Raw genomic sequence first — 140,464 nt, forward strand, 5'->3', positions numbered from 1 at the left:
GGGAAATGTGGCTACAGTACAGGTGAAAACTGCATGCACTATGCAGAAATTACAAAGGGAGCGTCCCACTGCACCCCCTCCCTGCCAATACGCACCAGGTCTTCTCAGCTCCACCCCGTCTCCATTGCTGCTCCATTCTTCCAGTCCCTTAGGACGGTCACTTGACTCAAGCTTCTCCCCTTACACCTTCTTCTACTCTCCCTTCCCCCCGCCCCTGTCCCCTCCTGTGCGCCTTTTTACCTTCTGCTGCTGCTGCTGCTATAACCACTCTCTCCACTTAGGGATGAAATGTGTATGAAACATGCAGAGGCCTCTGCCAATTTGCCTCACAGCTTAATCAATTCCGATTCCAAAGCCAGCTGCCAGAAGGTGTGTGTACAATGTCCAGCCTGTGTGGGGTAGGGGCTGCCACAAGGTGTGTGTACAGTGCCTGGCACAGCACAGTGCAGGGACACAGTATGTACAGCTCCTGGCATGGCATGGGGTGGGGACACGGTGTGTGTACAGTGCTGGGCACGAGTAGGATGGGGACACAGTGTGTACAGCTCCTGACATGGCAGGGGGTGGGGACACGATGTGTGTACAGTGCTGGGCACGAGCAGGGTGGGGACACGGTGTGTACAGCTCCTGGCATGGCATGGCATGGGGTGGGGACACGATGTGTGTACAGTGCTGGGCACGAGCAGGGCGGGGACATGGTGTGTACAGCTCCTGGCATGGCATGAGGTGGGAACATGCTGTGTGTACAGTGCTGGGCAGGGTAGGGGCAGAGACACGGTGTGTATACAGTGCCGGATATGGTGTGGGGCGGGGACATGGTGTGTACAGTGCTGGACATGGGCAGGGACACGGTGTGCGCACAGCGCCAGGGCACGGGCGGGGACAGGTGTGTGTACAGTGCTGGGGCGGGGACACGGTGTGTGCACAGCGATGGGCACAAGCGGGGCGGGGATATGGTGTGTGCACAACGCCGTGCACGGGCGGGTTGAGGACACGGTGTGTGCACAGCGCTGGGCACGGGCGGGTTGAGGACACCGTGTGTGCACAGCGCCGGGCATGGGCGGGGCGGGGACACGGTGTGTGCACAGCACCGGGCACGGGCGGGGCGGGGATACGGTGTGTGCACAGCACCGGGCACGGGCGGGGCGGGGATACGGTGTGTGCACAGCACCGGGCACGGGCGGGTTGAGGACACGGTGTGTGCACAGCGCTGGGCACGGGCGGGTTGAGGACACGGTGTGTGCACAGCGCCGGGCACGGGCGGGTTGAGGACACGGTGTGTGCACAGCGCCGGGCACGGGCGGGGCGGGGATACGGTGTGTGCACAGCGCCGGGCACGGGCGGGGCACGAGGGTCCAGCGGGCCGCGCGAGCCCTGGAGACCCGCCCCCACGCAGCTCTGCGACCCCGCCGTGTGCCGCCCCCCCGCGCCTCGCTAAGGGGGCGGGGCCCCGCTAGGCCTCGCCCCGCGGCGGCGGCGGAACCCGGAAGCGGGCGGCGCTGCTGCCAGAACCGTTTCCTGCCCGGACGCAGCGGCCGGGGCGGGAGCCGGAGCCATGGCTCACCAGACCGGCATCCACGGTAAGGCCCCGGCCCCGCCACCGCCCCCCGCAGCCGGGGCCGAGATGCGCGCCGGGCTCCACCCCCCCGGGCCGACTCCCCTCTCGGGTCGGACCCCCCCGGGCCGGGCTCCCCCCCCCCCCGGGCCGGGCTGGGCTCCCCTCCCCCCCCCGGGCCGGACCCCAAGCCGCGGCCCTGCCCCCGGGCGCTCAGAGCCGCGCTGGGCGGCGCAGAGTCACCGGCCCCCCCCCCCCGCCACCAAGCCCATAGATTTGCTGGGGCATCTGCCCCCCTGAACCTCCCCCTCCCGCCCGCCGCTTGCCTCCGCCTCCAGCCTCCCCGCCCTAGGGCATGGCCGACCCCCCCCCCCCCCCCCGTATCTATCAATGCTCCCTGCCGGTATCTGGTTCTATAGAAAGCGGGTGCAAATGCATCCTGTCGATAGCCTGGCGTCCTCTTGTTTGTGCGCGGGAAGCCGTTTATCAGTAACTTTGCCCATCTGAAATGTTCTTGCGTTTCCTTTGCTGCCCCATTAGCTCATAATAACACGTTGAGCTCTGCAGTGTGAATCATAATCTCAGGAACCATTTCCCTTTCTGCAAAGCAGGCGTCTGCTTGGCTTGTGTGTGTCGGGTTTTAATGTGGTCTCTCAAACGCCCACTGAAGCTTAAGGGGCTTCTGCATCTTTAGATTTACCTGGGTCTCGTGTCAACACCGGATGCTGTGGCAGTTTGAAGATGGCATGGTTTGGTTCAGTACTCGGTATAAATGCAGCAGTGTCATGCTAGTGTAGGGAGTGAGGTGGGGGGGTTGAAATGTTAGAAGCAATGATAACCAAGACAGAAATCTCCTGTGCCTTTTGTTCTCTTATTTGTAATGTTGTACAAAGCACTTCTAAGGAGTAGACAAAGTTAGATGTGATGATAGATTCAGTGCATCTTTCAAACCAGCATGAGACATTGTCCCAGCAAAGTCACTTAAAAACCTAATCAGGCCCAGAATAAAGTATTAGGGGTAGAGCCCTACATGGATACAAAACTTGCATCTGCATCCATATCCGTAAAAATGAGTTGTGGATATCTGCAAATTTGCAAGGTTCTAGACCCAAGATTTGTTTCCGCATCTGTATCCGCAAACATGAGCTGTGGATATCTGCATCCATATCTGCGGATTTGCAGGGCTCTAATTACGGGGCCCTCTGTACTGGGGAAATTGAGAGGGGCATCTTCCTTAGTGACACCACTGCACACAGACCCCGACTGTCCCTCGCTGCCCAACACCCTCTGCCCCATCTCTCGCACATCCCAGCTGCTCTGCCCTGTGTCTGAGTCACTTCTGCCCTCAGCACTAACCACACCCTCCTACTGTTCCTGGGTCCTTAGCTGCTCACCAGTGTCCTTCACGCTCAGTGCTCTGCTGCTGTCCCAAGCTAGGGGAGCTCCTCCCAACCCCTGCTTCCCATTTCTGCTTGTTCCCATTGCCTGCCCTGTGCGTGCATAGCCCCACACAGCTCAGGATTGGCCCTGTTGTCCCATCGTCAATGGTGTTGTGTCCCCCACTGGTTAATCCAGGCCTGCATTTTATTCTATCAGCTTTTCTTGGATGAAATGCTAGAATGATACCAACACTTTTCAATGTCTCAGAGTGCGGGGAAGAGTTGGGGGGAAGGGCGTAAAGAGGTATAGCTAGAATAAGAGGATGAAGTTGAGCAAAAGAACATCTAGGTTAAATACAAGGAAGTTTTCCTGTCAGCGTTATGAGAGCATGAAATATTTTCCCAAAGTGAAAATGTGAGTTCTGATTAGCCAGGGTTTTTATTGTTGGACACAGTCACTGCACTGGTTGTCTGTGCTACTAATAAAAATATTATTGCATGGGCAGGTCTCTGATGGCAGAGAGCTATGCACTAGTATGGTGGCTTTGTAATCTGCAGGGTGCCCTTAAATCAAATATTTGGCAGTACAAGTCTGGGCTAATCACATCCCTCCAAAGCAAATCCAGTCCTGAATGGGCATTAACAAGTGAGAATATGACCAAAAGAGAGAGTTGTGGCTGTGTCACTATGTGCCTAGTTGCCAAGGCTATGTGTCTTTTATGGCCAACCAAACATTCCCACTCCATGGGACCAGCTGGAGTTAACCTCCTAGATTTTAGGTGTGCTGCTGGTCCTTAGATGATAATCCCAAGAACAAAACTGGGGTTGATAGAATATCTGTTTGGAGCCTTTGTTCTGGAAGCTTGGCTCCAAAGTTTTTTACACTCCTGCTTACGTGCCTGTTCTGCATTCACTGTCTATGGATTTGCAGGTGCTGCTGGGATAGAACAGGACCGCCATCTTGCAGCAAAAAACCTGCACACATTTTATTTGTTTTAAGCAGTTAGAAGAATTTCAATGATCGGAATTTAATTCCCTAAATTAGAATTTGGTCATTGTGTTGGAGCGCTAGCCCTTCTCTAGCACAGAGTTCCCTGGGATCTTTAATGAGCATGAGTGGTCCGGATATTGGCTGTGTCTCTTCCCCTGCACTACCACAGTGCTTCCTGTCCCTGTCCTGCAGAGCCCTGGGCTGCATCTATTTGAAGTGAAGCATTGGGAGTATCACCCCTATGTCTGTCCCCTTTGTTGAACGCATCTCCAAGTCCTGACAATAGCTTGAGGGCAGGGGCAGCTGTTGATTGACAGTAAGAATTCCCTTTGCAATGCCTCCAGAGCTTCTTGGGAGGCAGCGGACTCTCGCTGAAGGCAGAAGGTCATAACAGGAAAAGAATAGCCAGACAGTTCAGGGAGAGGGGTGGCTAAATGAGAGTTTGGGAGCTGATAGTAATTGTGCTCCCATTTGAAGAGTTCTAAGGGCGTGGGGCCTGATGTTGTTTTCCTGCCTGGTAACAGGTCTTAATCAAGACTTAAAGTGTTTCATAAATTATGCAGCACAGTCAGCATGAGAGCACAGAAGCCAGTGATGCGCTTCTGAGCTCATCTCGTCCATCCCCTTCAGTGCTTTGTCTCATCTGGCTGTAATGAGTCAAGCCATGCTGCTCCCTCCCCTGCCCTGGAGAGGCTTTTGGGCCGTGAAATAGCGCAGTCATACAGAATGGTTCCTGGTTTTAAACTCCTTGGCATGGCCTTTTGGCAAAGGTGTTGAATTTATGGTCCCTCTGACTTAGTGGCTCCACCCCTCTCTTCCTGTACAAACTTTTATCACTCGAGGACAAAGCCAAGAATAGCTTCTCTCTCCCTTGGCACGCTCCCAAAAGAGCTGGACTGCGGAACGGGTACGGATGGTGTTGTACGTTGGTGACTCTTGGCTCTCCTGGTGTGAGGTGCAGCTCGTTACGTTGGCTCTCAGCATTCCGACATAACTATCAATAGGATCCCCCTCTTTGCCCTGGGCTGTCTCAGTGCTCTGCCAGTGACACCTTCCTCTGGAAGGGCTGCCTGTAGGGATAGGAGGGGAGGTTGGACACCGTGGCCAATCCACTCCTATACTTCACCTCTGTTGAGGCCGTCAACCCTGGGGTGACTGTAGATGCTGAATCTCCTTTAGTAGAAACTGAAGTGAAACCCATCAGCTCACTTCACAGAAGCCAGGAACCAGCCATCAGACATCACTGACTCTCAGCTATTATGGGCTAAAGTAAGTTGATGACCTGGGGGGAGGGAAGGGAAGGGGAAGCTCCCTATCCCATCAGCATAGCTTGTCCCCATCTCATGCTGGTGGTTTCACATGCACAGTGGTGTAACACAGCCCAGTAGGTCACAGAAACAAAGAAAAATGCAAGAGCAGATTAAGTTTAGCACCTCCTCCCCTTCTCTTCTCCCAACTCTCTGACCCACTGCATTCTCCAGGAGAGGGTTCATACCAAAGTCAGTCATTTTATTTCCCTCACCCCTCGAATCTTTCAGTTTGTGTTGGGGTAATCAGCCAGGGGCCTTCTTGAGAAGTGACTCTCAGCGCTCTCACTTGGCCATGAATCTGATGCTGTTTTCTGCTCTCTCCAGGGCAATGCACATCATCACTTCCTGTCTTCCTTCCACCCAAGTTGCACCCTTCCCCCCCCCTCACCTGCAAGTTAACAGGAAGAAGGTTTGAATCTCTTCTCCTCTTTTCCTGTGTGGTGCTGATCTGCAATTGTTTGAGAACAGTGGGTTGGGCCCCTTTGTACTCATCATGTCTGATTATACAAAATCAGCACCACCGAGTGGTTCAGCAACCCCCAGATTACCCTACCAGGAACCTCATTAGTACATGTGAGATGGTTTCTGGCCATGCGATGAACCATGTTAAGTCAGAGTCATGCTTGAAACTAAACTCCCTTAACAAGTCTCAGATGTTGCTGTGGGGCAGGCTTTGTAGTGTGGCTTCAAACTGAATTATGCGGGTGCAAATTGTGCTGCTGTTCTTCGCCGCCTCCTCCGCTGGGGTAGAGTGAGAGAGGCTTAGTGCTCTTTGTCCAATGTAGGCTAAAGCACCTGGCGCCATTTGATTGAGCCTTCATCTGTCCCGTGGGCAGCATTAAGTGATGGTTGGATCCACGCACCTTCTCTGAGTGACTCATGTTGTGCTTCACGTTAAAGCGTCCGGGGGGAGAAATTTCCTTTTTAAATATACATCTGCTTATCAAAAGCCTGAGACACACTGCTCAGGCTGTGGCGGTGCTTTAAGGAAATCTGCTGATTGGGTTTTATAGCTTTTTGCCTTAATTGCTGCCCAGAGACTTCCCACCATGGTGCTATTATTGTCTGACTTTCTCTCCTATACAAAATGGATGAGGCCAGATGAGAAATAGCAGTGGCTTGAACCTGATTCCCAGTGTGGCCTTCTCTGGTGAATGTTTAGGGCTGGTAATTGCCAGGGTCCTCCCTGCCTTGGAACAATTCTGCTTTGGCCTTTGTGGTAGGAGCAGCTCTTTGGAGAACTGCTGTAGGGCAGGTGTCAGCCGGCTTGGGACAGGCTCCAAACAGCCAGCTGGCACCAGATGAGACCGATTCAAGATACACTTTTCTGGGCTGCATGGGTGACTGGTGGGGCCATAGAAACCTGACCTGACTTAGGTCCATTCATGGGTTTTCTCCACTACGTGCTGCAGTATGGAAAGATGAACTAAGGGGGATCTTTGCTAAGAGCCAGGTTGGCTTAATGGAAGATTATTTTCCCAGGGCTTAGCTCAGTGCTTGTGTTGGGCTCTCCTTTGTGTAGACTCCAGCATGCAAGGATTCATGTACCACCTTTACCGGCCCAGTTGCCCAGTCCAAGATGTATGGGCGTGACTTGTCAATCTGGCAGAACACAGCAGTTGGGGCAAGGCCCGGAGAGAGAGCCAAATACCAGCAGAGCAGGAAGTGATGTGGGAGTAATTTCTTCTAGGTAGGTGAAAATTTTCAAGGCCTCCGTTCCCTGATTCAGCTTTTCCAGGATCTACAAATCGGCACTTGTACAAGGTGCCAGCTCAGCAGGCTCGTGTGAGGCAGTTCTAAATTTGTGTCTGCAAGGAAGGAGAGCAGAGTGAGGTGTCTGCATGAAAGGAAGGCTGCAGAAATAATGGGATGAGCTGTGCCCAAATATGTTCCCTTAAATCCCTTGTTGAGGGGAGTCGCCTGTAGGCATAGAGCTAACTGCTTCCCCATATCCCCCAGTGCATGAGATAAGCACAGCGGGAGAGAGGGATTGGTTGGTGTATTTATCTCTAGCTGGCATGCAGTCACTAGGGGCCGGTACATAGCTGGCATGAGTTAGAACAGCCCCAGGCTGCCCTGACTTATGTGAGCTGACGCAGAAAATCACAGTGCTGTTGCCCTAACGGCCTCCCTCCCCCTTCTGCTGTGGAAGCTGAACACAGCAAAGCAAATTGGTCCATCAAGGTGTTCCTGGGAACTGCAAGTTGCTCTATATTGATGTTTTGCTTTGTAGCTGAGGGTCGCTTCCCCCTCTGGCCCACTGGCGTTTCACAGCGACTTTTCTCTAATGTAGTGGTTCCCAACTGCTGCTTTGTGGACCGGTCTTGGTCCACGAACTGCTGGCTGCGGGAGCTGAAGCTGGCTGCTGTGCAGCGGCTCTGAGGGTCGGGGCTGGGATACATATTTTGGCGGACTGGCAACATTATTGCTTATTTGCATATTCAGTATGGAAATATGAATATGTAAATATGCAAATACAATGCTGCCAGTCCACCAAAAGTTTGTGAATGGGTTTGCTGGTCCGCAATATCAAAAAGTTGGGAACCACTGCTCCAGTGATTGCTCTTGCAGTACCTGCCTTGCTGAAACAATAGATGCCACTTTGTTTTATTTACTCCACACTCAAGGCTGACTATGATGGAGGACAGGAGCTGTAACAAAGGGTTGGGCTGTCCAGATGGTGCACAGGAAATAAGAAAAGATCTCTTATTACAGCATTCAGATAATCTATTGGACTTCATTTGTGACACTGTATTAAGGAAATTCTACATAGTGGCTTGAGGCAAAAGTAAATTAAATACCAGCTGACAAGATGATCAGTATAAAGTAAAAGCAGCCCAGCTGGGCATCCTGGAAGAAGGAGAATCTCTGTTGCTGATTTTTCACGAAGTTTGACCTCATCTCAAATCTACCTTATAAGAGCAGCTATATAAGGCTTATCCCAGTTTGTTCCTTGTTAAAGTGAGCCTGCTGGTCATTAAAGTGACCTGGTTGGAGCATGCAACTTCTTGTCAGGCTAGAAAACATGTGCAAGCTTTTCAGAGTGAGAGACTTAACCCCTGGAATATCTATCTTATCAAGGGCCGTGGTGGATTCTCCACTGGCAGTTTTGAAATCCGGATGGAATGTTTTTAACAGACGTTATGAGCTTGATGCAGAAATTAGTAGGAGAAATTCAATGGCCGGTGTTATGCAGGCTGGTCAAAATAGATTCTCTGATGCTTTAAAATCCGTGCATAATAGTCAGCGTACTAAAGGAGAGGTCGGCTTCCTATAGGGCCTGAGTCGTAAAGTCCTGGGAGGCTCTCCATTGACTTGACTGGGTTTTGAAAGAGGCTGTAGCATGTGCTGACCCGAACACAGGCTACTTTCCCTCTCCCAGTGTTTACTCTTTAAGGAGGACTGAAAGTGCAGGTTTCATCCTCAAGTGGACCCTCTTCCCTGGAAACCACGTGCCCCAGGGGCAGCAATCCGTTTTCTGGCGGAAGACCAATGACTGTGGAAAGAAAGGAAGCAAAGAGAACGAGATGGATCCGTCTTGGCTGCTGGTCCAGTTCTTCTCCATTCCCCTCTCTGTCACCTCACTGCTGTCCCTCCAAACAGCAGCTTTCATAGATGCCGTCAGAACCTGCGGGACTGAACCCTGGGATTGTTGGGGTTCTGGGCTGCCAGCACTTTTGCATTGCCCCCAGAAACTCAAGATGGCTTTCTGCTGGGGGGTGGTGGTGAGACTCTGCATCTAGGGAGCACCACCCAGTGGTGCCTCTGTGGTGGGCTGACTGGCCCGTGCGGGCAAAGAAACCAGGGTGTCATCCCAGGGAGCTGTCTGACCCCTGTTTGCTTCCGTGTCACACTTTTCCTTGCCGTAAACTCTGGACTCTGGCTCCTCACCCAGGCTCTGCTGCGCCTCTCCTGGCTAGGGATGTAACATCCCATTTAGTCTGGCTAACCCATTAAAGGTATTGTTTAACCGGTTAACTGATTAAAGAAGGGTAGTGGGGGGGCTGCTCCAAGTGGCCCTCCCACCCACTACTGGGCTGGAACACCCCCCCGCCCCCCCATCACAGGCTGGTCCGGAGCAGCCCCTGTCTCTTGTGGGCCCCCATGGCAGGTGAGGAGCTGCTCCAGCCTCACTGTTGAACCGGTTAAACCTTAACATACCTACTCCTGACTGCACCTTAGAGACTGACCCATGCACCCCCTACCCCCCCCCCCCCCCGACACCAGCCTTGAAAGGTGCGTGGACTTGCCAGTTCAGGTGGCTTTTCAGGTCTTCACCATCAGGCCGGGCCATTACAAATGACTAGAGCTCTTTAAACATAAACATTTCCAAAGGCCATATTCTCCACACCACCCATAGAGTCAAGTGACTTCCTCTGATTTCAGTGGGATGTGCTCCGATCCTAGTGGGGGAGAATAGGGCCTCAGGAGCAAGCATATTTATATGGCTGCAGGAGACTATTGTAAAGTTTTGAGTTATAGCCCTGATTTCTTTTGGAGGGAGGAAAAAGGGAAAATAAAATAAAAAAACCCAGCAACTAATGGGTTAATGAAACAAAGGAAGAGAAAAGGAAGGAAGAAACAGAGGGAATAAAGGGCCATGGACCGTATTGTATTTTAGATCAGCCTTCATATGCTTGCTCTCTATAAATACATCAGAGGGATACCTCCAGGGAGGAGGAGGAATTTAAGCCAGTGCTTGTACAAGGACAAATGGATATTACTGGCCCATCACTACGTTTAGGATTGAAATTAGATGAAGGTTGGTAACCATCAGAGGAGTCAAGTTCTGGAACAGCCTTCCAAAGGGAGCAGTGGGGGCAAAAACAAAAAAAAAAAACCTACCTTGTTCCAAGACTCGGGTTCATAAGTTTATGGAGGGAATGGTATGACAAGATGGCCAAGTGTGACCATCTGTAACTGCTCCTAGTAAACCTCTCCAGTGGCTGGTGAACAGGCGCTAGGTGGAGAGACTAAGTTACTACGGTCTCTGAGTCTATACCAAGTGCGTATACACTACTGAGAACATCACTGACTTGCTTTCTCATCTCCTTTCGCTAAACCACTCAGTGCTCATGGACAGACCAGAGGCTTCAACCCATGGACCTTGAAAATTCAGCAAAATAGCCTGTGTTATCAAAGGGCTCTGCCCAGGAATCTCTCCTTCCCTTGCTTACTATAAGTTTAACATGGCAGGCATGTCCTTTCCCTTCCTAGGGCATGGCATGGCCACGGACGCTCAGTGCTGGGCTTACCGATCATGATCTCTTGAGAGAGCATGATGGAGACTGTCAAGAAAGATCAGTCCGTGTGGTTGAAACTGTACTCTGAAGGGAACAGCAAATCCTCGTCCAGATGAAATGGAGAAGAGTGTTTTTCCTCTTGTTTGCTCATGATGGAAAGGGGAAGTGGATTGACTAGCCTGGAAAGCTGAAGTCAAAGCGTTCTTGTTTTGACCATGTATAGTAGTATCTTGGTATACTTCCTCTGCGCTCAGCCATAGGAGCGTGCTGGATTGGGGGAAGGAGGTATTCTCATCAAGTGATCCATTACAGAGGCTGTTGTGGGGCAGACAGTGCAGTGAGAGATCTGTGTGTGGACCCAGTCATTTGCCAGTTATTTTTCCACATGCCTCATCTGACTTCTCCTGCCTTTCAGGAAACATGAATTTAGCTAATTGTGTGAAGACTTCCGAAGATGCAACCTGGCCTTGGTCACAAGGAAACTGAGATAGGAGGGTAATTTTTAAATTTTAGCTGAAGGATGCGCATATTGTTCATTGAAGGCACAAAACATAAATCGGGTCAAAAGCTTCTCATGGAACCCGGGGTCAGCTGGGGACTCGTTTGCTGACCCCGGGCTCCATGCAGCATTGCTGCTTTGAAATGCCACGGGGCCAGCAGGGGACTGCTTGAATCCCCCGCTGGCCCTGTGCTCTCCACAGCGCTTCTACCCTTCACAGGCGGAGGCGCCCTTATCGACTAATCAAATAGCTGATGCAAATTGCATCCACTATTCGATTAGCCAGTTAATCAAAATTTTACGTCCCTGATCTTGGCTGCAGTTTGGGATTGAGGTACACTGACAGATCTGTGTGTGGAAGGAGTTCATACGAGATGCTGCTGAGGGCGAGTTGCAGAGGGGCAGTGATATATCTGTGGGGGAAACTTGCACAGTTTCTTCAGTGCAATAAAGCATGTGCTTTATCAGTCATTCTTAATCCGTGCAGGAATGAGATCATCTCTTCAGAAAAGTCTGGAGGACGTTGTCTCCAGGTAGCATGCAAGTCCAGAGTATTGCGGAGACGAGAACGGTTTAGCTTGTGGCTCTCCTAGTGGCGGCGCTTGTTAACGTACAAGAATGGCTGGAAGGTCTGGCTGTGTGGGCGATCTCATGTAGCTCACGTGGCGTGAGGTCTGATAGGTGTCCTGGGGGTCAGGACATGCAAATGAGGCAGCTGCATTCTTTAAATGTGAAGCTGACTAGTTGCCAGTAGAAGGTCCCATGTTGACAGCTCTGAAGCCTGAGGTCCCTCCCTGCCCAGAGAGGAGGGACAACAAGAGCAGCAGCTGTCTTCTGCCACCCGTGCCCTGCCAGTGTGGCTTGCTCTGACCTTGCATAGTCGGGTCGGTCAGTTTCAGTGCTACCTTCAGTGCTTGGCCTTTCTGCTGAGACGACCAGCAAGGCACCAGCTGTGATGCAGAGATCTGTCCACAAGGAATTAGCCGGAGACCATGTCTCACGTAGCCCACGGGGTCTGGTAGCCTCAGCGTTGGGTGCCTTGGGTTAGATTTACAATGGGATGAACCAAAGACGTGAAAGGCGCCGTATCCCATTTTTACCTGTGTGGGGAGCCCTCTCATCTACAGGAAGCCCTCCTGAGTAAGTGGCACCCCATCTCCTCCACATGGCTCCTTTGTGTGAAACGCTTACAACTGTGGAGCTCATCAATGAGAGAAGTTCACAGCTGGTAACTTCGCAATAGATCCAACCAGGAAGCTGTATGTGCTTCCCTCTCTGGTGTGTCTCTGCCTGAGGGCAGGAATGCCGTCTGCAATTGATCTGGTTGGCAGGTGGTTGTTTTTCTTATCTCACCAAGACTTTTCCAGGAGGTGCAGCTCCTATTTTGTCCATTGTGCACCCAGAGAAGGCTGTGCGCACCGTTCAGCGGGACGAGAATACACAGATGGTTCCGCAATTGAGAAGGATTTTTAACCCCAGAAGAGTTTCACTTGAGAGCAGGCTGCAGTATTGTAACTGTGTAAATAATTAAAACCCCATGAAGTGCGTAAAGGCACCAGAGGAGAGGAAACCCCTCAGAGTGTCTGCTGAGAAGCTTTCTGTGAAATGCGATCACAGCTTGAATCTGTCCGTCAGGGCCTGGGCACCTGACACCCGATCCAAAGCTCCTAGTCACTGCTTGACCCTCCGGAGACTTGGAAGGGAGAATGGTTAGCAACCAGGGAGATTGTTTTCCCGGGTTGGAGTTCAGGCAGTAATGTATATACGGGGGTGGCTGCTTTGCTCTTCTCTGGAGCTGTGTCATTAGGCCTGTGGCCAAGTATGTCTTGTCATCTCTCTCTGTTCCCCAGCAAACACGATGTGGATGCCATAGGGCAGGTGATGGAGCCTTGCGGGTCTTGTGACAGGCAACGAATTCTGATTGGGAAAGAGGATGAGTTGAGATGACAGAGGCATTCAGAGTGTGAAAGGGAAAGCTAGTCATTATATGATTGATAGTTCCTAAACCGAGGCCTGTTGTCAATGGGGGGCATGATTTGTAAGCGAGGAAAGGAGCTGTCTGTATTAGAGCTTATAGGGGGGGGGGGGGGGAAACGTACCAAACTTTATGGGAAATTCAGAAGAGTTTTCCTTCTTTTCTTCATCAGGCCTTTTTCCCAATCTTCTGCTGAGGCTTTTTTTTTTGTTTTTGTTTTGTCTGTTTGATTTTCAAATCAATAGTTTTCTAAAAGAAAATGTTTGACTTTGGTCGGCTTAGACATCAGATGGGATTTCTCACTCTGAACTGTCGGTGTGAGAGCACTTCGATGAACTAGCATTTTGCAGAGGGAGCAGGCAACATTGCAGTTGGTTACACTGCCAGACTTTGAAAAGGGGAAAACGTGCAAATCCCTGGTTTTGAAAAACAGCCCTTTTTGAGGAAAGAACTTTTCTTTCAAAACCTACCAACTAGTGCTAGCAAAGGCTGCACTTGGGCCGAGCCGTTCACGCAAAGGGGCCTCTTCACTGCAGAGTTAGCCTGAGCTCTCACCAGGGTGTGCACGCTCGCCCTGGAGGGAAGTGGTGCCTTACCCCCAGGCTAGCTGGGCCAGCTGGGGGTGTGGGCGACAGCCCTGGTTCTGCTTTCACCAGGCTCCCTTTGCCATGAGGATGCAGGCTAAATGACGCCAGTGTTGCTCGTCCTCTGGTGCCCACCCCCGATTCCCCTCTGCCTAGAAGGAGAGTCAGTTCTAGAGTGAACATGTCTCCCCAAGAGAGCACAGGACACGCCCAGCCACTCGCCTGAGGGCCGCTCCCCTCCTGCGGCAGGGTGTGGCCTCTTGCTGGAACCTGGCAGGGGCCCTGAATGCTGGAACAGTGCACCCCCACCGTGGGAGTGGTGTCTCCACCCGCCCCTTCCACCCCCCACTTCTCTGACAAGAGCAGGTGTTTGTCCTGTTGGCTCTTGCCAACTATCAAGTCAGTGAGAGCAAACAGGGCAGTACCTCCTTTGGGGGAAAATAGGATGTGCCAGCCCCCCGGGCCCTAGCAAGGCGCCATTATGCTGTTTGGTGTCTCAGACTGGGAGCGCTCTAGTATGCGGGGTCAAGAATGGAAGCAGCTGTTGGGTAGTAAGTGTGTGATCAGCGGGTACGTACGTCTACATGGCCATTCAGTAAGCCCCCCGCGGCACAGGCTGAGCCCAGATCGGCTGACTCAGGGCTCAAAGCTGCAGCGTGGACTTTTTGGCTCTGAGATCTCCTCCCTTATGGGGTTCAAACCCAGGCGCCAGCCTGAGCCTGAATGTATGCGCCAGTTTTATAGCCTGGCAGTCCAAGCCCAGTGAGCCTGAGCCAGCTGCAGCGAAGGCCTGGGTCTTGCATCCAGTGGTGCTGGACTTAATTTGTCTTCACTGCCTTGTTGCCCCTGACCCCTCCAGGCCTGGCTTCTCGGGCAGCAGCAGAGTCTCTCTGGTCCCGAGCTGGGGGGCCGTGAATGTGAAATGAAAGCCGCTGCCTGGAGTCACACTCGTGGTGATTATGTGCAGTGAATGAAAGATTGATGGCCAGAGGCTTAAGTTACCTGTCAGAGGACGGAGTGACTCGACACATTCAGAAAGCATCCGTTTCAGGGAGCATGTATTATTGATCCCGAAGCATTGAACTGTCGCTGGGGCAGGGTTGGTGGGGAAGCTTGCACAAACAGAACCGAGCTCCCTTTCCCTCCAGTAGGTGTAAGAGTCTTGAAGCAGTGGCACCCGAGCTGGGCAGAGAGCTGGGACGTGTGCCTGGGAAGCTTTGGGCATTTATTAACATGTTTACTCTTCTTGGAGTGCTGAGCTCTGGGCACCTCCCTGCCTATGTGCCATGGGGCTTGGGTGTGGTAATAGGGACACCTGGGCCAGTGTCCTCCTCTGAAGGGCTCCTCGGGGGCTGGGGCATCTCCAAATCAGTGAGTGTCCTCATGTGGTGGTGGGATGAAGTCTGTGCTTCAGCATGTGTTCCTACTACAGGTTGAACCTCTCCAGCCCAGCACCTTTGGGACCTGACCAGTGCCAAACCAGAGACTTTGTTGAGCCACAGGAGATCAATATTGTCTAGCAGCAACACTTCTACTGCTCACTGGACTCTTAGAAGACATTTGGGGTAAATCAGAGCTAAATAACAGCACAGAACGCTGAGAGCCAGGCCTGGTGGCTGTAAACAAACTTTATGGGACTGTGGCAAACTTGGCCACACCCATGATAAGTGGGCATCCAGCTAATTAAAATCACACCGGACCACGGATGTTGTCAGACCAGAGAGTGCCGGACTAGGGAGGTTCAACCTGTACAGTAATACAGGCATTTTAAAGAAGCACCTCATCACTCTTGTACCAGACTGGTTTGTTGTCATGGAAGTAAAGGGTCATAAACACATGATTATGTCTTTACCATCAAGTCGGTTAGGTGAATTTGAGGGTGTTGGGTCTCTCCAAGCACAGATACCTAATGAACAGAGTAAACGGCATCTGCATGGGCCAATGAACAGTGCCTTGGTAACACAGATAAGAGGGAGCTAGCCTACCGAAGGGTTCCTTCGGTGTTCAGAAATGGAAGGAAGAGTTCTGTGCTCTAGTGCAGCTTTCTCCTTACTGAGCAATTATTTGTTCTCTTTATTCTTCACCATCCAGTGGGGCTGGCAGGCAAAATAGATACAGCTGGAGTTGGAGTTGGTCATGGCCTCTAACCCTCCCTGGAATGTGGTACAGCTAGGACACAAAATGAGGGCAGTGGCTCTACTCTGAGTGGAACAAGCTTGCCTTCTGCCTGTACCTGGCCTGGTAAGCATTTCACCCATGGAACGGGCATAGCCCGTGTCCCTCTGGTAGCCTGGGGCTTTCACTCACTGAGCCCTTGCTGTCGTCTTGTCGTGGGGTATCTGTCCAATGACAGCGGCTCTGGCTCAAAGGGTCTCCTGTTAGCATATGCCTTGGTGCCTGCAGCTGGTGGCAGAGAGACCTTTTGTCCGGTCCAAGGGCATGTCTGCACTAGGGATGTTAAATTGCGAGTAACTGACTAATCGAATTATTGATGCATTTTGCATTGACTGTACGATTAGTCGATAGGGCGCCTCCACCTTTGAAGTGTTGCTTCACTTCAAAGGCCAAAGTGCTGCGTGGAGCCTGGCGTCAGCGGGGGACTCCCCCGCTGCCCCCGGGCTCCCTGCGGTGCTGCCGCTTTGAAATGCCACTGGGAGCCCAGCGTCACGCTCCACGTGGTGTTTCAAAGTGGCAGCGCCGCAGGGAGCCTGGGGTCAGCAGGGGAGTCCCTAGCTGATCCTGGGCTCCCTGCGGCGCTGCCGCTTTGAAATGCTGCATGCAGCCTGGGGACACTCCAGCTGGCTGCATGCACCATTTCAAAGCGGCAGCGCCGCATGGAGCTGTGGGTTTGGCCCAGGCTTCATGCGGCACTGCTGCTCTGAAGTGCCCCTCTGCTCCCCCCTTTGCTGCCTCTTTCTGATGGAGGCAGCAAGGGGGAGGGAAGCGACTGGTTGACTAGCCCTTCACATCCCTAGTCTGCACTGGAGCTGGGAGATGGAACAGTGAGTTGTTGAGAAGGCTTCTGAAAAACGGCCTTTTGCCCAAATGGCTGCAAGTTGATTTGGCAGGAGAGCTACTTCATGGGAGTCTGTTGTGCCTTTTACAGGTAGCTCTCCCTCCCGTAGGCTCTTCCACTCTTTCAGGGGCCCTTCGTCAGAAGCAAGCAGGCCTGTGGCTCTGAGTCCTGAGTCGTCTCAAACCTCTCAGGTTAGCACCAGTGTCTGAAAATGGCTGCCCTGTTTGTTTGCCGATTGGTCCTTTGTAATTCACTCATGGCCTCTCCTAAAAAGAAACACCCGCTGTCAGTCCTGAGACCAATGACAGTCACTGCTCTGCACCAAGCTCGCCAAGAACCTGAGGTGAATATGGTGATGTCCTGGACCTAGCAGGTTCCAGGAATGTCTCGTTAGGGTGTGAGATGAGTGGGACAACTTCGGACATGTGCCCGTGGCTCTTGCCATGTTTTAGTACGGGCTGCTAAGTTCAGGTGCTCTGCCCTTGTACTGAAAATGCTCCTGACTAACATTTTCCCCTTTCCCTCTGGTTTATTTGCTATTTGACCTGCCTCCGGGTCACGATGGGATTTAGAAAAGCGCCCCAGTGATCTCAGAGCACAAATCCCATGGAAAGTCAGCCGATCGGTGCTCCAGAGGCACTCTGCTTTTGAAAAGCCCACCCAGGGGCTTTTGCCAGAAAAACACTCTTTACTTTTGGTGACTCTGTAAGCACCTCATCTGCAACTCCACAGAATGGATACATTCTGGGGACCGTCAGTTAGCACCTTTGACCAATGCTAATGTTTACTCATGGTGAAAAATGAAGAAAAAACTTGTTTATCTGTGCTGAACCTCTCCAGTGCTTTCTGTTCAGTGATGGTAGCTATATAAATACCTAAGATAGAGACTTCCTTGTCTTTCCACTTTGTCAGTGTGTTAGAAATTAAGGGCAGAAAAGACCTACTGGAGTGTTTGTGTTCACTTTCCTGGATGCCAGTGAGTACAGCTGTCTGTATCTCCCTCTCCCCTCCCTATTCCCCGCCCTGTAGGATCTTATTAAATGGCAGATTGCCACAGTCACAGCAGGAAAGAAACAGCCTGCCCAAGTACGGGAAAGGGGATAAAAATGTCAGAGGAAGTTGTGGCGAATATGTTAAAACAAGCTTGTCACCGACAGCAGAGTTGGTGTTGGGATACGCTGAAGGTGTGATCAGTCGGCTTGAAGCGGAAAGAGCATCTTGCAGCTGAGCAGAGAATGTTTCCAGTGTCTGTTGGCCATTTTCTGGCTGCAGTATCATTTGATTTGTAGAGTTCCTGTCTCCCCTAAAATGCCTTAATTATAGAGGCCCCTGCCCCCCAGTAACATGTTGCTTTATCATCTTAACAGATCTCAGCTATGGGCCTCCTAACTCCCACCCAGTCACACTCCCCAACCTGCAATCATGACGTTTCTGGAAGTTATTTAAACCCCCTCTATTTCCAGGGGGGCTTATAACTGACAACTCCTCAGTCCTCACACCCCCTTCCACTGGGAAGTGGCCTCTGAGAAATTAATTTCATTAACCTGAAAACGTCCCAGTGGCAAATCCAGCGCTGTTGTGAATGTACGTACATGGTGCCCTCTTGATGCATTTTAGTGCTTTAGGCTGTCTCCTGTCCACTGGGGCGTGTAATTGGCACAAGTTCTGCTTGTGGACGGGCAATGGTAGGCCCTGGCCTGTCTGACAGGCAGCTGCGAGGAAGATTCTGGACCAAGGGGCTTGTTTGTGAATGTCTCATCTTCCATCGAGTTCAGCCTCCTTCCCTCTGCCTGGCCCAGGCCGTTCTGGGAGCGCTCTCGAGGAGGGGGTGACCCGGACATGGAGGCAGCGTGATTGCCTGGGGCTGTGCGCACTGCACCTCAGCAGCCTGGCAGAAGAGTCGATTGTGAGCTCCCTTCCCCCAAGGGTGACTGGCCCTGAGCGGCCTGAGCCCTAGCACAGCCGCGCTTGTTATCCGCAAGCATAGCGGGCTCCCAGGGGAGCCGTTATTGTCTCTCTTCCTGTGCTGTCCGCATCCCCTGCTTTCTCCAGATTGTTTCAGTGCGAGGAGGTAGGGAGATGGGCTCTCTGCCTAGGAAGGATTCACTTGTGCAGCATGGTATCCACAGTGACAGCCAGGTGTCTGATGTTCCAGTTTGCATCATAGGACTAAACTAGGGGAACAGAATTGGCCCTCGGTGATGTGGAACTGGTCATGCTGAGGGCTGGCTCCAGGAGCCTTTAGGGCAGCTCTTTGCTAGCCAGGGAGGTTGCGCAATGCTGCTTCCCCGTGGCTATTGAAGCATTTTTTGGCCACCTGTGCAGATCCTTTGCCAGGCCCTTTGTGACAGTCTGATTAAAACCTGCCGTGAGCCAGGAGGTTTGTAATGAGCCCATGCAAGGTGACCCAGGCAAGCCGGGAGGGGGGATCTTGCTAGTCAAAATCAGAGGCAGTTCCAGAGGTACAAAATGGAACTTTCCCAGCACAGCAGACTGGTGAAGAGTCAGATGATGAACACTCACAGCATGGGGGTGTTCTAGGCTGGTTGCCAAGGCAATGCTTAGAAGTGTGTTTGTGAACAGCATCCAGCTCACCGAACAGGATGCATCTGAGTAATATAGACACTGACTGGGCTCCGTGAAAGGGCTGCCCGTGGCAAGGGCCAGGATGTATCTCAGAACAAAGGTGAGGGGCACATCTTCAGTCAGGAAGGGCAGGAGAGAGAAATGAAAGGCTCTTTGCGATATTGCTGGGAATACCTGAGAGACGCGGCTGAAGGGTCATCTCCAGAGAGCTGTGCACGTCCCCGAGAGGGGAAACAATCCTCCCCAGCTAGAACCCCTCTTGTTGCTGCTGAAGATTTCATTTGAGGGAGTTCCTTGTGCCTGGAAGCGTGGAGGGCAAGTGCATGCGAGCCCATCATAATCGAGCAGTCTGGACCCATGCTGTAAAATACGGGGCTGGATTTGTGACCATCTGGCTGGCATGCTCAGTGAAACAGGGGAAACCAGGTGGCAGTTAGGGCAGTGGGGCTTGGACCAGTGATGGGATTTCCTTTCACCTCCCGCCCTCCTCCAAAATATCCCTCTGTTCCTTTGAGGCCTGTCCCCGCGACTCGGCACCCTCAGACGAGCCTGGAAACACTGAGGGGTGTTGCACCCGACGTGGCAGGCGGCCCGTTGGCATGTCGCTCAAGTTTTAAAAAGTGCCTCCGAGGTTACTGCCTCTGCAGTTGTGACCCTGGGCTGAGAGAGAGCTGGGCAAAGCAGAGGGATCAGGCTTGGCACGGGTCCCACTAATGCAGACGGGTATAAGCCTTGGAGGTGCTTCCCAGGATGGGTGACAAATGAAACCTCAACTGGAACAGAAATCTGGAAAACTCAATATCACGTGAACTTAAGTGACCTTCTTCCTTCCTGCTCCTCCAGCCAAACTGAATGGGGCAGGGCCGCCTGTAACTGGGATTGTCCATTGACACTAAGGATTAAAAATCCCATTGAGCCAACCTACGGCTCCATTTGGCTGCAGCTTTAAGACATTGTTCGGTTTGATGGGGGCTAATTTAGCTACAACTAAGCAAGAAAGAGATCTTGGAGTCATCGTGGGTAGGTCTCTGAAAACATCCACGCAGTGTGCAGCGGCAGTCATAAAAGCAAACAGGATGTAGGAATAATTAAAAAAGGGCTAGAGAATAAGATGGAGAATATCTTATTGCCCCTATTTAAATCCATGGTATGCCCACATTTTGAATACTGCATACAGATGTGGTCTCCTCATCTAAAAAAAGATATACTGGCATTAGAAAAAGTTCAGAAAAGGGCATCTAAAATGATTAGGGATTTGAAACGGGTCCCATGTGAAGAGAGATTAAAGAGACTAGGACTTCTCATCTTGGAAAAGAGGAGACTAAGGGGGGATATGATAGAGGTCTATAAAATCATGAGTGGTGTGGAGAAAGTGAATAAGGAAAAGTGATTTACTTGTTCCCATAATATAAGAACTAGGGGCCACCAAATGAAATGAATGGGCAACAGGTTTAAAACAAACAAAAGGAAGTTCTTCTTCACACAGCGCACAGTCAATCTGTGGAACTCCTTGCCTGAGGAGGTTGTGAAGGCTAGGCCTTTAATAGGGTGCAAAAAAGAACTAGATAGATTCATGGAGGTTAAGTCCATTAATGGCTATTAGCCAGTGTGGGTAAGGAATGGTGTCCCTAGCCTCTGTTTGTCAGAGCGTGGTGATAGATGGCAGGAGAGATCGCTTGATCATTACTTGTTTGGTTCCCTTCCTCTGGGGCACCTGGTATTGGCCACTGTGGGCAGACAGGGTACTGGGGTGGATGTACCTTTAGTCTGACCCGGGATGGCCGTTCTTATGTTCTATATGCAAATATAATGGGCAGTCCGAGTTGGTGGAATAACTGGGACTAGACTGAGGAAGGGGCAAGGAAAAGTTGCAAACTCTAGGCTTGTAGTAATACTTGGTTAGGCTCCTTAGAGTATGTCTACACTGCGAACCCCCCGGAACGCACCGCGGCCGCAAGTGTCAGTCTAGGTCAACTGATTCAGGCGTATGGGGATAAAAATAGCAGAGTCGATGTTTCCGCTGGGGCTGGAGCCAGGGCTCTGAAACATGGTGCAGAGGGGTGGGTGGGTGTGTGGCTCCAGCCCCAGCAGGAATGTCTGCACAGTGTGAGCCTGAGTCCCTTGACCTAGGCTCAGAGACTCCGTGCCCCAGTGTGTGGTGTGTTGGGCAGTATTGATGTGCCCTTTGATCCTGACTACCCACATGGCATGTCTGACCTGTCCACGGAGCAGCCAGAGTGACTGGCCACAGGAGGTAGTGATGTAATAGTGGCCATGTTACCGCTGTATCTTGCGCTTCCTGTTCTAACTCAGTCTTCCCCTCTCTGACTACGGTGGGTTCTTTACCTGGTAACCAACACGCAGTGTTTCAAAGGCCAGCAGGAAACTCTGGGCTGCTTGCTGTCTGCTGGAGACTCTGTCTTGCAGGCTAGGTGTACGACTGACATTCCGAGAGCTCAGTTTTATTTACACCCCAAGGCAGAATAGAGATGCCAGTCCCGGATTCCTAGCCTAATTCTTGTTCTGATCAACTCTGGGCAGGGACTCTTTTCCATTTCCTGCCCTAAGCTGTTGTACAGTGTTGCTGGATGCTGCTAAACAGCTGGTGAGTTAAACTCAGAGGTGGCTTCCTCTCAGTGAGGCCTGGGCCAGGGAGGTTCCTTTGTATATGAGAGCATCCATTATTCCAGTGCTAGGGGATCCTCTGGGGTGTGAGCGAGTGGGGTATCCTGCTAGCGTCATATCCGCAGTCACCTGGAACTGCGCTGGTGGGAAGTGCGGAAGGCATGCTAGGAATTGTGTTTGAAACCAGCTTGCATCAGTCTTTTCCAACCAAAGCAACTCAGGCCCTGGGGGAGTCCTGCTAGGTGATGCAGCAGTTGTTGCTAACACACAAACAGAACCTGAGGCCTTAATTGCCCAGGTTTATCACAGTTCTTCCTAGAGGGGTTACAGTGGGACAAGCAGAGTGAAATGCAAAGCGGGTACAGTTCCGATTCCTATACACTTCTGGCAGCTTCTGTGTTATGCAGCCTTCCCGCTGGAGGTCATGCTCTTCGGCAGACAGGATCCAAAGCCCAACGTAACCAAGGCAAGTGTGTGATCACAACAGAGCTGCCTCTGCCCATCATCACACCTTCCAGCCGCCCGCCTTCCTGGCCTGACATGCACACCGGGATAGGCTGCACATTTGATAAACTGACATTTGAGCCTGGCCTCCCTCCCACCCCAGCCAAACCATCATCTAAATTTGGGCGATTATGTTCACCCGATGCAAGGATCAAGTTCTCTGGATCACATGTGTTCCTAGGCAGTATTTAACTCTGAAACCTCTGAGAGACAGGACTTGGTAGCCCTGGTAGCGTAGATCACACAGCAAGTGAAATCAGCTGCTTCTGATTTTTTTTTTGTCCATTTTTACCCTCTGGGATTTTTTACTCTCTCTCCTATTTAGTTCTTGTTCCTCCTCCCCCCCACCATCCCACCCCACACACACACCTTACTTGGTTTGAAGAGCAGAATAACATTTGGTTTGTCTCCTAAGTCTGATCACTATGTTTCTGGTTCTTCTAGCCACCACGGAGTTAAAGGACTTTTTTGCTAAGGCCCGGAATGGCTCGATCCGCCTCATCAAAGTCGTCATTGAGGAGGGTAAGTTCTATTTAATTCCACTTCTCTGTGCTGCTTAGTTTCCTTCCCTCATCAGTGTCTCTCCTCCCTGGCCGGGGCTGATCCTGCCAGAACGAAGGAGAGCCTGCTGCCATGGATGGAAAATCTTGCTGGGGCTGCTGGAATGCAGCTGCTCAGAATAGATGGCCGGGTGCTGAGTGTGGCGTGAACACAGCTGCCTTTTTAAAGGAGCAGAATTCAGATGCCTTTTGTTGTCTTGAGTGGAGCCGCTTGCTTGTGCTGTGGTCAGTGACCGTTTCCCTGTGGGTGAGAAGGTGTTTGAGGTCAGTGTGGCCCGATGCAATGCCTGGTATCTGCTCTGCTGTTCTCGGTCAGGTCTCTTGGCTGCTGGGCCTGGGCTTGACAATAAGGCCTGGCTGGGGTAGACTATTCTGCTTCCTTGGGGCTGTTTGCCAACTGCCCTTCAGCAGGATTCTGCAGGAATGAGACCCCCCTCTGGGCTGCCATGGCGATGGATGCTATAGAAACACAAGCAGAATAACAGCCCCAGATGCTGCAGGAATACTCATGCTTTAAAAACATAAAAGCGGCCATACTGGGTCAGACCCAAGGTCCATCCAGCCCAGTATCCTGTCTGCCGACAGTGGCCAATACCAGATGCCCCAGAGGGAGGGAACACAGCAGGTAATCCTCATATGATCCCTTTCCTGTCACCCATTTGCAGACAAATGGAGGCTAGGGACACCATTCCTACCCATACTAGCTAATAGCCATTAATGGACTTAACCTCCATGAATCAATCTAGCTCTTTTTTGCACCCTGTTAAAGTCCTAGCCTTCACAACCTCCTCAAGCAAGGAGTTCCACAGGTTGACAGTGTGCTGTGCGAAGAAGAACTTCCTTTTGTTTGTTTTAAACCTGCTGCCCATTCATTTCATTTGGTGGCCCCTAGTTCTTATGTTATGGGAACAAGTAAATCACTTTTCCTTATTCACTTTCTCCACGCCACTCATGATTTTATAGACCTCTATCATCTCCCCCCTTAGTCTTCTCTGTTCTAAGCTGAAAAATCCAAGTCTTTTTAATTTCTCTTCACATGGGACCCATTCCAAACCCCTGATCATTTTTGTTGCCCTTTTCTGAACCCTTTCTAATGCCAGTATATCTCTTTTGAAATGAGGCAACATCTGTAGTAGGGATGTAATAGTGCAGTCGACTAACCGATAAGCAAAAGCTTATAGGTTAATGCTATAGACTACCCGCATTCCTCCTCCTCCTCCCCCCCAGTAATTTTTTTAGCAAGCTGGCCAGCAGCCTGGCTCAGTCCTGGCTCGTGCAGGGTCCAGGACTCTCCTCTGCTGTGGCTCTGCATTTAAAGTGTATTAAGAGGCAGGCAGACAGCCCTGCTCCGTTCCAGCTCGCGCCAGATCTGGGAGCTCAGCCTCCTTTTCCCCCCAGACAGGGGCTGCTTCCACCCCATGCTGCTGTCTCTGATACAGAGGCAGCAGTGCGGAGTGATAGGTGGTTCCTCGGGAGTGGGGCACTGGCTGCCAGCCCCAACCGGGGGTACTATAGAATAGTCAGGTAACTGATAAGAACTCGTGAGGATAATCGACTATTCAATTAACCGATATTTAACATTCCCAATCTGTACGCAGTATTCAAGATGTAGGTGTACCATGGTTTTATAGAGAGGCAGTAAGATATTTCTGTCTTACTCTCTATCCCTTTTTTAATGATTCCTAACGTTCTGTTTGCCGTTTTGACTGCTGCTGCATGTTGAGTGGATGTTTTCAGAGAACTATCCACAATGACTCCAAGATCTTTCTCTTGAGTAGTTGTAGCCAAACTAGTCCCCATCACATTGTATGTATAGTTGGGATTATTTTTTCCAATGTTCATTACCTTACATTTACCAACATTAACTTTCATTTGCCATTTTGTTGCCCAGTCACTTAATTTGGTGAGAACTTTTTGAAACTCTTTGCAGTCAGCTTTAGTCTTACCAAACTGCTCAAGATAGTTATCATCTGCAAATTTTGCCACCTCATTGTTTACCCCTTTCTCTAGATCATTTATAAATAAGTTGAATAGGATTGGTCCTAGGACAGACCCTTGGGGGAGCCCAGTAATTGCCTCTCTCTGTTCTGAAAACTGACCATTTATTCCTGCCTTTTGTTTTCTGTCTTTTAACCAATTATCAATCCACAAAAGGACCTTCCCTCTTATGCCATGACAACTTACTTTATTTAAGAGCCTTTGGGGAGGGACCTTTGGCCCCTGAGTGCAGTCTTTTTAAATGAGGCTGCTAGTGGTTTATATGATTCTTCCTCGTTCTGGGGCGTGACCTTTTCCTCTGCAGTCCCTTGCAAGGCTCAGTGCTCTGTGACGCTAGAACTTACCTGCTTACATGGGTGGATGGTGCAGCTGCGCCCTGTGAGCTCTATAGCGTGGGCTGATGGGAGAGAGCTCTCGCTCGGCTGAACTACTCCAGTCCTTGCGAGCGGCAGCAGCTCTGTGGCAGAAGCTCTCCCGTGCCGTGCTTGTCGGCCTGTCAGTCATTTATTCACACCTCTCCCGCACTCTGCAGGTGACCCAGCTTATGCTGAGAGAAGCTGTCGTGTAGATAGCCTCAGAGCACCAACGTCTGTCCGTGAGGGCTTATTTACACTAGTGCAACACTACGGGCGCCAAAGGGAGAGCTTCCCAAGCAGGGTGGAAGTAACTTACAGTTCTTATGGATACAGTGTTAGCACAACCCCTCCCCAGGAGAGGGGTTCAGGGCTGGGGTTTGGGAGGTGTGGGGGGCTCAGCGCAGGGGGCTCGGGTGTGGGGAGGGAGGTGAGGGCAGGAGTCGGGGCAGGGAGTAGGGTGGGGAAGTGCGGGGGGGCTCAGGGCTGGGAGTGCGGCCACTGGGCTATTATCCGATCCCCAGGGTGGGTGCCAGGGGGCGCTGTTACTGCTGGTTCAAGCCTGTTGGGGCCTTTCCCCCTCCCCTCCGACTCTGGTCATCTGGCACTGGGACTGGAGGCCATGGGGGGAGGGGCGAGGTTTCGGCTCCTGAGGGTGAGGGAAGCCCCAAGGGGAGGGGTATGCCGCCTGTGCTCTGCACTGGCATGGGAATCTTACCCTTGTACAGTGGCCGTCAGCGTGCGGAGCGGGGCGTACCAGCTTACTTGCTTCCCGAGAGGCAGTAGCTACGATGGGTTTAGCTCTCCGGTCGACACAGCTCTGTCTACAGCAGGAGTTGGGGAGGGGGGTATAACTGTGTTGCACAAGGGGGTGGATTTTCCATGCCCCTGAGCGATACCGTGGTGACTCACACTTGTAGTGTGGACCACGGCTGAGTCAGCCCGATGGCTGCTCTCTCCTTAGCCGATCCTGTGGCGTGCACACCCCAGGGGGCCTCTGTTACTGCCCTAGGACAGGGTGAGCAAAACTCCAGAGCCGGCTCCTCGACGAGTGCAAACTGACACAACTTCACTCAGTCCGCGGGGGAGCTGACCACAGGTGTAGAGCTGGGAAGTGCAGGTGTTGGCTGGGACCAGAAACCAGGCTGGGTCTCCCCGTCACCAGGTGTTTCGCACCCACCTTCTTGTGCGTCAGGATCTTTTTCTGTTCCTGCTCTTCTATTTGGGGTTTAAACTGAGTGCAGCAAATCAGCGTGTTTTCTTTGGGGCGATTGGCACTAACTCTCACTTATCATATCAGTAAATGGACCAATGGAGCCTGAAGGAGAGGCTTTCCGTGGGCCAAACTGTGGTATGTCCCAGAGCAGGCTGCCTTCTGGAGCAGCCGGCCACCGTAAAACTTGCCTTGCAGGCATTCATCTCATTCTGTCCAGCCTGTCTGCCGCTTGCGCGGGCAGAAGGGCTCAGGGCACGGTTCTCTTTGGGGTGATGGGCAGGCTGGTCTTTGGCTCCATCAGGTGGAGATGCCTGAACTGAGCTGGCACAAGATGATGTCCCCGTTTAGCCTGTGATTAAATCCAGCCACGTGTATCAGGTCTGTGCTTGGTGCGCTTGGTCCCTCGGCATCCCAAGGTGTGTCCTCTGCAGTACTGCCGGGGCGTATGGGAATGCATGAAATCTGCACTGTCACGTTCAGCGAATTGGGGATGGTAAATGTGAGACACAGGGACAGATTCTGTATCCCACTTCAGTCCCTGCATAGGGCAGGGAGCGACTGAAAGGGATCCCATGGCTGTCCTCTGGGCAGAGCCTCTCGTTAGGGGAAGTGCAGGGGGCAGGCAGAGCAGGCACGTACCTCTTGGCGTGCAGTGAATTGTGCCGCTGAAGTTAGAGCGGCTGGGTACTCACCACGGGCGTGGGGATGCAGCAGTGGTGTTAATGATCTTAGGGTGTGTCTAGACTACATGGCTCCATCGACAGAGCCATGTAAACTAGTTTACCCGACATAGTCAATGTCATTAAAATAAAAATGGCTTCCACGCTGTGCCTACAATCAGCTGAGCCGGCACAGCGTGGCAATCGAGGCGCCGGTCGGTCAACAGGGAACGCCTTTGTCGACCGCTGCCTTATGCCTCGTCTAGACTGCCGTGCTGTGCCGGATCGGCTGATTGTTGGCACAGCGCGGCGGCCATTTTTATTTTAATGAAGCAGGGATTATTTAAAACCCTGCTTCCTTGACTATGTCGGGTAAACTAGTTTACGTGGCTCCGTCGACGGAGCCATGTAGTCTAGACATACCCTAAAATCCTTAACACCACTGCTGCATCCCCACGCCCGTGGTGAGGCATTGCTGGGGTACCTGCTGGAGGCGCTGCCCAGAGCACGTGATAGAAAACTGCCTAGGTCTGGCTACCCATGGAGTCCGCGGAGGAATCAACTTCTGTTCCTGGTTTGGCTTTCTCTCGGCTGGCTCCTACCCAGATACCCCAGGATGGATGATCGTCCCCCTCTCCCTCTCCTGTGTGTGTCCGCACCTCTCTCTGCTCGGCCCTTACTAGGCTGGCCGAGGGACTAGTCATGCTGGACGTGTGGAGCAGATTCTCTGCTTCCATGTGCCCCCCCGGCGTTGTGCAACACCCAGGGATTTTCCAGGTAGAGGCTGGACCATGTGTACAACAGGCAGGGCAGCCGTGTGACTAAACCACAGGGCTGGAAGTCAGGTGCTCCAAGTTCTGGGCCCAGCTCTCACTGACTCACTGTGACCTTGGTGAGTCACATGGGGCCTGATTTTCAGAAGCTCTGCTCACTCCAGTAATTAGAAGCTGAGAGCTCCCAGCATCGTTGCAAATAAAGCCCTTAATCTCCGTGCTTCAGTTCCCTCCCCTGTCGCTCGGGCTAATGCTGGCCTGGCAGGCTGAGTTCAGGACGGGTTCCGCATATGCGGGGTGCTCACTTTTCCCCCGCAGTGCAGCTGACTCAGCATTGGATGACTTGCAGCTGGTGATCTCATGGAGGGATCGTTCGTTCGTCACCGCTCCAGAGAGCCATGTGCTGTCAGCGCTGCCGACCGAATGGGAGTGCTTCATGTCTTTCCCGGAAGGGCCTCAGGCTGCCTGGGAGGTTTACCTGTGAGCTCCCTTTAGCTGTAGGGGAGGAGGCCTGGTTTTCCTGAGGGCGTGTGAGGCTTCTGATGGCGACTTGTGAGGGGGACATTGTGTAATAGCTCAGGCTCCCGACTGTAGAGAGGGGAGTAGGTGTAGGTCTGGGATCCACAGAGATGGAGTAGACTTGCTAGCAGCTAACCCGGAACGATCCTCAGTCCTTACATTGTGAATCGATTTAGAAATGCCGTGGTGGATTAGGTAACCGTTAAGCATCTTAGTGGTCAGATGGTTACACGCCGCGGGTGCTGCAGTATAAAACTAATAGTGCAGAGCCTGCAGCGCAGCCGGCTCCCGGGGAGTGGGGCCAGCAGCCAGTGCACGCTGGGAGCCGGTTGCCAGCCCCACTCCTGGGGAGTCTGCTGCAGTGTGGCTTCTGCAGTGTAAGCAGTGAGCTGGCACTGGGCTAGTGGGCTTGACTGGGGCTGGGAACAGCCTCGGAAGGTCCCGTGAGGAGTCAGACAAGGGACGCTCCTGTAGCGAGGGAGGATATTAGTGGCAAAGAAGCTGGCCTGGGTCATGGCAGACCTACACTGAATGGCTGCTGTGCCACAGACTGTCTGTCTTGTGTGGGAAACTGAGGCACAGTGGGGCAAACAACATATTGATGCTCCATTCATCCTTGGCAAAGGAGTAACGAGGGCAGGCTGGTTCTGCTCTTGCTGCCGTAGCTCCTCTATCCGAGGGTGGCTTGTGATCAAACAGGCCTCTGAGCAGAGAAGTGGACCCTGCCGGTCTGCCGTGGCTCTCCCTGCCTCTGCCTAGCTGGCCTTGGGCTGCGCAGCTGCCAGTGTTGTTCCCGGCTGGGTGCTTGGTGCCGCAAAGGTGGAACTTTCCACTTGTTGCCTCTTAGAACTTGACAGGAGGCAGCCAGCTCCTTTGAGAGTGGCTGTCCAGTCCTGCTTGCTATTCTAAGGGCTAGTACAGTGATTCTCAGCCCATTGACCCTTGGGGGCTGGCTGTGGAGCTCTCTGTGTTGTGTGAGCTTCATCCGTGCAGTGTGTACGCTCCCGGTAGGGCCGTGGGGGGGTCCCCTGGGCCATAGCTGGGTGCTGATTAGGACGTGGGGGTCCCGTGGACTGAGAACCACTGGTGTAGGTGGAAGGTGCCAAGACGCTTTTAGGTTTTGAGAGAGCGAATTATATTGCAAAGTATTCTGTGTCCTGCAAGGCGGGCTCTGCTTGGGGTGTTCTAGGTGTCGGAAAGTTTTACGCTGCCAGCGGCTGCCCTGGTCGGGGTCTGACGATATTTAGTGTTTACCCGGCACTTCTCAGCTTCAACGATAGGTCCAGCTTCATGGAGTTAGGTCCATCAATACTTGTTAGCTAGGATGGGTAGGGAGGGTGTCCCTGGCCTCTGTTTGTCAGGGCTGGAAATGGGTGACAGAAGAGGGACCACTTGATGATTCCCTGTTCTGTTCCCTCCTCCTGGGGCATCTGGCACTGGCCACTGTCGGCAGACAGGACACTGGGCTAGCTGGACCTTTGGTCTGACCCAGTCTGCCCATTCCTATGTCTAGAGCTGGTAGTGTCCAGCACCGTGTGAAGTAGGGAGGGCGCTCACCCCAGTAGCTCTGAGCACAGCAGTACTGGGTAACATTAGTAATGCCCTTGAAAGCTCTCCACTCTCTCTGGGATGATTCCATGCTCTTTTGGAAGGGGGAGTCTGAGACAGAGAGGTTAAGTGATTTGCCCAAGGTCTGGGGCAGCCTGTGTCAGAGCCAGGCTTCCAGCTCAGGAGTGCCTTTGTCCTGGGCCTTTGCTTGGAACACCAGGCAGGAGGGCTCCAGGGGCTGTCGTGAGTGTAATGACTCTCTGTGACCCCCTGTCATTGTTTGGAGGTCTGTCCGTCCTGCAGACGTCTGGGCTGCTGTTCTGCAGTGCTCTGTGTGCAGGCAACCAAAGCTGTGGACAGTCTGCCTTTTAAGGTAATTAAAAGGGAAGCAGCCTGCGAATGGCTGTTCTGTGAGCAAACCTACCAGGGTCAGGAAGCCAAGCACTCTCCCAAACGTAAATAACATGCTGCCTAATGGATTGGACGTTTAGAAAAATGCCTCGCCTGGGCGAACCGTTCCCGCATGAGTCATGCGCTCCTGGGCGTGGTTGAGGAAGCAACTTTCTTTATTATCCTCCATCTCCGCAGACCCTGAGCTTTTAAGGCTGGCGTAGCTCAATGCCTTGCCAGCTGCCTCTCCTGTTCTTGTTTCATTTGCCGACTAGCTCCATTGCGTCTGGATCGGAGTCTTCTCCTTCCCCAGAGCCGGATCTGTTGGAAACTGAAATAATCTTCCCAAATGCTGCCCTGCTCCTTGTGAACTGTCACTTGCGGTGTTATTTAAGAGCTGTCACTGCAGGCGTGGTTGGTCAGAATAAATGAATCCACATCACTAGCGCTCAGCCGAATGCCAAACCCAGGGGGCAGGGTTAGGGAAAGAAATCGGGGATGAGCTTTGGGGGGGAGGGGCAGTGGGGAGTGTGAGAAGTCTCCCTAGGTTTGAAAGGACAGGGAGGTTCCTGTTGCTTCCTTTTTAGAGTAGACTCATTGACCTCCAAACACACTTAGCTTTGAGATCAGATGACCCTGTGACCCGGAGAGAGATTCAAGCTTTCAGTTCCTGTTCCTGGAGGTTCCTTGGGTCTGGTATCGAGGGAGAAGAGCAGGTCTTCCAGCCTACTTGAGAGATGGACAAAAATGCCCAGGGGGCCAGCTGGGTGGTTTCAATCTGTCTGGGTTTTGAAGCTGCTCCTTAAGGCGCTGTGGGTAGATGAACTTTGCCACCGAACGTGCGTGAGATCTCAGGAGACCCAGCAAATGAGGCAAACCAACGTCCCGTCTCCCAGCTGGAGGACTCTGTTGTTCACAGGGACTTTAGCCTTTATGGGAGCACGTGTCCCTCAGTTTTAAGTACTTGGTCTATCCCGTCACCTGCCAGCCAGGGGGGCAATGGGTCACGCTGTCCCTGCTGACCTCTCTGCCTGGCTTTCTGATGGTTAAAATGCTTAGCATCCCCTTCCTCACAGTCCAAGATGCAAGTGAGTGCAGCAAGAGGACACCTACTGAGGCTTGAACTCTGAATGTGTGCGGCAGAGCCGGAGGCTTTGCCTGAAGTTAGGGGACTTTTTTGCCTCCATGCAGCTCGGGCAGTGCAGCTCTTGGCCGGGTACAGACGGATGTGCAGCTCTTGGCCGGGTACAGACGGACGGCTCGCTGGGTGACTTAGCTGTGCCTGTGTGTGTGTAGGGTGGGAGGAAGGAGGGATCAGTGTTTAAGGAGCTAGACTGTTCCTGGCCCCAGGGACAACACGGGAGAGGAACGCTGGAGGGGTGTGAGTCAGCCGCGCCTCGGCTCAGTCTGCCTCTTGTCATGGTGGTTTCCCAGGTGTAGACACCTGCTGAGATCTCTGTTCTGCAGCGGGGCGGCCTCCCTACTATGGGACATGGGTTTGTTCTCGGGGTGGTCCCAGGATCGCGCTCGGGCCCTGGGTGGCGTTTATCCAGCCCGGCCGTCCTTTCAGTGTTCGCAATGTTCATGTCACATGGCTCCAGTGATGCCCAACGGGAGCACTGCCGTGGGGGGCAGGGTAGGTTTGGTGGGGCAGCAGCCTGTGTGTAGGGAAGTGAGAAGTGTGGCCGGCCGCCAGGTGAGCCCTTCAGCCACTTGCAGCGGCGTGGCCTTGTGGCAGTACCCGGGCAGGAGCCCGTGCCTGGCGCCCTGGGAGCAGGGTAGTCTGTGTGGCGGAGAAACAGAAGGGCAAGTGTCTACCCTGGGCTTTGCTGGCTACCCAGAGGTTACTCCTGCTGTCTGAGAAGGTTTTCCTGGCCCCCACCTGCTCCACTGCCCCGTCCTTTTTTGATTTCTTCCCTCCAAGCTATCAACCACTGGTTCCTGAGGTTGAGACAGGGTTTCACTCCTGTTGGGTATTTCATAGCCCCCTGTTGGCTTCCATTTCTCCAGGCGGGTCTCCAGAAGTGAGCACTGGATTGAGAGGGCGAGGGTCAAATCCCTTCTGTGAAAATCAGGGCAATTAGCTGCCTCTCGTATGCTGGGCTGTGGGCCCAGGGTGGAGCAACGCTGCTTTAGCTCAGCAGCAGAGCTGTTGTGCCGCTAGTGGACGGAAGGAAGGAGATGGGGAGCTGCCAATGGAGGTGGAAGCAGCCGTTGGAGTCTGGGTGTTGTGAAATCATGCAGGGTTGCAGCACTAGGAGGATTTTTTAATCTGTTTTTAACCTATTTGGTGCCTCTCTCGTTAGTCTGGAGCGAGCGTAAGAGACAAGGGAAGCTTTTAAAGCTGAGAGGAACCACGGATACTAGTGTGGATTTGGGCAGGTGGGTTAGGCAGTAATTGAAGGAAGCCTGGTATACAGTGGCAGATGAGTGCTGGGTCTGGCTGGAGCAGTAGTGGAGAGTCCAGCGGCCAAGGCAGGCTGACACAGCAGGGACTGAAGTGAGTACGAGCAGTGTTAAAACATCCGCGAGTGAGAGCTCAGAACTCGGCAGAGGAAACAGAGGATTCTGCCAGCCCTATGAATCAATCTTGTCAACTGTGCAGATGCTCCTCGCATGCATCTCTCTGGCCGTGTGTACGCACAGCGACTGGATTTGCATGTTCATCTGTGGCAATCATGGTGTGCTGTGGGTGGATGGTTGTCTGTGCAGAGCTTAGAAAATCGCACCGACTGTCGGTTACTCTGGCAGAGACATTAAAAGGCTGCCACTGCAGGCGCTGACGTATCCTAGGTCACTTCGGGGTGTGTGTGTGTGAATTACTCTCTCCTTTTCCTCTTGAAGGACTTCACCAGAGCAACACCTGCGGAGTTAACCGTGTGATTGTAATGGCAGGAACTGTTTGCTGAACAGGGACAGAAGGATTCCTATCTTCTTTTTTAGTCCATTGCAGATCTTGTGCCTCTCCCGTCTGTGTGTTGTGTTGGTTTGAAGCTAAAAGATACCAAAGAAAATCACTTCTCAGTTTGCAGTTTTTCTTGACGTGTGTAAATTCTCGCCAGTGGTTCTTAAACATGAGAGAGGGCTCGGGGACAGGGTAACTTCGGAATCGCTGGACGTCGGTACCGTCTTGCTTGCCCAGGAAATCCATCCAGTAGAAATAGGGATTACTGGAGACTGAGAGATCCACCGAGCTCTGCCGTAGAGGTTGAGGGGAGTTTTGCCATTGACTTCCATGGGAGGAGAGTTAGACCAACACTGAGCACCAACATGTCTTCTCTTGTGACGCTGGCAGCTGTGTCTGGGTGAGATCAGGGCCAGTGGAACGCATTGCTCTGCCAGATTGGGTGTCCCGTGCATTAGGTGCCTTGGGGAGCGCTGGGAATGGCTCCGTCACTGCTCCAGGTTTGTGTGGCTGCTCTAAATGCTTGGCGCTTTAGCCTGGTCTGCGCTACAGCTGAAACCAGCCCAGGATACGCGTGCCCCTCGCTGTTCTGCCGGCCCAGTTACAGAATGGTGAGATGTGGCGAAGCCCCAGCCACTTTCCGGTTTCTAATCACGTCCCAGCCTGTTCACAGGTGCAGAGCCCACAGGGTCTCACTGGACTCCTGCAACTGCCTGTCCTGACAACTGGCCTGCAAATGACAGGCAATGATTGCCCTTTGCAACCAGCGTTTCCTCCCATTTTCCCCTTCCTGAGTGGATTGAATTTTGTTAGGTACACCAGTGTGGAAGGGACATGCGACATGGCGGGGACGTGCGACACATCACCATCACCTTCATGTTGGTGCACATAGAAAAATTCATGTGGTGGGGGGCCAAAGGGTTTATAAGGTAGGAGGGGGCTCAGGCTTGGGGCAGAGAGTTGGGGTTCAAGGCTGCGAGTGCTCTAGCTGGGATTGCAGGCTCTGGGGTGGAGTGGGGATGATGGGCTCGGGGCTGGCACAGGAGGTGCACAGGGGTCTGAGGGATCCGGCTGTGGATACAAACTTTGGGGTTGGGCCTGGATTCAGGAGGTGTTTGGGGTGAAGGAGGCTGCTCTGGGGCTACTGCATGGAGAGAGGACCTCCCGCCCCCCGGTCTCTCCTTGCAGTAGCACCTGGGTTGGGGGGGCACATCTCCCCACCAGGGTGGGTCCGCGTGTCTGGAGTTGGGAGCCGCTCCCTGCACCTCACACCCTGTTGTGATGCAGAGGGAGGGAGTCGGTTGGAGTAAACAGCCAATCAGCGCCTGACAGCCAACGTTCTGGGAGCGTCCAGATGTCCCTGGTTTTGGCTGCTGCTTTTTCCCTGGCTGGAGTCTCTGGCCTCTGCTCCCTGCCCAAACTGGCTGCCTTCCTGAGAATCCTGGGCCCCCCTTCATGGGTTTCTGCGGGCTTGGGGTCTGGCAGTGCGACAGGACAGCCTGTAGCCTGAGAGACCTGCAGCTGACTGGCTAGCGCAGGTGATCTGTGTTGGCAGATGGGGTGGGTCAGTGAGGAGGCTGTCTTGCAGAGTAGTGCCCTTCCAAGGGAAGCGTTTCGCTCTGCAGAGATCTGCCCATGGAGCTGCCAGCAAGCCAGAAGCCGATGGCTGGTTTGTGTGTGCTCGAGATGGAGCTCGGCTGCAGGAGCGAGCCAAACTGCGAGCGGCAGGTCGCAGACAGGCTGAAGGTCAGTGGAAGCGCTTCGCGCTGCAGGGTCACTGCCACTGACTCCTCTCTCCCTTGTGTGCACGCTCACGTCCTCCGGAACGTAGTGAGAGTCCAGGACGGCCAAGCTCGCAGGCCCGGGGGCTGTAGTGTGCAGGTAGCTGCAGTACTTGTGTGTACACAGCTCTAGAAAGTAGGCCCTAGCTTTTTGGAGCTGCTGGTAGAAACAAAGATTTTTTTTTTTTTTTTTTTTGTGGATTTGAATTTCAAGAACCGTAATTGCTAGGTTCCTCAGAGCGCCAAGCACAGTGGATGTGTGGGATGAGGCTTTCTGCTGGAGGACGAAGCAGCTGTGGGGAGGTTAGGTGGAAATTAGGGCCGTGTGAAACCTCTGTTTATCTCCAAGCCTAGTGGTGCTGAGTGGGATGTTGCCTTTACACAGGGCATCTTCAAAGGTGGAGGGAGCCTCGCAGACTGGCGCTCTGTTTTCATCCAGCTGCCTGGCAACCCTGCAGAGGCTGTTTTGCTTCCACTTGCCGGGAAACTCGTTATCACAGCAGCAGTAGGAACCTTCTAATGCCTGGGTGCATCCCTGCGTGACAGGAGCCCTGGGGGAAGGGGCAGTGGCACTCCCCCGGGTACTTCCTGAGTGGGAGCTGTACGGGTTGCCGCACGGTGCTGGAGAAGAGACAGTGGTTGGGTTTGGCTTCCCTTGGAATGTCGTCATGGGAGTGGAGTGAAAATTGCAGGCTCTGGTCTGCCGCCCGCGCTGGCTCGCCACCCAGCACTTAGCGGCCTGCGTTGAGCCGCGAGCATGCCCTTGGGTTTGGGCCACAAGGCACCTCCGCGGGCTGGGCGGCTGCAGCTTGTGCCAGCCTGAGAAGACAGGCCCTGCTTTTCCACCCCGTGGCTTGTCATGCACTGACCGTGTCCCTCCTTGCTGGGGACTGCTGCAGGGCCAGATGGCCGCTGGGGCTCAGGCCAGCTCTGTGCCAGGGCCCCTCGCTGGGGCTGTTTGCTGAAGCCCTGCTGCTTTGGGGGTAGGGATGTAAAGGGTTAACCGGTTACCTGGTAAGCATTGCCTTACCCACCTGCGTACCGGGTAACCGAGGGCCCGGCTGAGCTGGAGCAGCCTAGGTCGGGCGGAGCAGCTCCCCGCCCGGGCTGGAGGAGCCTGCTGGGCCAGTTAACTGGTTAAATACAAGGTTTAACTGGTTACCTTGGTAACCGGAATTTGACATCCCTGTTTGGGAGGCCCTAGTGGGGTATGTTGGGCTCTGACTCAGCCGTGCTCCATGAAAGCTGAGCCGTGGGCCCCACCCTGCCTTTCTCCCCAGCGTGTTCCTGCCCACCCAGCCCGCCCTTTACACCGATTCCCCAGGCTTCACCCCCGCAGCAGATGGGCGATTGAACGTCCCGCCCCTCCTCCCCTGCATGCTCCGCACTTCCCTTCGCAGGCAGGTCCCGGTGCGGCCTGTGCCCATTCAGGCCGGCGCGTCGGCCTTGCTCACCAGCTCGGCAGGAACAGGAAGTGTGTGAGGTGCAGGCATGGCCCTGCCTGGCACCATAGCCCCAGGGCCTTCAGCAAGAGGTGCCCAGGACTCCGCTTGCCCCTGGCTGGTAGGGCATGGGCAGCTGGCACAACCCACAGCAGCAGGCCCCGGGCAGGAAGCTGCGCATGTTGGCAATCACGTTTCAGCAGAGATTTTTCTCCCCTCTTTTTGCATCATCGGGGAAGTGGTGCTTTCTGGTAACATGTTGCTCTCCTGGCTTGCGGTAGCTGCAAGCCCCAAACCCTTTGGTGCCTTTCCCTGTCGCCTCTGTAGTTGCTCTGCCAGAAGCTCTGGGAGAGAAGGGGAACCGGAGCCCCACTAGGGAGACATGGGCAGGGAGGGTCCAAGGTGGCTCTGGGGGTTTGTGGAGGGGGAGGCAGTCTGGAAGCATTGCACTGGGGGGCTCTGAGAATCTCGCCCCCAGGTCTGTCAGGGAAGCGGTTCTTGGGTCTGAGGAACAGCTGGCAGAGAGATTCCAGGGGAGCTCAGCTGAGCCGGGAATTCCGAGCTGCCTTTGGGCCTCCTGGCGAACAACCGCTCTGCAGTGTGGAGGAGCCGCTGAGGCAAGGGCCGAGTGATCAGTTCCTGGAGCGCAAGCCGTGTGGGTCTGTGCAGGCCACGCCCCTCAGTGGCGATAGCCAGGCTGCGTGTCCTAGCCCCGGCCTGCGTGCCCATCCTCAGCCTTGCGGTGGCGGAGAGCTCGTGCTGTGATGTGTGCTCAGTGGGAGTCTGGGGGAGGCAGCCCACCCCCCCCAGCAGCTTTCAGCGGTGCAGCGGGTGACGTGTAGCTGTGGCTATTTGGATTCATTAAACCTTGAGCATGCGGGCGCCTGTTCTAGCAACAGGTCACGCTGCCCAGCTGTTCCCGAGGCCTGCTCTCCCTGTGTGGGTGGCGCTTTGTATTCCCATGCCAATTTGTGCCCCTTTGCTGCCCCTCAGAACCTTGCTGCTCCCCTTTGCCTCTTTCTCACTGTGCCTCTTGCAGGCAGCCTGCGTCTGTGTTAATGGGGATGTGTGCGCACTTTGTGCCCCTCTTCTCCCCCCAGGCTCTGAGTGTTCCTGGTCACCCTGCACGTTGCTGCATGTAGGGAAGCAGCCTGTGGATGGCTTTGCACGTGCTCTGGCGGGTGAGGGAGCAGGGAGCAGGCCGGCCTGGGGCACCAGAGCCCAGCCTCAGGAGTGCAAAGCCCTGGTGGAGCTTTGTCATTCACAGTTCTTCTCTTCCTCCCTGCAGAGCAGCTGGTGCTGGGAGCTGCCAAAGACCTGGCTCGGCATTGGGATAAGGACTACGACTCCTTCGTGCTGCCGCTGCTGGACGAACAGCAGCCGTGCTACATCCTCTACCGGCTGGACACCCAGAACGCCCAGGGCTTCGAGTGGCTCTTCATCTCCTGGTCCCCGGACAATTCCCCGGTAAGCCTTGGCGCTCTGGACGTTCCCTCTGCAGGGTTGTGATTTCCCTGTGTGTGCGCTGGGTGGGGAGAGGAGAGCTCTGGTGAGGGGCTAATTATTGGAATCGTCAAAGACTCACTTAGCAAAGCTAATGGTTCAAGTGCTGGGCAGCACTGCCGAGTCAGAGCCGGACATGCTCTGCAGATGCTTCTGTCTGGAGTGGGCTTGTCTAGTGCCGTGTGCAATCGGTTCTCTGGGGAAAGCCCGGCTGTCTAACAGGCTCCAGGGAGTGAAATCCAGCACTTCGGGAGTGGAGTGTAACTATTCATGACGGAGCTTGGCCAAGATTTGAACCCCTCTACTCTGGCAAAAAGTGCACCGTAAGTGGCCAAAGCCTGGTGTCATTTGCAAGCTGGTACTGGCCACAGGGTCCCCTCCCATCTTGCTCCGGGGTCGGTCCGGTACTGGCTCCAGGGAAGAGGGGGTCCAGCCAGCCTGGTCTGAGTGCGGGTCTGACATGTAACCCCGGCCGGCAGGGTGACAGCAGGGCTGACTTGGACTTTAAGACCAGCAGGGACCATCAAGATAATCCAGTCTGGCCACCTGCACGCCCCAGAACTTAACCCAGCCCCTCCTGTGCCAGACCCCAATTCTGGCCCTCAAGCCATGATTTCAAAGACAGAGCCCACCACGTACACGAGTTTAAACCTGCAAGTGACCCGTGATCCTGGCAGCAAAGGAGGGTGAAACCCCCCCAGGATCTCGGCCCCTATGGCTCGAGGGAAGTTCCTTGCTGACCCTAAATACGGTGATCAGATAGACGCTGAGCATGTGGGCAGGAATGCTCTTGCCCTGTACATCCTCTCCTGCTCCCAGCCTGTATCCCTCCATGGACACCATCCAACACACGAAAGAACCTGAACTCTGGAGCCACAGTGACGCCTGGCGGCTGGTTGGGGAATTAATGTTTATACCCGACCCTAATGCTCCTGATGTTTCTGAAGCCCCCTCCCTCCTTGCGAGAGTGATTCTCCTTCCCGCTTTTCAGTGGAGGAACAGTGACAACTGGTGACTGAACCCAAGGTTGGCTCAAGCCAGCGGCGGAGAGTTAGAATGGAATAAGATTGAATCTCTTTAGCAGGTAGCCCTGGGAGGCAGCGTGGCGGGGAGGGGAGGGAACAGAACAGCAATGGGATCTAGTCTTGGCTCTGCCATTGGCTTGCTGGCTGACCTCAGTCATGTCACCATCCCGGGCCTCCGTTTCCCTATCAGTAAAATGGGGATAAAGACACTGACCTCCTTTTGTGAAGTGCTCCGAGACCCCCTGATGAGAAGAGCAGTCGGGAGGCTAGGTGGGCTGATTAAAGCGGTCACTGCTAGTGCCTCCGCTGGCTTGGTTTACTTTATCGGTCCCTGGTCACCAGCACTACAGAGTCCCCCTCCCCCAGTAATGCCAGGCTCCTACGTCGGTTTTCTCTGCTGGCTATGGCGTCAGGCTGTGCTTTGGGGCAAGGTGACCACTGGCTGCTTTAGCCATTCGGGGCTGTCACTGATCAAAACCCAGAGCACTAGCCACAGTTTTTCCGTAATGGGGGCCGCTGACTTGCAGCAGTTTTTGGGGGGTTGGGGCAGGGGAGAGAGAGTCCAGGAAAACAGTCTTGATGGGCAGTGGTAGCTTGTGGACAGAAGACATCAAGAACTTGACTGTGTAGGTGTATGTAGGGGTACGTGGGGGGGGGGGGGAGGCAGTAGGCTTTAGGCTCTAGGTGCAAGGCAAGAGGCAACCAAAGGAGCCAGGGGAAATTATTCTCTGGACTTAGCCATGGTAAGGCTAGAAATGGTGCATTTCAATTGAAACCCAGCCACAGCTTTCTCCTGTTAAAAGTGGAGTTTTCCAGCGAGCTCAGGTTGAGAGAGAGGACTGGCATTCGCCCTGGGACTGAAGTCGGGGTGGTGGAGTTGACGAGAGGGGTGGATTCCTGTTGACGAGATGAGTTCTGTCTTCTCGGCTGACTTGTAGTATCACCAGTGAGCAGCTGCCCTTGAATGAGCAGAGGGCCGGAGCTCAGACTCCGATCCTGTTCAATTTTCCACCTCGCTGAATGCATCTCGCTCACTCTCCACTTGTCCAGGTCAGGCTGAAGATGCTGTATGCAGCAACCCGAGCAACAGTGAAGAAAGAATTTGGAGGAGGACACATAAAGGATGAGCTGTTTGGGACCGTGAAGGTATGGACGGCGGCTCATGGCATAGACTGTAAGCAGGCAGCACCCTCCGGTTAACACCAAGGGGTGTGTCTACAGCAACTGCAGTGTCACTGGAGTACTAGTGCAGCAGCTGGGGAGGTTTTACGTCACTAGAGTAAATCCTCCCCCTTGAGAGGCCTAGCAGTGTCTGTGCTGGGCTGAGGTCGGTTTAACAGCGCCTCTCGGGTGTAAATTCTTCCCCCCCTAGTGAAGGTCACCAGGCTGGCCACCTTTTCTTTTGTTTAGATCAGGGTTGATTCAATAACCAGAGCCCAGACTGCTTGGGGTACCACAGTGCGGGGGTTAAAATGTTCCTGGACCACTGCTGGGCTTTTCCCACCTCTTGTTACTGCTCTCTCCATTTCTTTAGTCTGCCTTCATCCTTTTAAAGCTAGAGAGGGAGCCTGCAGCCAGTTCTCTTCTAGAAGCGCTGGCACACAAGTGAAATTGACCCAGATCTTTGACCTTGCCTGGTCACTTGAGCAGCAGGTGCTGGGATTTGTGAGGGTGGCTATCGTGGCAGCCGGGGAATAGGCTGCTTTCAGTCTGCTCCTCACTGTGAGAGCTGGCTCCAGCAGTCCTGCCCCTGCATCTTCACCCATTCGGGGCTAGCCCGTCAATTTCCTTAGCCCTTGGTCTGTTTGGAAGAAACCCTTTACAGAGTGATTACAGATCTCGCCCCTTGGCACTAGGCAGAAGAGGGGGTTTCATTTGTGCCATGTAGTGGTTCCTCGAAGAGAATAGATGACGTGTATAGAGGAGATTGCAGGTGAGGGGCTATTTTAAAAAGGCGCTATAGTTTTAAATAAAAACTGCCACAAGGTGGCAGTTTGTCTCAGTAAATGAAACCAGGTTGCTAACCAGTAAACCCTGTTAACTGCAGCCACCTGCTCGAATAGCTGCCGCCCATCTTGGTGTCTCAGCCCAGTTTTGTGACTGTGTGCGCTCCAACACAGACTGACTTTCCAAGGGTTTTCCCAAAGGGATGTGATAGGGGCTGGCAAAGTCCACAGTCACTGGCGTTGGCCAACCTGCACCCAGTGGGCTGGCTGGGTCTGTGCCTGCAGCTTGGGATAAGCACCCGTTACAGATGGAAATAGGCTCGTGTCGCCAGCTGCCGCAGATCTGCCCAGGTGCATGAACTGTGTTGCAGTCATGCAGCTGGAAGGAGAAACGGCTTCCAGATGGGGATTGTTTGGAATGTGCAGAAAGCTAGTGAAGAGCTTGCTTAACTTTTCGAAAAGAAGACTCTGGGCTGGTCTGTGCTTAGAAATGTCAGTGAAGTGGCTGTTCAGGAATAACTAGTCACTTTCCTTATTCCAAATTAGCAATTTCAGTAAAGCTTCCCAGCATAGACAAACACTCACCCCTGGGCTGGAAGCTCTCCAGAGCGGGGATCAAATCTACATCTTTGGATAGGTCATGGTGCTGCAAAGGATGTGCTGTATGCGGTGTGTCACAGCTTGCGATCGTGCACGCGTACCTGCCGTTTGTCTAAAGATGTTGTATCGACTGGATCACTTTTCTTTTGGCGCGTGCTCTTGGGAGCAGTGGGAATGCCCCCACCGCTCTCAGATTTGGCCCTTCGAGGCACTGAGAGGTGAGCCTCGTTCGGTGACTTTTGCTGTTTATCAGGTCGCTCCCCGTTACAGTGGCCCAGTGTGTGGAGCCTCTACCATTCTGCAGGCTGGGCTGGGCTTCCTTGGGAGGCGTGTGAGATCGCACTGCACTGGATCGTGTGGTCAGCCTCGAAAGCAGCAGCAAAGTAGAGCGGGTCCTCCCGTCTCTTGCCCTCTGGGAGGTGTTGTCTCCGTCCGGTAATAATTCCGCTGATGATGCTTTCTCTTGCCTGGCTGCAGGAAGACATCTCGCTCAGTGGCTACCAGAAGCATGTGTCGTCCTACTCCGCCCCGGCCCCTCTGACAGCAGCCGAGCAGGAGCTCCAGCAAATCCGTATTAATGAGGTGAGAAGCGAGGGAGAGATTTGTGCCAGCAGCGGGTGCAAGACAGCCAATGCTGGGAGCTGTTGCCTCCAGGGAGCGAGATCCACCAAGCTGCGAAATAGCCTCTCAGGAAACTGGCCGCCGCCTCTTGGGGTGTGCACACCTAGATGCTACAGTATTCTGTCAAGCGTAGTGTGGGAACGTAGAGCTGTGTTGGCAGAGAGCTGACCTGGGGGTGTGTCTATCCAGAAGAGACCCGGCTTTACCCTCCCCAAGCTGCGCAGCTCCAGCACTTGCCTTTCCAGCCCGCATGCCAAATAGGCTCGGTTACTGCGGTATGCAGGGCGCTACAACGTACCTGTCAGTGCTTCCACTCTCTTCCCTACACCCGGCTTTGCTCTCGCCTTTCCTGCCCTTTCTATGGGTCGGTGACACTCACAGGCTCCAAAGAGAATCCCATCTCCTGAGCCACTGTAGCCTGGCGGGATTGGACAGGAGGTCTGTCTGTTCCGGGAGGCGCTCAGGATGTTGATTTCCATCTAAACGCCCCCAAAGAGTCTCTGACTTGCCCCTGCATGGTCGCCGTGGTCAGCTGGCCTGTGGAGGCAGCGACAGGGGTTCTCTCAGGGGTCTTGACCCCAGTAACGCTTCCAGCTGGGAGTTCAGCCTGGCCCAGGTTTTGTGGCTCTTCGGGCAAGATACTTGGTCAGGGTTTTCCGGGTCTGAGGATGCTGGGAGCCCTGGGTTATTGGTGCCTCTAGTGTCTGTTCGTGGGGGAGAGGTGGAAGGTATTGGCTGATGCAAAGTGTGTCCCAAACATGTTCCTTTGTGTACTGTAAATAGCACCAAGATGCCCTATGAATGTGTCCTAGCTAGAGGGAGGCAGGGACAAGCAGGTCCATTGGGGAAGCAGAAATCTCTCCTTTAATCAGCCCCTTTTCTCTGCAGTAAAAGGCAAATACAGTTTAGGGAGGGAATTGGAACAGCATTAGCTTGTGGTTAAACGCAGCGGCAAACAAGAGCACATCCTGCTGGTGCTCCTGGCTGCTGGTCATGCCTGCCTGAATGGCTCACGCCGGGCTGCTGGGCTAAGTGCTTTTCGGCTGTGTCTTGCAGGATAAAGTTGCCCAGGTAAGTGCCTCCTAGGGATGCTGGCCTGCGGGGTGCTGTCTGGTGTTGGCTTCCCCCCGGAGCTAGGGGCATGTGGTCAGTAAGCGGCCTGCGGGTGCATGGTGTGCTGCGGTCTCAGGGTGCAATGTCCCTTGGGTAGAATTCTGAAGCTGAACCTCTGAAATTTGGAACCGCCACTAGTGCTGCCTACCTGCGAAGAGCCACTGCAATGTTCTGGCTGGGCTTCTAGCGACCCGGCCCTTAGGAAATGAACGACAGCTCCCAGCGCACCCATAGCTTGGCACGTTGAGCTAGACGCTGCTCTCTTCTCGAGAGGAAAGGTAGTCTAGTGGTTAGCGCAAGGGCTAGGTCTCCTGCTTTCCAGCTCTTGTCACTCATTCCGTTATGAGCTTGGATCCTCGAGCTAACCTCTGAGCCTCGGTTCACGCATTACTGATCCCCATTCCCACATGGGTGTCTCTGAATTGGGTGGTATTTGTAAAGCACTTTTCGATGCTAGGGGTAAGGGGGGGGGGGGCGGGAATATGTCTTCACATACAATGGGACTTAGTTACATTTGCTTTGGGAACCATAACTTGTTCAATGTCCTGACTCTTTTCCCTGTACAAACGTAAAAACCAGTGCTCTATGAGGGAGCGCTGATCAGAGCCAGGCAATCGCAGTCTCGTTGCCGTTGCATTGACCTGCCTCTGGTTTTACTTCTTGATCTTGGCACACACAGAAAACGTGTAGATAAAAGATCAAGCCTCGCAGAGGCCTAGAAATGTGCCCTTTAAATTCCTTCTCACAAGCAGCTGGGACTTAATTGTACAGTCCACCAGGAACAAGTTGACTACAGATTCCGCGCAGTGTAATGAGTAAGCTCTAGAATTCTGTGGGTGACAAGAGGCATTGCTACCGTACAACAAAATGGGGGGGGGAGGTGTAGTTTGGGGTGTGCTGTGACTGACGCTGTTTCCCATGTCTCTCTCCTTCCCTTCTCCCTGTAGATACCATTTCAAATGCATCTCTGTTCTGTTCACTGTGTGTGTGTTAATGCACGTGTGGCTGAATAATATGTGTTCCCAGTCTGTTGTGTGAGATTGCTGTTGCCTTCCACCCCAGAGGTGGCTGTATTTCGGGGAGGAAGGGGGGTTGAAGTGATGCTTACATCAATCTGTTTGGAAAAAACTCTTAATATTCGTGGGGGTCCTTCAAAGTTAGAGACCTTCCATGACTAGAAGGGTGATGTTGGTACCGGGGGAAGGGGGGTTTGGCTTTCAGCTTCATAGGATCATAGAAATGTAGGACTGGAATGGACCTTGAGAGGTCAGCTAGGTCAGCCCCTTTACTGAGGAAGGGTCAAGTAACCCTAAACGGTCCCTGACAGGTACTTGTTCAACCTCCTCTTAAGCACCTCCGAGGCTGGGGAGTGAGCTGTTTCCATGCATTTCACATGAGCCACAGGGTAGTCCTGTCAGATGCATGACCACGTTCTGGAGGTCTCACACCTCATAAGGAAAAACAAGGTGTCCGGGATGTGACAGTGAAACCGTGTACACTGGGCTCATCGGTTACCTTCACGGTTACACACAGGCTCTGACACATGCTCCGAGGAGCTGCCTGCTGCACACCCCCCCCCCCCCCCCCCCCCGCCCCGTTGTGCTGCTGCCTCTGTATCAGAGGCAGCAGTGCCTGGAGGATGTTGTGAGAGCAATATGCGCGGGGTGCTAGCTTAAAAGCTGCTGCCTTCACGGTTAAAGGAAGGTCCCGGTATGCATGGTTAGCTGGCTTAAAAGCCAACGTCCCGTGTGCACCAGCTTCCAGGGAGCTGCGAGCGCACCCCACATTCCTCTGCTGCTGCTTCTGAATCAGAGGCAGCAGTATGGAGGTGCAGGCAGGAACTGATAAGTGCGGGGAGCGGCACCCCCATCATAACTACTGAGTTTTCCAGTGGTTACACAGTTAAACGCATTTTAACATCCCTAATAAGAAGCTGCTGTTGTTGGGTTACTCTTGAAATGCAAGGGGGAGATGCAAAAAAGTGAAAAACTTTGGGGGTTTGAACCCAGATTACACAGTCACAGAACAGGATTTCTGTTTGAGAGCGTGACATATCGTGCAGCCTGCAGGGCATCCATGGCCGTTAGCTTGGGTCGGACCAGACGTGCAGAAAGCAAGGATTACAGCTGTTTGAGAGTGGGCCTGCGGATGGGTTTGCAGCAAGAGTCAGCAGCGTACGTCCCATCTGCACAGCATGGGCAGCCTGCTCTGTGTTGATCCAATAGCCCTGGAATCCGAGGCATTTGTGGTATCACGCAAGCAGTACAAATTGCTTGAGGAGTGGTGAGAACAAAGCAAAGGAATGCCAGCCCGAACCAGCTGGGGTCTGACGAGGGAAGGTACAGCGGTGAAAACGGGTTGTTGGATTTAATAGAATGAGGGATGTTAAAAATGTGGCTGTTAACGTAAACGTGTAACGGCTGAAAATTTCAGCAGTCAGCTCCCCGGGAACCAGTGTGTGCGGATACAGAGGCAGCAGAACGAGGGGAGGGGGGAGTGGGTGTGCACGGGGAACCAGTGACAGCAGTGCTGGGGGTTGTGTGCATGTAGCAGTGCATGGTAACTGATAAGCCCCGGCTCGTCAGTTAACCATGTAAACAGCTACACATTCACTTCCCTAATTAGAGCACACCTGTCAGTTACCCTGCGTTGCGGTAAGAACAGGTAAATGGAGGCCTGGTTTTCACTGCCAGGAAACGGTGTGGGCTGTAGTTTTGAACCATGCGTGAGGGGTGTAGGGTTGGTCTCATCTAGCTTCCCCCTAGTAAAAATGGCAGGTTCCTTGTGTTTCCCCTAGAATTGGGCAGTACAGTAGCTAACACCCATTAGTTTTCCTTCTGTGGTTATAAACCCCACACTCATTTGTTTTAGTGAAGCCACAGCCAGAGTCTTTCTGGAATACCAGTTTGGTGTATGGATTAGGGAGTAAGTTTAACCAGTTAACTGATATGCATAAGCTTATCAGTTAACCTTGCTGGTTAAACTCCTGGCCATCGCCAGGAGCCCAGGGGGCCCGCAGACGCTGGGAGTGTTTTAACCATGTAACGATTGAATTTCAATTGGTTATGTGGCTAGTGATTTTTCTTACTTTTTACATCTCTATTATGGGTTCAGAACCAGCCGGGGCTGCCTCAGTTGGTTAGATCTATTCCTAACTGATGATTAAATGCAAAACCCATTGATCTTGCAAGCTTTGTGTTATTGATGCAAAGACTCCAAGTCCGGAATCCCCAAGTACAAAGTTAACTCTGCCTTTCTTCACGGCCTGCGTGTTCAAGGGTGTCTATAGGTGCAGATTAAGGCTTGCATTTAGTAAGGGAAGGGAGGCGGGAATACTGTGAATATTGTGGTATATGATAGATTTAACGTTGCCAGAGCAACCTTAAACCTTTGGGATTTTCTGACGTTTGAGCACTCAATCTTGCAGCCTTACTGATGCATTAACCTTGATCCCTTTCACCTTCGTTTAATTTCCCAGGCATTTAAAGGGGAAATTAGAATCTGGAGGTATTATGCTAGTGAATTCCTTTTTCACACTGATTTGCTTGCTGCAGTTTGCAGCGTCTGTTTAGACAGCCAGCCATGTATGCTCTTTTATCAATGTGCCCCCTTCCCTAACTTCACAGATGTGCCCTGCGTCTGTTGGCAGTGCACCCACCTAGAATTAAGCATTTACCTAGCTTGCTGTCAATTTTCAAAGGCAAATATAGTGGTTCAATTCAAACTGTTTTTAACTCCGCTAAGCTGTGTGAAATACGGCGTGGGAATAGACCTCAAACTTCAAACCTTTGTCCTATAGCCCTGTCTAAAAGCGTGGGGCTCAAATTACATCTTTATTTTGGACAGTTGTTAAATGGGAGAAGTGTATTTCCCCCCCCCCCCCCCAAAAGCCCCTTGATATGATTTTGTTGTGGCTCTCTCCCCTTCAGGCCGGGAACAGCGACGGGAATTTGGAGCCCAACACTTCTGAGTTAATGGCTGGCCGCTGAGAGTTTCCTAGGTTCTGTAGTATTGTAACATCCGTGGCCAATGAAGCTGCCTCTTTGCTATACACGACAGCCACTTGGAATATTGCAGGAGCAGCAGCTGCTGTTGCTGTGACAGTTACAGATGTGAATGGCTAGCCAGTATGCCTCACCTTAATGGGCGAGGCTTCTTGGTTCCAGTTAACTGGTGGGGGCTGCTCTTTTCCCCCCTCTTTAACTGGTTAACATTACATTTGGTTTATTAACCAATTAAATGGGATTTTACATCCCTAGTGACTGTGCAAAACCGTCAGCACCTACTCTGCTTAGCATGTGTGCACACTGGATAGTTTGTTACAAAGCGTTACATCTGCTAGAAGACATTGATGTTAATAGCAAAAGAGCTAGCTGGTGGCATCATTTGTGGGGTGTTGGATTTGCAGTGGTTCCCTGGAGGAAGAGGTCCATCCCATTCTAACAACTGGGTCTAGGTCTCGTAGGGAGACCCGAGCTGATCTAGGTCTCGGAGGGAGATCTGAGCTGGGTCTAGGTCTCGTAGGGAGATGATGAGCCCTCTTTAGAGAAGGATGGACTGATTAACCAAAGGACGTACACTTTTAATATTTCTCACACTATTCATCCCAGTGTGGCCCTTGCAGGCTCCACCCTTTTGGATCTGGGCAGGAGAGGTACTTGCACCCTGAAGAGTATTTCCGGATCACCTCACCTTGCTCCACCATGCAGACCTCAGCCCTGGCCTGAAGGCTGCCTCCCTCCTGTTCTCAGAAGAGAGATCTTTGCATGGATCCACCTTCCCTTTTGAGCCCCTGGTCTCCTGCTGCTTGGCTTTTGTTGATTCCTTCAAGCCCCAGGGGATGCTCTGGACCACTGCTGGGCCATGGGCTGCAAATTGGCCCCCACTGCTCTAGAGAGAATCATGCAGCGTGGTTGGGGATCAGGGTGACTGGAGAGCCACGCAGGCCACAGTAAACCCTGGCTGAAGGTATCCCGAGTCCTCTTCCAGTCACGGTCGTCTTCATCCTTCACCCCCCCCGCCCCCCGTGTTAGCTCTGTGCGCCCCCCATCCCGCTGGAGGGGGGTGCTTGGTGCTGATGTTTTCCTTGTGCTTTTTTCTGTTGTGCTCCCAGGCTCGGGGCTCCCTGGCCTCCAGCAGTGAGCGGGTAGGCGCCTCTCTCTCCAGTGTGACCTCTCCCCTCTGCGTGCTGTGCTCTGTCCGCATCCCCCTTTTTCATATCCGCCCCCCTGGTTTGGGTGAGAGCTGTGTGGGGGGCTGCCCCGCTGTTTTGCTCCGAGTTGCTGACCTGGTGTCTCCTCTCCCCATGCTCGCAGGACTCTCGCAGTGACATGGTAGGCTGGGCCGCTGGCTGTTTTGCACGTTCTCTCTCTAGCTCTCTTCCTTCTGGCACCTGCTTTACTCAGCCCCGTGCTCCCACTTCCTTTGGGGTTATTTTCTCTCCGGGACGAGCTGCTAACCCACCCCGAGCAAGTCACTTCGTGGTAATACTTGCTACCAGCCGGAGCTGAGGGTGACCGAGTTTAAAGCCAGAAGAGTCAATGTCTAGTCTGACCTGGTACACGCCACGGGCCATTAAATGCCACCAGCTGCCAGCGTACAAAACCCAGCCCCCCAAGTTACACCAAAATCTTAGAGTCCGCAGGAGACTAGTTTGTGTGCCACGCAGAGGGCCCTGCTGCTGCAGCGAGACGAAGTGAGTTGTCCCCAGATAAACCCAACAACTGCCTGCGCCCACAGACTGCAGAGGAAGGCAAGGGACGCTGAAGGTCACTGCCAGTCTGAGGAGGGCGGGATTCCTTCCCAACCCCACCCAGGGCCACCAGTTAGATGTGGGCACGAGCCCAGAATCCCTTGTTACCTCGGAGCCCAGGCTGTTCCCCACCCCAGGTTCCGTCTCCAGCCGTGGCCATCGCTGGTGCTTCAGAGGAAGACAGTAGAACGGACAGACAGACAAACTGACTACACTGGTGGGTGAGGAGTCCCTCTCTGATCCCCCCTGCTGACATTCTGGAGCAGGAGCTGTCAGGGACAAACTCTGAGATCCCCAGGGCTGCTGAAACCCCGCCTCCGCCGTGGTGAGAAATCTTCTCCTTTCCAGCCGGAGTTTGCTGATGGCCAGTTTGTATCGGCTTGCTCTTGTGCCAGCTTTGTCCTTCAGCTCAAATAGCTCTTTGCCCTCCCTGACACTTACCTACGGGGTGTCCATAGAGCGCCATGACCTGGCCTCTCCACCGCCTTGGTGCTCGCCAGCGTGCACTAAGCCTCCCCTCGTAGGACAGACCCACCACGCCCCGGTAGCTCTTCTCTGCACCTGGGCCCGTCTGAGGCCCTCTTCCGAGAAACGGGTCCCAGAGCTGTGCGGTGTCGCTACGCAGGGGTGTGAAGGCCAGAGGGCCGTTTTAGGGTGTGGAGACGTGGGATCTCCGTGCGTCCAGCCCCACTGTGCACGCTTTCTCAAGGGGGTGGAAAGCCAGGGAGCGATCAAGTATCTGATACTTCATTACTGCAGCGTTGGTGAGGGGGTCCCGGCCACGTCTGAGCCCCGCAGAGCAGGACGTCCAGCGTGTGGCTGGGAGACCTGTGGTCCAGCTCCTGCCCTGGCCCTGCCCTCCAGCGTGACCGGGCAGGGGGTATTGAAGGCTGGGTGGGCAGGTTAAGCTGCTGGCAGGCTGCGAGAGGTTTTGTTTACCCGGTGTCTGCAGTGTCAGCCGCTCTCAGCTCTCATTGGCTGCGACTTGCTGTCCCCAGCCAACGGGAGCTGCGGGAAGCGGTGGCCCCGGCCTGCATTACTTCCTGCAGCTCCTATTGCCTGGGAACAGTGACCCATGGCTGCTGGGATGCTCAGGTCAGCAAAAGCATCTCACGGAGGCTCAGCCTGACGAGCCGTGACCTAGCACCTACTAGAAAGCCCCAGTTCTGCGTAAAAGGGACCACGTGACTTGCCTGCCTTCCGTGGAGCTCTGTGGGCAAGAAGTAACAGGATTGTCCACGATAGCCCAGGCTGCCTCGCTGGCGTGCAGCACTGTGAGGGCTAGCACAGAGGAAAGTCGCCCTGGCTGCTCAGTTTGCGGAGTGGAGACATCACCAGATCCAGCCGAGGGCCCAGTGAGATCCGGCTGGGCTCTGGCACTCAGAGGTGGCTAGCTGGTGGTGCCTTTCACCCGTCGGTGAGCAGGCATTTCGGCTGCCCTGGCACGCCGTTTGGAAAAGTCATGGGTTTAAGGGAGGTGTGGGGGGGTTTCCTCCCTCAAATGGCTGAACCCTGTTTTCTCAAGTAAGATACCTTCCAAGCTCGGAAGACGGTGGTTTTCCGAGAGCTGGCAGTTGCAGTGGACACCGGAGTGGAACAGCCCCGACATGCCCGTGGGAGGCAGCCTTTCCACGTGTGGCTCTTGGAGCATGAGGGGGGACTCTGGGTGCTTAGTCCCTGAGCTGCAGCAGACGTGTGGTGCTTGTCAGAGCCCTGCTCTCCTCTGTCCTCTTACTGACGTGGCTCCGTCTCCCTGTTCCACGTGACAGAGCGGGGCGGGCTGTTGGTGCTGCCCAGCGCTGGGAGAACTCCCCGGCCCGGAGGAGGTACGCTGGCTTGCCTGCTGTGCTGTGCTTTGACCTGTGCCTGGGGGCTTTTCTCCTCTCCTGCGTGGGGTTTGTGTCTCTTCTTTTTCAACCCTCGGCCGCGGAAGCTGCACGTGAGCAGTGCCTCCCAGGCTGCCGAGAGATGCCACGAGTAAGCTGCCTGCGTGTGACGTTCCTTTGCTTCCCCCCCCCCCCGTGAAGTGGACTGGGGCGCGTTGGAGAGTGGGTTTGACGCAGAGTGTTGCTTACTAGGGTGGTCACGTCCCAGCTGCTTAGCTCTGCTTACCAGGGCTCGCTCGGAGGGATTTTCCCCCCTCGCCTGTCACCTGCTGGGAATGGGAGGAGGGGTTTGCACGGCCCACGTACTTTGTCCTGATGGAACGGTGCGCACGCTACAGGCGATTGCTCGTTGGAGGCGGGTGTGGAGAACTCAGAATGGCAAACAAAATCTTGCCATGTCCTAGCAGCCCCGAATTGGCTGTGTTGAGGCAAGATGCTTTATTGCTGTAATGCCGGGACTGGGACCCCGCTGGGCTAGGCGCTGTACAGACCCCGACCAGAACTGGAGAGCTGCAGGGCAAGCCCTGAGATGGCCGTGGGGGACCCATGGCTGTGCCGTGAGGCCCTAAGCAGAGTCCCAGAACCCGTTGTGCAGCAGGCAGGGGAGAGGGTGGCTGAGAAAGTTGGGCCAGTTCCCCCTGAATGCTAGAGATGCCAGTACAGTTGGATCGATACCATAGTCACTTCCCCTTCCTTTTTCGTTTGAAATCCCTCTGTGGCAAAGCTGCCAGTGACAGTTGCAGCTTCCGTGGGCTGGATTGTGTCTTGTGTGCCCAGGGATTTATAACCGACCCTGAACACAGATGAGTTGGGGTCAGCTCCCTCTGTGAAGACTTGCCCACCCTCTGGGCAGGGGTTAGCTCCGGGGAAAACGTGTCCGTGAGGCCTTTCTCTGAACGCAGAGCAGCCCACGTCACAAGTCGTCCTGAAAGGGCTGTGGGACGATGGTGCTGCCTCTCCCTTCACGTGGCCACGTAAATCTCACCGAAGCAGCCTCCAGCACATCCCCCTGCCTTTGGCAAGGCTGCATTGCTGTTGTGGTCGCTCCAAGGGGCCAGCCAGCTCTCGTCGAGGCAGGGCCGGGTGTTTATTTAGCATTGTCTGGCCCAGCCCTGGGTTTGTCGGAAAGCCGAACGCTTTGGCGAAGTTAGATTGGCATCCTGGCGTCTGGGACTCTTTGCTGGGACTCCCCCGCATTGTCGTGTTATGTGTCGTCCTGGCCGGTGCCACCGACTTCTTCAGGAGCTCGAATGAGAACGAGGCACCCGGGGGCTCCTAGGCCAGAAACTGACCCCCCTGTGTATCTGCAGGGTCCCTTAGCTGGTCCCTTAGCTGTCACGGCATCGTGACGCTCAAGGCTGGGGAAGAAGAATCTTCTCCCTTTGCTTCCGAGTGGCCCATAGCTGAGGGCTCTCTTGGGGGATGCTGTGTCCTGGGCACCTGAGGGGCTGAGTCTCCTTGCCCATGTTAGGAATGTCAATGCCCCTTCAAGTTAACCGGTACCGTTCTAATTGGTTAGCTGGGTTAGGGATAACCGGTAAACCGGGTCCGGACAGCCCACCCCTCCGGCCCTCTGCAGGCAGCTGGACTGCTCCGGCTGGCAGGGGTCCCACCTGGCGGTGGGATGGGGGCCATGCCCCCCAGTGCTTCCAGGTAGCCGGTTAATTGGTTAATCCTGTTGACTGTGGTTCTGGGGAGGGTGCCTAGGGTGGGTGCTGCGGGTAGGACCTCAGCGACACTGAGATGCCCCTGGTCCGGCAGAGTTGGCCTGGCAGTTCGCCGCACTAAGCGTCCTCAGCAGTGCAGGCTGGAGGTGCTGCCACACATGGGTGCCTGTGGGACGGGGGGAGCACACAACGTCTTGGCCGGTCGCATGGGTTCTGGAGCGCTTCCGCTGAGCGGGCGCCCGTGTGCAGCGCAGGGTCACGGCCCACTGCCCCCGGCCCCGCCTGTGCGCGGGCAGGCGGGTTGGCTCCTCACACTGCATGCCCCCCTCTCCCGAGCCGGCCAGCCCAGGCCCCTTCTCCCTGCGCTCGTGTGCGGGGCGAGGCGGGGCACAGCGTGTTCCCTCGGGGCCAGCAGCGGCGGAGCCCGGTGGCTGCTGCCCGGGTGTGAGTCGTGTGCCCCCCCCAGCAGGGTGAGCGCAGCACAGTGTGTGGTGGGTTTCGTTCCCTTTATCCGGCCCCACTCACTGGCCTGTCGGGTCTCCGTTCCCAGGTGAAGACGGAGATCAGCGTGGAGAGCAAACACCAGACCCTGCAGGGCCTGGCCTTCCCGCTGCAGCCCGAGGCCCAGCAGGCCATCCTGTTGCTGAAGGAGAAGAAAATCAATTACATCCAGCTGGTAAGGCGGCCGGGGCTGTCTCCCTGGCGCGTCTCCGTCCTGTTCCCCCTGCCTGCGTCGGCAGAGCCTCTGAGCGCCGCTTGCGGTGCTGTGCGCCCACCTCTCTGCCTTTCCCCAGAAACTGGATCTGGAGCGGGAGACGATCGACCTGGTCCACACAAACGCCACGGAGCTAGCGGACCTCCCCAGAAGGATCCCCCAGGACACCGCGCGCTATCACTTCTTCCTGTACAAGCACTCTCACGAGGGAGACTACCTGGAGTCTGTGGGTAAGCTCAGCCCAGGGCCCGTGCCTGGCTCAGACCCGGTTCCCCCAGCCCTGCGCGGGCGTTCCCCGACGTTCTGCCCAGGCGTGCAGTGCAGTGCTGGAGCCGAACCTGCCCTCCCCGTCATGGGCCGCGGCTGTCATCCTGGCAGGCAGGCGGGGCCTCACTTGGTTCTCCCTGGGCTGTTCTTCCCGTTAGCTATTGAGGGATCTCAGACCAGTTCCCATTCGCACCCTTTGCTCACTCACCTGCCCCAGCGCAGCTCCTGAACCCAGGGCCCCCCTACTCACTGTTGCTGAAGTGCTGTGGGAGTCGGTGCCGTGGGGCATATTGAGGGCAGCCCAGGGCAGGCACCGGCGTGTTGAGCTGTGGGAGGAGGAGGCTGTCTGGCTGCAGGGGGCTTTCTCTCGATTTTTGTCTCCTCCCCATGGTGGTTTTGTTGCCTGCGTCAGTGTGGCGAGCGTGGCACAGGACTGCACGTGTGGCACTCTGGGGACGCAGGGCAGAGCTGGGCAGGATCCTGGCCTGGATTCTCACTGCTGGATCCCCAGCTTCCTGGACCGGGGTGGTGTTGACGTCTTGCCCTCTCTTGCAGTGTTCATCTACTCCATGCCTGGCTACCGGTGCGGCATTAAGGAGCGGATGCTGTACTCCAGCTGCAAGAGCCGGCTGCTCGACACTGTGGAGCAGGAGTTCTCCCTGGAGATCACGAAGAAGGTAAATCCATGTCTCCAGCCTTGTGTCTGACGCCTGGCCGGCAGAGCACGCCCCCCAGCCGGACAGTGGAGAGCCGGCATGTGTCTCGGGAGGGGGGGGAACAGAGAGGAGGGAGCCGAGGTGTCAGGTGTTCCAACGGGAAGTTGAGGAAGAGAACTTTGAAGGTGACCGTCCCAGGGCACGAGGCTAAGGATGCCTGAGAGGAGAGGAGAGCCCCATCCCTTGAGCCGTTTCTGAGTGGCCTGGAAGCGTGCAGGAGAACACACTGCAGGGGCCAGTGCAGGACTGGCGCCCAAGGGCGAGACTTCAGCAATATTTCTCAGCCTTGTGCCCCCAGGGGCCGGCGTGCCCCGCTGGGGGAGGGGGCAGACCCCAAGGGGCTGGTTGTTGAGAAACTCTGGACTAGAGGACCTCAGAAGACCCTCTCCATGTCTGCTTTAAAATCTGCATCAGATCAGTGGGGGTTGGGCTACTTTTAGTGTCTGGCCTGAAATCTCCCCTCAAACGGGGGGAAACACTAGCTCAGCCATGTGAAGTTGCCGGCTGCTCCTGTCCTTCCTCCCGCTTTTCACGGCCTTTCACTGCGGGGCTCTGGCGCCCTTTGATCCGTCCCCTCCCAGCGGGTGCAAACCTGACCTCGGGTTCCCCTGCAGGGGCTTGTGGTTGTGAGGGGCATTGTCTGACACGTCCGTCGCCGTGGCCCCCGGGCGGCTGCAGAGCGAGTGTTTTGAATGCGTGGTGCCAAGGTAACTGCTCCCCTCAGGTCTGCCTGGAGCTCAGGGATTGCCAGTGACTCCCCAGGGAGCCAGATTGGCTCCGCGTGGGAGGAAGTCTCGGCTCCCTGGGCCCAGCTGCAGGAGAGGAAGGAGTTGGTTTTGCACCATGGGTCGCTGAGGTGCAGAGGGCAGTGGTTTGGGGGGGCTCTTGTCTCCGAGCTAGGGAGAGAAGGCCCCTGTTCTCTCCCCACAGGGGCTCGATGGCGTTGTGGAGCTAACCCCCGTGTGCGCCATTTTGTGTGCCAGATCGAGATAGACGACGGAGCCGAGCTGACCGCCGAGTTCCTGTACGACGAGGTCCACCCCAAGCAACACGCCTTCAAGCAGGCGTTCGCCAAGCCCAAGGGGCCCGTGGGGAAACGGGGACAGAAGCGGCTGATCAAAGGGCCAGGAGAGAACGGCGAGGACAGTTAGATCCCAAAGGGCAGGAAGCCGGGGCAGGAACAGGCCTGTGAACTTCGGACGGCATCCCGAAGGGCAGTTTCCACAGGATCCGCGGCTCCGCTTCCGAGCCTGCCCGCCGAGCCCGGAGAGGCTTTCCCCCTCCTCCTTGTGGGTCAAATCCTGAGCACCTGGCTTCGCTTGGGGGAGGGGCGGGGAGGAAGCCGGGGCAGCGGAGGGATCTGTGGTGGTTTGATTTTCTCTTCCCCCCTCGCTCTCTTGTGTAATTCCTGAGCAGAACGATGTCCCAGTAGGCAGTGAGGTTTAAACGGGTGCTCCTGATGCCCCCTGGCGTGTGACCTGGTAGCTGCACTAACGGAAGGGCTCGCTTACCCAGAGGCCGGGCTCTGGAATTGCTGGTCGGGGTTGGGCTGATGACGAAAGCAGGCGGCTTTCACCTCCCCTTTGTGTGTTGCCTCCGTATCCAAGTCCCTAAGCCTGGACAGCTTTCCCCTATGACGCTGGCTCCTTAGCTGGCCAGTGCCCTGGGACGTGCGCCAGACGGCTTCCTCCCCGGGGACGGGCCAGTGGCTCTACTGCCGGGTGGGATCCGGGGAGCGTGGGGCGGGATCGCTGGCGTTCCTCACCACAGCAGGGCAACTTCCCCCCTTTCCACGGAGGCTGGTGGGCGTGGGACGAACGCAGCCCCCGGGCAGGCCACCCACAGAGCAGCAGCGTTCTGCCGCGGTGAGTGGAAGCTGGGTAGTTCCTCCCCTCTGGGCGCAGAGGCGGGGCTCTCAGAGAGACTGCGCGTTTCACAGTCCGGGGTTTGCCTTGGATCTGTGTCCCAGTGTGGAGGCTCCTCTGTCGCCTGCAGTTCCACCCTCCGGCTTTCCCAGCTTATGGAGCCACTCCCGCAAAACCCGTCTGAGGCCCTGGATGCTGCTCTGCTCCAGAATTAGAAGCTGAGACACTCTGGCCGGCAGTTAAACTGGGGCTCTGGCCCTTTGTCACTGAGTTGAGGGGCAAGGGAGGCTGGGCCCGAGCCACTAACCTGCTGGCAGCTCTCCCTTGCTCCGGGTGCAGTCTGAACATGAGCCGATCACCTGGACCCATGAGCTCCATAACTGGCTCTGGGCTGCCTCGTAACATCCTGGTGCAGGAACAGCTCTTGTGACACTCACGCCTGGCCCTACGGTTGCATTACTGCCCTGCCCTGGCTCCCCAGACCCACTCTGGCACCTCCTCAGTCCTGAACCCACTGTCCAAAACCAGACTTGGGAAGAGGGGAGCGACCCGCAGCCCACCAGGGGTGTTGTGCATGCCAGGCCACCCATAACCCCATTCATCCTCGCGTGTGATAGTTTAGCCCTTCGTTATGCCCAGCAGCCCATCCTTTGTTCTCTAGGGAAGTGGGGACAGCCACATCCAGCTGAGGGCTACAGGACACCGTCACGCTGCCCAAGACCAGGGTGGTTTTGCGTTGCTGGGCTGCGAGAACATCAGCAGCGGCAGGTTTATCCGTTGCATTCTGCTCTCCGGTTAGCAGGGCTGTCCCTTCACCCTGACTGGGAACATTGGGTATCTGGAGAAGACTTGTAGGTCCATGTGAAGCAGGTTGGCTGAGGTGTTCCCCTGGGGCAGAGGGGCTAGCTGTGGCCCAGGCGGGAGGCCCAGGGAGCTGTGGCGGTGATGAGGAAGGAGCGTGCTGTCCAGGCCCGTGCGCACGAAAGCGTCAGGACTGTCGCCAGGAAAGGGGGAGAGTTGTGGCTGTTGGAAATCCACCTCGTAGCTGTTTGTTTCCGTGGGGCACGGTGTTTCACGCACACGTCATTCCAGCCCTGGGCAGCCTCTGCCTGATCTGTATCGTGTCTGAGGGGACTCAGCCTTGTCCATCCTGGAGCACTGTGGGGTGTTATGTTGGACGCGAAGCCGTTGTTTGGTTTTCATTCTCTCTGCTGCCGTGAAAACTTTGGAAGGCTGTGTCAGCCCAGTGGATTGTCCCAGTCTGAGGAGGAAGAGTCGGCATGGAGGTCGGCTCATCCCTTCCAGGTAGGAAATGGGGGGACTTGTTCTAGAGCGCAAGACAGGGAGGTGGCTAGGAAAGGATTTTACACGTCCATTGGCTCAGCCCATGAGCTGAAATGTCTAGTTCGTGCTGGGTTTTCAGCAGCCCTGGAGGTTTGGCTGCTGGAGGTGATCAGGGCAGTGCTGGGACAACCCAGAGGTGGGCTAGGGGTAAGCGTTGACCTGGCAGGAGAGTCTCTACCAGGGATTTTAGCTGTGGGCCCTCCCTCACCTTCCCTGGCTCAGACTACACACCAGGTCCCAGTCTTAGCTGGCTTTTCACCTCCCTGGCTTTTCAGCGGAACCTCTCGCTTTTCCTGCCAGCAGTCATGGGACCTGGTCAGCAGGACTCTCCTTGTGACAAACCACAAACTATCCAGCTGTGGGGGGGGGGAGAGGAGGGAGTGGAATATCCCTTCCTCTCTCCAGGCCAGCGGCTTTTCAGACGTGCTTTCCTCTGGAGTGAGGCAATAGCTTGTCTCTTCCCGTTGCTCAGCCCTTCCTGACCCTTCTGGCTGCTTGACCATCTGTACCTTAGCCCTGCTTCTTTGGGGGAGTTACGTGAAAGGGTCCACATGCATGCGAGGACCTATTCCACCCATGTTCTGTATTGTGCCGTGGAACACCAGCCCCTCCCTCTGCTATGCGAAGACCCAGTGAAATCAGTGCTCTGTTTTATGGTAAGGCCTCATGTTCTCCTGTTCCCGGATGAACGTGCACAGCCCGCATTCCAGGAGCAGGCCAGCAAGCGGTGGAACTGCTCTGTCGCAGAGTCCTGGTCTCTCCCTGGGTGGGAATTTGACTTCTCCCTCCTCCCTCTGGGCAGGGAGGGCTCACGGAGTTGAGGAAGTTTACATGCTTCTGGCCACCCGGGATCCCAGGAGAAGACACGGACACCTGGGTGTCTTGATATCTCCAGGGCGCTGGTAGCTGCTGAGCGAGTCGCTCACTTCTGTCCCTAACTCTTTTTCTAAATGGGGAAGAGACTTTAATCCGGTTTAAAGAGTCTGCACTGTAAACAGACCATCCCGGTCATCTCTGTACCAGTGGTGGGCAACCTGCATGCTGCATACAGCCCATTGGGATTCTGCCTGTGGCTTGCACATCCCCTCTCTGCCCCCCTCTCCACGTGCTTCTTGCACCCTGGGGCACTGGAGCCCCACACTTACCTATGCCTCCCCCTTCCTCCCAGCACTTTGAATCAGCTGATTCGCGCTCCGGCCCTGCCGCTCCCCCTTCCTCCCAGAGCTTGAACTGCTTTGGATCAGCTCATTCGTGGTGCTCCGAGTGCTAGGAGGGAGGGGGAATGAAGTGTGGGGCTCCTGTGCCCCAGTGTGCAAGAGGCGCGTGGGGGAAGGGGGCAGAGAGGGGACGTGCAGACATGGAACATCAATAGGCCGCAGGTTACCCACCATTTTCAATCTTGCGGCCTACGGAGATGAAGGAGGCTACTCGTGCGGCTCGCTCGCCTTGGCTGCTCTAGAACCATGTGGCGTTTGGACTCGTTACCTTTGCCCCCACGCTTGGTGCAAGCCATTGCCCGGCAGTGATGCGAAGGTCCAGTCGGAACTCGCCCAACAGGCGAACAAGCGGAGCTCTAGGGCCTGTCGGGACCTGCGTGAAGGAAGGGATTCCCAGTGGCTCTGTCCCCTCCTCGCCCCACGTGCTCCATGCTTAAGGACAAATTCTGCTCCTGGAATCGTGTGGGACGAAGGGGCAGCGATGTAGCCCCTCCTCCCCCCTCTCTCAATGCGTGCCGGGGGGTGGGGCTTGTGACGCTGACCACTGGGCCCTTGGAATGATGTCTGGCTGGCCATGGTGAGATCTTCCAAGGCTCATTGAGGGAGTCACGTAGCCTGAAAATCTTCTGCCACTTCCCCAATGGGGCTGTCTGCAGTAGCTCCTTCCCCCACCCCAATTTCCTTGGTGGGATGGAGGAAGGCCCACCCAGCCCCATCCACCCTCCAAGTTGCTATTTTAGGGGGATCTGTCCTGAGCTCCTTGGGCAACTGTGTAGATGTTACAGCAGCCTCAAGGTCTCCGATCCCTCCCTCGAGAGGGATGTGTGTGGGGGGGAGAGTGGGACCTGAGAGCTCCTGGCAGGAACTCTGCCCTCTGAATAGCTCCATCTCTACTGTGGGGCAGCTCTGTGGCCCCTGAGTCCCTTCTGCACCAGCCTGAATGTTCCTGGGGTTAGCCCGGCCAACTCAGAGCTGGTGCGTGTGGGAGCCATGGGCCAAGGTGTCCATTCCTCCTGCTAGGACACTACTGGGCTGGCTTCTGGCACAAATCTACGAAGACCTGGTCTCCAGGCTGTCCTGGGAGTCGCGTAGGCCATGCAGATGGTGCTGAATGGTGAAAACCAAGGGACGTCCGTGATTGGTTCAGATCTGAGTGCTAGCGCCGCTGCTGACCACTTGGCTGAGGGCGGATGGGCGGCAGCACCTACACAGGAGGATGGGGGACTTCTCAGCTCCTAGGGGAGGTGAATGGTCAGCAGCCCTTGAGCCTCCAGTGCACGTTGGTAACACTGAGCTTGTCTACACTAAGGACTTTTGGGGGGGACGTTCCCTAGGGGGGCTGTTGGTCTATTCAGTTGTAGCAGGGGCAGCCCTAGGGGAGACTGGCTGCTTCTGGAGGCTTTACCACCGGGTTGTGGGGATACATTGGCCAGGTCAGTGGGCTGAAAGCGGTTTTGCCCTATTGGCACATCAGCTGTGGCTACGGCAGCCGAACCAGCGATAGCTGCGGGGCGGGTGCAGCCCGTGGGGAGGCAGGCTGGGTGGCGGCATGGGTCTGAGGCTGTGGGGAGAGAATCAGAACACACTGTACTCAACACTGTATTTTCTAAAGAATAAAATATTTTTAAAACAACGTGAGTGTGTGTGGTTCGAGTGGCAGTTCCCTGCTATCGCACGCTGCCTGCTGCTAACAACACTCCTTCCAGTGCAGGGCCCCGCTGAGACCCCCGGCACCAGAGCGGGTCCGTAATGCACCTAGGGGTGGAATGAATGTTAAGTCTAAACTGTCGTGCTGCAATTGGTAATAAAAACCCTCCATCCGTTCTCCCCTGAAACTTCAGTCCCATTAGCTAGCTTCTTTGCCATCTTTCAGATCACTGTGAAGACACGGAACTTGTCTCTATTGCGCCAAAACGTCGCCGGAGCTGAATTTGTCAGTAGGAACTTCCGAGTGGGAGAAACCAAACCAGACTCCTCTGCCTCTTAAATCATCGTTCACGCGCTGCCAGTCGGAGTAGCTTGTAGCTGCTAGCAATGTTCACGTCTTTCTCCACGCTGGCTGTCTAAACAGCTGCTTAACCTCTGAGAAGGGCTATGTCTACATTCGCGGCTTCTTGCGCGAGTAATATGCAAATGAGGCTAAGCGTGGAATATTGCTGAGCCTCATTTGCATACCTAATGAGCCACCATTTTTTTCAGAAGAGGCTCTTGCGCAAGGAGTGTCTACACTGCCCCTTCTTGCGCAAGAAAAACCCTCTTGCACAATGCTGTTACACCTGTTACTTTTCAGGAAGAACGGCATTGCGCAAGAAGGGGCAGTGTAGACACTCCTTGCGCAAAAGCCTCTTCTGAAAAAAATGGTGGCTCATTAGGTATGCAAATGAGGCTCAGCAATATTCCACGCTTAGACTCATTTGCATATTACTCACGCAAGAAGCCACGAGTGTAGACATAGCTCAGGTGGCTAGTTCCCAGGTGGAAATTACCCGAAGGTTGGGCTTTGAGTCCTCTCAATTGAGCTTTTCCATTGCATCATGGAATGTGTTTTTTAAAAAGACCAAAACTCTCCCTGCTGTAGAGTTGTGTAGGTTGATTTACAGATATTCTGTAGGACTCTAACCGGTCGTAACCTCTCTGGGTGGATACTCTAGCATAGTAATGACCAAAGCCCCACTCAAGATTGGGTCTCTTGACCTTGGACAGACGTAGGCGAGGGCACTTTCACTGCTCCAAACCGTCCTGGCTTCAGGTCGGTGTACTTTGCTGGTTCCCATAGGTGTGGATGAGGCTGACCCAGTTCCCTGCTGGAATGGAGACCTTTCTCACTCCGCTTTGGGCCAGCCAGGCCTCTACGCCAGATTCTGTATGGCCTGCTCACGTACAGGGGAGGTCCTCTTGACCGGCCGGTAACCAAACCAGTGCCCCAGGCGAGAGGGCAGTACCAACCAACCCTTGCCCAATGGGACTGCTCTCTAAAAGGCAGGCCGAGGATTTGGCCTGCCCCCAGGCTTGCGGGGTTCCCGTAGAGCTGGGTTAGTCCTAACTCCGCCGTCGTTCCAAACAGTCAAATTCCCAAGAGACGGGAGGTTGTCAATGGAGGGCTGGGGCTCTTATTTTGGTGCGGTTGTATCGGCGATGGGGCCATAAGTGGCATTTTCATAATGTCTGCTTGAGGCGCTGCCAGACAAGCCTGACGCATTAGCTGTGGGGTATAGACACGGGCAGCGGAGCTGGGGTCTGCTCCAGCTCGCCCCTCGCCGGCTTGGTTCTGAGCCAGTGCTCAGTGGCTGGAGCTGTAGGACGCTCCCAAACCCATGCTGGGAGGAGAACCTGGAGCCTTGCTGTCACTGCATAGAGTAGCCTTGTGTGTCAGGGATGTGAGGCAGGCCTGTTTGACTCTCCTGTGGCTTCCCGGGCCAGGGTGTATAACGCGTCAGTAGTGTGGCTGGGGCTGCTCGTTAGCTCCGTTCCCGCCTGATCCCCAGCAGAGTCCGCGTGGTGATCCGGCACAGAAGAGCCTGTCCAGGACGTTGTTCTGTGCTGGAGGAAGGCGAGGCCTGGTGTGGCCGAGAGGGTGAGTAGTAAAACCGTGGGCTCCTGTCAAGCAGAGCAGCAAAGCACTTGCAAGGCCAGACAAATGAAAGGTATCGTTAACTCTGCGCTGGATTCCTGGGAGGCCTGGGACGAGAAGGGCGAGTGAGCCCAGGGCAGGGAGAAGGGAGCAGGGAGCAAGTCCCAGCTGTGGTAGAAGCAGGGGGGTTTCCAAATTCCTTTTCGACCATGTGCCTGTCAGAATTCCTGGGGCAGCTGGGACCTGCCTCTCCTCACAGTTCCCTGTGCTTTTGCAGGTGTGTTCAGGGAGGCTAAAATAGAAGTGGCTGAAGGCAGAGGGTTTTCCTTCCGGAAGGGCTCAGCTTTAACAGCTGGCTGTGGATGCGCCCCAAAGGCTCAGCCCAGTTTGGCTTTGGAGGTAAGGTGCTGGCTCATGTGGTCTTAGAACTAGTCCAGATGAGACCCTGTTCATTTGAACACGCTCCAGACAGGTGGAGTTGAATTCTGGGGTGTAGACTTGGGTTCCTCTCTGCCAGTTAATTCAGATTAGTCTTTGCCATCTTGTCTCCACTTGTGTTAGCTGTCAGCTAGCATGCTTTAACTCCCTCCTTCGAAATCCTGTGTAGATGAACTTGATATACGGAACAGGGCAGGGCAGGGTGTGCACTGGTTTTGTGCTGACCCCTTTTTTCAAGCAGGACTAAATTAATGAGCTCAACAGGAGGGATGCCTGCCATGTGCCCTTTTCAGCCCTCAGTCTCAGCCATGCCCACTGCTGCTAATGAGCGGTTCCCCGGGTGCAGAGGCAGCAAGAGGCTGTCTCAGGGCCCAAGCCTGGCTACCCGTGGCTGGGCGAACGCGGAAGAGTTGCTCTAATCACAATGTGCTCTGAGTCGACGCTGTGAATTAAAGCCCCATGGGAAACGATGCCTCTGCTCTTTAGTTGGAAGGGGAACTGCCAGGAGCTCACAGCTGACTGGGGTCAAAGGAACGTCAACGCTCCCGTCTTCCATGACCGCTGGCTGCTGAGTGGGGGCTGAGGTTTCCTCACTTGAATCCATAGCTCCCAGGCACTTGGCTGGGGAAATCTGAGCAGCTGGCTGAGGAAGCATAATGTGCTCAAGCACCAAGAGAACACCCCAGCCTGCACAGCAGCTACTCTCTATGGCTCATTGGCCTTACAGGGGAGGGTTCAAATTGGAGGCACCTACAGTACAATTGCCTTCCCCCTGCTTATTATTGGCCCACAGGGTCTGGCTTTCCCTGTGCTCAGATAAGCTGTGAGCAGTAGTGACAGTGTAAGAGCCCAGAGGTGACTGGCTCCAGCAGAGGCAGCATAAAATGTCATGCCACTGCTGCCACCACACCGCATGTCTGATTGCTAGGAAGGCAGTAACTGGAAATAGCAGCGGGTCAGATCTCCCTGCAGGGGTCCCGCTGACATTGCACAATGCCTCGTCTGTATTCCTTCACGGAGGAACCGTCTTACCACCCAGACTCCTTAGTTCTTCCCTTCCCTCTCCTTCCGTAAACCCCGCCCCCAGTTCTCATGTTTTCCGCCCTGTCCCTCCCAGTGCTGCCTGATGTCGCCTGGCCTGGCAGGAGCACAAGGTGTCAGATGGTATAAAGACGCCGACTGTGGCTAACTGTGTCGAACGTTTTCATTGACTCTCTGGGGCCATCCCCAAAGTGAAAGGAAATCTTGCATTCTCCGCCTCAAACGCTATTGCCTGTGGGCCCTTTGTCTACAGAGCCCTCGTGGACACACAGTGGATGGTAGGAGAAGGGTTTTCTCTGGCAGGATGGGGACATGCTTCCCCAAACACCAGCAGCTCTGTTGTGGGGTGCAGCTAAGTCCAGGCTGAGGGCTTCACCAGCACAGCTATGTTGGCTGGGGAGCGGAGAGCAATTTTTTCTTACCCTCGACTGATGTAGTTATGTCTACAGGGGCCTGGCCCAAGTGTCGGCTGATGCTGGGCTGCCTTGGATGGAGTCAAAGGCAAACTTCTGGGTAGATGAGTAAAGAATTCGTCTGACTCAGACCACTCAGCCTTTGCTAGTTGCAGGGGGTGTAGCCTGTGGGAAGAGAGCTTAGGCTGGGATGTTCAAAGGCACCTCAGGAAAGTCAACACCCAAGGCCCGTTGACATTCGAGGGGAGTTGAGTGGTTGACTGGCCTTGGAAAGTCTCCTCCCCAATCCTATGGCAGTTCCTAAGGATAGGATGCCCCTTCCCTGTTACCTCCCGAGCTAGGCCCCTCGTGCAGGCTGGAAATCGTTCAGAGGGCAGATGGAGAATTCAGGGGCCAGGCCTGTACGCCACCACATGGTAGTCACATGGAAAATATTTAATGAAGAAAAATCAACTCAACTCAGTCTCCCGTAAAGGGAATGCAAGACCACACGCACATCCAGGAGTTAAAATAGCACCAGCCCCTTTGGGAAGGCACCTAAAAATGATCTGAGTAGGAAAAGTCCCTTCTGCATATAAATAGGAATGTATTTAAATATATTGATGGTTCCCAGAGGCAAGAGTGTGGGCATTGGTTAACCCTACTGTAAACGGCTACTCCTGACTAGCGTGAGGTTTTAAAAAGGAGCAATAGAAAACTGTTCTTTATCTGGCTGGAAAAATTGCACCCTAGTGTTTTTAAAGCTGCCATGCTGGTAGAAAGTCACTGACCTAAGTGAAGAATGTGCTAGCACCCTGCAAACAATGCTGGGAAAAAAACCATACCTGCTCTCTGCTGCATGACCCCCTTTGAGGAGGGAGGGGTCATGTATAGGGGGGTCATGGGAGCTGGTAGGATGTCTGGAAACTTTCCAGTCCTCTTGCCAATGTGCAGAACCTGCTGCTGTTTTCCCTCCTTCCTCGTCCTTCCTTTTCCAGGGTTCACGTCACATCACTGGCTTCACAAATTCACATGGAAGATGTCGCAAAAGTGGATCACATGTCCCACGTCCATATTGCAGCCACCACCAAGACAGGGATGCGCAAGTCCCATGCGCAAAGCTGGTGGCTCTGCCCCCGGGAGCGGCAATGTTTCCCCCTCCAGCCCCGGTAGCAGTGACACAGGAACTCTTGCCTCATCCTGCCCTTCTGCTGGGAGGTCAGGACTCCTTTTACAGACACACGGGGTCCGTGGGCGGCGTTCTCCACGTGGATCTGGAAGGAGCTCGCGTCCAGGTGCAGGTAGCTGTCCGAGTCTGCCTGCCTGCGAAAGCAGCGGCCATGGTTGTTGCAGACGAACCGGCTGCAGAGTTTGGCTGCCGTGGTCACGTTGACGATGTAAGGGCCGAGGGTGGTAGTCAGGTATTTCTGGATCTTCGCACAGATGTGCTAGAGAAGGAAAATTAAAGCAGTTACTGTGCTGTTCAGTACCAATAACAGGCTGTGCTGTTCTAGACTCAGCGGCGAGCAGGGGCCACTGTGATCTTACCACCTATGTATAGGATTGCCCCAAATTAAATCTTGCTTCAAGTCCAAAAGCTGTAACTGAACTAGCCTGGATTTTTTTAGGATAAGCATCCAGGCCCTCCCCTTAAAAACAGTGCCTTGTTTCTAGTCTGAATGTCCAGCCCTGGGCTCTTGTTATTGCTTTATCTGCCAGCTTGAAGAACCATCTAATATGGAATTTCTGTTGCCCATGTAGGTACTTGGCAAGGCACTTCTTAGCCTTCCCTGTGATGCGCTAAAGGTGCTGGAAGGTTGTTTTCCCCTTCTACAGCCATTGTCACAGCTCTTCGTGGTTCCAATTCATCATCTGTCTGGAACTGAGTACTTTGGAACTGAGCACAATATGCCAGTAGCTGTTGCAGTGAAAATTACTTAATTGCCAAGTAGAAAGATGATAATATAACCTCCTCCTAAACCTTCATCTACAACTTGTTTTCTTCCAGAGAATGGATGTAAATATTAAATGGCATAGGGCCAAGAACCAATCTCTGCAGGATCCCCCTACAAACACATCAGCTTGATGGTGATTCCCAGGGTCCAAAATGTAATTAACAGTTAGTCAGCTTTTAATTCATTCAACATGTGTCACACTGCTTTTCTATCAGTTTCTTAATCAAAATATGACGTGGCACTAAGTCAAATGCCTAATGGAAGGCTAAGTATAAAACATCAACTCCATTTATCAGCCAAACTTGTAAACTCATCAAGTTAATATCCAATTAGCTTGAGCCATTTTCTATAAACCATGTTGATTGGCAAGAAGTAAGATTTTCCTTTTCTAAATGCTTTATTGAGTCTCTTATCAGCCATTCCAGTGTTCTGGTGAGGATCAAATTCAAGGGGTCAGGTTTTTAATTACTTGTGTCATCCTGTTTTACCCTGAAACCCAGAAACAATGTTATCTTCCGTTCAATCTCCTGTGTGTCCAAAAGTTATTAAAAATCAACATTAAGTATCCAGAGAGCTCCTACACTAGCTTTTTTTTAAAATGTGGGGAGCAATTGGTTTGGGCCTGAGCTTTTGAAAACGTCTCTCTGTTGTAGGAGCTACGGTTTAATCACCATCTGTCACAAGTGGAATGGAAAGTATTTCATAATCTGCTGAGGTTCGTGTCATCTGGCTTTCCCCAAATACAGAACAGACGTATTTTTGAATAGTTGTGCCTTTTCTGCATTACTATTGACAATGCTATCATTTCCACCTCCTGAGGACTGAGTACCATTAAGACTTCTTTTGTTCCTGGTATATTTAAAAATCTCCTTCCTGTCCTCAATACTACTGGCAACAGATTTCCTCTCGTGGGGTTTTTTGCTTCCCTTATCAATCTTCTAAAATGTCTGGCTTCTAATTGACATTCAGTGCGATCCACGTCCCTTCTTTTTTTGTGTGTTATATTAGATCTCTCTCTCTCTCTTTTTTTTTTTTTTTTTAAATGCCCGTGTATCCTCTTTTCTCAATTGAGGGACTGAGTAATCCCATTTTGAAAACATCAATTACTTTCAATCACTTAACTGGGCTGGTTATTATTAGTCTGCTAGTAGTAGCTCAGAGACCTCAGCTGGGATCAGGAGCCTATGGTGATCCAAGCTGAGGTCTTCTGATGCTACTGGAAGACTAATAACAAGCGATTAAGCAGGATGTTAAACAACAACCACTAAACTTAATGTTAGCCATCTTGACACTAGCAGCTCTCGATCATTTGAATCCGTTGTTGATTTTAATAAGCCTTGTAGCAGGGGCCGAGTGCCCCGGGACTGGAAGAAAGCGACTGCTGTGCCTGTAGTTAATGGGAGGAACTGAGAGGGGGTTGTGGGCCTGTCAGCCAGACTTTGATTCTGGGCAGAGGAGGGGAATGGCCACCATGGATGTTAATAAAGATCTGCTAGTGGGGAGCAGCGTGTGTTTATGGCAAATAAATCACTGCAAGCTAACTTGCCAGCCCTTGCTCTGAAGAATTGAATAGACAAGGCAGCCAAAGCGGGGGGACAGGCAAGGCTGCTGTTGTCCTGCTGGAGTGAAGAAACTGAGGCAGGGAGCCAATTTCCCTCTAAGTGGCGCAGTAGCCAATTTAGTGCCACGTAGGCTCTCAGGGCTCGGATGGGGCAGGGGAGGGAGGGAGAGGCCTCTTCCCTCCCCCCCCCACCCCCAGCCCTAAACTTGCCAGGGTGAGAGATGCCCTAACCCAGCATGACATCCGCCTTCTGGCCCCAGTTCAACTCCAGTCCAGACCTGCTGTGGCCAGAGAGGAGGTGCCTGGGGGCAATTAAAGGGGGCCCAATCCCAGAAGCAGGTGTGCATGCTTGCCAGCCTCCCCCCTTCTCCTTGCCCCCCCCCCCCCCCCCAACAATCAACAGTAGCTCCACAAGGTGCCTGTATTACCCGGTTGCGAGAATAATCCGCACCTCCCCAGAGAACGATCCCATGAGCCCCCAGCGCTGCCGCCTGCCCGATCGTGTTTGCCAGGTCTGTCTGCAAGAAGAGAAAGCGGCAGCGCGGTGAGAAGGCCAAGCAGAGACAGAGTCGCGAGCGTCCAGCAAAGCACCCAGCGGATGCAGTTCCTCACCCGGTCCTGCTGCCAAAGTAGGGGGGTATGGCTGGGCAGGGGAGGCCCACCCTGGAGGGGCAGCAGCTCGGCCTCTTCCCTTGCAGCGTTCGGAGTGAGAGTCCCAACCGTTCCGGGCCTGCATGTGCAGGGACGGCAGCCGGGCTCCTTGCAACTCCATGCACCAGGGTACCCCGGAGCGCGTTTTTGCAACCGAGGGCCACACGCCGATGAAGAAGCGGGATTACTAACGGTGTCGCCGTAGGACCGAGTGGCCGGACGTCGCAGCCGGACTCCCGCGGCACAGCCGGCCTCGTTCAATATCTAGCCACTAACTCTTCACGCAGGATTAAGTCACATTCACACAGACCCCCTCGCCCAGCCCGGCCCGCCCTCCTTGCAAAGCAGAGGTGCCTGCTTCTTCCTAGCTCCCTGCAGTGCTGGGGCTAAAGGGGCAGGGTTTGCGCCCTACTGTGGGCCCATTGCAGGGGCGGCTAGGCACAGCGGGCGGGCGGCAGGACGGCATCTCACCTGGGTTAGCTCCTTCAGGGTGTAGGTGTAGAAGGGCCGGGCGTAGGCGAAAACCGGCAGGGAGTGGTTGGCGGAGGGCAGCTGAGCCACTCGCAGTGCTTCACGCAGCTTGGCCCGCACGAACTTCTTGCCCTGCGGGGAGTCCTTCAGCACCTCCTCCATGTAGATGGAGGGGTAGAGGGCCTTGCTCTGCTCCCACAGCCACTGCAGCTGGTTGTTGCGTTGCACCTCCACCTGGGGGCAGCCCCCAGTGAAGTTCTCGAAGTCACCCCAGTAGTGGTAGTTGTAGCATTCGGGGAAGAGGTAGTAACCCCACCAGCCCTCCGGGCGCAGCGACCGCGCCAGCTTGAGGGTCTCCACCATGAACCTGGCAGCAGCCGTCTCCCACTCCCACTTGGCCACCTTCTCCACCTGCTTGTTGGACCAGTCGGGGTTCCTCTGCCGGACCAGCCAGGCAGACATCTCTCGATAGACCTTCTTCTTGGCCCAGTTCCGGATCCACTTGGGCCTCCAGTTCTCCCAGTCGATCACCGACAGGCCAGCGAAGGAGGGGGAGGGCACGGCCGTGGCGATGTCGTCGGCCATCTTGTCCAGGTGGTGTGGCAGGCTGGCGTTCTGGGGGCAGCCGCCGTTGACGGCCACGGGGGGTGTGGCGGTGCTCAGGTAGTAGGGGTACAGACCCAGCTGGTCGTAGTAGAAGATGGTGACGTTCCCACCGATGAAGTGTTCCTGCCTGTTTGCCAGGAGCCAGAAAGAGGCCACGCTGAGGGGCACATGGTAGGCGCTCTGGCACCGAGCTGTGGGGGCGTTCCAGGCCACCAGAAAGGGCCGGTCTGGCACAATGGGGGGCAAGGAGGGCTTCAGGCTATGCCCCCAGGACGGCTCAGGATGCAGGAGCAGCATCAGCCAGACGACGTGGAGCTTGAGGGCTGGTGAGGTCCAGGCTGGGAGCCCACCCGAACTGGGCCTCGCTGCAGTTTCTTCCACTCTGCTGTAAGAAGGGTGGAAATGACCATCAGTCAGTCCAAGGCCGGGGGCAGAATTTCTACAGCTCAGCCCCAGCAGTGCCCCTAGGGGAAGAGAAGCCAGGTCACCTTTACGTCAGCAAACCAGACCTCCCTCGGGGGGGGGGGGTAGGGGAGAATGGGGTGCCCTTCCCAGCCCGTGAAGTCATGTCTCCTGTTCTTACTCCCCTTTGAGGCTCTGTATGAATGCACAACCCCTCACCCCTGCTCCCCACCTCTGTTCCCTCCGCACCCCTCCCCCATCTTCCTCTAGTGCTCCCTTTAGCAGCTTCTCCCACCAATGGCTCCTCGGCTGGATCCTCATAGGCATTTAGGCATTGCCCTCTCTTTGTTACCTTGCTCCCTTTGCTGGAGAAGGCTGCTCCATCTGGTGCCCAAAGTGCTCCCTCTCTCCTGCTGGATGCCCGCTCCTTCTCTCTGCCTCCCCATCCCCGTCTCCTCCCTGATGCCAGCTGCGCCCGCTCCTGACCCTGATCTTTCATTCCCAGTTAGCGTCAGCCTCCCAGGTCAAAGGCCGCATCTCTGAGCGCTCCGTGAGCCCTGCAGATGGGGACGGGGCTAGCGGAAGCACAACCCTGCCCTGCTCTGGGCTGGCTCGCACCTTTCTGGGGGTTGTTTCTCTTCACGGGGGTGGGCCCAAGAGCCAGCCCAGCGGGCTGGTGGCAAAGAGCCTGGCTGAGGCAGGAACAGGCTCCCTGGGGAAGCGCTGGGTTTGCAAAGTGCCTCTGTGCCACACGCTGCCCTCTGTAATTGGCAGGTAATTCAATTTACAATAATACATGGATGTTCTTCTGTCTCCGGCAGCTCGGGGGTCGCTGCTCAGCTTGCAGTGCAATTCATACAAGCTGCTAAGTACTAAGCTGTCTTGGGGCTGCTGCCACCAAGGCCCTGCGCCCCTCACCATGGGAGTCCCCCTAAGCCAGCGGTGTGAGGCCAGTGTAACGTAGGTGTATGCAAGGAGCCTATGAAACCCTTACTAGCTAAACTCCAGCTTCTCCTACACAAGGGCTACGTCTACACTGGCATGATTTTCCGGAAATGCTTTTAACGGAAAAGTTTTCCGTTAAAAGTATTTTCGGAAAAGCGTGTCTAGATTGGCAGGACGCTTTTCTGGAAAAGCACTTTTTCCGGAAAAGCATCCGTGGCCAATCTAGATGCGCTTTTCCACAAAAAAGCCCCGATCGTCATTTTCACGATCGGGGCTTTTTTGTGGAAAACAGTACTGTGCTGTCTACACTGGCCCTTTTCCGGAATAGTTTTCTGGAAAAAGACTTTTGCCAGAACGGGAGCAGCATAGTTTTGCCGGAAAAGCACTGATGATTTTACATTAGATCGTCAGTGCTTTTCCGGAAATTCAAGCGGCCAGTGTAGACAGCTGGCAAGTTTTTCCGGAAAAGCGGCTGATTTTCCAGAATAAGTTGCCAGTGTAGACACAGCCAAGATGTCTGAGTCAAATCTCAGCCTCGGAGACTGGGAGGAGGATGGAACAGATACAGATAGGACCGGGAAGTAGAGGTGGCTAGGCCATACCTGGAGGGAACGTACCTAGCAAACATACCTAGAGAGGTGTGAGACTAGATGCCCAGGGCATGTGGCGATGAGGTAACCCAAAGTGTGTTTTCACATGGAAACACACAACAGCGGCAGAACTGGAAGTGTCAAAATGGCCAGGGAAGAAGCAGGAGCCCAGCCCAGACAGGAGGCAGTGGTGCAGGTCCGTGTTCAGTGTAGAAGAGGGAGGCAGGGACTGGAAGGAGGCGGAGTCGGAGGCTACTTCTAAGCTACAGCTGCTGTGGATGGCAGTTGTCAGGGATTAAAACATGATAGTTCCTCCCGGCTGGCCCCTGTGAGATTTGCAGGCAAAAAGGTGGCACAAACCCATCAGCATGAGGGCAGGTGAGGGCTCTGGGAAGGGGGCACCTGCCCTCTGGGATCTGGCACAAGGACCCTGAATTAGTTTTGCCCAGGCCAACAGACAGGCCTTTGCGGGTGATGACTTGCAGTCTCTGCTGTCTTATATTTGGACCTGCGCTGCTGAGGAGAAAGACTCCCTAAGACATTTCCCTGCCCATCCCTGGTCTCGGAGAGACTCACAGAGCAAGCGTGTGACTGTCGGAGAGTCAGGGAAGGAGATGCCACCATTGTTCTGAGGGACCCCGGTAGAGTTGGCACCCTTGGTCTGAGCCAGCATCTCCGTGCCCCACACACAGCACCCATGCTACCAAGCTGCCAGCTCAGAGTCATCGCCTGGCCTATGTAAGCCGAGGCACTGAGATGAGAGCGAGTGACGCGCCAGCTGGCTTTTAACTCCGGCTGCGGAGGCTCATGGCTTTAGCTCCTAACATCGCAGGTTCAATCCCACCTGCCAACAACTTGGGTCCGTTGGCTTTGCATCCGGTTAACACTTGAGGAAAAGTTTGAAGGAGTCTCCTGTTTTATCCTGGACTGCCACCCCCCGCCTCATTTGTAGGCCATCCACGAGCCATCCATGCATTCTAGGCCGAGTCTGCCTGTGTGGCCTGCCCCCAGATTACTTGGTAGCGCAGGATCTGGGACTGGCAGCCTCACACCTTAGCCAGGGATGGGCTTGCTCCGGGTGACTGCGTCCCTCCATGCCCGGGGCTCGTGACTGGCCTCACTACTCAGTGAGCAGCCAGAGCCTCCTGCCGCTCCCGCAACCGCTGTCAGCAGACGCGACCCCTTCCCACTTCATCGCAGCAGGCAAAGGGCTTTGGGTCCGCGGCGACGCCGGCGACGAGCCCCAGAACCTCTGGCGGGTTCCTGGTGGCGGTAACAACAGCAGAGTAACCATGGCAACCCAACCACCCTCTCCTCCTGCGGGGCCCTGGGGAGCACGGCGGTGGGCACTGCCCTGAGGCGCGGGGTGCTTGTTCTTTCCGTTTCATTGGACCGCAAAGCGAAAGGCCCAATCCAGGGAGGTGCTGGGCTCCCCCGAAGCACCCTCGCTGCCCGGCAAGGCCTGTGGCAAGGCAGGGAGCGTAGCGCCCTCAGACCCACACTCCCTGCTCCTAGACACCTGGCCAGGCAGCTGTGTGCAGGCAAAGCTGCCCCCAGCTGAGCACTAAGGGTAATCCTGGCAGACTTAGCGGGGTGGGGGGAGTCAGAGATTCCCGCCCTGAGAAGTGCAGCCGACATTAGGGCAAGGGTACACGGAGGAGGCACGTGTGCCCACTGGCCCTGCACTGCGGGGATGCAGGCTGACTCACCCCCCATGTTCTTTGAACAGGGTTTTAATCCACAGCTCAGTTCAAGTCTGGCAGCCCGGTTGGGGCCAGAGCCTGTGGCACTCAGGTCAGGGGTGGGGGGGCACCTGGCAGACTGGCGGTAGGGTGGGGGCTGGTGTCTGGCCAAGGCCAACAGCCCAGTCGGGGGCATTGGACAGGGCCGGAAACAGTGTCAGTGGCTTGGGCCAGGAGCATGGCCAGGCATGGGGTGGGGCGGTGGTCTGGAATTTACCTCCCCTGGTCCAGCAAACTCCCTCGTGCTGGACCAACCTGCAGCAATTATTTTGATGCTATGACATAGGGTGTTGTCACGAGCCAGGGGTCTTGAACCTCGGTCTGCAGGATCAGCCCTGCCCTTGGCAGCCTGCTGCTAACTGCTTATGTAGCACCCATCGACCCCAGCCTCAGGCTGAGGCTCTTCCCCCGTGATCCTATTGGCTTGCTGGCCCTACTTAAGCTAGAAGTAGGAACAGGAATTTGTCCGAACAATCAGGATCCACCCTGCTCCTGCTCCCCTGGCCTGGCTTCCTGGCATGGTACCTGGTGTGTGACTTGTGGTTCTGATTACCAGTTTCTCTCCTGCCTCTGACCCTTGGTCTCACTTGGGTTACTGACTCATGGGTCTGATCTCAGCTTCTGAGTTCCTGCTAGCCTGAATCAGAGGAACTCTTGTCTCATGACTGTGGACTCTAGCTCTGACCACTAGGTCTGGCTGCCCATAACCCTGTGTGCCCGGCCTTGTGTCTTCACAGCAGAGTTGGAGTTGTACCTGAATCACTGTGTTCTGTGTACTGTGCTCTTGGTGGGAGGCCAGGGTGGGAAATGGTTTCTTCACCCGCAAGAACTTGAGAGCATTTGAAAAATATTCCCCTCCTCCCCAACTGGGATGGGAAGTCAAGATCCTGAAAATTGTTCCTGAACAGAGAACACGGAAAAAGAAATAAAGTTGGTTTGGGTCTTTTAAAATGTTTCATTTTGATAATTGTGAAACCTTGCCTTTGGTGTCAGTTTAAATCTTTATTTTTAAATGTAATTACAATTTCTAAAGGTAAGTTATTTCAAACCATGAGTCAAAATGTTTCTTCCAAAAAAATGTTGAAAGGGGCTATTTTGACATTTTCAAAGCTTTTTTGGCCTTCTCAAGTCATATAAGTCATGGCATGTGATACGATCCTACTGGACGTTTTGCTTTTGATGAATTTGCATTTTTTACCCCCTCCCCCCCTTTTTTAAATCAAAACATTCCTGATACAACTCCATGGGTCCCCCCTCACCTGTGGGCTAGTGGATTACCAGCCCGAGTGGAAATGGAACCCAGATCCCAGCTGTGCCAGCTAGTCAAGGTGGAAAACCCCACTGAACTCAGGTGAGAGTTTATGTGAGATCAGGTAGCTGGAGGTTGAGGGGCAACTTCTGAGTAAGACCTATTCATATATTCCAGAACATGTGTGCTATATACACCCAGCAGTTTGCTGCCCACTTAAACAGGCATACTTTGTAAAGTATCAGGGCCATAGGTGTCTGGCCATGCTGCCAACCTTATCCATCATCACTGGATCATTAAGATACCAAGGCTTTTGTGGTCTCTAAGGAGATGGACCTACGTGATAGATGGATACCCCTGTCTCTTTCTGCTTGTTCTTGGTATTAGCATGGTGCTTCTAGGGGAGCAGGGTTAAGGCTGCTTGCGTGACTCTGCAGGCCTGTACTTTGGGTTATTGTAAAGCAAGCCCTTCTCTTGGCCTCTCCAGGCGGGTTAGAGATGAGAACAGAGGTCTCTAAAGGGGATTTTGGATGCAGGGACAAATTGTTTTCCCCTTACGGCCAGGCTTAATGAAGATGGTTGCTTGGGATTATATTACAAATGCAGAAAATGACACTTAGCATTCTCCTGTTTTCCAGTGGGCAATCTCCTAGCTCCTCTGCCATTTCTCCATGCACATCTCTTAAAGGAATGGCTCTAACCTCAGCAGAACACCAACAGCAGCTAGAGGGTTGGGGGCCATATATGGTGCATGTGGACAGCTGCCTGAAAACTCAGGAATACCTCTGTCTATTAACAACCTCTGATCTTCACCACCACGTCCATCCGTTTGGATCAGCTGTAGCAGAAGTTTTTCCCAGGGAAGAACACAGATTTGCATACTACACATGCTCCACACTACACACGACCTGGAACAGCCAGCTTCTGCCCTGCTTGGCTGAATTTTGTTCCATGCAGTGTATAAAGGAAACAAACAAATATATCATCCCTTTAACAATTATTTCTCTTTCATTCTTGGTTCACTCCTCTCCTTTCCTGCCCATTACCACTCACCTAGCCCAGCTTTTTCTTTATGTGGTACAAAGAAAAAAAAATGATCCAAAAGAAAATTATGTGCTAAGGTTCTCTCCCACTTAGATTATCGTATGAAAAACCAGTATGACAGCTGTTTTAACAAAAAACAGCAATAAGGGCTCAAATTTAGTCGGCCCTATGATTTTCTTTATTTAAAAAAAATCAATGTTAAAATTTTGATATGAAGGATACTCAAGACTAGAATCTGAGCTCTTTGAAAACCTGGTGCGAATCAGGAGCCAGGGCACAGCACTTAAGTTACATTGGTATAAAATGGATCAGATCGGAACCTGGTCCCTGGGAGACAAATGAGCCATTTTTCAAGCTTGTTTTTCTCAAATGGCAACTTCTGAAAGCTGGAATTTGTTTATAGGCAAGAGCAAGAAAACAGCAGGATTTTTACACCCAGTAATAATTTTTGAAGAAACAATTATCCCTGATTTTTTGCTACATACTCACTTAGGGAAATCAATAAACTGACTAGCCATAAATGTATCTGCAATTCCTATGGGAAAAGAAGTCACAGAGGTCAGGAAGCTATGGATAGCTTTGTCATTATATTTCGCAAATGATCATGCAAACTGAACTGGGGGTGGAGATTCTATAGATAAAGGAAAAATACACTGTCTAGTCTAGGAAGTTTTGGCATGTTCACAACCAGGGAAGAGGAGGAGACAGTTTAGAGGAGAGAATGGTTATCTCCCGGGCTTCCCCTTTGCGCTCTATATCACTGCTTACTCCGCCACTGATCTGTGCAGCTAATTTCCCCAGCCCCTTCTCACTACACTGTAAATCTGGTTTCCAATTCCTCCTGGCTCTTAAACTCACTTACTATGCACAGCGCTTGGGCAGAGAGAGGTGCCAGCATGGAAATCGCTTCCACCTGCTGGGTGTGTGTGCATGAGAGAGATGGTCTCAGAGAAACATCCTAGGTCCTTCCAAAACTTGCACCTCTTGCTTTTTCCCCCTCACCCCTGCCCCCAGCTGATGGAGGGCAGGAGATCCCTATCCCATCTTCTTCTCAGCTGTCCTGGGTCCAGGATCTCAGCTGCTGCCGTGCAGGCTCCGACAGGTGAATCCCGAAGGTTTCCCGCACAGCCCTCGCTCCCTCGCCTTTGAAGAAAAACAATGTAATAAAATAATCCAGCAGGAAAATGAGTGGAGAGAGAGAGTGAGAGAGAGAGAGAGAGAGATGGATTCACCTACCCGAGGGGTTTTGCAGCCATGGCCGTGTGCTTGTCCCTGCGCCCCCTTTTTCCTCCCAGCAGTGCCCTGACCACTTTAATGTGCTCTCCTTCGATTTTTTTTTTTAAAGGCTGAGACCTGGAATATCAGGGCACCTGCTAACCCAGCTCCCAGGGTGGGTCCAGTCTGGCTTGCACTAGTTTCCTAGTTCCTGGGCTGCCCAAGGTAGCTCGGTGCCTCTCGTCTGCACCACTTTCCGATGCATTTGCAGATGAGTTTTGCACTGAGAGCCACTAAGTAGGTGTCGCTAAGACCATCGGAACTGCAGGGGAGGGGGCCTACCTGTGGCTGCCCACCCCTGCCTTTGTAGTGGTACAATCCATGTCTGTGTGCTCACTACAACAGCTGTGTTTATGAGTAACTCCTCCGGGCTATCCTCATGCTTGATGGTGGCGCGTGTGTTCATTCAGTGGCACAGAGACGCTACGACGCCCAGCGCGTTGAGTCCCTGGCTGGCAGATGGGGAGGGCGGCATGGTCTCTGCATGCCCATCTTTCCTCTGCCCTCCCTGGGAAGTGGCCTGTTGGAAGAGCCCCTCCCGCCTCATGCCTGGAATTGGGAATAGCTTGGTCCACAAGAGTCTGGATGGGGAACCAATGCTCTCGCCTGGCGCGGGGCAGGGTGTGGACACGGCCTAGACAGCAAGGGGGGTTCATAAAATCTGGACCGGCAGTGAAAAGTGACTCCGCCTGCCCTGGGTCCCTGGAGAGCGTCGCTCAGTGAGCCCAGATCAGATGGGCTCCGTTTCCAAGTTTGCGAGGAGCCAGCCAGCCCAGCTGCGACATCCCGTTTCTGTCCCCGCTGCCCCTGGCGGAGCTGGGCGGGCCGGTAGCTCAGTGTGATGGTGCCGTTTGGACAGTCACACTTCAGGCCCCAAGGCGCAGTCAGAACAAAGGGTAGGAGACACCATTTAAAGCTGAGCCCGTCTAGCTAGGTGACTTTTCTCTGCATTGTCTCTGGAGTGGGCAGAGCCCTTTGACTCAGGGGGTAACACCTAAGCTGGTTCTTTGGGGATGACTCACAGAGACAGAGCTCCTGTGCCGTGCTCACGCCTTGCCTGCTGACGCTGAATGTTCATTTGCACGCCGTGTAATGGGCTCCTGCCCAATGCCACGAGGAGCTGGTGTGAAGGGCTGGCGGATTGGAATGCACCAGCTCACCCTGGCCCATTTCACTTCTGCCAGCCTGTCAGCTCTCTTCCCCAGTGAGAGATTTCGTACAGGCTCTCGAAGCCCAGTGGGCCGGTAACACCCGTCAGCCACTGCGGAACTGGGCTGGATTTGAGACGCGGCCTCGAAATGAAGTCTGCAGTAGCCGGTTGCCAGTCCCCTAGGCCATCAGGAGAGGCCCTGCTCTTTAAGGCACAGTGCATGGCCCAGAGCTGGCCTGGCAGGTATTTTGCAGGATCCATCTCAGAGCTTCAGTCCAGCAGGGGTGCAGCTGCGGTTCCTCCACAGGTCAGTGCTACGCAGAGGGGAGGCTCCTGCTGCTCTGCCGTCGGCTCTGCTTGTGTCAGGGACAAGGGGGTGGCTGTAGCCCCTGCTCTCCCCACTGTGCAGTCACCCCGGTTGTGAGGGGAAAGCTCCTTGGCCTGGGGCCTCAAAAGCAATCCAGTGAGATCAGAGGGGTTGAGGAGATTTTGAGGATCTAGGTTCTTACCCCTCCGGAGCCTCCAGCTGCATGTCCTCCTATGGGGCAGGTACTGCCCTCCCCCACGCCAGACTGCCATCCTCACAGCTGTCCCTTTTAGGTGGCAACCCCTGCAGAGAACATGTTGATCCATACCGATTGTGAATGATTCCACTGGGCTCAAGCCATGGCAAACCTGGCGTCTGCTGCCCTTAAAAGTGGGTCTACATGGAGCTGCCACTGTCCCTTTAATGGAGGCCCTGGGGACGTATAACTACGCCACGCTCGCTGGCTCTGTGCCAGGTGAGCACCGGCGTCGCTGCCACCTGACCCAGGTTTAAGTAGTGGAGCGCTCTGTTTAGCGTCCAGGTGTGTCTTTGAGCAGCATGGCCCTCTTGCTGCTGCCAAGGCACTGCTGCGAAATGACAACGCAGAGGATAACGGGGGTTCCTGAGAACACCCACCTAAGCTCTGCTGCTCACCAGACAGGCAACCGCTCGAGTGGGCCTCTAGCTTCACCCTGGGACACACGGCTTGCCCATCACCAACAGCGGCCTGGAACAGGCTGGCTTTTGGAGGCTTAAAGGAGCTGGCCAGCCGTTCAGTCAGAGTCACCGTTGTGCCAAGACGGGCATTCATGGGAAGTCTGCAGCACCGGGCCAGACGGGCAGTGGGACAGGAAAGAATTTGTTCCTGCTGGGAGCTGAACTGTGGATGGGGCCCGCTGACAGGGAGCGGGGGGAGACAGGGGCACTTTAAATCGCCGCCGGAGTGCTGTGCAGCTGCTCCAGGCAGCTCGGAGGGCTGGGGGTGCGGAGCATGCACTGTGGTGCTGAGGGCTGGGGAGGGGGCCGATGTGGCATGCCTGCTGTCCCAGACCCTCCCCTGCCCAAGGCCCCTCCCCCAGTACTGTGATAGCAGCACCCAATTGTGACTTATCTCAGCTCATGTCTGACATGCTCCACCCATGGGTGGTGGGTGAAGGACCAGTTGGGAAGGCAAACCCGAGGCCCTGTCTCTTCCACAACCTCTCACCCTCCGTGGACTCAAGTCTGGTCCCTACCCCAGGTTACTATCCCCATCTCAGGTGGCCTGGGGCAGCCGTGCCATAGCCCCAGCCCTCCTGGGTGGCTGGTTGGAGAACAGAGAGTGTAGGCAGTTTTGGGAAGGCAATGCCTTCCCTTGCCTGCATTACCCACTGCCCACGGCCCCCCTCTTCAGGGAATGCTTAAAAAGCTATTCCACGCAGTGGCTTGTGCCAGCTGATGAGCCACAGAAAGTAACTTGCATGTGGGTGTGGCAGGACTGGAGCTCTGGAACAAGCCATGGTGTTTGCTGGTTGAGCTAATGCAGTGGTCTCCAACCTTTTTACACCCAAGATCACTTTTTAAGTCTCAGAACAGGCGAAGATCTACTGCCCCGCCCCTTCCTTGAAGCCCCGCCTACATTACATGAGGAAATCTAATGTAAATGTACTGCGCAGGTGCGCAGTTCAGAGAGGGCTCAAGAGCTACTCTTAGAGCCCCTGAGATCTACCTTTTGAAAGTTTTGCCTAAGGTCAAAGCTTCTCATTGAAAATATCCCTGAAACCCACATGTGGGGGTGTGGGGACTGCCTCATACTGTCTGTATAAAAGGAGCTGCTCAGCAGCAGGCCTGGCTCCAGAAAAGCACTTTTGGGAGAGCAGTGTGGGGCAGGAGCTAGAGAGGGAGGGTCCAGTCCAGTGAATCCCGACCTTTTCCAGAGGGGGACCCATTTTGACAATTCAGGAAGACGTGGTGACCCAGGCAATTCAAACAATGTGTGACTGGCTCCTTAAGAGCCACCTGGGGAGACACCTGGCGACCCTTTTGCAATGTAATGGTGACCCATCTTTGGGTCCCCACCCACAGGCTGGGAAACTCTGGTCCAGTCTGATCCCTGCCAGGCTGTGGCCTTGCTAGAAAGGCCAAGTGGGTGCAAAGGGCTCCAGGCGAAGTGTCTTAGGGCACGGGAGGCCAGAACAGGACTGTCCCAGAGAGTACCTGGGTCATGACCCAGAGTAGTGGGCAGAGCTGGGTCCCCCCTTGCACCGCAGCTTGCCACCGAGGTGTGGCTGCTGCAGATGCTGGCTGGCGCCTGAGGTAAGGGGCTGGCCTTTGGGGCCGCAGTTGGCCGCTGTGGTGGGTGAAATGCAGAGCTGCTGATGCTCTCCTGGGAGGAGGCTGTGGCCCATACAGACTGTGGCTTGCGCCTGAGACAGAGGGGCTAGGCTTGGAGGCCACCGTTGGCCACAGTGGCAGCAGAGGCACAGCACTGCTGATAAAACCCCGGAAGGGAGCGAGAGGTCATTGGCGGGGGTGCTGCCGGAGGGCAGTGTCCCAGAGAGGACGCCATGGTCTAGGAGTGACGCAGGGCCAGAGCAAGAGCACAACACATGGACGGGTGAGACCCCAGCCTGAAGGAGGCGCCCTGTTAATGAAAGGACTAATTCCCCAGAGCAGCCAGCAGGAGGCGCCGCAGCGGTGAGCCCTGCCCTGTGACACCACGTCATTATTTGCATTTTATTTCGGAAGAATTGTTAGGGAAAATAGCGTTAATTAACTAGAAGATGAAAGACTCCAGTGGGCTGCAGCATTAGGGCAACGCAATCATGCCGCCTACTCCTCACCGCTGCCCTGGACGGTGGGCCTGGGTGTGATCAAAGACCAGCGGCTGTGATTCTCAGCAATGCCTGTGTGATCAAAGGGGTTGCTGAGGATCAAGAAAGGCTCCCATAACGAAAGACCTATTCACGGGCAGTCCTCAGTCAAAACCCTAACCTGTCTCTCCTGAGCAATGAATAATTCATCCAGCCTGCCCAAAGCAAGGGTGATTGGCACCTTAGAGGGAGGGCACACTAGTGCACCTGGGCTTACTATTGCTGTCAGGCTTAAGGGACTGCACCTGAGCCTTATGAAGCGGGAGAAGATTGCAGGTGGCTGGGCGGTGCCTGCAGGTGCTGTGCGGTGGGAGAAGATTCCTGCAGGCCCTGAGGCAGCAGGGGAAGACAGGTGGAGAAGGCCATGCTTCATGCAAGCAGTGGTGGGAGGGAGACAGACCCTCACAGAGGTAGGCGGGGCCTGGCTGAGTTGGAAATGAAGACTTGGTAAGTTTGGGATCTATCTGGAAGAACTGTGTAGGGCTTGCTCACGTGGATGTGAGGAGGGGACTGTTCTGAACAGCGGGACGCTGTCAGCTTTGGAAGGGGCCCTGAGGGAAGGGGACGTTGAGGCCAGCCTTGGGAGAACCATACTGGCCAGCAGGGGTTGCTACCAAGCTGGCATGCCCTTTGGTGCCAGGGGCCACAGGTATCAACTTCTCTCTTCAAAGCGCTGTATTTTCTGTTAGACGTGTGGCCCTTTTTAAAGCAGTCACAACAAAATGGAAATGGGCTGCCCTCCCCCCTGCTGCAAATGGCCAGAGAAAAATCCAGCTGGGATCAAACCTTAAATACACCTTGACCCCAGAGCCTGGATTGGTGTAAAAATGTTCACCCTGTTAAAATGGAAATCTGGGTGTAACCTTAACTGGGGCATGCTACAGCCCCATGTTACAGTGATGTGCCATGCTGGGGGGAGGGGCATGCAAGCTGAGCTCATTTGCTTGAAGGGTTCCTGAGACGCAAGCCCCTCTCTCCCCCGGGCCTCTGTTACGTTAGTTTGAGAGAGCTTTTAAAAGGAAAGTGCTCTAAAATCCGCACGCAGAGGGAGATGGTCTTGAAAAGCAGCGTGCTGCAGCAGCGACTGGGGTAGTGCTTGGGGTGAAAACATGGGGTCATTTGACCAAGGGGTTCCTGTTATTCAGCCCCCCTCCCACGCTGAGTCTCCCAACTTTCTAAAGGTGCTCTCCTCCACAGCTGTTGTCAGATCACCTTGGAGGCTGGTGCGCTGTAACAGGCAAACTTGGAGTCTTTTGGGTAGCTCAGATCCAGACTCCCCAGTGAGGAGCTGAGTTGAATGTTCACATCGCTTTAAACCCCCTGTAAAGTACAGGTCAGCCTCAGACTGCTCTGTACTTCCTGGCTGTTGGAGGCTTGAGGCTAGATGCTCTTGGGGTGCGGGAAGGATAAGGCCTGGCTGTGGATCTGAATGCTGCGTTAGTGATGGTCTGGGGAAGTGACTGATCTGTGAGGCTCGTTTTGGTCCCTTTGAAACTAACCTAGCGACTGCCTCCTGGAGAGGTGGAATAACAACAAGGGGGAAACCCTGTGGCGGCTGTAGGAAGCAGCACAGCTCTAGCATCATCCACGGCGCTGGAGTGTAGAGGTAGCATGAGAAAGCAGGAAATAGTCTGGGATGTGTGTGTTGTTTTTTTTAACTTGGTCTCTGGATTGGGCGAGGGGGTCAACCAGCCTCGCGACTTTTGAATCCTCCTGCAACTGCTTTGTGCATCATGTGAAAACATCTTCCAGCTTCTAGTAATGGGCCAGATCCTAAATGCATAGCTATCAGAGGTAGGGGATGTAGATATCGGAAGGAGAGTTTCCTGCCTAATTCTTGGAATCATAAGGCTGGAAGAGACCTCAGGAAGTCAAGTCCAATCCCCTGTTAAAATCAGGACCAATCTGAACTAAATCAACCCAGCCAGGGCTTTGTCAAGCCAGGACATAAAAACCTCTAGGGATGGAGATTCCATCACCTCCCTAAGTAACCCATCCCAATGCTTCCCCACCCTCCTAGGGAAATCGTTTTTCCTAATATCCAACCTAGACCTTCCCCACTGCAACTTGAGACCATTGCTCCTTGTGCTGTCACCACTGAGAACGGCCTCTCTCCATCCTCTTTGGAGCTCCCCTTCAAATAGTTGAAGGCTGCTATCCAATCCCCTCCTCACTCTTCTCTTCTGCAGACTAAATAAACCCAAATCCCTCAGCCTCTCCTTGTAGGTCAGGAAGTTTGTGGTTCTCTTCTCTCCTGGGCACTGGGGAAGGAGGGGGCTTTACTGGGAATGCTGCAGCCTGGACTGGTATCAGATACGAAAGCACATCTTGAAGAGCACAGTTATGCAAAACATTTCTAGAGGGAGAGTGTAATTTCCTCTCTCAATTGCAGCCAACGATATTCCGCTGCCTTTGTGCGCTGGCGATTCCCTTTGTAATGGAGATTGCCTCTCCACAGACGTCTGGAAATGCAGCTGTCTAGGGAGTTAGCTTCACATAATAGCAGAGAAACTGTAGCCATGTGCTCTCAGCTTAGAGTGAGGCATAAATCTGCCAGGTGATTAGACTGCACCAGAGCAGGGGAAGCACCCAGCAAAGAAGAGGCAGGTCAAGTCCAGTGGGGATCTCTGGGCTGTCTTTCTGGCTCCACCATGGTCTCGCTGTTTGACCGCAGACAGGTCGCTTCCCCTACTGGTGCCTCGGTTTCCCCAGCAGCATGAGTGGGGCTAAGTCTGGCCTCAGACTGTGCTGAATGCTGCCGTTTGTCTGAATGTTGCCTTTGATTTCAGTCCTTGCGGATTGGCTCCTCTCCCAGGTGTCCTTTGAAGTTTGCTTTCCAAAGTTCCCACAACCTCACATCATCCGGCTGCCTATGGAAACCATCCTGTATCGTAGGGTGGCTAAGCCGGCGTCAATCAACCGGCGTTAACTCAGAACTGGGCCCTGCTAGAAGAGCTGCACTAAATTCATCAGCAGCGTTACCTGCCTTTATCCTCTCCCTTGTAGATCTCCGGCTGTCACCTCCAGGCTGGACTCTGGGCATAGGCTTTATTTGGATGGAACCCGGGGGCTTGGCAAATGCTACCCCCTCTGACCTGGCCATCGGGATTCCTCCATGTGGTCTGATGGTGAGGGACGGGGCGGTTATTACATTGGCAGAGGGCAGGCATAGGGTAACGGATGCGATTGCTTTTTCAAAGCTGAGAGCTAGGAGAGTGATTGGTTTCTAACCTCTCCTCCAAACATACACAGAGTTCAAACAGGCTTTTACACAGCCACCGCCATCTGCTTTCAGTGCCTAATGATCCAGGCCAAATCTCCGCACGGTCCCTAGGGCCACTCGGACAATAGAGAAGGATTTTTGATCCTGACCCTGTGACAGAGGGGCATTTATCCCACTTCAGTGCCAATTCCTGGAGAAATGCTTTCACCCTGGGACGATCTCTGTGCCTGGAACTGGTTTGCTGAGTTATTCAAGCCCAGTTTTTCCAGCTCCTATACCCTTGGAGGTTGGGGTAGCTCTAACTGGGGAAGTTTTTCAGTTTATTCATATCTTGGCGTTCACCATCCCATAGGTGCTAAGGTTGGATCTCCGTGGCAATCGGACTCTGTGTCTGGCCCATGCCGGCTGACTCCGTCTCTGGAGCTGTTTGACTGCCCTATGCTATCCTGGCTCAGGCTGGTGCCCAGGCACTAGAACCCTGTGAAGCCGGCATTACTCCCCCAATGTGTAGAAGATGGTACAAGAGGACTGACAGACGTTAAAAGCAATCGACTTGAAAGAGAACTGACTTTGGCAGGCAGTAGGTATTAAATCTGGTTCTGACTACTGCATGTCCAAGATCAGTGCCTAGTATCAAAGAGACACTTAGAGTAGGGTTCCCACCCAATGTTCCTTCTAATTTTTATCATCCATGTGCAGAATAAATTTTACATGCACCGAGACAGGTGCAGATGTGCACCATCAATATAAACACATGTTGCTGGCGGTGGGTGCTCTAATCGGCTGGGTGGCATGTGACTCTCTCCTGGGTGGCTCCCATGGGACCTATTTTTCTTTATTGTGTGCCAAAATAATTGTCATGATGAGGCATCACTGAGCAACAACGTTATGTCCCCACCCCAAAACAATTTTTTTTCTGAATGTGGGGCTGTCAGACCCTTGGAAACCGAGCCAAGCTCAGGTGCTGAGTAGAAACTAGCTCTCTGGGTGACGCTGAGATTCCTTTTCCACCGGGGCACAGAAAAAAAAATCAAAGTGAAACCATCCAGATTCAGGCTCCAGCAATTCAGGCCACGTGTGCTCACGGCAAGTCCTGGGCCCTTGGGAAATCTAATTTCAGGGTTATTCTGGATTTACACCTGTTTGTTTACACTAGAAAAGCAGTGCAGGCTCAGCTTTGCAACAACCAGAATATAAACACTGCCTTTGACTTACAATTGTTGAACTGGTCTAGAATCTGGCGAGTGGCATGCATATAAACACTCACATAACTAGCTAATGAGTAATTACCTTTCCTCGTACAGAGGTTACAACAAAGCATTCAGTGCAGAGAGGAACGGCTGGGAGACCTCGACGAGCCATGCATCTGAGCCAATTCAAATTTCATTTGCAATCAGCTAACTTCTAATCTTGCAGTGTCTCCGCGAGGAATTAAAATAATACCTCTTGACAGCACTCTATGCTCTGCTGCAGAGGCAGCCCGCCAAAGGTGCCCGTGGTAATGAGCCGCGTTGCCAGAACCGTTTTGACATCTCCGACTGCACCACCAGATCCTTTTGACACACAAAGGAGTAAACAAACCATAAAAGACGCAGAGGAAAAGCTGCCCCTGTCTGAACAAACTTAAAAGGGAAGTTTGAAACAAGTAGCAAACTTGCCTACTGTCGATGCAGCTTATGCTGGAAAAGAGTGCTTTTGCCTGTGTGGTTCATAATGGTCCTTGAATGAAATCAACTGTACCTGCATAAGCATTCTAGCTGCCATTCTTGCCTATACACTAAGGCTTTTGCCCGTATAGAAGTGTCATTAACAAAAAAAAAAAAAAAGACGCTGGCAACATTACTATGGGCAAACGTTTCTAGTGTAGATCTGGCCACAGACCATTTGGCCCAATGAGTCTAATTCAAACCAGAGACTGAGCTTCCATGCCTCCCTAGGTGATCGTCTCACAGCCTAAACTATAAAAAATAAGCCCCTTTAAAGCTATTGCACTCTCTAGCATGCGCACTTCAGGTTGGATCTCTCTAGTCTGGCACCCTCGGGACCTGATGGGTGCCGAACCAGAGAATTTGCCAGCCCATGGGAGGTCAGTATTGTGTTGGAAAGGCTGCTAGACATCCACTGCTTCCTGGGCTCTTAGAAGACATTTTGGGCTAAATTACAGCACATAACTCAGAGTCAGGGCTGGTGGCTGAAAATAAACTTTATGGGACCAGGGGAAAGTTGGCCACCCCCATGATAAGTGGACAACCAGCTAACTAAGATCATGCCAGGCCACAGATATTGCTGGACCAGGGAGTGCCGGACTAGAGAGTGTCAACCTGTAGTTTTTTTAGATGCTTATCCGCATGTTCAGCCTTTAGATACAAACCTCAGCAATACAGAAACATTAAAGCAAATTCAACCGAAGACCCCCCCCCCCTCCACATCAAAACAGCCAATTCCAGCTTAACAAATCCCGGTAGCAATTTGTGTGGCAACAAAACCTGTAGCAATTCATGCCACCGGATCCTTCTTCTCCACCAGAAACTTCCCAAAACAGCAGGAAGCTGCTGAAGCTCATGGCCAGCCCTGTGGCGCTTCCAGCATTGTCCTATGAGGCTCTTTTAAAGCAGAGACTCAAATGGGGCCAAAGTTCAATGCTCCAATCTTCAAATTTCACCTGGATTAGCCCTGAACTCGCCAAGCTCCACAGCATTTTGACTCCAAACCAAAATGCAGCTCTCTGGCGTGTAGGAACATTGATTCTTTCTTATGCCCTGATGCTGCAATTGGTCCATGTGGACAGACCTTCGTGTCCTGGCAGAATTCAGTTGGCTTCACTGGACTCCGATGTTGGCTCATGATCTTACTCAGCGTCTCCTGTTTAATTCTGTGTGCAGAGAATAAGAGCAGGTCCATCACTGCACGGAGGTCGGGCCATTTTTGATGCCATGCTTTGGCGCTTCTCACCCTGCCTCTAAAGTTGGGTAGCATCATCCCTGCTAAGCCTGTGGGTAGATGCGTCTCTATAGTACAATGCTGCACTGGTTCATTCTTCTTAAAGATTTCACTTCCTCTAGATGCCCTGGAACCCGCTTCAGTTTTCGTCTGTTACCCTAATGCATCCAGCTCCTTTTCATTCAAAATTAAACAGATGCTTATTACCCAGAAATTCAGCAAGGAAGCGCTTTCATGTTGGGAAAGGATGCTAACTGGGTCATGTAAAATTTATCACGGCTGCTTCTTGATTCCCCCACCCCTCCTTTGCCGCAAGGCCTGACTACTTTGGTGGTGATGTTTGTTGGAATCGTTCACACATCTGTGATGGCATTTCCAGCTACTGAACGCTGAGCTTCTGTGCCTGGATCAGGATCCAGGCAACCTGGCATCGGCTCTTGACTCTGCTACCCCTTGTGCGTGGGATGGCTGCCACGCACTCTCCTTCAGCAGCCAGCAGAACAGGACTCCAGAGTGGGAGCTCTGTACCCGAGTTAGAGGTTCACTCCCTACGCTTCCACAGCTACCAAGCCAGGGCAGTAACTCGGACTGCATGGGAGTGAAGTGGGCTTCACCCGATGTGCAGAGATACCTTCACAGGAAAGCCCTTCGCTCTCTCGAGCACCCCCTCTAGCTCACCTCTCTCAGCATGTGCAGGTGGCGGTCAGAAGAGGATTCTGCGAATATTGATCACAGGCTGGTCTGGGCCTGAATAGCTGAAGGGCTCTTCTAGGACACAAAGGCAGGATCCTTTTATGGCAGACACTGAGGCGGTCCCTCGAACGATGGAGACCCAGGCCTCTGGCAGAATTTCAGCAGGGTCTTAAAAGTGCCCAAGTATTTCCCAAGGGTTAGGGTCTGAGGCATTGAAAGGATGGAGCGGTCACATTTGGGTTAGCTTATGTATTGCTTTTTCAGTCTGTCCTGGGAAAGGAAGCTCTTCAGCTGAACCTTTCCTTACACTTCCCAGTATTACTCCCCTTCCTCCTGCTGTGAGCTGACCACCCTCCAAAAATCACCAAGAACCCCCATCGACAAGAGGCCCACTGGTGAGGTGACTGGTAAATTGCTGGAGTCACCTGGAAGGTCAGAGTTGAAATGCCACAGCTTCTTGTGGCTGCTGATTTTGGAGCCAGGTTGAAAGTCTCCGGAGAAAGGGAGCAGAGTGACTAAGAGGTGGGTGGATTTAGAACAACGGTGGGCAACCTGCAGCCTGTTGGGGTTGTGTGGGGCCCGCGTGACATGTGTGAGCTTGACAGATTCCGCTGGTTGCCAGCCAGGCTGTTTTTTCTTACCAGTATTATTGAAATGACCTGCGCGTGAAGCAAGGGCCCGTGATGTGAGGTGCGTCTGATTGCGCACAGCACTGACTGGGAGAGCCGCGCGCTCCCTCTGCATCCAGTCCCAGCGCTGCTACGCTTCCATCGGCCCACCCCCTGCAAATTCTAGGGACGCAAGCGCAGTCAGTAAAACTACCCTGTCCCGGGAGGCCGTCTTGGTTGTGACAATCTTGCTGGCCCCTGAGGAGGAGGCCTCTCATGTGGCCCGCTCACTCGCCTGGGTTGCCCATTGCTGATTGAGAATGTCTTGGCTTCTGCCACAAGTTAGAACAGCCCCGGGTCCAACTGCAGAGGACTCCTGGGCTGAGTCCTGCCCTCGGTTCCACCCCTGCGGCCCCATTGAACCAGAGGGAGCTGCAGCGATAGACGTGAGGGCAGAAGTTGGCTCAGTAGCATAGCTCAGAAGCTGCTGGTGGGGCTAAACCAAACCCTGGGATGACCACACATGGGATGAAGCTGGGAGCTCTGTTTGCAGCCAGCGTCTTTCTTAAAATAGGCTTCATTGATGTCCTGGAGGTGGATAACAGTGTCGGGCCTGTGGGGCCAGATCTGCCGTCTACCGTCTGGACCTGTCCAGCTGTGGCTTCCAGATCCAGTCTCACCAGGCTTAGGATGCTTTATCCCCACTGAGGGGGGCAACAGCCTCACTGGGCCCTTGGGCAAGGCAGGAAGGAGGCAGCTTTGCACTCCTAGAAGGAGCCTCAGGTGGAAGGGGTGGGGCTGGCGCAGCCAGTGCTCAGCGCTGCTTGGACTGCGCCATATGGCGCCTGACTCCGTGCCCTTGCCAGGCCTCTGAGCTGCCTGGAGCACACGGCACAGCACTCCAGCGGTGGTTTAAAGGGGCTCCGGCCACTGCCGCAATAGCAGCCACGGCAGCAGGGGGCCCCATGGCAGTTGCATTCCCATCCCCGCCTTGGGGGGCCTGTCGCCCATTCCCGTATCCTGTGCCTGCAGACAAACCATGGTGTCTGTATGCTGCCTGAGGGGCCTGCACTGACTGGACATGCAGTTGGGAGCTGGGCTCCATATAACCATTCACACGAGCCCTAGCCCCCCCCCCCCCACGCCAGCTCCCCCACCCTCCACAGCTTCTCCTCTAGCCCCAGTTGGTCTCTAGCAGGTTCCATGTCTGTTGAGGGTGTTTGGAAACCCGCTGCCAGTTCTTCACGGGGGCAGGGCCAGCCTGTGGCCGCCAGGCCGCATAAGGGCTCTTTGGCCCAGCGTTGGCTTTGGGGTGTGGGGTTAGTGGCACAGATGCTGACTCTGCCTGGGGCACTGCATCACTTTGTGTAGTGGGGGGCTGAGCACCATAGAGCCAAACGGAGCCCCGGGTCCGATGGAAACCGCTTCAAGCCAGGGGGTGTGTGGCAGCACCTCTAGATCCTCCATGTTTGGATCCACCCCCAATGAGGACAGCGGCTTCATAGGCTGGATCAGGCCCTTATCTGTGAGGGCCCTGGCTTCTTTTTGGGGGGGTAGACACCACTTCAAGGGCTTCCTCTCTAGCCCGAGCTAAACCTCAAGTGGCAATGGACTCAGCCCCTCCCTCCACCCTATAGGTGAGTGAGGTGGGTAGGTGCCGCTTATTATTAATAATGAAGCATGATTGTGAAATACGCTGTTGGGAGCTCTGAGGGCGGAGTGCTCTGAAATTCTCAAGCCGTGTGTGTGTGTTTTTCATGGAAAAGAGCCTTAGGGTGCCACCTGCTGACAAAAAGCAGGACAATGTAGCACTTTAAAGACTAACAAGATGGTTTATTAGATGATGAGCTTTCGTGGGCCAGACCCACACAGACCCTGCTGACACACGCTCTGCAGCCAGTACAAAGGCCCAGCTGCGGGTTTGCCCAGGTTCTCGTAAGTTCTCAGCTTAGTTTGTGTTGAGAGTTATTCCTGTCCCTTCACACGAGGGGAAGAGAGGGCTGGGCTGGGCCCTTCTGGCGCCTGGAGAGCTGCTGGCAGACTGCTCATTGCAGCACGCCCATCAGGACAGCTCACCGTGATGATCACGTGAGCAAATGTTGGGAAAATCGCAGGCAGCTTAGAACAGCCCCTTTAGGGGTGTATTTCCTTATGAGCAGATCTCTAAAAACAGACAGTTACAGGGCTCTTGAGAACAGGCAGGGTGCAGCTGCTGATGTGATCATTAGAGGACATTTCCAAGGACGTATTTCGAGGCCTTTTGTGATTGCTTTCGACTGTCATGTGACTAGAGCCCTGCACTGTCCCTGTGCCGGTGCTGGTCTGGAGGGACTGTTCCCCCTGGAGCCTATTTGAAATCCTAGGAGTGATGCCGCCCACTTCTAAAAGCTCCTCCCCCAGCCTTGTGGGAGGGACGACTGGACCCGGGGATCAACTAATTCTGGGGGACAAATAATGAAAAACACAGCCGGGGGTGCGGGTCACAGGTTTAAAATGAGGGAACTGGATGGGGACACGGAGCAGAGAACCGTGGCCAGCGCCCACTGCTATCGATGGAGCCAGTGGATGCTGCCCAGAGGAACTTTTCCCCGATACGTGACGCTAGGGAGGAACGGAAGTAGGCCCCACAGTCACAGAGAACCCCCTCGTCCAGCATCCTCCTCCTGGTGTTATATACTGAGGCTTTCACCAAGGCCTGGAGGAGGTTGACGAGGAGGTCTCGTGACTTTGTGGGGCCACGAATGGGATGTGCATAAATAAAAAGGTGCGGGGAAAAGTGCAGCCAGAACCTCAATAAGAGACTCTGGAGGAGCTGGAATAGGGGCTGCAACCTGGCGCATTCTAAGTATGCGTGCGCCAGGTTTTCCCTCGTGCCGCAGAAAGGACAGGAGTCTGGGATAGGGGTGAACCACGCCAGGTACACGCCCGTGCTCACGACTCCATGAAGGAGCCGCCAACTGATGTCCCCGATGGGCCGTGGGATTAAGGTGGAATACACGCTGGCCCAGCGGGGTTCCCCAACCTCAACTGGTCACAGGTGGTCCCGCAAAAATATGGAACGCTTCACGAATTTGCGTGTTGGTGCCAGGAGCCCAAGGGAGGAAGAACACAGATGGGCCAGCAGCTCTCAGTAGGGGAGCAGTGGCCTGTTTTGAGGGAGGTGGGGACTAAGTTGGAGGAAAGGGCAGCATGGTTTTGGGAGAAAGGGGACATTGAAATGGTGAAGGGACTGTCCAGGAAGAGAACTGGTTCAGCTCCCTCGCACATGCTGGCACCCTGGCCACGGGTCCTGGCTGTTCAACTGCAAAATCTGGCCCCAACAGCTGAAAGGGATGTTATAAAAACGCCAGAGAGACAGTCGTGCAGCTGGGACTCCAGAGAGGGAAAATGGCCGCCAGGGGTCTCCTTCGCCTAAGAATAGGAAGGCAGAGCACAGCAGGAGACCTGCCATCCTCTTTGCCTACTGAGTCCTAAACTGTTTTACATTCCCCAAACTAAGCACCGGCAGTGACACTGCAGTTTTAGAAAGAAGCAGCAATCCCTCCCTGCAGGGTGTGCCGCCCGAGCCGTCTGCCCTCGTGGGGATGGCCCAGTCGCCACGTTTAATCCGCCTGCTGCAAAATGTCCTGGCCGATAAGCGATCCCAGCACCATCGCTCTGAATCTGACCTGTCAGCCCTCAGCCTCCACAGACGCCCGCCCAACGCTTTCAAACAACAAGACTGGGCACTTAAATGCAAGACTTTGCTCAACCCTACACATCAGGCCCTGGATCTATGGCTTGCTACAGCAACGTGGAACCCGCTAACTTTGCTTTTTGCCCTCTGACTGGAGAGGGGTTAACAGGCCACTTCCCCTGGAATGGTCCCTAGAATATACAGTAAAACTCCAATAGTCCGGCATCCAATAGTCCGGCACTCCTGATAGTCCGGCATCAAAATGGCAAGAGCCTAGTGAGTGAGCTTCGGCCAAAAAAGAGTCACAAGGTAACAGCGGCAGCAGCTGAACTAAGCAAAAAGGGTAAAAAAGGTTTAAAAAAACGAAAACACTACAGTATACTGTATACAATATGTACAATAAAAAGGGTTAAGAACACTTTATGTACAGTATATAATGTAGACAGTGTATATATATATAACTTGCTTATAGTACCTCCTGATAGTCCGGCATATTTGATAATCCAGCACCACCTAAATCCCATAGGTTCTAGATTATCGGAAGTCTACTGTATACCAAGTCAGGGATAGACTGAGGCTCGTGAGCTGCCAGTGGCTCTTTGTCCTGTGACACAGAGCCACACATGATAGTAAAACACAGTGGGATTTAATTATTAACCAATCTGAGTTATGAATCAATAGGGATGCTTTTACCTTGGTATTAACCAATTGAATTTGATAAAATAATACTTGGTCAGTCATTTTGCCGTGAGAATAATGGTTATGCACAAATATTCCCGTCAGACTCAGGTCTGAGAATCACTGTGCTACCTGCCTATTTTCACATGGCAAGAAGCATTTCATGAGAGGGGAGACAGCCAGAGTAGCACCGGAGGGGACAGGAAGTGGGGGCACCCTGGTGTGAAGCTCTGGCAAGAGCTGTCCGAACTGCGGCAAAAGCCAGCAGGGAGCTATTGGAAGAACTGGCAGGGACCTGGGTTGCAATGGAACAGCACCTGTAAGAAATTAAGTTACTTTCAGTGCCGAGCAGCACACCTGGAAATAGAGGAGTCTTGAATTGAGCTGTGAGGCTGAGTACCTTTCCCAGGCCAGAAGAGCGATGCGCACCTCAAAGGCGTGTGTCTCTCACTGACACATATTGGTCAAATAAAAACAATTCCCCCCTCCACCTCGTTGCTCACAGAAGATGACACTGCCCGTTGTCCATCTCATCTGTGTCTCTCGTGCTCGTCACTGGAGCTTTTAGGCCACAAATGTAATGTGCGATCACTTCTAACAGTCACAAGGCTGCAACCTAAATGATGACCAATGTGAGTTCCAGATTTTAAAAGGGCGCTTTTTAAAAAATTATTATTCAAGACCACTGAGTGACAGTGCCACACAAATGGAATTGTTGAAATTAGTCTCTTGCTGATTATTGTAAGAGTTAGGTTCACATGGTCATTATGTAAGCAGGGAATTGCTTCTTTCCCTTTACTCGTTTAATTGTGTTACATTAATTCCTGTTAATGTTGCTAGTCTCTCTGGTTGAAAACGACAGAAAAATTGTCAGATTGCACACACAAACCTTGCAGCCCGCCAACCAGACATCTACAACCGGCTTTTGGATTGTTGTTTTGAAATACTGATGGTTTTGCACAGTTCAAGCAGCCAGACTCCCCTTCAGTGAGGCAGGTGTTGGTGGCAGGCTGAAGGAGTGTGACGGGGGGTGGGGGGTATGCACACAAAATTATCCCAAAGATTCTTCAGTCTCTGAAGGGTTGTTATATAAAGAGGGGATGATCACGGGGGTGGGACACTGTCCCACAGACTCATTCCAAGTTGTGAAGGCCAGATCCAGAAGACTGACAGGCCCCCATGGAATGCACATCATCCCGGAGTAACGCCATCATGCCAGCCGGGAAAGCACTTCACCATTGTTCTAGTCCTGTTTAGCCCCATCAGCACCGGCGCTGGTTGGTGACGTGTTCACTTGTGGGATGGATGGAGAGGAACAGCAGACAAGGAGGAGCACGCAGGGTAGACAGAGAGAAAGGGGAGAGACAGGTGACTTCTCAGAATAATTTTCTATTTTCTTTTTTGCCTGACTCAGTTGTGAATTTCACTCTGGCCTTTTGGGCACCACATCTCATGGTGTGGTCCCTCTGGCCTGCGAGGCACCATGTCCAACAGATTCTTTGGCTGCAGATGGTGCTAGCCTCTTATACACAGCCTACAAAGCCTGGGCAGACATTTCTTTTCATAAATACCTCCTTTAATTAGAAGGGAGGGAATAATTTTAGTTTCAGCCTAGAGGAATAGGAAGGGTTAAATAATCATGGGGGTGCATCGCCCCAGTCAGGATGGGAGGAGAAAGACAAAGGAAATGTTATTAATCTAATTTTGGAGTTGGGGAACGGAGCTTCCAAGTGATTAAGTGACTCTGCCAAGGTAAGAATAAAGTCAGTGGCAGAGTTGTAAATAGACCCTAGATCCCCAGTGTGTTAGCCACAAGAGTTTTCTAACTCTCTCAATCACATGTTGATCCCGTTGCATGTCAGCTTTAAAGGCCAACTGAGGTGACATTTAATGGACTATAAACAAACCCGAAACTGACTCTGGAAAGCCTCTGCTTCATGCAGTTTTTTGCTGTGCTCTCCGGTCACATGATGGCCTTCACGCCCTTTCAACCGTCACACAAGAAATGGCATTTCCTTCCTCCCAAGAAAGAACAGCAATTAGCCAGGCTTCAAGTGGTATTCTGGCTTCCTGCTGAAGTGAGGAAGAGGAGTAACAGTGTGAAGTTAATCAATGGCAAAGATGGAGATCATTATCAGCCACCTGGCCCTGGGATAATAATACATAAAGGAAAACACATGATGCATCTCACGCTAATTTTCAAATCCCGGCTCTTGGGTAATTCTGTTAGGCGCCTTTTTGCCATTCCAAATACAATTTCTTTTACGGAAGGCAATCACAGACTAACCTGGCACTTATTACCTACATGTGACCCAAGTACTTCATGTGCACTTGCTTCAAATTCCTATTTAGGGTAGCCAGATGGTTTAACCAAAAATACCGAGCAATCCCTCCTACCCCTCCCCCCAAAAAAACTCACCAGGGAAAAAATTCTGTTGAGGGGGGGGAAAAAAAAGGGGAGACCAAAGTTGTTGAACAAAAAAACAAACAAAAGAAAAAGCCCAAGAATTATTAAGCTAAAAAAATTAAAAAATAAAAATAAAAAAACCAGCCTGGCCTGTCTAAGAAATGCTTTTGAGGCTTTTTGGCTCTAACAGGCTGCCGGTAGCCATCTGCCATCTTGTCTTCCGGCTCCAGGGCAGACAGCTTCCCTGTGGAACCAGGTAAGTACCTGGTATTTTCACCTCCTGGCTGGGAAAAAATCAGAAAATACCAGACATTTTAGGTATCCAGTATTTTCTGAATTTTTTTACCAGACAGGAGGCGAAAATACTGGACTGTCCGGGTCAATACTGGATATCTGGCAGCCCTATTCCTATTGCTTCCAAAATATGGACCCAGCCATACATAAAGGGCCTGATTCTCCAGTCATGGGCACTGGTGTGAATCTGGAATAAAGCCACTGAAGCCAGTAGAGCCTCACCAGGAGAGAGGGACACATTTCAGCTCTTGGACAGCAAAACAGCCCCTCTGCCGTTACGGGAGTTGTCCTGTTTGCTCAGTAGCATGCTGCCACCAGCAGGGAGGTTCTACCATCAGGCCATAAGAGTGCCGCAGCAGAGGCTAACGCAGGGGCGGGCAATCATTTTTGATGAGAGGCCGAGTCAAGATTTTGGTAAATGGTTAAGGGCTGCTCTTTTCTATGGAGGGGGTGATTGGGCTGGGGGCGGGGCCAGCGCGCAACGTCTCCCCATCCGACCATCAGCGACATGCGGCGCCGAGCTGGCAGCCATTTTGAGCAGCCTCAGGCTGCAGCAGGTAGAGAGCCTGCCTCGGGGGTCTTGATGGCGTGGGCCGCCGTCTGGCTCAAAAGGCTTGGTGGGCTGTATCCAGGCCATAGGCTGTATCTTGCCCTCCTCCTCCCCCCCAGGCTAATGTCAGAAGTAGGGCACTGGGCTTTGGACATTTGCTTTCAAAGCTACAGATAAGTTTTTTCCTTTGAACTCTAGGAAAAAATACCGTGTGGTAAAATACCGTGTTGTTCTATTTGCGTGTTGTGTGGCACAGCACTGCTTTCCGTGAGCTTGACAGACATTCAGTGCTGGAGATGGTTCCTTCGCGCCGCCTTTTCTCAGCAACCTCCTGCATTGTTTGTTGTTATTGTTTCTATCCCCTTGTAGGGTTGCCAGATGGTTTCAACAAAAATACCGGACACACTTGACATGCCATCACAATCGACATTACATCTTATTTAGAAAATACCGGACAGTTCTATTTTCTCATTTCTATTTTCTCAATTTGTTTCCCGAACAGAAAACTCAAATACTGGACTGTCTGGTTCAAAACCGGACACCTGGCAACTCTAGCACCTCGGAGGCTGCGTCACAGACCAGGACCCAGTGAGATAGGTCATGTACAAACACCCCTGCCACCTACCTGTTTGTTGCCCGTGTTTTACTTTGGCCTCATATACACTCAGGGTTGGTCCAGTCCACTTTCAATAGATGCCCCTCTGTCAGGCCACTCATGTTAGCTAACACAGGCTGGTTTGGCCTGTGTCGATGGGACACATCCCCTCTCATTATAACCAAACCACGCAGCAGCTTTGGGCATTACAGTAACATGTTTCTGTAACCTGATTACAATCTCTATTGGTGTCATCGCCACACACAAGCCTAGATTGTGGTAGGACGTGCTTTGGGGACTGTTGGGTTCTAAGCGGCTCTCCCACCAGGTTAAAATTACCATGGAAACAGGCCGGAGTAAGATCAACACCACCCATTTTGCACTGGCTGAGCATGAAGCTTGGCTTGTTTGGATTGTGTGGTTCCAGGCGGTTACCAAGTTGTGTACACAGTAGACGGGGATGACGCATGAAGAAAGGCCTGGATGAAAATGTCTGTAAGTGCTCTCCACTTTCCCTGTGCTACATTGTATGTAAAACAGGGGTTTTGCACTCAATTTACCTTCAGACAAGTGCTACTCCTGAAATCCTCCTAGTGGGCTAGCAGACACTCCCCTCTGGCAGGGCTCTGGAGAAGGAGGACGTCCTCCCCACGCCCCCATCTCCCAGCCCCGCCAAGCAGCCTGCATGCTCCTCTCCCATGCTGCCCTCAGTTTACCCCCATCCTGTCCTTGTATGCATAGCAGCTGACTCATTTCTTCAGACTTGGCTGAGGATCTGCCATGTCTAAATATCACTATGTTGCAGACTTTGCCTGAGTCACATTATTTCTGGACTTGGTCAAAGCCACCATTCATGCAGGCATATTCTACATTCATCCAGGAGAGACTCAGTGTGTTTGTTCCCTGTTCTTGTAGTCAGCACCAGGAGAAAAGTTTCTCCCTGCATGAGGGACCATGAGGGACTCAAGTGGGGAAGCAGTAGATGTGATATATCACAATTTTAGCAAGGCTTTTGACATAGTTCCACATGACATCATCATAAGCAAACTAGGGAAGTGTGGTCTAAATGAAATTACTGTAAAGGGGGTGCAAAGCTTGTTGAGAGACTGGCTAAAAATGTAACTATCAATGGTTTGCTGTCACACTGTGGGAGATGGATTTAGTGGAAGTCCCACAGGAGTCAGGCCTGGATCCAGAACTATTCAATATTTTCATTAATGACTTGGATATCGGAGTGGAGAGTATGCTTATACAATCTGTGGTTGGTGCCAAGCTGGGAGGAGTTACAAGCACTTGGGAGGACAGGATTAGAATTCAAATCTACCTCAACAAAGTGGAGAATTGGTCTAAAATCAACAAGATGAAATGCAATAAAGTGCAAAGTACTAAACTGAGGAAGAAAGAGAGATCAAATGTACAGCTACAAAATGGGATTAGCTGCCAAGGCAGCAGAACTGCAGAAATGGGTCTGGGTGTGATAGTGGATCACAAATTGAATATGAGTCCACAATGTGATGAAGTTGCAAAAAAGGTTAATAGAATTCTCAGGTGTGAATAGAAGTGTTATATGTGAGGCCACATCTACACTACTGCAGAAAGTTGACCTAAGGTATGTAACTCCAGCTATGTGAATAATGTAGATGGAGTCAATGTATGTTAGGTTAAGGTACCTCAGGGCATACACCGCAGGGGGTGTAACTCTCCCATTGATTTTCCCTTACTCCTCTCATTTGGATGGAGAAACACAATCAACTGGACAACAATCTGCAGTCTATTTGGCAAGTCTTCACTAGAGCCACTAAATCATTGGAGTACTCTGTCCAGTTCTGGATGCCACACTTTAAGAAAGATGAAACAAAATACAGGACTATGTAGCACTTTAAAGACTAACAAGATGGTTTATTAGATGATGAGCTTTCGTGGGCCAGACCCACTTCCTCAGATCAAATAGTGGAAGAAGAGAGTCACAGCCATATATACCAAAGGATACAATTAAAAAAAATGAACACTTATGAAAAGGACAAATCACATTTCAGAACAGAAGGCGGATGCGGGGGGGGGGGGGGGAAGGAATGTGAGTTAATGATATTAGAGGTGGGGAAGGGTAGATGTCTGTGAGTTAATAGTATTAGAGATGATAATTGGGGAAGCTATCTTTGTAATGGGTAAGATAGCTGGGGTATTTGTTCAGTCCCCTGCGGAGAGTGTCAAATTTTAGCATGAATGCCAGTTCAGAGGATTCTCTTTCAAGTGCAGATTTGAATGTCTTCTGAAGTAGGATGCAGGTGAGTAGGTCATTGAGACAGTGTCCTTTCTGGTTGAAATGGCAAGCAACTGTTTTTTCTTTGTGATCCTGTCTAATGTCTGTTTTGTGGGCATTGATTCTTTGGCAAAGTGTCTGAGATGTTTGTCCAATGTACATAGCAGACGGACACTTTCGACACTTGTTTCAGCTACACCAGACTAACACGGCTACATTTCTATCACTATTCTTTAAGAAAGATGTGGACAAACTGCAGAGAATCCAGAAGACAGCCACAAAAATTATAGCAGCCTTAGAAAACCTGACCTCTGAGGAAAAGCATAAAAAAAAAAATTGGCATGTTTAATCTTGAGAAGAGAAAAAACTGAGGGGGGACATGATAAGTCTTCAGATATGTTATGGGCTCTTATAAAGAGGATGGTGATCAATTGTTCTCTATATCCAGTGAAACTAGGACAAGCAGTTATCAGCTAAAGGAGAGTTAGCTCAGATATTAAGAGTGTTTTAACAATAAAGATAGTTAAGTTCTGGAATAGGCTTCCCAGGGAGGTTGTGGAATCCCCATCGTTGCAAGTTTTAATGAACAAGTTGGACCAATATCTGTTTCGGGTGGTCTGGGTATAGTTGGTCCTTCCTCAGCACCAGGGGCCAAACTATATGACTTCTTGTGGTCCCTTCCAACCCTGCATTTTATGATTCTATAAATGGTTGTGCTTTAGTCACTCATTGGCTTAGTAAATGGTACCACAGAATATGGAGGACAATGTCTGCTTCCAATTGCCTCTGGTTCAGATACAGTTGGGAGAAGTGAAGCTTCAGGGAGGTCTTGTCTGTCTCTTCCACACTGGGTTGTAATGAGGCAGCTCAACCGGACGGTAGTTTAGAGTCAGGAACAGCCTCTTTCACCGCATCCTGCTCCTCCTTCCTCTCATGCTCCACTTGCCGGCTCTGCCTTCTGGGTCAAAACTGCAAGGCCCAGGATGCTGCTAACTGCAGATGGACCAAGAAGCCTGGAAGAAATGCTCTCGCTGAGACGATATATTTCTAGCCAAAGGGATGCAGTGGCTTCTAGGGAAAGGCAAAGACTCGTGACCAGTCAGTTTTTTGTTTCACTTCCCTTCCTTCTTCTTTCTGGTCTTGAAACCGAAAGGTATAGATGGACGGGAAACCAAACATGAGTCTGACGGTTAGAACAGGGAGCCAGGTTCTGCCTTGGCCCCTGGCACGGATTGGCTGTGTGATCTTCACCTCTCTATACGTTCATTCTCCCAGCTGTAAAATGAGAATAGTGACTTTTCCCTACTGCATGTAAATTGGAGAGTGAGACTCAGTTACTGTGTGAAAGCACTTCAGTGATTTGTACTCTTACATCTTTCTTCATCTTAACGTTTCGCATGAATAACAGTTACTGTTAGAATTTCACCTGCATTTGAAAACGTGACGCTCTTTATCTCTGTATGGCATTCCAAGAATGCCCTCAGTGAATGATAAGCGCTTTTAACCGTGTGAAATGTGTCCGCTGCACTGAAGTTGTTGATTAAATGTGGCCTTTAGCTTGTCACATTGCTGGAAAAGTGAATAACGAGACCCCTAGTGAGGGAAATGCATGTGGAAGAAAGCCGGGAGCTGGTTTAGTAGCAGATGGTAAAGCTACACAGCAGCCTCTCCCAACCGCTGAAGGAGAATATCCTGTCTGATCAAAGCTGCACAAGGAATTTGGCTGACACCCTGGGGTTAACAGACACATTCCCCTTCTTCACTGAACTGGCCAAGTCTAAAAGAACATGAGGTGATATCGTCACTGCCCAGCCCGTGCACAACAATTCTGTGGTGGAATGAAGTTAGAATAGCCAGCCTCAGAACCACAGTATGTTCAGTCAGGATTTTAGAGGTTGCTTTTAAGTAAGGGGTCTCAAACTCATGGCCCAGGGGCCACCTGTAGCCCAAGGAGTTCCACAGTCTGGCCTGTGCACGGCTGCTGGCACGTGAGTCCCTGTGGCCCTGGTCATACCAGTAAAACCTTTCCTTAAAGATAAGGCCTGTTCTGGCAAAATGCCAACCTAATCTCTCCATCATCTGCTCTTGGCTTACCCCTAAACAAAAGCTTGATTTGATATTTTGGGGATCCAGTAAGAAGCTGCTCAGCTATACGGACAGGCTGCAAAAAGCTGGTGGTGTCAGCACTCCCTGGCATTTACCTCACGTACACTCTTGTCCTCGAACAAAATTCCTTCTCTTGCACAACTTGTCATTTTGCTTTTCAAATTCTCCCCAGACTGTCACCCTCAGCCAAACTGTAGCCAGAGTCATCCCTCTGCCGGTTCAGGTCCACCTTAGAAAACCAGCCTCAGCAGCGATCCCCATCTTCAAGAGAAGGCTATTGCAAGAGCCCAAAGCATTTTTCTTGAAGCACACAGCTCAACACCTAATGAGAGCCTGTCCAGAATCAACAGTTGAGATGGGATCTGTTCTCCTATGGCTTTCTGTGAGACCATGAATCAAGGTATGGCGGCATCACTGTCCGGTTCCACGTTTGTATCTCTGCTCAGCCACTTTCCTCCTTTGTGCCCCCGATAGCTAATCTTCCTTCCCACTTACTACTCTTAACTCCCTGGCATCCACTTAAGCAATCTATGGGTGCAGCTACACTGCAGGGTTTAAAAAATAAACTATGTAAATTGAGCTACGTCAATTGCGTATCTTATTTCAAAACAGATTATTTCGAAATAGGGAGCATCTACACAGCCCTTATTCTGAAATAGAGCACTCTTCCTCCGACTTCCTCTCTTCCTCGAACAACGAGGGTTACAGAAGTCAGAGTAAGAAGTCCTCTAGCTTGACAGTATTTTGACACTATTTTGAAATAACTGCCTGCTGTGTAGACATGGAATAAGTTATTTCGGAATAGCGCTAGTTATTTTGAAATAGTGTTGCAGTGTAGACATACCCTAAATGTGCTATCTAGGTGAAGTAAGGCAGCATGCATTTCCCTTGTTTACTGTGTTGCAAATTATTTTTTGTTTACATAAAGCAGATTCCTTTTCCCACTGGGCTGTAGAGGGTTTTCATGTGCATTCAGCTTTTGTTCTCATCCGTACTCATTTTTGTTTCTTAAAGTTTAACTACTTCAGACAGAGGGGGTTCTTTGTTGGGTAGACATTCCCAATATTTCTTTTAGGTTTCCATAGACACCCTCCCTAAGATTTGTCTCTTCCTGGAGCTTTTTATTCTGGTAATTTAATATCTTTCCAAGTAGATTCCCCATTTACCTGTAAACCAAACAACTGAATTATATAACCTGGTTTATGCAACCTTGTTTTGCAAGCTTTGTTTGTACAGGAACAATTACATTTTTATTTCTTTATTCTCCTCTCCGTCTCAAAGAAAAGTTGATCCTTTCTGTCCTCCAGATTATTTGCAGGTCTCCACATTCACATGACATGGCATTTTCTTGTTGATTTCACCTCTCCTGTGGCCTGTCTCCGATTTCTGTCCTGCATTTACAAGCACCACGTCTATCAGAATAAAAATGGCGGTTACAGTCTTTGAATATGTGCGCCTAAATGAAAATCACTGGCAAGTCTGGACATACCCATTTCTATTTCCATATTATCCATTTTAAACCCATTTTGTTACCTGTTGAGTGAGAATCGTCACCATCAGGGTAGCAGCTATTCAGGTTACATTTTTTCATACTGTGTTTTCTGTTATTTGCTCGTCCGGGCAAACCTCCAACATACGAGTTACAAACCTCTGACGTCCGAACACCTGCACGTACAAACACAAGCCCACCTGCAGCCTCGGGGAGCAGGCAAGAGGCACGGGTGGTGGCTAGCCGCGCAAATGCTGGCAGGGGGCTGTTGCAGAGCAAAGAAGCAACACTCTGAAAGGGAAACTGCCACTTCTCTCCAGCCGCCGGCTGCACTGCAGCCCCTTCTCCTCCAAAGTCCTCGGGCCTCCGCTTGCACCACTCACTGCCGCTTGGTGAGTGTGGGCTGGGTGCAGCTGGAGGCGGGTTCGGCGGGGCTGGCCACAGGAGCCAGTGCAGAGTCTGTGGCGGCACAAGGGGAGGCCAGGGGATGCCCAGAAGTCCCCTTCAGAATCTCCACCTACCTCCTCATCCTCTTGTAATTAAACCTGCCTTTCCTCACATACCAGCATTCAAGGTTAAATTAAAAAAAAAAAACCTTTCTACTATTTTTTCATTGCAGATGTACAGTATTTCAGCTACGTTCTGGGTTCAATAGACTTCTGTGGGCTAGCCTGGGAACCTAACTACCATTTATAACATGGTTTCTATGCGAAAATGTGTTCCGAGTTCCAAACAACGGGCTTACCAATGAACTTTTGGAACAACCCGTTCGTAAGTGGGGGACTTGCAGTGTACTGCCATGTAACTTCTATACAGGTAAGCGCTGGTCTCTTGTGAGTCTAGCTAAGCCTTGGAGAGTAGGAACACACTGTTAACGCCTGTAGATGACTAAGGAGATGAGCAGCCCAGAGAGCAGCTTGAGAAGTCCAGATGGACTAGGACTGCACAGGGGTAGAGGGTCTGTCTGCCACCATTTTTGGTGAGCAGAGGAAATGGCTAAACGGGCCAGGGCTCATTTGCATTTCAGTTATGCAGTCTGGGGCATTTTGGTTAAAGTTCAGTTAAGTTTTGAGTTTAGGGGTAATAACCTGCGATTATCCTCGCTGGGAAATGAAAGAACAACAGAACTGAACCACATGGCCTAGAGTGAGGGATTACCCTGACCAAGATTACAGTAATTGCGTATGGGAGAGGAGTCAAGGCTACTGAGAAGAAAGGAGTGTCTGTTAAATATGTGTTTACAATGGGTTTGATGTACTGCTGCTTTTTTGCTCTGAAGACTCAATATAGAGTCAGGTGTTTTGGCCTCAAGTGGCAGAGAGTAGCCACTGAGCTGAGGGACTAGAAGGTGGGCCCCGTTCCTCAGCAATCGAAGCTAAAGTTCCTTCAGCTGGGTCAGGTGGAGAGCTTACAGGCTGGATACAGACTTGAGGGCTTTTCCCCCAGACTCTGCCAACTTTGCACAGCAAACCGTGAGTGGGGGAGCCAAAGGACGAGGAGGGAAGTGGCTAGCATGCACTAGCCAGTTACAACTGTGAAGATTAAGGCTGCGTCTAGACTGGCACGATTTTGCGGAAATACTTTTAACAGAAAAGTTTTTCCGTAAAAGCATTTCCGCAAAAGCGCGTCTAGATTGGCACGGATGCTTTTGGCAAAAAGTGCTTTTGCGCAAAAGCATCCGTGGCCAGTCTAGACGCAATTTTGCGCAAGAAAGCCCCGATCGCCATTTTAGCCATCGGGGCTTTTTGCGCAAAACAGTTCTTCCCTGTCTACACTGGCCCTCTTGTGCAAGTATTCTGCGCAAGAGGGCTTTTTGCTGAGCGGGAGCATGAAAGTATTTGCGCAAGAAGCACTGATTTTATACATTACAAAGTCAGTGTTCCTGCGCAAATTCAAGCGGCCAGTGTAGACAGCTGGCAAGTTTTTGCGCAAAATCTTGCCAGTCTAGATGCACCCCAAGAGTATTGCTAAGAACCCTCCGGAAGTGGGCAGTCTTGCCTAATATTTGCTATCTATTTGTTAATTGTTGGCTTTCTTAGGTTTATTGCCCTCCCAAAAAGTTTTGTTTTAAAACCCTGGAGCTAATGTGTGAGTGAGGAATATTGCTTAACCGGGGTACCCAGAAGAGGTTCCCTAGGTTGGGGGCTCAAGCTGCTATTAGATTTTCAGAAGGAATCCCTGCCTAGATTAACACTTAGCCCCCTCTCCTGCTAACAACACTTGATGGTGGGGGGAGGTTATACTTACTCACACTGGGAAGCATTGGGCCAACTCAGTACAGGGCTAGGAAAAGAACAATGAAATTTCGCTGTTCTACCAGGAGCAATGTTGGTTCTATAGTAACTGATGTTTTTCACTTCACCATGGTGCTTTGAGGGACACTGGTGTTTGCTGGCCATACTGTATTTTGGAGGTTGTGTAATTTAAAAATATTAATGATCAGTGGGATGGAACTTTATTTAAAAAGCAGACACTGTACAAGCTACACTGATTAGTGAATCCTGGCTCCATTGATGTCATTTGTTTCCATGATGGCAGGCTATGACTGCTCTGAAATCATTGCTGGGTATCACAGAAATGTGATGCGTAGATCACGTTCAGTTTTAGCATGAGACATATTATTCTCTATCACAGGAAAAGCAAGACAATGAATTGCATAGTACTTATTCCTGAGAAGCCATTTTCTCAGGTTATTCAGAACAGCTTCTAAGAGTAAAGTTAGTGTCATGGGAAGAGACAGAATTAAACACTGTTCTGCAAAGTGACAGTGACCAAAGATTTTAGTATTTTTAAAACCACCTTCTTTAAAAGGAGCTTGTGATATTAATATTTCAGTGATGAAAGATGTTTCTCCCTCCCCCATGTGAACTACCTGGCTTTCTTATTTTTATGTGAATTGTTGCAATAATAAAACTTAGATTTAAATTTTAAAAATGTTTGGGAATGAATGCACCTAAGTTGTGGTTTGCTTGGTTTTGTTCCTCTTTGATCGGTTTCCAATTGTGCTCATACGATAGGGTACATGTGAAAGCTAGGAGCTCTATCTTCTGCAACCAAGTGGCTATAGATTCTCTTTCACTCTTAGCTTGATAATTAAGGGCTACTTACAGACTGCTAAACAGGAGGAAATAGCACTTTGAAAAGTGGTGTGCCTTTGTGAATAGCTCAAGTTCAGCAGTTTGGTTTCCAGGATGCACATTTATTGCTACAGGTCATTCTGATTGTCTTTACAAGAATATCTAGTTCAACTGGGTTTTCTAGCCAGTTCACCTAAAGAAAAGAATTAACTCACATCTGTAGGTACTTGTATGCATTTGTGTGAAGTGCTATGACTTTTTTTCCCCCCTTTGCCTTTCAAGATCATTTTACATTACTCATAACACAGTATATTAAACTGTTTTCTAGAGGGTCTGTCTGTAGCAGGAGAGGGGAACCCAAGGCCAGTTCTGGCCCCTGAGGCTTGGGGATTGCCCTTGCAGCATTGGGGAATCTGTGCTGGTGTTCCAGCCCTCTGGCCTCCCTTCACCGCTGTAGTGTGCATAGGTTATGTGGGGAGCGTCTCATCCTCAGCCATGGGCTCAAACACACATTTGAGATTGCTTGATACCCTGGCACAGAGCTTAGGTTTTGGAATCAAGTTTTCAGCCACAAGGGAACTAGCCCTTAATGGGATATATACACCTCACTCAACAGTTTTCACTGACAAGTGAAAAAGTACACCTAGTTCATACAATTTATGTTGTTTTTACCTGCCTCACTCCTTCTATGGTCTCCACCCCAAAGAGGAAATATTTATGATTAAAGCACATAATCTGTTCTCTAAACAGAATACAGGTCAAGAGCTTAATGAAAAGTTCAAATTTCTCTACCACATACTATTTAAATCTTCTTCAGTTATTTCCTTGAATAGATATTGTATTAATAGTTGCTGTATCCAACTCTCAAAACATGCTTTGGCTGTTATCTGACTCTCAGGAAAGCATTTATGAACTATGGCATAAAGCAGGGCTGGGAACCCTTTGAGTCAGGGATTTGCTGAACCACAGAAAAATCAGTGGGGGGGGGAGGGGGGAGAGAAGAGAAGGGAGGAAAGGGCTGTGTTTAAGATCTGTGCAAGGGTATTAAGCATTCTGTTTGAGATTGCTTAACTAACTGGTTTTTTTTTTGGGCTGAGGGAAAGAACATTGTACAGTAGACTTCTGATAATCTGGCACCTTTGGGACCTAGATGGTGCCAGATTATCAGAGATGCCGAACTATGGGGAGATACTCTGGCCGGGGAGGGGGGAGAGAAGAGAGCGCTGTTCCCCAGTGAGCTCCGCCCCTACCCCTAAAAGAGGCAGTAGAGGAAAGAAATTGTGAGCCTGTCACCTGTGGATCCACCCAGTGGTAGTGTAATTGACTAAACTTCTTGAAACAGCTGCTGGAGCACTTCCAGGTTCCAGCTGATGCCAGACTATGGGGAGTGCCAGACCACTGGATGCTGGACAATTGGAGTTTTACTGTAACTTCCTCAAGAAAGCCACTTTCTTCCCTGAGGATTCAGGACTGAGGGAAAATAGCATTGGAGGACAGAGTGCAAGTGTTCAGGGTTGTTTGGGGAGAGGTGTTGTATCTTAATTAAGGTGCATTGTAGGAAAGGGCAGAGATAGGATTAAAGACTTAGTGCGGACTACACTAGTTGAATAAGTGATCCTCCAGAAACAAAGCACTACCCTCTTAAAGCAGGTTTCAAGGCCCTAAACTCACCAAGACCTGTCTGTTGGCAGGTCTGCTTCCACACTAGCATAAGATTTCCTTTCCCTTAGGGCTGTAAAAGCCTGTGTAATCAGTTAACATTTAACCAGTTAGGTGGTTAGCTGCTTAAATGGGGGCAGGTGAAAGCTGTTCTGGCCAGGCTGGAGCAGGCTATTGCAACCTGGATAGACCAGCCCTGGCCTGCATCAGGTGGTGGAGGAGGGGAAGCTACTCTAGCCCAGCTGGGCTGTCGGTAAACCATAACTTCAGTGAGCATCAGTGCTTGCTGGTTAACCATTCACATCCCTACTTTCCATTTCACCTCATGGCAAAAATTTTACAGTGTGCGCTAGTTAGTGATGCCAACTTTCACTGATATCACCCAAACCAAAGTTGGATGATATCCAGTAGTACGCAATTGAGAGTTTTTGTTCCACTTGGTGGTATTAGCCCCTATAACTAAGATTGTAGGACGAGTGGTGAGAAAAATACCAAACAATAATGAGCTGAAAAGGACAGAGCCAGGACCCACTGTTTGGAAGTTTATTTCCAGAGGTGTATTTAAACTACTGATTAAAATGTTTATATAATTTAGTATGTAATTTAAAAAGGCTACTGAGGCTATTTTGGATATTAGAGGACTAGACATGGATAGAGTTACACAGGTGACTTTCATGCAGTGGCAGATACAAGTTTGCTCATGCCACTGAAGTAGGATCTTTCCCTTTCACTCATCACTTCAAAATGCAGAGGTCTTCTACAAAAATTGCATTCCGCTGAAGAGTGTGGTTTCAACTCCAGACCAACATCCTTCCATGTAGCCATCAGTTTCTCTGTCAGAGAAGAGGAAGACATTTTGGGGTTAAAATAAGCTTTCAGTACCTAGAATTCTTTCTAAACACTGAGTTCTGCACCTGAGATGAAAGTTAAAAAAAAAAGCCACCTGCTGGAAATGCCTGCCCCTTTTGCTTAGCAAAGAAAGCTGTGGTGGAAGCTCTTAAGTACGGACACTGGCTCACTTTCAAAGTTACAAGCTAGCCCACCACAGTCCATTGCTCTTATTCCATAATAAAAGTGCCTTTCTTCCCGTGAATCAGAGCACTGAAAGCCCTTCAGCATGCTCAAGAGGTAGGTGTTATCCAGTATTCTACTGTTTACTTACCTGAAATCATATTGTCCCTGGGTCACTAGAGTCTACTGACACAGACCATGGAAGCAACCCCCTACCCCGCGTCCAACTTGGATTAGTGCTCTACAAATAATATAGACAGCACTTTGAAGTTGTCGCTCAGGCTCTGAAGTCCACCCAGAGCACAGCAGCCAATCCACGGCACTCCCGGGGCCGGTGCTCACCGCGCGCCATGCGCCCGGGGCCGGCACCAGCACCATGCATGCGCCATGTGCCCAGGGCCAGGCCAGCCCCAAGCACTTGGCGGGCGCACACAAATGCCTCCACGGTCACCGTGTTGGGGACCACTGTTCTAAGGTGAGCTTTCCTAGCCGGGTCCAGCAAAGTGTAGATATCTTATTTTAATTAAATTAGCAATAAATGATAGATCTTCAGCATGAAGATTCTATAAAATGCTCTGGTGTTCTTGGCTCTGACAGTCCATTTACTCACCAAGGAAATAATTCATCATCTGAGGAGTGTGATGAGGTGTAGGAGCAATCCGCAGCAGCTCTTCTCCTCGTGGGACTGTGGGATAGTTTATTGCCTGGACGTAGATGCTGTGCTGACTCATCAGTCTGTCACAGATCTCAGTATTTTTAGCAGCATCTGCAACCTAGATTTACAAAATGGTCAAGTGCAAGGTAAGCAACGATGCAGTCGAATAAATAATCTCAAATAACTTTATGGGATTGAAAAGTTAAAAGCTACAGTTTGTGAAATAGTCCATTCTAAAAATGGACTATCCACAAAGCCCAACCCTCCCCATTTAATCATTTTGTCCTCCCTATACTTAGGGGCTACGTCTACACTGGCCCCTTTTCCGAAAGGGGCATGTTAATTTCAGAGATCGTAATAGGGAAATCTGCGGGGGATTTTAATATCCCCCGCAGCATTTAAATAAAAATGTCCGCCGCTTTTTTCCGGCTTTTAGAAAAGCCGGAAAAGAGCGTCTACACTGGCCCCAATCCTCCTGAAAAAGTGCCCTTTTCCGGAGGATCTTATTCCTACTTCAAAGGAAAAAAGCGGTGGACATTTTTATTTAAATGCCGCGGGGGATATTTAAATCCCCGCGGATTTCCCTATTACGATCTCTGAAATTAACATGCCCCTTCCGGAAAAGGGGCCAGTGTAGACGAGCCCAAGCAGAAAGGAATTTAACCCCCCCCCCGCCCACTTATTCTGGCCAGAGCACTTTAATGTATACACCTTTGTACACCTGAAGAAATTTACATTTACAATGTTCTACAGAGACCATGAAATGCTACACAGTAAGTTAACTGTAAATGGAATTTATTGTATTTGCCAATTTAATGTGTTGCCTACGCCCTGCTGCATAAAACAGCAAGGCTGTGTCTACTCTGGCGTGTTCTTGCGTGAAAACAGCCGCTCTTGCGCAAAAACATGCCGCCTGTCTATATTGGCTGCGCGTTCTTGCGCAAGTAAACTGATGTTGTATTGTAGAAAATCATGGCTTCTTGCGTGAGAACTCTGACGCTCCCTCATAAGAAGCAGCCTCTTGTGCAAGAGCTCTTCCAGAAGAGGCCAGTGTAGGAAGACAACATGAATTTCTTGTGCAAGAAGCCCCTATGGTTAAAATGGCCATCAGAGCTCTCTTGTGGAAGAGAGCGTCTACACTGGCATGGATGCTCTTGCGCAAAAGCACATGCCAGTGTAGACGCTCTCTTGTGGAAGAGTTCTTGCGCAAGAAGCTGCCAGTGTAGACGTAGCCCAAATTTTAGTCACTTAAGGAAAAATGACCACAGCTTCAGTCGACATCAGCCTACGTAAACCTAAAATAAACCCTGCACTTTAGCATATTGTGAAAGAATGTAAAATTAGCTTCAGGTATTTCCTGTAGTACAAAATAGTTGATTCTTGTGGAACATCTTTCCCTAAACTTGCATAGAGAAAAATACCGTAATCTTAAGTAGTTACCCTGATTGGAATGATGTGACTAGGACAGTGTACAACAGGGAGTCCAGCATCCATCAGCATTTGTCTCATGAGTTTAACATTGCGTTGGTGCTGGCGTCGAAGAACTTGGCCTTCTGTGCTCTTTAGAGTTCTGACAGATTCAAGAGCACCAGCTAACAGCATGGGTGGCAGAGATGTTGTGAAAATGAAGCCAGCAGCATAGGAACGTACGGTGTCTATTAAAGAACTTGTACTGGCAATGTAGCCGCCTACACAACCAAATGCTTTGCCTGAAAACAAAACAGTCAAGATTTACTCTGTCCTTTAGAAAAAGGCACTCCAAACCAGCATCTGACAACTGTATTTTTCTCTTGAAAGCAGAGATCATTCTGATTCAAACATTTCAGAGAAGTGGAATGACAGGTTTTGACATGACATACTTATCAGCAACAATTAGGTGTTTCCAATAATTAAGCACATCAATTAAGGGTCCTCAATTTTATTCTAGTACAGGTTGAACCTCTCTAGTATGGCACTCTCAGGACCTGACCAGTTCTGAACCAGAGAATTTTCCAGACCACAGGAGGTCAATATTGTCTAGCAGCATTGCCAACACTGCCACTTCTTATTGGGCTGCTAGAAGACATTTAGGGATAAATTAGAGCTAAACAGCACAGAACACAGAGCTAGAACTGGTGGCTGTAAACAAGCTATGGAACTGCAGGAAACATGGCCACACCGTTAAGGTCTGGCAAACTCAAATCATTCTGGACAATGGATGTTTCCAGATCAGAGAGTACTGGACTAGAAAGGTTCAACCTTTATTTACAAATTAATGGTAAATTAGTAAAGACAAGGTTAATCCACCTCACTCCACAAAAAAGTCGCACATGGTTATGAAGAAATTGTGTGACTGCTACTAGAACATTGCTTAAGACAAAAAAATGCAAACACCTATTGATTCCTGGAACAAAAGATTCTTGTACTGTAGTTTGATACCAAAGAAGAAAACTAAGTCCTGCCCAAACAAAATAAGTATTGGAGTAATAAAATATTTCAGTGAGTTTGAATAGTTGGACCATTATTTACACTCCACTACCTCAGATTTTTTTAATCCAGCAGGTTTACATGGGTAATCTATCCCTGATATAACTAAAAATAGCCAGAGCTCCTGTCTTCTAGTTGCATCTTTATTTGCTTTATGCAGTCTACTGGGCATGTACAGTAACACCATCTCAAGGTATAGTGTCCAACATTTAAAGGCCAAAACAAAGCGAAGTTAAACTGAAGCCTATGAACAGGATAGTGCAATATGCTCAAGTTTGAGAGCGGAACATCTTTTCACAGTTTCTAGAATTTGAACTGTTGGAGAACAGTCTGCATTACATCTAGAAGAATTTTATTGGTTTTCAGTTCTCGCCAAATCTCCTTACATAACACCCATCTCAGGTTTCTGGATTAGGAACATTCCACTTCACACAAAAGGAGAGTTAAGATCTAAATATAGAGCACTGCCCCACAATTTTCTCATACACAAATTCACTGTTGGTAAAATTACTCCAGTGGCATAGCTAGAACTCCTGTAACATTTCAGGTGGCATTTTTTAAATCAGCTTAAGTGACTTGGTACAAGTTTAAGGAACATGGGTGCCTAAAAAGTTAGCCTGAATGATTATTTTGAAAAATCACATCCTTCCATTCCTATGAACAAAGTAAGTTTACCAACTAGATTAGAGTTAATTTTATTCTTTCATCTTGTCTGCAATGTTGAGCTTTGCTGACATTTATCTAACAACTTAAAGGCAGTTTCATCTGAACTGGGTTGTACCCATGAAAATTCATGATACCATCTACATTTTGTCTGTCTAAGGTGCTGCAAGACTAAGTTTTTCCAGTTACAGACTAACGTGACTACCCTCTGAAACTTATGCATTTTTGTAATTGAAGGCCAGAAGATACACATACCAAGTGTTCCAGAGATTATGTCCATTTTACGCATGACTCCATCCCGATCGCCTATGCCACCACCTCGAGCTCCATATAGCCCAACAGCATGTACTTCGTCTACAAAAGTGATTGCCCCATGCTCATGAGCCACATCGCACAATTCTTCCAACGGACACACTGCACCTGAGATCAAAACAACAATTGCAATCAATTGCGAGTTCTTGCTTTTGATGGTATATATATTTTTCATAAGTTAATGTTACTGAAATATTTAAGTCACCTATTTAACAAAGGATGCTACCTTTTTAAAAACACTCACCATCCATAGAGTGAACAGTCTCAAATGCAACAATTTTGGGAGTAAATGGATCTGATTTTTTTAGTAGTTCTCGTAAGTGACTGACATCATTATGGCGAAATATGTGCTTGGGCACTCTGCTGTTCCGAATTCCTTGAATCATAGAGGCATGGTTTCCTGCATCTGAGTAAATCTCACAGCCTGGGGAGACAACCAAAAGTTACTAGTAGTTATGGCTGCACTGAAAGAACACAGGTGATTGTTCAGGTACCTAAAAATTACATAAATGGGATTGTGCTGATGAATTCATGTTCTGGCCCCCTGAAGAAAGATGCTATAGAAGTTTGTTAAATCAGTAATTTTACAATAGAATACCCAGCAAAATAGCTGTGGTTTCTGTTTTTGCTTGAGAGCTTCTGAAATATAAGATGTTCTCATGAATTCACATCTATAAATTTGCTTTACTGATGTAAGGCAAGTAAACATCTAATCCCAAAACAAATATACTTTAAATGTAATTTTATATTTGGGAGTTACGGGGGTATCAATTGTAGACATTTCTGTAACAGCAGACACAGGATTGGAAAGAGCCAGTTTACCAGTAACTATATCCTGGATCATAAAGGGGGGGGGGGGGCGGGTGGAAGTCTCACATGCAGCTACTTGGGATGGGGGAAAACATCTTTTCAGAAGCAAAGCAAGACTCTAGAAACAGCAAGGAACTACAGCAACTGGGCAGGGAGACCTCTGGGGCGGGGAGGGAGGAAAAGGGACTGTCATTTGCTGGGCCCCATGAGACATCAGCAGGTTGTCTCATGTCAGTCTCCCTCAATTCCTCCTCACCAGTTTCCTTTCTTTGTACTCCTTTCCATTCTTCCCTGCCCTTTAGAGTTTCCTCACTTTTATATGGAGAGAATAAATGGAATGGAGGAGATGTCCCCATCATCACTTTGGACACTGCTCATAGATTCTACCCTTGCTTTATTCTACTGTAAGTTCATCAGCCTGCACCTATCAGGAACAATTCCCCAAATCCTGATCAGGCTGTTTAGATGTTACCACAATAGAAGTGAGCAAAGATTTTTTTTTTTTTTTAAAGTAGTGAGATTTAGTGACCAAAAGTGTTCAGAATCTCAGCTATCACCCAAAAGGTTTGTTTTCAATGGCATTTAGGGTATTTTATTTGCGGGGAATGTAGTCTAGTATGCAGTACCATCAGACCTCACCTGGCAACATTTTAGCTAATGTGAAAAGCGTGGAATCATTAGCTACAAAGCAGGACGAGAACAATAATGCTGCATCTTTTCCATGGAGATCAGCCAACTCTTGCTCCAAATCAACATGAAATTTACTTGTTCCAGAAATATTTCTGGTGCCTCCTGCTCCAGCACCATGTTGTTTCAATGTGTCCCTTTAAGAAAAGTTCAAAAGGAAGCAGCATTAATAAATACTATTTGACTTGGCTGCATATGAACAAAGAAAAGGGACGCTCTTCTAGGACAGACCACCATTCTTTAACTTACTTAAAAGCATTAGGGCTTAAAGAGAAATGGGCACAAGAGGGTACAACTACATGGTGTTTGAATAAGGATTTTAGAAACCAAAACTAAATTTCACAAGAAACTTATTGGGCTTAGACCTAGTGCAATTTACTAGCTGTGCTCCCTACAAAAGCCATAGGAAGGCTCCATTAACTTACACGGAGCCATTTATCTTTAACAGGTATTGAGAATCACAGTATTGCATCCAGCATTTGTCCACAACCTCCCCCCCCGACCCCAACATGTAACCAAATACAGACAGGAGGAATATCAGGGGTTCACTAATTAGCATTGCAGCACTAGAGCCAATTGTATTTTAAGCTGTTTTGATAGTATCCAAACATGTGATAAGGGAGCAAATCGCAAGATGTTAAGAAAGGATATACTTTAAACAGCAGAAGGAATCTAATTATTTGAAGTAAATTATTCTCAAAACCATGAAGTTCAATTCTCTCCTCCCCCCACCCCCCAAAAAGACTAACCAGTTGTAGGAAGGTAGTTTTGTCTAGTTCCCTACACATCACTGTATACCTTGCAGTTACCAAACATTTTACTTTAAATTAAATTCTAGAACTACTTACATAACAGCTCCACACACCCGCGGATGGCGACTCATCCCTAGGTAATCATTGCTGCACCATACAGACACTTCTTTTTTGCTGATAAGGGAATCAGAGTAGTCATCTGCCATGGGAAAGATCTGTGCCCTTCGATTCACAGTTTTGAATACACGGTATGTATGATCCTTTTTTTTCTCATCAATTTTTTTCTCAAAGAACTGGTCATATTGGAAAGTAGAAACAGCTAGAAGAGGAGAGAGGCTATTAAACATAAGAACTAACAGTTTTGAATATCAAAACATCTGTCTGCTGCTGGTACTGCAAAAATGGATTTAGCAGACATAATAGATTCAAATATATTTTGCTAGCCAAATGAGAAGGATTCTTACATTTTGGCAAGTTATCCTGAAGCAGATGAGACACTCTTTCTGGCTTCTGCTTTAACATAATATCCTGGAACTTTTTCAGCAAGCCATTCTGCTCTTCTCCAGAAGTCTTGATGTTTATCATGGTGGGATTCACTGGCGTTTTAGTGAACTCTGTACATTTGAGATGTTACAAAGAAATCCAGTGAGTTAAGTTAGTTTCACAACATCTTATATAAAAAGATTGTATGCCAAGAAAAGTTATGAATTCACTATCTTACATTTTTTAATAAAACAATCATAGTTGAGACAAGAGCAGAGCACAAAGACTCAAGCTGAAGAGAATGCACTGTATACTCTCTTCAGATCTTGTGAAATCAGAACTTGTCTAACAAACATTTGAGGTCCAATTAAAAAGTGCCTGGGACCAATTCAGTTGACCTAAGAATTTGGTAGGTAGGCTAATACAACTAAAACACATACTTGGTTCTAAGTAAAAATGTTTCCCTGCTGTTCCAAGCTTTGGATCATTGTTACTACGGCTTGCAGCAGACTGGAAAAGCTGGAGTGAATGGGTAAGGAACAAACTGATTTCTTCCAGAGGAAGCAGCGAGACTTTATAGGTATTGGTGAAAGAAAAGACTTTAACACTGAGTTTTGACAAAACTCAGTTAATCTGAAAATAACATTCTGTTTATGGTATGGACAGTTATTTGTACATGTGCTATGTGAGCCCAATCTCTGATCAGGGCCATTAGGCACTACCAAAGTATTAAGAAAAAATGGTCCAGGGTGGAAGGGAGGCTGATTCTATTCAATTGCTACTTGTCTCTAGTGTCCTGTTTTATGCTTTCCAGTCTAGCTGCTTAATTCTTTGAAAATGCTAATGTGTTCTATATACTGGTAAGACTTTCTGGTAACAACATTGAATTTTTATAAACAATAGCAAGAGCTATTCTTTCAAGCTAACTGACAAAGAATGCTATAGCTTGACAGGTTTTGCAACTAGAACATAGTCTCACTAAAAGCAGCTACAAAAAACATGTAGACAAACAGTTGGTATAAAGAAAGATTACACAAACTGGCTGCATCTAGACTGGCATGATTTTGCGGAAATACTTTTAACGGAAAAGTTTTTCTGTTAAAAGTATTTCTGCAAAAGCGCGTCTAGATTTTGTGCAAAAGCATCCGTGGCCAGTCTAGACGTGATTTTGCACAAGAAAGCCCCGATCGCCATTTTAGCCATTGGGGCTTTTTTGCGCAAAACAGTTCTTTCCTGTCTACACTGGCCCTCTTGCGCAATTATTCTTTTGCAAGAAGGCTTTTTCCCCCGAGCGGGAGTGTGAAAGCATTTGCGCAAGAAGCACTGATTTTGTACATTACAAAGTCAGTGCTCTTGCGCAAATTCAAGTGGCCAGTGTAGACAGCTGGCAAGTTTTTGCCTGCTTTTGCGCAAAATCTTGCCAGTCTAGACGCACCCTCTGAGTATTACAAACAGCACTACATGTGCACATTAAAATTCTTATATTCTACAATGAAGACTTTTTGTTGCAGTGTCCTATGGCCTTCCCTCTGGCCTATAAGATAACTATTGTCAGACTTAGGTTTTATCTCCAGGTATTACAAGAGGCTATATTTCATTGTTTATTGCAGCATACGTAAAAACATACCTTTCCTTACAGCCTGCATTTCATGCACATCCTCTTGGAGTTCTAGGCTGGCTTTGCAGAAAACATTACTATTCCTAGGGTTCATCTGAGCTGCCAGGAAAGGGCATTTAGTGGCAGAGCTCTGGTTAGTGTTCTGGCTAGTAACAGCAGGCGGATGGCCAGTAGGGAGCTGGGATCCATTGGTTTTCTCAGGGGACACATCTTTGGAATTTTTGGCCTCTTAGATAGGAGAAACAAAATAATGGTTAAAAACCAAGAACTGAGGTGACTGGATTGCCTAAAAACAAAAACTCTGACAACTGACGCTAAACCACAAGCTATTCAGAATTGTGCAACTGAACCATCTATACTTGTGTAATCACAAAATATGAAGTGTCAATATCTGATTAGCATTTAAACTCAAGTTTTCTTGAAGTGTTCAGCATTATTGCCTCTTCCCCCTATGTGGAACCAGTATGCTTTGTGTAGGAGTTTAATTTCAACTTCAAACTTTTTCCAGCTGCCCCGTCTCTATTATTTATTATTATAAATTCTCATCCAGGGTCAATAACAGCCATAAATCATAAGCTGATAACTCCACTGACCTGGATTTGTACCAGTTACATAGTTATGGTCAGCAGACCTTTGCTCTCAGACACTGCTCTAGTTTGCAGAGTATGAACGTTAGTTTTAAGATAATCCAATTGATTTCTTTGCAAGTATTTGTTAAATTGATAAGCAACACGTGTTAAGAGAAGATTGAACACAACACTTAGAAGTAAACTGGTTCAGGCAGTTACAATTGCCAGACGTTTCCTTCTGGCTGGGCAGTTCCCAGGGTGCTTAAAGTTCTTCCTTTTCTACTTAAGCAGGAAGCTTTTATTACATAAGTCAAAGGTTGTTATTGTGAAAAACTACTGAATAAAAATGGCACCCTGCAAATGTTACAGAACAAGTAACCCTATCATCATTAAATGCACGTTAAAAGGATGGAATATTATATAATAATGTACCTAGGATGCAAATTAGCTATCAAGAGCTGATTATATCCATTTAATGTTGCCCTGTAATAATTTAATGTATGCTTAGCAAATGCCCCAGGGACCCAATTCATTTTTATCTTATTGCATACCTTTTCACCGTTGCTTCACAGTAAGATAGCAATGTTATAGCATACTCTGCATTCCTAGTTTTTGGAAGGTGGTGTGTTTTTCAAACAGCTAGGTTCCACCTCCCACAATTTCCCTTTCGGTTGTTCAGTGTGCATTACATACCGTAGCTGTTTTCATTTACACTTCTATTGCATTAGAAGACACACAAGATTTGGATGAATTACAAAATCCAAAAGTCAGAATTCCAAACTCATAACCCTATTCCAAGTGCAACACTGAATCGTACAGGATTAAGTAGTTTTCTTTCAAAGAAAAGTTTAACAAACCAGACAGACCAGTCTTTAAAAACAAACAAAAAATCCCAACACACCCTGAAGCATTTGAATGAGTATATAAGCAATACAGAGTAAGGAAAACAGTGAGATATTTACTGGTAAACTTTTTTGGGTTTTCATGCCACTCATTGAGAGAGCAAAATCAGGGGCAATTTAGAGGTTCTAACCTCTCCTAGCCCTATAAATGAAAGGAAAATGTTGGGAGCTAGTATTAAACAATCTAAAAAGCCTTATGGTGAGGAAGCTTTATTTTACCATAATTTTAAGCACCTGAAAGACAAAATTGACACTGACTGTCATTAGGCGGAGTTGTTTCTTCGGCCTGTTGGCAGTGAGCAACTGAAGTACCCAGGGCACGGGAAGCAGGCTTAGTCCCAACCTCCATCATTTTAGGGCAGCTCTGAGCGTAAAAGAGCAGCGACTTGCCAGCCTTCTGCAGAAAAGCCTGGGATACCCGTGACAGGAACGGGCAGCGGCGAACAACAGTTTCCATTTTCGGGTGTTTGGATCCTGTAGCAAGATGCAGAAACGGCAACAGCGTTAGATAATGTCTTACCTACAAGACTGCCAGGTTGCATAACACACACAACAATCAAGCCCCCGCGGGGGGAAAGCCGCGCAGTGGCAGCCCCGCGGTGCGATGAATGAAGCAGAGACCCAGGGAGCGATCAGAACCAGGGTGGGCGATGAGGGGGCTGCGCTCCAGGCTGCCCACAGGAAGGGGCGGGAGGGGGCGCGTTTAAAGGGGCAGCTGCAGGGAACGGACTGACCGGGAGGTTACTGCGATGGGCGGGCTCAAGCATCCCCCCCCCCCCATTTACTTGGTGCTCGCACCCGGGGCCGGCCCCGCGCGGGGGGGGGGAGGGTGCCCGGCAACGCCGAGGGGCAAACGGGGTTTCCCAATGTCGGGGGGGGGGGCAGCGAGACCCCTCCCCGGTTTCAGCGGGGCGGGTCCCCGGGCGGGGGGCCCGAGCGCTGCGGACCGGAGCCGGCAGTCGGAGAACCCGCCTCCCTGCCCTGCCCGGGCGAGCCGCGGCCGGAGCGCTTCCCCCCCAGCCCGGGGTCCCACTCGCCTCGCCCGCTTGTCCGGCTGCTCCTGAGTCCCTCCGCGAGCGCCTCAGGCCACCGCTCCCTATATAACCGCTCCGCGCAGGCGCACAACAGGACGACTGCCCGCTGTCCCCCTGCCCGGACACACAGCGGGAGCGCACGCGCGTCGACGCCTACCTACGCTATGACGCTCGCGCGAGCCCCCTCGCCCCGCCCCCCTCCCCCGGCCTGCGCGCTCGGGGGGCGGGGCCAAGTGACGCAGCGCCGGCTGGGGGCGGGGCAGACCGAGGGAACGGAAGGCGCCTCGCGCCTGCCCAGGAATGGGGCTGAGGAGAAAGGTCCCGCTGCGGGCGCCTCGCCCCGGGCCGGCTGGAGCAACACGAGCCCCTGGCGCGGCAGGGCCTGGCTCGGGAGCCCGCAGGCCCCTTCCTGCCATGCCCCGGCCCGCCCTGCGGCCTCGGGACTCAGCCTTTGCCTGGCAGCGGGGCGGGGCGTCATACAGGCAGCTCCCTGCTGAGAACGGGTCTGGGAATCGCCCCCCCGGCCGCCTAGGGCCCCGCTGCCCCCTTCCCGGGGCATGTTTGGGGGAGAGGCTGGGCTCAGGGCCCGCTTTACTTAGGGTACGTCTGGAGGACAGGCTCTGGGAGCGTCTAGACTACCCCCCGCTGCGACAGAGCAAGCTCTTTGCCGCCCGCACAGTGTGGATGCACAGGACAGTGTAGCTGCTCGAACGCCTTCTGTCGCCAGACCTCCCTGCGCAACAGGCGTTATTCCTCGTAGAATGGGGTTTCCTGCCGAGTTATGTCGACGGGACTGGGCGGTAGTGTAGCGACAGGTATAGTTTTGTCGACAGAAGTCCACATTTGTTGACAAAACCCTGTAGTCTACACACACCCTAACTGCGAAAGGGAGACAGCTCTGTGAGCATGGACAGTGCAAGCGCTGCTGCTGGTCACTAAAGGGTTTGGAATTTCAGGGTGAAAGATGTTGGGGACAGATACTTGTCTTCTCCCACCAAACTATCCCATCAGCCACGTGTAGATCTAAGATTGGACAGCAAGACACACAGGTGGAATATGGCACCTGACCCTACTGCCAGGTAGGACCATGTACTGGAGGGTAGGACCATGTACTTCTATTAAGTCCAGATCACAGATGCAGGAAGAGTGGGAAGCTGTCTATTTGTTGAAGATTAGTTATAGAAATGTAGCTGTGTTAGTCCTGTTTCTTGTTTCAGCTACATCAGACTATGTAGCACTTTAAAGACTAACAAGATGGTTTATTAGGTGATGAGCTTTCATGGGCCAGACCTACAAAAGCTCATCACCTAATAAACCATCTTGTTAGTCTTTAAAGTGCTACATAGTCCTGTTTTTTGTTTGTTGAAGGATTGTTATCCTTGCTTGTACTGTTACTTCTCGTGTCCTTCCATCCCTAGTGCAAGACACTGCCGTACTTATTACATGTAGGGATTTTAAGTCCTTTGATTTTTTTTTAAAAAAGCACCAGAGCCATGCCAAATACTATTTACTTCTGCTGTGACACTCCTCCCAGTCCTCAAATATGAGATTTTCATTTTGAATTATGCTTCAGGAAAAATAGCATTTATCATGAATACCCGGATCTTTATTGTTTACCTCATTCACATTACAGCTAATGTAAGCAAGACTTTGGTTTGTTCAAACATTGATACTTACTGTTAAACTCTGATGCTAACACTAAAAACAAGCAGCTCTGTACCATTGTGTTAGGGTGTGGAGCAGGAAAGGGGTGGGGAATTCATAGACACCATTGAAACAAATGACAGCAGCAAGTTCACTGACAAATAACATTCTTCTAATTTAGAGTCATATCATAGAAGATAAGGGTTGGAAGAGACCTCGAGGTCATTTAGTCCAACCCCCTGCTCAAAGCAGGACCTACCACAACTAAATCATCCCAGACATGTTTTTTTTTCCCGAGCCTAGCCTTAAAAACCCCTTAACCGGGAGATTACACTGTCATAACCCATTCTAGCACTTCACCACCCTCCAGTGAAATAGTTTTTCCTGATATCTATCCTAGACCTCTCCCACTGCAATTTGAGACCACTGCTTTTTGTTCTGTCATCTGCCACCACTGAGAATAGCCTGTCTCCAGTTTCTTTGTAACACCCTTTCAGGTAGTTGAAGGCTGCTATCACATCCCTCCTCACTCTTCTCTTCTGCAGTCTGTCAGTTATTTTGAAGGTTTAGTAGATACTTCACTCTTGGATCATCGGTGCAATCTTCCCTTTTATATATTATGTTTTGTGGTTTACTTGGCACTAGCCTTTATTTTAGACTATTAAAACCACAAACTTTCAGTAATTTCTTGGCCTCGTGTGGAAGTGATCATTGATAGTGGCAGGATAATGATCAGGCAGTTTTGGTTCCGTTTTTATTTAACAGCACAAGTATTTGTGTGGATGATTTTAATGGAAGATAATGTTACTTTGACTAATACTATATTGTTTTTTGGTGAGTGAGATAGGGAGGGAGATCAGAAATAGTAAAGATATGGAAGCCATTTCCAACAATGGTCAGCACATCCCTTTACAAGCCTGAACATTTCATTTAGATGTCAAAGAGAGCAGAGCTCATATGAAAGAGTAATGCACTTTGAGAAGAAGCTTGGATATCATAGTAGTGAGGGTGGTGCAGGAACCTACATAGAATTGAGGTGGGGTGTGAACACCTGAAAATCTGCCAATTGAAAAAATGTAAATTAAGAGACATGCAGAGGTTACAAGCTGATCCTTAAAGTCCCATTTGTAACTGAGAAAAGGGACCAGTTATTTGCCTGATGCCATGCAATGAGTTAGTGGCAGAGGCTATATTAGAACTCCGAAGGTTGTTGAAAAAACTGCCAACTTTATACCACATAATAAGAGCTAGTTATTAAGAATCAGGGCAAAGTCATCTTCCAGCTGTCCAGGAACTCTGAACTGGGGAAAGAGGGAGAAAAGGCAAAATTCTGTCCTCACTTAAACCTTGTACAGTCCCCCTCCAAAAAAAAAAAATCAATCATCATCCAGGATGGAATTTAGTCTGTTGATCAATAATGTTGTATGACTGAAGTTTTTTCTACATGTAAAGTGTTTAAATGCCTTTTTTGCTTAAGCTGTAAGAATCTTACACTACATTGGTCAACATTTTTTATACTAATAAAGCTGAAATAGGATTTGAACTCACTCTTGACTATATAATGCAAAAACACTGTGTACCAGATTATAGACCATTGTCAACAATGGCAATTTACACTTAAATTACCACAAGGAGAAATAAAATGAGAATGATATATTAATATCTGAATACAAGGACTAAATGTTTTATCAAAGCCTGTCACCTGGTCATACTCAAAGTTAGGTGCATTCAAAATGTTCAAATCAAGTTTGTGATTTGTTTTATTGAATAAAAACAGTCATATCAGAAATACATTTTACATGGAACCACAGTAACTATTTTTGCATGGATTAGATGGAGGCATGAAAACAAGACATAGGTTCACTGCTTAACAGTATCAGAACAAGTCCCCTCCGCAAACAATTCCTCATCTAGTTCATCCAGGTATAGAGAGTGTTGCTCTTTTTGCCTAATTGGAATCCAATTCCAATAGTGGCATATCTTCAATATTAATTTGTTTGCGAACAGGAAAGTTCCCTAGCCTATTTGGAATTTGTCAACTATGCCTTATCTTTATAAATGTGGTTCCTTCTGGTGAATCTATGAAAAATAAAGCAAAGAAATCTGACCAATTAAACAAAAATGGGTAGAATGGTAAAGGGTGTCTGATGGATATTGTTCAAAAAAGTTGGATCAGGTTTAGAATTACTTTTGCTATTTGGAGATCTTTGTAACTTGGCTAGAAAACGTTCAGCTTTACGAATCTTTAATTCTGCGGTTTTAAACTAGACTCCTCATATATGCTGTGAACACTACCTCCTGTAGTTACATGTAAAATATCTGTTGTGAAAGAACAATATTTAACCTAGTAGCTTAGTGGAGGTGAGCAAAGTTAAATAGTTTTGGAGTACAGTTAACTTGATTTCTACTGCACTTGCTAGGTCGGAGGCCTGCCAAAGAGTGTCACATTGGGAAGGTCAGGGTATTTAATAACCAGGAGAGTAACTGGGTATGGAGTGTGTCCACAATTCTACCTTCCTGTTTTTTGCAGAAAGGAAGGCATACAGGAATACAGAGAAAGGGAGAAAAAAAGTAAGGTGATTGTATTTTATTGTATTCTCAGAGTTTAGGTGTTGTGCACCAATAAAGCTGACACTAAAAGCTGAAGTGTATTAAAGGTGATAAAGAGGATTTAGTTAAAGCACATTCTGAGTTAGTGATCTAAGTTCATTTTGGGGGTTTATTTACTTTTATTTCTAAAATGGAAAAATCTTTATTAGTAGAACTGGTTAGAAATTTTTCCAACAGTCCCCATCATGCCAAAAATGGACAGTTTTGATAAATCTCCCAATTCAAAAATTACTGGAAAAAAGTTTGTAATCAAACCCTCCCATTTTGCAAAAAGAAGTTTTTTAGCTTAGAGTTGAAACTGCCTTAGTTTTGAGATTTTACTAAATTTAGAAAAGTTTACAAGATCAAAATGAAATCTTTTGATAGATCCAAACCAAACACTTTCCAGAGTTTTGGTTAATAAAATATGAGATTTCAACTTTGTCCCAGTTCAGAATGTGAAAGTTTTTCAAAAATTTTCAAAGATTTTCACAGGATGAGAAAGCTGTTTCCTATGCAGCTCTACTTACTAAATGCAGACTCCTGCAATTAGAAAAGATTCTCTGTTCAAGGCAGCCCCACACCACCTCCCTAGGACCCAAAGGTAGGCTGTAATTTAGGATCTATTTTTAGCTACATTTTTAAAGATTACCCTGACATTAGTCCTTGTGCTGCTTAGTGATTTCCCTGGGATGGCACAAGTGTAACATAGGTCAGGCTTTTTTGATCCAAGATATTGAGTAATTCTTTGTCAGGGAAATGTTTGATTTGGTATGTGAATTGGAGTTCAGAGGCTCAATTATACTTGGCTTCCCATTTGAGTAACTGGAGTTTAGGGCACAACTTCTTTCAAGATTTGGCCCTAGGTCAGCAGGGAAAAAATCCATGTTTTGTACCCCAGGCTGGGGTCATCAGGATATTGGAGGAGTGCCAAAATATCACAGCTGTAGATGTCTTTCTTTAAACATACAGGCTTCATAGGAATAAGATCCTCCGGAAAAGGGCGCTTTTTCCGGAGGATCGGGGCCAGTGTAGACGCTCTTTTCCGGCTTTTCTAAAAGCCGGAAAAAAGCGGTGGACATTTTTATTTAAATGCCGCGGGGGATATTTAAATCCCCCGCGGATTTCCCTATTACGACTCGTGAAATTAACATGCCCCTTCCGGAAAAGGGGCCAATGTAGACGAGCCCACAGTGTAAAAATGTCAGAAGGAAGTTGCCTTTTTAAAAAGGCCAATAGAAGCACTTCCCCTTTTGCAAGACAGGTTTCTCTAATATTTCTGGAAACAAAAACTTGAACAGCCAGTTTGTAACCTCTCACACCAATCAGATACACCCATTAGTGATTAGAGCTCCTGCACCCTGCTTTTTAGCGAGGTAGGCACTGAGGGATTTTTGTGCTTCTAAAAAAAGAGATTTCAATAGTGTCCGTAACACGGTTAAACTGAAAACCATTTCCTGCCTCCTGCTTTCATAGCACAAGCCAGTATATAAGCTACTCGCTGCAGAGGAACATGAGCAAAACTTAAACCCAGGCACAGCCCTACAGACAGGATTAAGTTTTTACCTTAACTCCACACAAGTGGCCACATCCTAAGAGGTTTCTTGCCCCATTGATACATATGGAAAATTGTGAAGTAAAAGCTATTGTGATATTTAATACAGGCATCAAGCTAGAAGAGGGGACACAAAATAATGCTATTTTGAACTTACATCTCTCTCATTATCTGATCTCAAGATGCTTTACAAAAGTGGGCCATGCCCATTTTAGAGATGCAGAGCAGTTATGCAACTTGGTCACTGTCGTACAGTCAGCAGGGTCAGAAATAAAGTGCCAATCCCAATTTCTCCGAGTTCCAATCACTCTCCTTAACTCCACTAGAACCGCAGAATGCCTTTAAAACTCATGACCTATTGGTGCAGCCCCCAGGACAGCATTAAGTATTTTCTAGACTAAAAAAAAAAAAAAGACATCCCCTGCCGTAGTTTACAATCTGAGGGACAGAATGCAAGTTTTCGCATATGAACAAACTCTACCTATGCAGAACCTCATGCAGATCAATGGGGTTCTGTGTGGGCACAAAGATCTGCTCGTGTTGCGTAATTTACACAGTCTCGGCCTAAATATTAGTAAAGATGCAATGAGCTACGGCAACCAAGAATAGGGTGCAAAAGAGGCATGAGAAGGGTTAGATTACTGAAGAGAAAGGCCTTTCCGTCAGAATCACCAAGAACAGCACATAAACCCACACGTACGTGCAGGTAAGGCATCGAAACAGCAAATTTTAATCTTAATAGATTTAGAGCACAAAGAAAATGATGGCCTTTATAAAAAGTCCAGAAACCAGAACATACATATTAATCCTGTCTATTTTGGAAAGACAAAAAAAGCCCCCTGACTATATTAGAAATATTCAACTGAGTTTTTTAAATGGCATTTCTTATAATAAGCAGGTTTCACAGTTGCGTTATACTTTACAAGAAAGTTAGAGATGGTATAAGAAGTGTTGTTGACCTTGACCAAGATTTGCAGTTAATTTGTATTTAAAGTTTGCTTGGAAAAGGATAATATGAACTCCAGAGTTTTACTGAGAGATGGAGTAATTTTTGCCAGATATGTTCTCCTCTTTTCCAGGTGACAGTAGCCTTAGAATGGAAGATAATTACTTTTGTGTTGTTGGAGTTGGAGTCAGCAAGGACTCGGCTTATTGAAGTTAACATTGTATAGTAGCCTTTGTGTTTTACAGTTTTAAGTAGATTTGTGAGAGAGGAGAGCAATCAAGCTTGGATCTCGGGCTACTGTAAGAAGCAGACAGCCTTGCAGTTACCATGCTAAGGGACACAACCCAGAGCATACAAGGACACAATTGAGGCAACCTAACAGAATTTTGTTCTTACCTTCTGTTTGCCAGTTGAACCCTCTTATTTTTCCAGGGTCTAGTTTTCATCTCTCTGCCATTGGCTTCTCTCTCTCTCCCATGGGTCTCATAAAGAGAGAAGTATGGCCTTGAAACAGATTGTCTTCTAAATGAAATGTTTTCCCTCTAACAACTGGGAAATACAACATCTTGCCTCAGTTCTGGGCTCTATATGGGGGCATCCTACAAAGCAACATCTGACAGCCAACTTGAGGCTCTGATCAGTGCCACATGCCCCTTTCAAATGTTGTTTTCTAAGGGCCAGCCAGGCCTGTGCATTTGAAGAGGCAGAACAGCAGAGGTATGGCTGGAGGCAGTGCTAAGCGGCATCACCTATAAGACCTCCCTGTGACAGGGGAAGAATGGTTATTGGTAACTCTGCAAGCGGAGTGGTGAGAATGATGATGACATATTCAAGGCAGGCAGGTGCCCCAGAGTTTTAAAGGTCTTTGCAAGTGCTACGGCTGGCTTAAGGAACTAGGCTATAAAACCATTCACTTAGGAGCTGCTTATCCAAATCTCTCCCTCCCCACCAGTAGCTTAAGGGTGTTAGTATTATACTTTGTCTGCAACACATCTATGTTGCTCTCTATTGATGTGGCACTTTATAGAATGTGCTTTGTGACCTGAAGATCTTACAGCCTGTCAGTCACTAGTGCAGAGTAGAAGGGAGGGTATTTTTGCTGGAGATAGTTATTCCTATTTGGGAGGGAAGCAAGGTGATCCTGCAATGGAAGGGTTTGGAGGAGTAGGTGAGTACTTAGTGGTCTCTGATGATTGGTAAACTGAGTTGGGAGGGGAGTTCCTTGGTCCAGGGCCTACTGGACAGGAGTTGCCTCAACAAAAACATTTATAGCAGCTCTGATCAGCAGTGTCAGAGGCCAAGAGTTGACTGCACATGAGGACTGAACTTCTCTTCACCTCTAAAAGTGGCCGTGCCATATTGGATATTCGTGCGGCACCACAGAGGAGACATACAGTCTCTGGTGCCACCCACTCGGTATCTAATTTCTGGGGGTTTCTTGGTGGTATTTGAAGGCCTGTGCGTGTTGTTAACTAAGAAGGTGTGTGGAGAAGTAATATGTGAATATTATACGACGACTGCCTGCCTGTAAACAGGGGCACCCACAGCCTCTGCTGGCCCCTGGGCAAGGTATGGGGGGTGCTTTGTGCTCCTGGAAGAAGCAGGGTCTCGGGCAGAAAGAGTGCACCAGGCAGCCTTCTGCATGGCACTGCCCCTCCCCTCCAGCCTGCAGCGCTGCCTGGAGCATGCAGATCAGTGGTGATTTTAATGGCCTGGGGCTCTGGCTGCTGCAGTAGCAGAGGCTGTGGCTAGGAGCCTCTTCTCTGAATCGCCGGGCCCCGAGGCACCTGTCCCCTTTGCTCCCCCCCATCAGCAGGCCTGCCAGTAATAGACAAGGGGAGGAATCCTGATCCAGGGGAGAAAGTGCTAGTGATTTTTCCACCTATCATCGGGTGTTCTGGCAGATTATGTATCCCAAAGTTTGTCTCATTGAGGGGTGGGGTGGATTCTGCCCAGGTCAAGCCGTGACTGCATACCTGGAGCCCAGTGCACTGGTTAATGCATCCATTAGTGGATCCACTGCTCCAGAGCAGCTGTCAGCTGGGTCTGCCTCCTGTGCGTCAGCTGGGCTTAGCACTTCCTTCTCACCCTGGCCACAGGCACTGCTTTGCATTCAGAGGCTGGGCTAGGAATGAGTGTTATGTTTGTTGGGCAACTTCCAAATTGCATCATGCTTGCAATATTTTTCCCAGTGTGGGAACCTCGGATTTCTTTGTCTCCAGATCTGGAATTCTCAATCTTTGACAAATTCAGCAGCTTCTCTTTCCTCAATGTCCACTCCTCAGGGACAGGGCTGCCATCACCGTTTTCAAATCAGATGCAGTTATGAAATAGACTTCCTACTTGAAATGAAATTGGAGGCCTTGGGGTACATTGAGCTGTCCATTTCCACAAGTCAGTGCACTAGCCTTCCCCACCCTAGCAGAAGAGGGCACAAGGGACATGAAATGCTGAGGCTTTCTTATCACATACATTGCACTGGGGACTTTCTAGCTTTGCTACACACACAATTTATGAGGGTTATTGGCTTGTTCACGGAAATCAGCCTGAAAGGAAAAGACATGCTCATAAAGCACATGCCCACACCCATACACTAGGAGAAGCCAGCCCGTGTTCCAAAAGCTAATTAAAGGCCTTGAAAGTTTTAATGTGATGCTCTTGTCTCAAGTCATGAAGGAAGAGGAAACCTGGTGGAAAACCCCAAATCCTCTAATTCAAAGACTCGATTTCATAGCAGGTGCAGTGACACGCTTGTTCCCTTGGAATGGTGGACTACAGGAAATGTGTGAAGCCTATCTGAGAGGACAAGCTATTCCACTTTGTATAAAATAACTGAGTGGTCCTTGGGCCAGAGAGAGAATCACTCCATGGTACTTGGAAATTCACCTGTCTCCACATCAGATAGAGGAAAGAACTCAACCTAGGACTCCCACAGCCTGGGTGCATGCCCTAACCATGGGGCTAAAAGTTAGACCCCCAACAAATTCTTCCAGATGTTAATACTCTAACTTAAAAAACCCATCTACCTTACTCCCAATTTGTATTAGGGTAGCTTTCACTTCCAGCCATTGGATAGGTTTGCTGCCAGTTCACTGTCCTGTGGTAGGGTTGCCAATTTTGTATTCCTGGGCATCATCACATGACATAATCATGGATGCTGGGTAAACTCAGGGCTGGGGGAGGCAAGCCCCCAGTCCTTCCCTGCCGCCCCCCGTGTATGGTCAGGCCAACCCTCAGCGGGAGGTATGTAGCCCCAGCCTTCTCCCCGAGTGTGGGGAGGGGCGGGTGGCACATGGCTCCAGCCTTCCTCAGAGCACAGGGAGGGTGGGTGCCTCCCCCCAGCCACAGCAGGCAGGCAGCATCCTTGGCCTCAGAGTGTGGGCAGCACCCAGCCCCAGCCTCCCTGACCTCTAGAGCAGTGTTTCCTGATTTTATTTGGCCACGGAACCCTTTTCAGCTTAAAATAATTTCAAGGAACCCCTAGGGTTCCCAAAGTAGAATTTGGCAAGCCAAAAAAAACCACCCCGCCAGAATTGGTTGAGCGGGGCAATGCCACGTTCTCGCGGAACCCTTACTTTCTCTTTGCGGAACCCTGGGGTTCCACGGAGCACCAATCAGGAAACAATGCTCTAGAGGGCTGGCAAAATAGCCCCATACACAGCAGGGCAGAAACTCAGACAGCCCCAGGACACTGAGGGAGCCATATTGAACAGGAGTGGGGGCAGAGGGCGATGCATGTGTGGGGGCAGACTTAGAGTTTTGCAATTGCCTTCCCTTCCCTCTTATACTTGCCGCCCAGGCATATAATCGGGCATTAAAGATTAATCTTGAATTCCTGGAGACTCCAGGTCAGTCCTGGAGAGTTGGCAGCCCTACCTAGGAGGTCTCCATTGTAAGGCTTGGGCGGCTTCGCATGTGAGCTAGGGTGTAAGATGCTCCCTTTCACACCAGCCGAGAATTTGGCCCTCATGATGGTGAAACTACTTCCTCCATGAGAGATCATCGCATTGTGAAATGCAGCCTTGAGAAAGCATCATAAAAATGGGCCAGCTGAAACCCAATTAACTCTCCTACCTCCCCCATAATGGTAATGACCTATTAGTGAGACCGCACTCATTCATTAACACCAAGTACTAACCTAGGTGATTGTGTAAGTCTGGCCTAACGTCTCCCACTCCCTCCCCCTCCTTCTTCTCTCCCATACTTGTAAAAACTTGAAGTCATTCATAGTAGTGTTGCTAGCTTTGCAGACTTAGAGAGGCACAGGCATGAATGAGTCTTTCTGGAAGACTGGAGATGGAGCATGAGACAACCTGGAGCCAAGCTGGTGTCGAAATCCAGACTTCCCTTAGGAAACTTCTTGTATCATAGAGATTTAATCCTTTGTATTGAGCAACTTTGTGAAGCATTTTAGTGCATTTGGCATGTGCTCTGCTCTCCTGAGAATTGTGATTGTATTTTAATTGCTTGATAAATAAAACATAATCATCATTAGTGCAGTCCACGTGCCTGACCCTAGGAGCCTCAATAGGTGCGGTCACAGGGAGAAAGATGCAAAGCGTGAGTCCATTTTCAGTCAGGGCTGACAACAGATTCAACTTTCAAACTGTCTTTCCTGGCCCCTTAGACCCCCCATAGACACTTTCACTCAGATTCCTAAGACGGAATCGTGTTTTCTTCTTACTCCAGAGTCCATTTGTCTCCTAAATGAAAGGAGGTGGCTGTTCTGTTGTCCTCCTCTGCCTCATCCCTTCTAGGCCTCCTCAGATTCTGTGTGGCCTACATCCCAAGGTCTTATTTAAGGTCTGTTTATGAGCTGGTGTTACTTCAACAACCTGATAACACACAGCAAATGTTGGCTCACCAACCCCTGTATTTATTGAGGATCACGGGCGTGACCTAATTAAAATGCTTCCTAAGCCTGCATTATTTTTTCTGCTCCTCTTCTTTGCCATGGGGATATCTCCAAGTGGCCTTTTGAGGCCCCTCTGCTCTGGTTACTCACTGTATATATCCTGCTGGGATTGAGCCCTTTCTCTTGTTGAGCCCAGAGCGCTCGAGTTACATCCATTTCTTTAATAGATTCCTGCTTTACCATGTGAGGATTTAGATAGCTGCTGCCTGCTCACAGCACACCTGTGTGGATTAATCTACTAACCTAAATCTTGCCCGAAGTTACACAAGAGCACAGCCCAAATTGAAGTCATTGGGGCATAACCTGGATACAGGGGCAGACCGGGCCTCAACTTTGGGGCTTTTTTGGTATTGATTGTACCTCCGTCCTGACACTCCCAAAGTAGCTGGTCCAGCTTTGTATCTACGCACTTCCATGTTCACTGCTCTCAATGTCTGTAAAAGATGGGAGAACCTGGCCTTCACTGGTCTTTGTTTCCCAGCCTGGCATCATGCCTGTTGAAGATAGTTTAGAAACTGAACTTTCTTCTTCTGGTGATCTTGCCTCAATGGCTCTAGTGGGACTTTCTCCCCTACCCCATGGGATGGATTGGCATCAGTGTTCCCTGTAAGCGGTGCACTTGTGCGGCCTCTCAGGAAACATGCAGATGCTGCCCAGCTGCCTAGCAGAGCACCCCCAGCTAGGTTTACTGTTTCTCCTGGTGGTGCACATTCACACATGCCTTGGTGCACATAACATTTAATCCATACAAGGATGGAAAAGATTAGAGGGAACATTGATTGGCACCCCCCAACCCATGGGGGATAGGTTGGCACAAAGTGCCTAAGAGCCCCCGGCAGAGGGAAGGACCCCAATTGTGTGAGGTGCTTTACAAACACGGCCCCAGAGAGTTTGCAGTCTAAGCAGGTGTCATCATCACCCTTGTCCCATTGCCTTCTCAGACAGTTGCCTCTGTTCTCCCTCTTTTCTCTTCCTGTTTCTTTCTTTTCATGTTTTCTGACTTAATATTATTGTGATAGATTTCTTGCTTTGTGCTCTCTCTCTGTCCCCAGCTTTTCCCCTTCACTGGCAGCCCACCTGCTGCTGCTCAGAGAGGCAGCATTCACCGACGGCTCAGGAACATGTGCTGCCCTGGCACGTGCCGGGAGAGGAGACTCAGGATGGGGGTTGGCTTCCCTGAGCCTGCAGCCCTGTCCTCATGGGCTGCTCCAACACCCCACATTACTGTCCAAGGGGAAATAAGGCCGATCTGGGCCCTTGAAGAAATCCCTGTCCCTTACTGCTCCCCCGAACAAGTCTGGAGCTCTGGTAAGGGCCCCGTTACCCTCTAGCTGGACCGCAGATTTCTCCTGTGGACCTTAGAGTCCCTCCTTGGCTGCCGAGGGGGAACCGGACCCCTGGGCACAATGTTTGGTTTGTTCTCAGAAGCACGCGCTACGAAGGGATTGCAGTGGCTTTTCTCCTCAGTCTCAGAAAAATGTCTCCTATGCCCCAGTGACCCATTTATTATTTAGGTCAGACAGAAGCAGGGGAAAAACAGCGTCTCCGTCAGAAACATGTAACAAGCTGTTCTTCAGGGAGCCAGCTCCCTCCGGAAAATAAAGATATTTATCGTGGGCAGGGGCGGCTGGCCCACACCTCTTCCTTTCCCTCCCCTCTGCCAAAGCAAGCCATCAGTCCGGATGGCAAGTGTTAGCAGGCTGGGATACTAGCCACACGCAAAGGTAGTCAGAAAGAACACATGTAACTGTTTGAAGTGAGAACTGGGGTTTTCTAGCATGGAGCACATGGGCAGGGGACACCAGACACACCAGCATTAAAGGATTAATGAATCTCTCTCAAAAGGAGTGGCAAACTTGGATTCGTTTATTACGAGGCTGTCTCCTCCAGTCACCAGTCCATCACACTGCTTGTTAGTGTGTGTACAATGTACTCTTGAGATGACGGCATCGCCTCTGTGTCCAGCTGAGATCAGGGCCCCTTTGTGTTAGGTGTTGTACGTACAAATAAGAGAGATCCACTGCCACGAAGAACTTGCAATCTGACAAGGGAAGACAGAAGTGCAGGAGCTCGGTAGCACCTGAACCCGGGTGTCTACGACCCAGTGCTATACCTGAACCACCAGCTGAGCCTTCCTCTCTGCGGAAGCTTCTGTAGCTGATGATATACACTTGGAAACTGCAGCATCTATTGCATTTTTTAATTGCTCTCTGCTGTGACTTGAAATCACAGGCAATTTGACAAGCAACCACTAGTTAAAAACCAAAATCAAACCTCCCCTCTCCCAAACTCTGGGACAGGCGGGCGGGGGCAGCAGGAGAGAGCTGACTGTGACAATCAAGAGGCGAGAGAAGGGACCGGATGTGCTCTTTCCTAGAGCAGACGCTCTCAACCCTTTCTATAGCATTGCCTGCAGCCGCACAGTGTCTTGGGACCATTTGCGATCTCACGTACCTGCTCCCTTCCCACATGCAGTGGCAGAACACCCCAGAGACCCCGTCAGTAATTGCTCACATGGAATAGGAGTATGAAGAAAGTTGTTAGTGTGTTTGCGGCCGCCTTTTCATGTGATTGAACAACTAGGCTGTACCATGTGACCTGCCAGCCCCATGCAGACCTCCGCTGGAGAAACGCTGTTTCAGAACAGGCAGTTCTAGTCAGGGAACAGTATTTCTGTAAGTAATCAAGAGACTCTTTATCCCCTTTAGGAGCTCTTTGAGGCAAGGACTGGTACTTACTGTATGTATAGTATTGCTTAGCATACAGAGTCCCCAGCCCGGCTGAGATCTCTAAGGGCGATAGCCGTATAGCTAAATAATGATAACATAAGAACGGCCGTACTGGGTCAGACCAAAGGTCCTTCTAGCCCAGTATCCTGTCTACCGACAGTGGCCAGCACCAGGTGCCCCAAGAGAGGGTGGACCGAAGACAATGATCAAGCGATTTGTCTCCTGCCATCTCTCTCCAGCCTCTGACAAACAGAGGCCAAGGACACCATTTTATCCCCTGGCTAATAGCCTTTTATGGACCTAACCTCCATGAAATTATCTAGCTTCTTTTTAAACTCTATTATAGTCCTAGCCGTCACAGCCTCCTCTGGCAAGGAGTTCTACAGGTTCGCTGTGTGAAGAAGAACTTTCTTTTATTCGTTTTAAATCTGCTACCCATTAATTTCATTTGGTGTCCTCTAGTTCTTTTATTTAGGGAACTAATAAATAACTTTTCTTTATCGGCCCTCTCCATACCACTCATGATTTTATAGACCTCTATCATATCCCCCCTCAGTCTCCTCTTTTCTAAACTGAAAAGTCCCAGTCGCTTTAACCTCTCCTCATATGGGACCCGCTCCAAACCCCTAATCATTTTAGTTGCCCTTTTCTGAACCCTTTCCAAGGCCAAAATATCTTTTTTGAGGTGAGGAGAAAACATCTGTACACAGTATTCAAGATGTGGGCGTACCATAGTTTTATACAGGGGCAGTAAGATATTCTGTGTCTTATTTTCTATCCCTTTCCTAATAATTCCTAGCAATCTATTTGCCTTTTTGACCGCCGCTGCACAGTGCGTGGAAGTTTTCAGAGAACTGTCCATGATAACTCCAAGATCCCTTTCCTGATTTGTCGTAGCCAAATTAGCCCCCATCATACAGTACATATAGTTGGGGTTATTTTTCCCAATGTGCATTACTTTACACTTATCCACGTTAAATTTCATTTGCCATTTTGCTGCCAAATCACTGAGTTTGGTGAGATCTTCTTGGAGTCCCTCACAGTCTGCTTCTGTCTTGACTATCCTAAACAGTTTGGTATCATCCGCAAACTTTACTACCTCACTGCTTACCCCTTTCTCCAGATCATTTATGAATAAGTTGAAAAGGATTGGTCCCAGGACTGACCCTTGGGGTACACCACTAGTTACCCCTCTCCAATCTGAAAGTTTACCATTTATTCCTACCCTTTGTATCCTGTCTTTTAACCAGTTCTCAATCCAAGAAAGGACCTTCCCTCTTATCCCATGGCCATGTAATTTACACAAGAGCCTTTGGTGAGGGACCTTGTCAAAGGCTTTCTGAAAATCCAAGTATACTATATCTACTGGATCCCCCTTATCCGCATGCTTGTTAACCCCTTCAAAGAACTCTAATAGATTAGTAAGACAGGATTTCCCTTTACAGAAACCATGTTGACTTTTGTCCAACAAATTATGTTCTTCTACATGCTTCACAATTTTATTCTTTACTATTGTTTCGACTAATTTGCCCGGTACTGAAGTTAGACTTACTGGTCTGTAATTGCCAGGATCGCCTCTAGAGCCCTTTTTAAATATTGGTGTCACGTTGGCTACCTTCCAGTCATTAGGTACGGAAGCCGATTTAAAGGATAGGTTACAAACCACAGATAATAGCTCAGCAATTTCCGATTTGAGTTCTTTTAGAACCCTTGAATGAATACCATCCGGTCCCGGAGATTTGTTAACATTAAGTTTTTCTATTTGTTCCAAAACCTCCTCTAATGACACTTCAATCTGGGACAGTTCCTCAGATTCATCACCCACAAAGGACGGTGCAGATTCGGGAATCTCCCCAACGTCCTCAGCCATGAAGACTAAAGCAAAGAAATCATTTAGTTTCTCCGCAATGGCTTTATCATCCTTGATGGCTCGATCATCTAGGGGACCCACAGGTTTTTTAGCAGGCTTCCTGCTTTTAATGTACTTAAAAAACATTTTGTTATTTCTTTTTGAGTTTTTGGCTAGCTGTTCCTCAAAATCTTTTTTTGCGTTTCTTATTACATTTTTACACTAGATTTGACAGTGTTTATGTTCCTTTCTATTTATCTCACTAGGATTGGACTTCCACTTCTTAAAAGATACCTTTTTGTCCCTCACTGCTTCTTTTACATGGCGGTTAAGCCACGGTGACACTGTTTTAGGTCTCTTGCTATGTTTTTTAATTTGGGGTATACATTTAAGTTGGGCCTCTATTATGGTGTCTTTAAAAAGTTTCCATGCAGCTTTCAGGGATTTGGCTCTAGTCACTGTGCCTTTTAATTTCTTTTTAACTGACCTCCTCATTTTTGTGTAATTCCCCTTTTTGAGGCAAGGACTGGTACTTACTGTATGTATAGTATTGCTTAGCATACTGAGTCCCCAGCCCGGCTGAGATCTCTAAGGGCGATAGCCGTATAGCTAAATAATGATAAAATCAGCTCTGCTTTTTAGCGTGTTGTGGCTAGAAGGGGCTTCTATTAAAACCTGTCATATAAAGATGTGCATATTGAATGAGGGCAGGTACTGGATACACATAAAACAGACACGTGACAGTGTTGTGCAGCTGTCACAGCCAGACAGCTAGCCACTCCAAAGGAGTTGTGTAGACCCAGCTTGGATTCACCAGCCATATTATACACCTCAGCTGGGGTGAATTCAGAGAAGACCAGAGACAATTCTTGTGTTTTTATATAACACTGACACCACAAATACATCAAATGCAACAGGCCAGGCTATCCCAGTGGACTTAATAAATGTCCACCTCACAGGTATTATGCAAAACATAACATCCAACTATAATGACAGAAAAGTTTGCTTTGCTGAGATCCAATCTTGTCAGTAAATAGCACCTCTAGCCCTTCAGTCTGTCAAAGGAACAATAAACAGCCATCCTGCACTTGCCGTGTAGGTAGCTGACACTTTCCTGGGTGAACCTTTTTTTCGTCTAGGTGTTGGAAAGAAGTTCCAGAACCACAGTTCTTGTTTAATCTGTCTCTGCTTTCTTGCTCCAAGACATTTCCAGATAATCAAAGATGATTAAACTGTGGAACTCCTTGTTGCATGAAGTAGTTGAGGCCAAGAACTTAAGATTCAAAAAGGGATTTGTCATGTATGTGGATAACTAGACTACCCAGAGTTATCAGAATGTAACTATAACACATTTTTGGAAGGAATATTTAACTGTGTTCTTCAGGGCTCAATGGCTCACTACTGGAGAGTAGGATGAGGGTTATGGACATCTGTCCCCCTGACAGATTATTTCACATTTGTTACTGCTAGGTGTGTTACAGCCAGAACAAGTGACTGAAGCCTACGTAGACAAGTTAGTGTTCAAGCAACAATAGCAGTGAACCCACGGCAGCGGGGGGCAGGGAGCACTGACTGTGGCTTTTATGTTTTATTGCTTTCAAACTCTCTTTTGAAAACTTCAGATCATTTTTCTGTTGCTGCTCCAGTTTCTTACACACACACGATCTAATCACACAGACCCTGGACTTGAGCGGATGTAGGATTGGGCCCACTCTGTCTGCTGTTATGTGCTACCTTTTCAGTTTCCTCTCTTCTTCCCTGCCTTTGATGTCCCTCTTGTCATATGGCCTCTCCTCTTCAGTTTCAGGTCATTTACTCGCTAACCCTTTGAGCTCAAGGTTATTTTCTTTGCTCCTGTTTCACCTGCTGTGTTTGTCCTCGGGCCACATTGTTTGACTAGACTAGTGTTGTGCAGCTATACTCCCACCCGTACTGGCCATCTCTGCAGTAGTCCATTTGCCTAATGTAGCCAGACCCTAAGATACACAGACAGCCCCAAATCCTTTTATATACTAACAGGAGAGCGGGGAGACTTGAATCAGTAATGAGTCAAATTCACCAAGGCCAGGCCTGATGATGGGGGCAAGGGCAAGGGGGAGGAAGGGACAATTGCCTCAAGACCTGGTGATTCAAAGGCAGCAGTGGCGGCTGGAGCTCGGGGCCCTTTAAATTGCTGCTGGAGTGCCGTGCTCTGAGCATCTCTGAGGGCTGGGGGGGAAGGGGTGTGCAGCACTGAGGCCTGGCTGACCCCGGCCTTGCTCCTTCCGCCAGAGGCTCTGCCTCCCCCAAGAGCACAGAGTTGCCCCGCCATCAAGCGTGACCAGGGTGCCAGCATACAGCCTTTAGGCTACTTAAGCTCCCATGAAGGCTTCAAAAAGGAGTTCCATCAGCTCCAGAACTGTAGAGTCCAGTTTCTGTGCACAGCTCCCCTTTCCTGAAGGAGTGTGGGTACTGACTGACTTTCTGTGGGAAATGAAGAGTACTTTATGTCTGGGGGCAGACCTGTTCTTAGGTTATGTAGCTTTTGTGGAGCAGATTCTAAGAATCGCTGGTTTGCGGTCCTTTGCCAGTTTCTTATGCAACCCCCCAAACATGTGCACTTCCCCTGTCCTGGTGATCAGGCTGCATGTGAAATATTGCTGAGTGCATAACTGCTAAATTTGTGTGCCTGATAACTGTGGAACCAGTACATAGTTGATGGAAGTCCTTACCTTCACAGTCACAGCCTTTAGTTAGCCATGAATTTCAGTGAACACTGCAAGTTATTAGAATCTCTGCCTACAGATCACAGTGAGATTCTACAATGAAATGTGCGAGAAGCGAAATGAGGATGTATAACCGGTGCCTCTTTCACACAACAGACCGACTCCCTGCGTACATTCAGTCACATCTGTTGACTTCAGTGACAAAGTAAATGTTTACTCTTTTAAACCCTATTAGCACTGCATAGCCAAGAGAGCTGGATTCTGTTAAGACTTACATATCAGCACTAGAGAGCTATTAACTAAAATGCACAGGGACGCATTTAAGGGCACATTGATTGTGCAGCTGTAACCCAAGGTAGATTTGGGCCTTTATTGTGGGAGGCCATGATGAATGAGAAAGAAACAACGCAGCTTGACTTTCAGATCCCAGTTTGGGACGGTGGTGCTGGCAGGTAAGGGAAAAGCACTTCTTTACTAGTTAGCAGCATACATTTGCTGTGACCAAAAATAAAACAACGCCATTTTCAAAGTCATTCATAGTTAAAAGCGTGCTTTGGGCCTGACTCTCCTCTCACACTGGTGTAAATCAGGAGTGACTCCACCGGAGTCAGAGGAGTTACTGTGGTTTAAAAACTGTTGGGGTGAGAACGGAAGTGGAGCCTGCATGCTTAAAGCAGAGAAACATGTTGGGCTTGGAGCTCGCTGGGCTGACCGCCATAGAAATAATAAAACAATTGGGTTGGGTTATTGACGTTTTGATAACGTCTAACATGCACCTTTTCCTGCTGGGAGCCCTTGCTTATGGTAATCGAGGCTCTGGAGATGTTTTCCTGCTTCCTCTGTTAAAAAGCAAACTTGACTTAGAGCTAGTATGAAATTAACAAGGCAGCTGACACTGTCGTACATGTTAATAATGCTTTAGGGATTTTTGAATCTAACAACAATCTAAACAGCTGTCATGGATGGTGAGTAACTTTAATCCCACCGGGGATATTCCTCCCATCCCTTGCCTAGCTTTTTTCTGATATTTTTGTTGTTGGAAACTTAGTGTTGATAATAATGGTATTTTGACAGCAATTGACATGCAAAAATGGAACCATGCACTTGAAAAAAATACAGCTGAGATTCACAGGCAGCTACTTGCGTGCAGGCCTGTCAACATGTGCTCCCAAAAGGCGTCAGGGGGACATATAGGGTCTGGTTTTCTGCAGCCTCACGCATTTGTGCAGGGTGGCCTTGTGAGCAGAGCACTGAGGCCTTGGTTTTATTCTGAGCTCTACGGCTGGCCAGCTGGATGACTGAATACTTCCTTTCTCCTTGGCCCCATGTCCCCATAGGAAAAAGGGGAGTGGAGCTAGGTATCATTATTAGTTGCTCCCTTCTGCACAAGTGTAAATCATCTACTGGCCTACATGGGTGAAAGTCCTTGGAAGTCAGTGGAGGCCTGTCCATTTACAATCACGGGGAATTTGGTCCAATGGGTGAAAATGGAGCCAAAATTGGGTGCATATGCCTAAATCAGGTCCAAAGCAGTGGTGTGCTAGGACAGCATTTGGTTCCAGGCATCCTCCTTAGTTTGCTAACAGACAAAGAGCTCTATATTTTTAATGTGTATCTCTCTGCCCCTTCTCTCAATGCGTTTCTTTTCTGAAGAAACTATAGTTGCCGGCTGACCAATTTCTACTTGGAATATTTCCTGCTGAAGAATTTCTTGTTTATTTTTGTTTCTCTTGTGCAACCCTCTTTTCATGGACTGCCTGGGCTTTTTTTAAAATCAGGCTTGTGTGTGCTCTTGCAAATGACATCACCTTGTTATCTTTCCAGACCTCCCCTGCACGCACAGGAAACCTTGCATGAGAGTTCTTTGCTGCTGTTCCTTATGTGATATGTTTTCCTTATTATTTTGGCCTTTGCTTGCCTCTGAGGTATGGTGACGGGATGACATTTATAAACTTTGGTTGTGTATGTATTTATCTTTGATCCTATGTGTCCTTTCTCTTTTAGTGCATCATTCCAATCTGTTTCATTTAGGACTTGCTGCTCTATGCTGAATCTTACCAGCTCAGCATCCTGTTTCTCTTTGTTTTTATTTTTGTCTTAATTATATAGTCTGTTAAATCCATGGAGCCTAGTGCTTAGATCAGGGTAAGCAAACTTTTTGTCTTGAGGTCACATCAGGATTCAGAAATTGTATGGAGGGAAGGGTAGGGCTGTGCTCCTGAAAGAGCTAATCATGGCCTGTCCACCAGCCCCTATCTGACCCCCCGTTATGGTCATGTGGATCAGACCAATGGGTCCATCTATCCCTGCATCCTGTCTTCCAACAGTGGCCAATGCCAGGTGCCCTAGAGGGAGTGACCAGAACAGGGAATCATAACATGTTCCCTCCCCTGTCGCCCATTCCCAGCCTCTGACAAACAGAGGC

General features: G+C 50.8%; 3 protein-coding genes across 9 annotated transcripts; 1 reads left to right on the forward strand and 2 right to left on the reverse strand.

Moving 5' to 3' along the window:
• Positions 1 to 1,423: 1,423 nt before the first annotated feature.
• Positions 1,424 to 60,281, forward strand: TWF2 (twinfilin actin binding protein 2). 3 transcript variants are annotated; one of them, XM_075939440.2, is made up of 10 exons: positions 1,424 to 1,580; positions 22,712 to 22,789; positions 37,700 to 37,878; positions 39,990 to 40,085; positions 41,963 to 42,067; positions 43,163 to 43,177; positions 53,075 to 53,200; positions 53,319 to 53,469; positions 54,062 to 54,183; positions 55,206 to 60,281. In XM_075939440.2, the coding sequence occupies exons 1-10, from the start codon at positions 1,556 to 1,558 to the stop codon at positions 55,371 to 55,373; spliced, it is 1,065 nt and encodes a 354-aa protein (XP_075795555.1). In that variant the 5' UTR covers positions 1,424 to 1,555; the 3' UTR covers positions 55,374 to 60,281. The 3 variants fall into 3 exon arrangements, with proteins under 3 accessions (XP_075795555.1, XP_075795557.1, XP_075795556.1); XM_075939442.2 differs by having other exon boundaries at positions 37,705 to 37,878; XM_075939441.2 differs by lacking the exon at positions 43,163 to 43,177 and having other exon boundaries at positions 1,425 to 1,580.
• A 4,864-nt stretch (positions 60,282 to 65,145) lies between these two features.
• On the reverse strand, positions 65,146 to 72,955 carry LOC102444622 (hyaluronidase-Ba-like). 3 transcript variants are annotated; one of them, XM_075939437.2, is made up of 4 exons: positions 72,324 to 72,955; positions 68,729 to 69,716; positions 68,035 to 68,124; positions 65,146 to 65,538 (listed from the first exon to the last, which is right to left on the reverse strand). In XM_075939437.2, exons 1-4 carry the CDS (start codon positions 72,365 to 72,367, stop codon positions 65,146 to 65,148), a joined length of 1,515 nt encoding a protein of 504 aa, XP_075795552.2. In that variant the 5' UTR covers positions 72,368 to 72,955. The 3 variants fall into 3 exon arrangements, with proteins under 3 accessions (XP_075795552.2, XP_006127702.4, XP_075795553.2); XM_006127640.4 differs by having other exon boundaries at positions 68,729 to 69,719; XM_075939438.2 differs by lacking the exon at positions 72,324 to 72,955 and adding an exon at positions 72,116 to 72,252 and having other exon boundaries at positions 68,729 to 69,719.
• Positions 72,956 to 107,674: 34,719 nt separating this feature from the next.
• On the reverse strand, positions 107,675 to 119,262 carry ALAS1 (5'-aminolevulinate synthase 1). 3 transcript variants are annotated; one of them, XM_075939435.2, is made up of 11 exons: positions 119,111 to 119,262; positions 118,332 to 118,547; positions 116,612 to 116,830; positions 114,966 to 115,115; positions 114,598 to 114,820; positions 113,702 to 113,886; positions 112,497 to 112,676; positions 112,196 to 112,360; positions 110,252 to 110,520; positions 108,767 to 108,929; positions 107,675 to 107,978 (listed from the first exon to the last, which is right to left on the reverse strand). In XM_075939435.2, exons 2-11 carry the CDS (start codon positions 118,528 to 118,530, stop codon positions 107,818 to 107,820), a joined length of 1,914 nt encoding a protein of 637 aa, XP_075795550.1. In that variant the 5' UTR covers positions 118,531 to 118,547; positions 119,111 to 119,262; the 3' UTR covers positions 107,675 to 107,817. The 3 variants fall into 3 exon arrangements, with proteins under 3 accessions (XP_075795550.1, XP_075795549.1, XP_089637185.1); XM_075939434.2 differs by having other exon boundaries at positions 118,308 to 118,547; XM_089781059.1 differs by lacking the exon at positions 119,111 to 119,262 and having other exon boundaries at positions 118,308 to 118,547.
• Between the last annotated feature and the right edge of the window lie 21,202 nt (positions 119,263 to 140,464).

Source organism: Pelodiscus sinensis, chromosome 11 (assembly GCF_052426305.1).
Source record: "Pelodiscus sinensis isolate ZL-2025 chromosome 11, ASM5242630v1, whole genome shotgun sequence".
Taxonomy (NCBI): Eukaryota; Metazoa; Chordata; order Testudines; family Trionychidae; genus Pelodiscus; species Pelodiscus sinensis.

Bases quoted from the DNA above. Each gene is read 5' to 3' on its own strand.
- ALAS1 (XM_075939434.2), bottom strand. From the start codon at position 118,530: ATGGAAACTGTTGTTCGCCGCTGCCCGTTCCTGTCACGGGTATCCCAG. The intron at 116,831-118,307 runs GTGCTTAAAATT...CTCCTATCTAAG, and splicing joins GTGTCAATTTTGTCTTTCAG to AGGCCAAAAATTCCAAAGAT. The intron at 107,979-108,766 runs GTGAGTAAATGG...CTTCTCTGACAG, and splicing joins GATGATGAATTATTTCCTTG to AGAAACTGATGGCTACATGG.
- TWF2 (XM_075939440.2), top strand. From the start codon at position 1,556: ATGGCTCACCAGACCGGCATCCACG. The intron at 22,790-37,699 runs GTAAGTTCTATT...TCCTCCCTGCAG, and splicing joins CAAAGTCGTCATTGAGGAGG to AGCAGCTGGTGCTGGGAGCT. The intron at 37,879-39,989 runs GTAAGCCTTGGC...CCACTTGTCCAG, and splicing joins GGTCCCCGGACAATTCCCCG to GTCAGGCTGAAGATGCTGTA.
- LOC102444622 (XM_006127640.4), bottom strand. From the start codon at position 72,367: ATGGAGGGACGCAGTCACCCGGAGCAAGCCCATCCCTGGCTAAG. The intron at 69,720-72,323 runs GTGTGAGGCTGC...CCCTTCTTACAG, and splicing joins CAAGCCCATCCCTGGCTAAG to CAGAGTGGAAGAAACTGCAG. The intron at 68,125-68,728 runs GTGAGATGCCGT...CTCTTCTTGCAG, and splicing joins CCCTGAAGGAGCTAACCCAG to ACAGACCTGGCAAACACGAT.